This window comes from Phoxinus phoxinus, assembly GCF_949152265.1.
Source record: "Phoxinus phoxinus genome assembly, chromosome: 3".
Lineage (NCBI taxonomy): Eukaryota > Metazoa > Chordata > Actinopteri > Cypriniformes > Leuciscidae > Phoxinus > Phoxinus phoxinus.
The window spans coordinates 1-123145 of NC_136878.1; the positions used below are offsets into that span (position 1 = coordinate 1).

Below are 123145 nucleotides of genomic sequence, written 5' to 3' on the forward strand. Positions count from 1 at the left end.
TCTGGGGGGGGAAACTGCACCTAGGCCTAGACGGTTTTATTTATTGCCAAAAGTTCACAAGCCTAGGGAGAAATGGCCCTAATCCTTTCATGCCCCCGGGGCGTCCGATAGTGTCGGATTGTGGCAGTGAAAGTCATAGGATTGCAGAATTTATTGATTTTCATTTGAATCCCTTGTCGACTAAACATTCGAGTTATATTAGGGACACTTATGACTTTTTGGAGAAAGTAAAGGGTCTGAGAGTGCCGCCAGGGGCATTTCTGTTTTCGTTGATGTGGAGAGTCTTTATACCAACATTGAGACGCCTTTGGGATTGAAGGCAGTACGGGATTGTTTTGCCCGATACCCGGATATCTCGAGGCCTGAAGAGGAGATCTTGGAGCTTCTAGAATTAAGCTTGACTTGTAACGATTTTGAGTTCGAAGGGGAATTTTATCTCCAGATTAAGGGACAGCATGGGGAAAAGGTTTGCACCAGCGTATGCAAATATATACATGGCCCAATGGGAAGAGACAGTTTTTCCCAAGTGTAGAAAGGTTCCCTTATCGTATTTTCGGTTTTTGGATGACGTCTGGGGTGTGTGTGAGTTATAGTCGACAGGACTTTGAAGTCTTTTTTGGAATATTAAATACACATCACGCCTCAATTAGGTACAGGCGGGTGGTTAAGGACCAGGCTATTGAATTTCTGGATACAATGGTATTTAAAGGACCGGGGATTTTGGTACTACGGGTCGGTTGGATTTCAAGATGTTCTTCAAAGAGACAGACACCCATGCCCTGTTACACCATCGGAGTTATCCATCCGAGACATACATTCAGGGGAATAGTGCTATCACAGCTCCTCAGATTCAGGAGAATTTGTTCAAGGGAGGAGGATTTTCAGAAGCTAAATGCACGCTATTTCGGGCGCTTCGGGCCAGGGGTTACTCTAGATCACGGCTTAGAGGCATTTATAAGGAACATCGTAGGTTGCAGGCGAACCCAGAGCCTAGACCCTCGGGGAGAAGGAAAGGTTCTAGTTCCGGCGATTTTTCCATACGCTCCGGAAGCGGTCAGACTAAATAGGGAGATTAGGAATAACTCGAGGAGACATTGGGGAGATATACCAGAAGGACAGGATATTACGCTCCTGGCAGCCTACAAAAAGGAATACGAACCTGCGAGATTTGTTGGTCCATAGCCGCCTTCCTAGGCAAAAGGGAGGGAAACCGCCAGCAGTGCATAGACCTCGGGTCATTAAGGCATGCGGTCAATCTAGAGCGTTCTTTCTCCCGAGGATTTCTTTAAAAACAAAGAACTGTATTTATGTGATTCAATGTAACCGGTGTGGTAAGAAATATGTGGGTCAGACAAAGAATGCTATCAGGACCCGTTTATATCAGCATAGATATGTGATCCGAAAGGGAATGGTGAATGCCAGTAGGCGGGCACTGATTGAGCACTTCAGGTGGCATGGATTGAATAAGCTGAGAGTAAGAGGTTGGAGCATAACCAAGATGGACCTTAAGGACAGAGGTTGTGTAAAGAATTTATTTGGATTGAAAAATTAAATACCTGGACTCCAAAGGGTCTCAATGAGAGAAGGGAGATTAGGAATACAAGATAAACTGGACAGCCGGATGGAGGATTCGGAGCTATCGGATGGGTGGAGGAAAGCACAAAACACCTCTCCGGCCCCCCTCCGACTCATTGGGGTCGGGGTAAGGGGCCGGACGAGGAGGATGAATACGGGCCTAAGCCGCCCTTAGGGAGGGTGGTTGTTCCTAAGACAGGGTCCAGCATCTTCTGGTTCATCTTCGACTTTGAAAATATTCTTCATTCGTCAATTTTTATCTTCAGCATCTTCATCCTTATCATTATCAGACATCATCATCATCATCATCATCATCATCATCATCATCATCTTCTCTATGGTAGTCACAAAGCACCCTCTCCGGCTCCCTCCGACTCATTGGGTCGGGGTAAGGGGCCGGACGAGGAGGATGAATACGGCCTAAGCCGGCCCTTAGGGAGGTGTTGTTCCTAAACAGGTTCAGCATCTTCTGGTTCATCTTCAATCTTTCAATCTTCAAATCTTCAACCTTTAGTCTTCATTCTTCAATTTTCATCTTCATCATCATCATCATCAGTATCATCATCATCATCATCATCTTCTGATAAGCACGAAGCACCCTCTCCGGCCCCCCTCTGACTCACTGGGTCAGGGAAGGGGCCGGGCGAGGAGGATGAATACGGGCCTAAGCCGGCCCTTAGGGAGGTGTTGTTCCTAAACAGGTTCAGCATCTTCTGGTTCATCTTCAACGGTAAAGTATTCTTCTTCTTCTTCTTTCTTCAAGCTTTATCTGTAGTCTGGGAGTTTTTCAGGTTAAGGTACTTGAATAAAGGGGCAGTATATGATGATAGAGAAAGATTCTGTGAAAACATGACTCCAGAAATCACTTCTCAATCTGAGCCCCTTTGAAAACTACGCCTACATCGACTCTTGCCCTAAACCTACCATCAGTAGCCCTATGAATAATACACCTGCTGATGTAACACTTTTCTAAATGAATTGCATTGGGCACTTTGATTGGGCACTTCGAATCTACGCCTACACCAACTCCTGCCCTAAACCTACCATCAGTAGCCCTATGAATAATACACCTGTTGATGTAACACTTTTCTAAATGAATTGCATTGGGCACTTTGATTGGGCACTTCGAATCTACGCCTACACCAACTCCTGCCCTAAACCTACCATCAGTAGCCCTATGGATAATTCACCTGCTGATGTAACACTTTTCTAAATGAATTGCATTGGGCACTTTGATTGGGCACTTCGAATCTACGCCTACACCAACTCCTGCCCTAAACCTACCATCAGTAGCCCTATGAATAATACACCTGGTGATGTAGTACTTTTCTAAATGAATTACATTGGGCACTTTGATTGGGCACTTCGAATCTATGCCTACAACAACTCCTGCCCTAAACCTACCATCAGTAGCCCTATGAATAATACACCTGCTGATGTAACACTTTTCTAAATGAATTGCATTGGGCACTTTGATTGGGCACTTCGAATCTACGCCTACACCAACTCCTGCCCTAAACCTACCATCAGTAGCCCTATGAATAATACACCTGCTGATGTAACACTTTTCTAAATGAATTGCATTGGGCACTTTGATTGGGCACTTCGAATCTACGCCTACACCAACTCCTGCCCTAAACCTACCATCAGTAGCCCTATGAATAATACACCTGCTGATGTAACACTTTTCTAAATGAATTGCATTGGGCACCTTGATTGGGCACTTCGAATCTACGCCTACACCAACTCCTGCCCTAAACCTACCATCAGTAGCCCTATGGATAATTCACCTGCTGATGTAACACTTTTCTAAATGAATTGCATTGGGCACTTTGATTGGGCACTTCGAATCTACGCCTACACCAACTCCTGCCCTAAACCTACCATCAGTAGCCCTATGAATAATACACCTGCTGATGTAACACTTTTCTAAATGAATTGCATGGGGCACTTTGATTGGGCACTTCGAATCTACGCCTACACCAACTCCTGCCCTAAACCTACCATTAGTAGCCCTGTGAATAATACACCGGTTGGTGTGGAATTTTAATTTTAATACATTGGATGGGGCACTTTGAATCTACGCCTACACCAATTCTGGCCCTAAACCTACCATCAGTAGCCCTATGAATAATACACCTGGTGATGTAGTACTTTTCTAAATGAATTACATTGGGCACTTTGAGTGGGCACTTCGAAACTATGCCTACACCAACTCCTGCCCTAAACCTACCATTAGTAGCCCTATGAATAATACACCTGGTGATGTAGTACTTTTCTAAATGAATTACATTGGGCACTTTGATGGGGCACTTCGAAGCTATGCCTACACCAACTCCTGCCCTAAACCTACCATTAGTAGCCCTATGAATAATACACCTGTTGGTGTGGCGTTTTAATTTGGATTGGGCACTTTGAAACTCCGCCCACACCGACTCCTGCTTTAAAACCTACCCATATTAAGCCTAGGAAGTGTTCTAATGCTTTATGAATAAAAGCTGTATGGATAATTATTTTCGGATAAAACACCGGTGGATTGGGCATTCTAGTTCTTATGCGAAAAAAACAAAAAGAAAAAAATTAAAAAAATTTTGGTTACCACGATGGAGGTAGTTACACTGAAAATATAGGTATTGGGAATACGCCATCTGGTGGCATCCGCGGCTGATGATTGATCTTTTGGTAAGGATTAATCTATTCAGTCCTTTCTGCTCTCGAGGGTAGAAGCTGGTAGAAGCTTGGTGCACAGAAATGTGCATCCGCCAGTCTCGACTTTCGATTATAGAGTGGATACAAGGGGTCTTGACTATGGAATTAGAAGGACCTGGCAACACTGTTGCTATTTGGGGACTTCCTGGGCAAGACTCTTTGGGTTAAGTCAGCAGGGCTGACAAAGGGCCCAGAGGAAGAGACCGTTTCCCGCAGGCTTTTCTCGAGTAACCTGGATACCTTGCGGTGTTAACGAAGGGTTGCTTGGGAAGGCGGTAAGTATCCAGCCCCCCTGGGTCCACTTGGACAGCACGCAGGGAAGGTGGTCTGGGGCTAACAGACCTTAATTGGAGCCCAGTCTTCTATGGGTGACCAGCACCTCTCATGCAACAGTACATCCTGCAACAACATGCTGGCACACTGACAAAATTTTCGTCTTCGAGCATAGTAAGGGGATAGTTTCTCTCACCTTAGAGCTCCAATTTAGAGGTCAATGCATCCAACGGTTGTCCTGTAATGGGATGATGTCTGTTTGGTATGCGTTGGCCTCGAGGGGGAAGAACTGGTAGAAGCTTGATGCTCCGCATCCGCCAGTTCAGACGCCCGTCCCATTGGAAGTCTCTGTGGGAGTCTAAGGGACAGTCAGAAGATGTGTATTTGTTAAAGCTGTTCTGTGGATTCAGTTGTTGGCCGAATATCGGTTAATCAAGGACTAAAATAGTTACCAGATTCGGTTGGTTTTCGTTAGTCCGGGAGGTGGTCCCGTGGTGAATTTCTGGATAGGAACAAAGATGTTTCATTAGTCATACCGGTATAACAGTCACCAATTTCGTAAAAAAACGAATTTTGCGTCCGCTAGTCTCGATACACATGGGATTGTGGGTTTCCGTTAAAAAGGAATAAATTCCGTGAATAGATTACCAATATCGGTAAAGTCGTCTTAATCAGAACTCAGCCCAATTGTGGCCTTGAGGATCTGACCCAACTCGATTAGTAATTGGCCATGAAAGACACTCAGTCCTGGACTGATCATCCAGGGCAGGCCGCCTCGGAGGAGGGTGTCTAGTGTTTAAAGAGTCGAAACACCCAATGAGCCTGGGGTACACTACTGATGAGAGTGTCTGGAATATCTCCTTCTCACGCAAGTTTGAAGGAATAGGAGATTGGAATTGGTAAAATACAAGGGAGGCTCTAAAAAATTAACCATAGGGGGTTTGTACGAACAGGATTCGTTTTTTCACCTCATCGAGTAATACTGAAGGAAGTTAAGATCACACCTACTCTTACTCTAAAGGCCTAACCAGAGTAACCCTGTGGTAGATACACACAGTCAGCGAAAGGAATTCGTGAAATATTTTCGATTTGCTAGATCGAAGTTTACACCTTTTCTAGGGGAAAGCTCTAGCTAGAGTAATCAGGTGATGGGTACACAGTCAGGTATTTTTCATTTTGTAGGAAAACCGTCAGCATCGTGGTTTGCTCTAACTTACCCATAGTAACCCAGGTTTTAAGCCGAGATTTTGGTTTTAAGCTGAGACAGATCTATGGGATCGAGTGGGGCCCTTGTCCAAGTGTAATGGGGTCCATACTCGATCCATTGGTGGAATCACAGAAACCTGGTGATTTGATACCCACAAGGGGAGACAATTTTCTCCCCCCATGGTCCTGAAGTTTAACCCGTCAAGGTAGTCAGACAAGCGTCGGCCAGTGCCTTTCCTCAGTCCCGGAACCCTTTTGAAAAACCAGAAGGGGGATGGGCTGTTGTAATATACTCAAAAAACCTAACCTACTCTAACCCTCTAACCCTAACCCTAACCCTAACCCTAACCCTAACCCTAACCTACTCTAACCCTAACCCTAACTCTAACCCTAACCCTAACCCTAACCCTAACCCTAACTCTAACCCTAACCCTAACCTAACCCTAACTCTAACCTACACTCTAACCCTAACCTAACCCTAACCCCTGGGACTCTCTAACCCCTGGGACTCTCTAACCCCTGGGACTCTCTAACCCCTGGGACTCTCTAACCCCTGGGACTCTCTAACCCCTGGGACTCTCTAACCCCTGGGACTCTCTAACCCCTGGGACTCTCTAACCCCTGGGACTCTCTAACCCCTGGGACTCTCTAACCCCTGGGACTCTCTAACCCCTGGGACTCTCTAACCCCTGGGACTCTCTAACCCCTGGGACTCTCTAACCCCTGGGACTCTCTAACCCCTGGGACTCTCTAACCCCTGGGACTCTCTAACCCCTGGGACTCTCTAACCCCTGGGACTCTCTAACCCCTGGGACTCTCTAACCCCTGGGACTCTCTAACCCCTGGGACTCTCTAACCCCTGGGACTCTCTAACCCCTGGGACTCTCTAACCCCTGGGACTCTCTAACCCCTGGGACTCTCTAACCCCTGGGACTCTCTAACCCCTGGGACTCTCTAACCCCTGGGACTCTCTAACCCCTGGGACTCTCTAACCCCTGGGACTCTCTAACCCCTGGGACTCTCTAACCCCTGGGACTCTCTAACCCCTGGGACTCTCTAACCCCTGGGACTCTCTAACCCCTGGGACTCTCTAACCCCTGGGACTCTCTAACCCCTGGGACTCTCTAACCCCTGGGACTCTCTAACCCCTGGGACTCTCTAACCCCTGGGACTCTCTAACCCCTGGGACTCTCTAACCCCTGGGACTCTCTAACCCCTGGGACTCTCTAACCCCTGGGACTCTCTAACCCCTGGGACTCTCTAACCCCTGGGACTCTCTAACCCCTGGGACTCTCTAACCCCTGGGACTCTCTAACCCCTGGGACTCTCTAACCCCTGGGACTCTCTAACCCCTGGGACTCTCTAACCCCTGGGACTCTCTAACCCCTGGGACTCTCTAACCCCTGGGACTCTCTAACCCCTGGGACTCTCTAACCCCTGGGACTCTCTAACCCCTGGGACTCTCTAACCCCTGGGACTCTCTAACCCCTGGGACTCTCTAACCCCTGGGACTCTCTAACCCCTGGGACTCTCTAACCCCTGGGACTCTCTAACCCCTGGGACTCTCTAACCCCTGGGACTCTCTAACCCCTGGGACTCTCTAACCCCTGGGACTCTCTAACCCCTGGGACTCTCTAACCCCTGGGACTCTCTAACCCCTGGGACTCTCTAACCCCTGGGACTCTCTAACCCCTGGGACTCTCTAACCCCTGGGACTCTCTAACCCCTGGGACTCTCTAACCCCTGGGACTCTCTAACCCCTGGGACTCTCTAACCCCTGGGACTCTCTAACCCCTGGGACTCTCTAACCCCTGGGACTCTCTAACCCCTGGGACTCTCTAACCCCTGGGACTCTCTAACCCCTGGGACTCTCTAACCCCTGGGACTCTCTAACCCCTGGGACTCTCTAACCCCTGGGACTCTCTAACCCCTGGGACTCTCTAACCCCTGGGACTCTCTAACCCCTGGGACTCTCTAACCCCTGGGACTCTCTAACCCCTGGGACTCTCTAACCCCTGGGACTCTCTAACCCCTGGGACTCTCTAACCCCTGGGACTCTCTAACCCCTGGGACTCTCTAACCCCTGGGACTCTCTAACCCCTGGGACTCTCTAACCCCTGGGACTCTCTAACCCCTGGGACTCTCTAACCCCTGGGACTCTCTAACCCCTGGGACTCTCTAACCCCTGGGACTCTCTAACCCCTGGGACTCTCTAACCCCTGGGACTCTCTAACCCCTGGGACTCTCTAACCCCTGGGACTCTCTAACCCCTGGGACTCTCTAACCCCTGGGACTCTCTAACCCCTGGGACTCTCTAACCCCTGGGACTCTCTAACCCCTGGGACTCTCTAACCCCTGGGACTCTCTAACCCCTGGGACTCTCTAACCCCTGGGACTCTCTAACCCCTGGGACTCTCTAACCCCTGGGACTCTCTAACCCCTGGGACTCTCTAACCCCTGGGACTCTCTAACCCCTGGGACTCTCTAACCCCTGGGACTCTCTAACCCCTGGGACTCTCTAACCCCTGGGACTCTCTAACCCCTGGGACTCTCTAACCCCTGGGACTCTCTAACCCCTGGGACTCTCTAACCCCTGGGACTCTCTAACCCCTGGGACTCTCTAACCCCTGGGACTCTCTAACCCCTGGGACTCTCTAACCCCTGGGACTCTCTAACCCCTGGGACTCTCTAACCCCTGGGACTCTCTAACCCCTGGGACTCTCTAACCCCTGGGACTCTCTAACCCCTGGGACTCTCTAACCCCTGGGACTCTCTAACCCCTGGGACTCTCTAACCCCTGGGACTCTCTAACCCCTGGGACTCTCTAACCCCTGGGACTCTCTAACCCCTGGGACTCTCTAACCCCTGGGACTCTCTAACCCCTGGGACTCTCTAACCCCTGGGACTCTCTAACCCCTGGGACTCTCTAACCCCTGGGACTCTCTAACCCCTGGGACTCTCTAACCCCTGGGACTCTCTAACCCCTGGGACTCTCTAACCCCTGGGACTCTCTAACCCCTGGGACTCTCTAACCCCTGGGACTCTCTAACCCCTGGGACTCTCTAACCCCTGGGACTCTCTAACCCCTGGGACTCTCTAACCCCTGGGACTCTCTAACCCCTGGGACTCTCTAACCCCTGGGACTCTCTAACCCCTGGGACTCTCTAACCCCTGGGACTCTCTAACCCCTGGGACTCTCTAACCCCTGGGACTCTCTAACCCCTGGGACTCTCTAACCCCTGGGACTCTCTAACCCCTGGGACTCTCTAACCCCTGGGACTCTCTAACCCCTGGGACTCTCTAACCCCTGGGACTCTCTAACCCCTGGGACTCTCTAACCCCTGGGACTCTCTAACCCCTGGGACTCTCTAACCCCTGGGACTCTCTAACCCCTGGGACTCTCTAACCCCTGGGACTCTCTAACCCCTGGGACTCTCTAACCCCTGGGACTCTCTAACCCCTGGGACTCTCTAACCCCTGGGACTCTCTAACCCCTGGGACTCTCTAACCCCTGGGACTCTCTAACCCCTGGGACTCTCTAACCCCTGGGACTCTCTAACCCCTGGGACTCTCTAACCCCTGGGACTCTCTAACCCCTGGGACTCTCTAACCCCTGGGACTCTCTAACCCCTGGGACTCTCTAACCCCTGGGACTCTCTAACCCCTGGGACTCTCTAACCCCTGGGACTCTCTAACCCCTGGGACTCTCTAACCCCTGGGACTCTCTAACCCCTGGGACTCTCTAACCCCTGGGACTCTCTAACCCCTGGGACTCTCTAACCCCTGGGACTCTCTAACCCCTGGGACTCTCTAACCCCTGGGACTCTCTAACCCCTGGGACTCTCTAACCCCTGGGACTCTCTAACCCCTGGGACTCTCTAACCCCTGGGACTCTCTAACCCCTGGGACTCTCTAACCCCTGGGACTCTCTAACCCCTGGGACTCTCTAACCCCTGGGACTCTCTAACCCCTGGGACTCTCTAACCCCTGGGACTCTCTAACCCCTGGGACTCTCTAACCCCTGGGACTCTCTAACCCCTGGGACTCTCTAACCCCTGGGACTCTCTAACCCCTGGGACTCTCTAACCCCTGGGACTCTCTAACCCCTGGGACTCTCTAACCCCTGGGACTCTCTAACCCCTGGGACTCTCTAACCCCTGGGACTCTCTAACCCCTGGGACTCTCTAACCCCTGGGACTCTCTAACCCCTGGGACTCTCTAACCCCTGGGACTCTCTAACCCCTGGGACTCTCTAACCCCTGGGACTCTCTAACCCCTGGGACTCTCTAACCCCTGGGACTCTCTAACCCCTGGGACTCTCTAACCCCTGGGACTCTCTAACCCCTGGGACTCTCTAACCCCTGGGACTCTCTAACCCCTGGGACTCTCTAACCCCTGGGACTCTCTAACCCCTGGGACTCTCTAACCCCTGGGACTCTCTAACCCCTGGGACTCTCTAACCCCTGGGACTCTCTAACCCCTGGGACTCTCTAACCCCTGGGACTCTCTAACCCCTGGGACTCTCTAACCCCTGGGACTCTCTAACCCCTGGGACTCTCTAACCCCTGGGACTCTCTAACCCCTGGGACTCTCTAACCCCTGGGACTCTCTAACCCCTGGGACTCTCTAACCCCTGGGACTCTCTAACCCCTGGGACTCTCTAACCCCTGGGACTCTCTAACCCCTGGGACTCTCTAACCCCTGGGACTCTCTAACCCCTGGGACTCTCTAACCCCTGGGACTCTCTAACCCCTGGGACTCTCTAACCCCTGGGACTCTCTAACCCCTGGGACTCTCTAACCCCTGGGACTCTCTAACCCCTGGGACTCTCTAACCCCTGGGACTCTCTAACCCCTGGGACTCTCTAACCCCTGGGACTCTCTAACCCCTGGGACTCTCTAACCCCTGGGACTCTCTAACCCCTGGGACTCTCTAACCCCTGGGACTCTCTAACCCCTGGGACTCTCTAACCCCTGGGACTCTCTAACCCCTGGGACTCTCTAACCCCTGGGACTCTCTAACCCCTGGGACTCTCTAACCCCTGGGACTCTCTAACCCCTGGGACTCTCTAACCCCTGGGACTCTCTAACCCCTGGGACTCTCTAACCCCTGGGACTCTCTAACCCCTGGGACTCTCTAACCCCTGGGACTCTCTAACCCCTGGGACTCTCTAACCCCTGGGACTCTCTAACCCCTGGGACTCTCTAACCCCTGGGACTCTCTAACCCCTGGGACTCTCTAACCCCTGGGACTCTCTAACCCCTGGGACTCTCTAACCCCTGGGACTCTCTAACCCCTGGGACTCTCTAACCCCTGGGACTCTCTAACCCCTGGGACTCTCTAACCCCTGGGACTCTCTAACCCCTGGGACTCTCTAACCCCTGGGACTCTCTAACCCCTGGGACTCTCTAACCCCTGGGACTCTCTAACCCCTGGGACTCTCTAACCCCTGGGACTCTCTAACCCCTGGGACTCTCTAACCCCTGGGACTCTCTAACCCCTGGGACTCTCTAACCCCTGGGACTCTCTAACCCCTGGGACTCTCTAACCCCTGGGACTCTCTAACCCCTGGGACTCTCTAACCCCTGGGACTCTCTAACCCCTGGGACTCTCTAACCCCTGGGACTCTCTAACCCCTGGGACTCTCTAACCCCTGGGACTCTCTAACCCCTGGGACTCTCTAACCCCTGGGACTCTCTAACCCCTGGGACTCTCTAACCCCTGGGACTCTCTAACCCCTGGGACTCTCTAACCCCTGGGACTCTCTAACCCCTGGGACTCTCTAACCCCTGGGACTCTCTAACCCCTGGGACTCTCTAACCCCTGGGACTCTCTAACCCCTGGGACTCTCTAACCCCTGGGACTCTCTAACCCCTGGGACTCTCTAACCCCTGGGACTCTCTAACCCCTGGGACTCTCTAACCCCTGGGACTCTCTAACCCCTGGGACTCTCTAACCCCTGGGACTCTCTAACCCCTGGGACTCTCTAACCCCTGGGACTCTCTAACCCCTGGGACTCTCTAACCCCTGGGACTCTCTAACCCCTGGGACTCTCTAACCCCTGGGACTCTCTAACCCCTGGGACTCTCTAACCCCTGGGACTCTCTAACCCCTGGGACTCTCTAACCCCTGGGACTCTCTAACCCCTGGGACTCTCTAACCCCTGGGACTCTCTAACCCCTGGGACTCTCTAACCCCTGGGACTCTCTAACCCCTGGGACTCTCTAACCCCTGGGACTCTCTAACCCCTGGGACTCTCTAACCCCTGGGACTCTCTAACCCCTGGGACTCTCTAACCCCTGGGACTCTCTAACCCCTGGGACTCTCTAACCCCTGGGACTCTCTAACCCCTGGGACTCTCTAACCCCTGGGACTCTCTAACCCCTGGGACTCTCTAACCCCTGGGACTCTCTAACCCCTGGGACTCTCTAACCCCTGGGACTCTCTAACCCCTGGGACTCTCTAACCCCTGGGACTCTCTAACCCCTGGGACTCTCTAACCCCTGGGACTCTCTAACCCCTGGGACTCTCTAACCCCTGGGACTCTCTAACCCCTGGGACTCTCTAACCCCTGGGACTCTCTAACCCCTGGGACTCTCTAACCCCTGGGACTCTCTAACCCCTGGGACTCTCTAACCCCTGGGACTCTCTAACCCCTGGGACTCTCTAACCCCTGGGACTCTCTAACCCCTGGGACTCTCTAACCCCTGGGACTCTCTAACCCCTGGGACTCTCTAACCCCTGGGACTCTCTAACCCCTGGGACTCTCTAACCCCTGGGACTCTCTAACCCCTGGGACTCTCTAACCCCTGGGACTCTCTAACCCCTGGGACTCTCTAACCCCTGGGACTCTCTAACCCCTGGGACTCTCTAACCCCTGGGACTCTCTAACCCCTGGGACTCTCTAACCCCTGGGACTCTCTAACCCCTGGGACTCTCTAACCCCTGGGACTCTCTAACCCCTGGGACTCTCTAACCCCTGGGACTCTCTAACCCCTGGGACTCTCTAACCCCTGGGACTCTCTAACCCCTGGGACTCTCTAACCCCTGGGACTCTCTAACCCCTGGGACTCTCTAACCCCTGGGACTCTCTAACCCCTGGGACTCTCTAACCCCTGGGACTCTCTAACCCCTGGGACTCTCTAACCCCTGGGACTCTCTAACCCCTGGGACTCTCTAACCCCTGGGACTCTCTAACCCCTGGGACTCTCTAACCCCTGGGACTCTCTAACCCCTGGGACTCTCTAACCCCTGGGACTCTCTAACCCCTGGGACTCTCTAACCCCTGGGACTCTCTAACCCCTGGGACTCTCTAACCCCTGGGACTCTCTAACCCCTGGGACTCTCTAACCCCTGGGACTCTCTAACCCCTGGGACTCTCTAACCCCTGGGACTCTCTAACCCCTGGGACTCTCTAACCCCTGGGACTCTCTAACCCCTGGGACTCTCTAACCCCTGGGACTCTCTAACCCCTGGGACTCTCTAACCCCTGGGACTCTCTAACCCCTGGGACTCTCTAACCCCTGGGACTCTCTAACCCCTGGGACTCTCTAACCCCTGGGACTCTCTAACCCCTGGGACTCTCTAACCCCTGGGACTCTCTAACCCCTGGGACTCTCTAACCCCTGGGACTCTCTAACCCCTGGGACTCTCTAACCCCTGGGACTCTCTAACCCCTGGGACTCTAACCCCTGGGACTCTAACCCCTGGGACTCTAACCCCTGGGACTCTAACCCCTGGGACTCTAACCCCTGGGACTCTAACCCCTGGGACTCTAACCCCTGGGACTCTAACCCCTGGGACTCTAACCCCTGGGACTCTAACCCCTGGGACTCTAACCCCTGGGACTCTTACCCCTGGGACTCTTACCCCTGGGACTCTTACCCCTGGGACTCTTACCCCTGGGACTCTTACCCCTGGGACTCTTACCCCTGGGACTCTTACCCCTGGGACTCTTACCCCTGGGACTCTTACCCCTGGGACTCTTACCCCTGGGACTCTACCCCTGGGACTCTACCCCTGGGACTCTACCCCTGGGACTCTACCCCTGGGACTCTACCCCTGGGACTCTACCCCTGGGACTCTACCCCTGGGACTCTACCCCTGGGACTCTACCCCTGGGACTCCCTTCATGGGTAGATCTATACAAAAGGGACAAATAAATGAGCATGAGTTAAAAGTACACTTCAACAGGAATACAAAATTGTACAAAAAAGATTAAAGTGATATGAATAAAGAGGCAAAAAAGGATGAGTGACGGCTCAAAGATGAAAAGTTGGAGAAAGGTGTGCCCAAGGTGGGTGCTGACAGAGGGAACAAAGATAGATATTTTGAAGAATGTCAGTAACCAAACAGTAGTCTGTACCCATTGACTTCCATAGTAGGAAAAAAAATACTATGGAAGTCAATGGGTACAGACTACTGTTTGGTTACTGACATTCTTCAAAATATCTTTCTTTGTGTTCAGCAGAAGAAATAAATTAATACAGGTTTGAAACAACTTGAGGGTGAGTAAATGATGACAGAATTTTAATTTTAAAGTGAACTACCCCTTTAAATAACTTTGATATGCAAATAATGTTTATTATGTAGTTGATGGACTGTTGGGGTGCAGGGTTGAAAGTTAACAGAAACAAATGGGCACAAGGACATAGAGAAAAAAAAATATCATAAAGCAAAAAAGGGCGTAATGAGATTAGGCCACTAAATGAAAACAAGTGCATGAATATAAAAAAATTAACAAACAGTAAAGACAAAATAATTTATACAGTACATTTCAATACAAAACAACCGTTTTAGTGGAACTGGCATAAAATAGTCAATAGGAAAGCGCCACTAAACAGCATAATGGCTAATAAGGCAAGGAACCTAGATGAAAGATGTATGGAAGACATTAAATCATAAACACACAAAAATAATAATAATAATAATAGGCTTAGAATAAAAAATGCAAAGACAAGAGCAGAAATACAAATTTGGAGGGAGCACAAATAAAAAAGGGCCATTGAGACAATAGACAGGCAAACAAGTCTTAAATTGGACACATGAGGTGAAGGCATAAATACAAAAGCAACAATTTCCAGAGTATTAAAAAGAAGTTAAATTTATGACTTAATTATGTGTAGGGTTAACCCTAACCCTAACCCTAACCCTTAATTATGAATAAATTATGTGCTCGTAAATGCCTACAGGGCAAACTATTAAAGGTTTCAATATTAAGAACAAAAAAAGTTCTTAATTCAAATGTTCAAATAATGTGTATTTGTAAAAAATTAAGTAAATTACACAAATCCAAAATAACTCAAACGTTTACGCTTAAAATAAGTCCCTTTGGACATGTTAGATATAGAAAGACAGTCCTTATTAGAAATGCTTCAGATTCAAATCACTAATTCTGATCTCCATGGGCGTGTCACATTAGCAGAGTAATGAGCAGCCAGAACGATAATGAGAACGGCTGATCTCTCTCTTTTTATATAGATTACATAAACAGAGAATATTTGTTTTAGTTTTGAATTAGATCATTTAAAACTACACACTTAAATGATTATAGGGATATATAGCTCGTAGGGGTGTGACGAGACCCTTATCTCACGAGACAAGACGAGACACGAGATTGGGTTCACAAGAACGAGACGAGACGAGATTTTTGCACAATATTTGATAGAAATCCTCAATGACAAAATTCATGACTGGAAAAAGTCTGCAGGTGGATTTTGAAATGTTTTAACTAAGTAATGAATGTCATTTCAGTTCTACTTTATGAGTATGAATTATCAAATACATTGAAATACAACAATATAGAAGCAATGTAAAGGTTTTACCACAAACTCAACTGACTGGCTTCTCTCAAGTATGATTTCACACGAGTCTCTTCAGACCTTACTGTAAATTATGAGCTTCCAGAACTTCTGATTGAGGCGGTGTGTGACTTCCAAATGAAGCTACTTCACAAATTGAAAATAGAAATAAAAAAGTATAAAACAACAGTTTTTCTTATTAGTGCAAACGATAATTAAGTGCAAGTGCAACCATAATCAAAGTAGGCCAACTCTCTCTGTATTCAAAGTGCAAACAGAGACCAAAACAGAGACCAGAGCCACAACTAGAACGTCCAGAGATAGGTTTGATATTAGGAGACGGGCTATTGTATGCAGTCTAATTTGCGCGCATCGTGTTTTACTTTCATTTTCACTCCGTAGTGGCGGTGCTGAGCGCGCGTTCTAAGATAAGGGGCCATTCACAAAGAATGCGTTTTTGCTTTGTAAAATGCGATACGCTGGCAGTAGAATGGGGGAACTGATTTTAACTTGAGCGCCGCGCTTTTAGAATGCTGTGTCATGCGCGAGACGCTGCAAAAGATGCAAGACGCGAGCGCAAGGTTACACATCCGTCTAGCGCGTTTACATAGAAAAACAATGGAAAAGTACCGCACTGGAATGGAAAAACACGTTCTGTGTGAACCACCCTAAGACATCTCAGATCGACTCTCTGTTGCGCAACAAATCCTCCGCCATCGTAACGCGATCAGTGATCTGATTCCTGCTGCACTGTCACACTCTGTGTGCGACTGCAACTCGCGCTGGATGAGCAGAGTAGACGTTTACAATAGCAAAATGACAGTTGAGGCGGCCGGTGCCGCGGTGTACAACATAATGTAATGTGAATGTAGCGGTGGCATATTCTATACTAATCATGGCGATATCGCGAGACAGCTTTTCACTCGACGAGAAATATCGTCACATTTTAGTCTCGCGAGATCTCGTGGCACGAGATCTCGTCACACCCCTAATAGCTCGTGTCTGAGTGAATAGTATTCGCTGAGTTTTGTTTGAGTTTACAGACGTGGTCCTGAAAAAAAGTTCACAGAGACGGAGCGGCAGAAAGCACACCCTGTTTACTTTATTTTACAAAAGCACAATGTTTTATTTCGATTTTAAGTGAACCCATAAAAAAGAAGACATTTAACAGTTTCTTTTTTCATAGTTCTTAAGCCTGTATGACAAAAAACGACGGGAGTATTTTAAGTCTACTTTGCTGCTATGAGAAAAAAACCGAGGCAAACGCACCGGCCCGTTTTTGGTCCACAGAGGGTTAATTAAGCCAGCTTTTTTGTTTCAAACACATTTGACAATAATTTTCTTCTATACATGCATAAGAGAATACAACAGCCAATGTACTAAATAAATAAGTAAATTCATATATTAGGGCTGTGAAACGATAAACCGTGTTTAATCGCATCCAAAATAAACGTTTGTTTACATAATATTAGAGTTAGGGTTGTACGGTGTATAATTATTTTGTATATATAAATACACACCCATGCATGTATACATTTAAGGAAAATGTGTTTTTTTATATATATATATATATATATATATATATATATATATATATATATATATATATATTATATACAGGCATATATTTCTTAAATGTATACATGCATGCATTTATATAAAAATTCTATATAATCCAGGTCTCAGTAAATTCAGTTTAACAGCGCAGCTGCGGCTGGAAGTCAGCTTTGGGACTCTGAAACAACCAGACAGTTGAAAAACAGGGTGAGGTGTAAAAGGACAGGTTTAATAGAACATTAAGTGCAGAGAAGAGTGCATAAAAAAAAGTCTCTAGTCTCCACACAAGGAGGGCTTCAGAAGCCATGCAGAGGATCCCGCATCACTGCTAATACTCCATTTGAGTGCATTGTGGGAGCTTGGTCCTGAGAAACACTTATAACAGACAAGTATTTAAACAGCAAATTGCAAAGGATAACTTGATAATGTTGGCAAAATAGGCAAGTTAACAAACTGACATGAACAAGCTGTCATCAGTGAACATATCATCCTTTGAGTTCTTTAGGGTGCACATTAGTAAATGGATCTCACCTGAACTTCACCGGTCACAACATTTGGGGTGACCCTATGAATCCGAAATCTGACTTGCTTGATTGCAGATGACTTTCATATCCCTAAACAACTCCTGCAAAAACACAAATCATAAGACAGATCAAACACATGCAGTACCCATTCCAATCAAGGTTGTGTGAGGATCTCACTGGAACAAAATTATCAAATTGAGTAAATTCATTAAAGCAACATAGGGCATATTTGGAACAGGGGTGTTTAAATTTCACAGGACATATCGTTGGACATATCCGATCTCAGTGATAGAGTTCACATCAGACCCATTTAGATCTCAGATCTACAGAGAAAACAGAACAGTTAACATGATACACCAAAATAAAGAAATTATAACAATAATAATAATTTCAAAACCTGTGTGAAAGCAGATAAAGCAGAATTTACAAAAACTCTTAAAGACCGGTAAAACACTGGCATAGATTCTAAGCTGCTAAGAGACTGTACAATACCCATTACACACTAAATCTCAATCTGCATAATCTATTTGGAATGTTTATAAGAGCAGTACACAAAAGGATTTTAACATAAATAGGATAAAAGAAAGAATCACAATACAAGCATCACATTACATAACCACATTACTGTAATCAAAGGAGGCATAACAACAAACACAGATTTCTCTTCTAGACTTTTTTCCTTTTATAAGATTCCAAGGACTTAAACTGGGTGACACTTTAACTTGCTGTACATAGCATAACTCGCATCAAAACATTTACTAACTTTGTTTTTACCGTTTTCAGTTCGCACAACATTAGCCAAGACAACATTAGCCAGGACAACATTAGCCAGGACAACATTAGCCAGGACAACATTAGCCAGGACAACATTAGCCAGGACAACGAACAGAGGGCAAAATGGCTCTTTAGTTCGATTAACCGCGCACACACAGCACTACCCTTAAACACTGCATTCAGTCTATATTACAATTTAACCCATTCTGATTCAACACTGTACAAAACTAACTTTATGTATTTGAATTAAAACATTTAAAATATTAAACAGAAAATACATTTATGACAGCCAATAAAAGATGTGCTCGTAAATGCCAGTTACAAAATGGTGACTGTATAAAAGCGCACAACGATGGAGATAACTTCAGGAGACTTTTAGAACAATCTGATTGTAATAGAACAATCAACAGAAGAATCACGAGGAGAAACACTAGACAGCAACAATAACTTAAATTAAATGCAAGCCAACGACCAGGGAGAAAGAGAGGGCCTAAATACAGATAACTGATCAGGGAACCGAGACACAGCTGGGGCAAATTAACTCAACAGTAACCATAGTAACAAACAGGGAGAGAACGGAGAACTGACTAGTTCATTTGGTTCAGCGGTGTTGTGTTAATGAAGACGGTGAAACTGGGAACAAGGAGTGGTGGGAAACTGAAAACAATGGACATGAAAAGTCCAAAAACAAACAGAACAATGCCTAATGGGTAAACTATTAAATGGTCCAATATTAAGAACAAATAAGTGGTTAATTTCAATGTTCAAATACTTAAATGAATTGCACAAATCCAAAGGACTTAAATGTGTATGCTTAAAATAAAACAAATCCCTTAACAGCTTTTAGGTACACAAAGACAAAGTCCTTATTAGAAATGGTTCAGATCCAAACCCTTATTCTGAAGAGCTGTGGGATAAACACCATACGAGCTTTATGTGGGATGTAGCTGAATGTTACTCACCCTTTTTCAGTGACAATGAAAAAGCAATTAACCAATTCCTCAGATTCACACATCGTTAGTGTATAAAGCAAGCCACAATTAGACTAACAGGAAAAAGGAACAAATAAACCAGTGAAGACTATAGTAACACAAGAACTCCTCACTTCCGTCACAATCAAACTTCCGTGCCTCCAACAGTCCTCATTAAAGAAACAACTCTTGATTGGGTCATTACATTTAAGTAGTGAGGGGACGGTTGATACCGGGACTCTGACGCTCCGAAGCGGTTTTCAAAACACTATTGTATCACACACTGTACCGATGCTTGTCCATCAACTGTTTGGTTACTGACATTCTACAATATATCATATTTTGTGTTCAGCAGAAAGAAATTCATACAGTTTTGAAACAACTTGAGGGTGAGTCATTTTTTTAAGTGAACTATTCCTTTAAGTCTTGTCTGTGAAACCAGAAAATAGACAGAATTTTAACTCACTAATTCAAAAGTGCAGCAGCTTCCTCACTCTCCAATGTCCATCACATCACTGTGCAAGATCAGCTTGTGGGCATTTATAGTCCTGAGCACAACCATTGACAGACATGCAAACAATCAGGAAATAAATTCACCAAACAACCAATAATTATAATAAGCTTTTTGTACATGCCCTAATCCACAAATTATTTAACAGACATTTTCTCATTGAAAATTGTTTAATTTTAAAACAACAAACAACCCCTTCATCTTCTACACTTGGTGTCTCCTACCTCCCATGATGCACCACAGCAAAGATATAAAAGTTAAATTCAGAAACTGTTCTGGTTTTTCAGCTGGTGGTCACATCGGATGGCTTTCTGGTTTGTTTGGCCTGGTTTATAATGAATTGTGCAAATTTTTCAATTTTTCACCTGCTGCTCGTCTGCCATATGCTTTCTCTGCAGGATTTATATGAAAGATAGGTTGGAACTTTCTTAATACTTACTTTCTTGATAAAGGGACTTTTGACCATGTATTAGGCTGTCCACAATTATTGTTATTGAAATATAACACGGGGAGCATTAAATAAATCTTTGTGAGCAGCTAATAGTAAGATTTGTCCCTATCTGTTGTAGTTTGCTAGCTATATTGATACTGAAACTCTTACACAGCTATTACACTTACACTCCTGACCATAACAAACTATTTATTTAACTGCTTCCAGTATCATTCCAGAAGTCCTTCTGGTTTCCCTCCCGTCATTTCTGGTCACTGATCCAACAGTCTTCTGTTCCTCTCTAATGGAACGAGCTGCCAACCTCACACTGATCTACTGAGACCATCACAGCTTTGAGGAGCCAGCTAAAGACGTGCCATTTCTGCAAACACTTAAAGGAACACTTCACCTCTGGAAAGATGAATGTGTATTTAAAATGGGTCATTTATGTAGAAGAAATGTGAAATTATTTTTGAATTTGGAGCCTTCTAGACTGAGAAAAGCCAGAAAATGTATTTTTGGCTTATGGGGATGAAAGACAACAACTCCCAGAATGCACTTGCTTCGCTGCCCTAGTAGGCCACGCCTACCGGTAAGAGATCGCAGTAAACAACAAGGCTATGCTACTAGTGAGTCTCCGTGAGTCTGCCCAGTATTTTGATGTCGCCCAAAATGTCCAGGATTCGGCTTTTGCGTTCTTCAGTCGCCATTCCTCATGTTTACTGTGACGAGCAGGAACGAGACTGACGGCCGCGGAGAACGATGCGAGCCCGGTGGCGTGATTACTGATGAGTGGCGCCGGCGCCTGTGAGACGCACCGGTCTCGTATCTCTCACGGAGGAGAGGGAATTTTCCTAGCAATGTTAAAACGCACATCAAACGATCACTTGTTTAGCGTTCATGTAAACACTACATTCAGATTCACCAATCGGAATGAATTCAGTTAGATTGAAACAAAAGGTGTGCATGTAAACTATGAATGCGACTGCAGAAAGCAAAAGCCGAATCCTGGACATTTTGGACGATCTCGACGGCCGGACATGTCCGGGAAAAAGAGGATGGTCACCGCTACTACTCAGCTTTCTCCACAGAATAAGAAACTGTTAGCTTTAGCTTCCAAATAAAGAATGGCTGACACTATATGTACATTCTGTGAGTGAGATCCCCTCTATGGGCAGGTTGAAAACATGCGGAACAGCGCCTTCTACTGGATAAATGATGAGCTAGTGTTTGTAGTCTTACCCTTATTCAAAGAAATTTGACTTCCTGCTTTTTATGACGCAAATTGACGATTTTTGCGTCATAAAAAGCAGGAAGTGGAACACTTAAATCCTTATTTCTCCCATCTCAGGGGAAAATAAGGGAATAAACCATGACCATTCGAAAATGTGACTGGGTTTCTAAAGATACAAAGTCTAATGCAAATGGGTGAAGTGTTCCTTTAACTAATTCACAACCATAAACAAAGGCACTTACTATGACTCCTATGTATTTATTTTAAAAAAGCTTGTGTAATTCTCCATTTGAAACTTGGCATTGTGTACTACGGCTATTGTTGGATTTTAGGACTCATTCATTGCTTGTGAAGTTCCACATTTGTTAGTCACTTTGGATAAAAGCATATGATCAATCCATAAATGTAATTAGTTCTCATAAACTGAACATGTTTTTGTATGGATTTCCACTGGATACAGTTTAGTTTAAAACAAAAACAATCATCTCATTGTTCCGAACCTTCATGAATTCCTTCAGTAGAATACAAAACATGATGTTGGACATATTTCATTATATGATTATACACTATATATCAATGATAGCAAAGCTAGTCATAAATTATTATTATTATTTTAATAAATAAATATAATATTGTTACCAGTAATGAACATTTCTATTAAGTCTATGTAATTTGTTTGATTTGAGTCATTTTAACAAAAAATGTTTAATGTATTTTATTAGAATATTCAAAACTATGGTTAAAAAGACACTACATAATTTAATTTAAATTCAAAACAAAGTTCAACAGCCTCAAGAAGAATTTAGAATAAACCAATGAATTGATCTAACATTCCTCATGATCTCACATCAAATCTGTCATAATGATTCTATTTCTAAAAATAATATAACCACTGACAAACAAATCAGAAAAAAACTGAAACTAAAACAATATGTACAGTAGTGTGTTGTTCAAAAAACTCCTGGATCAGTCCATCTCCAGTGGTTTTAGGTCCCCAAATCACTCATTTGCTAGTTCGTTTAACAGGTTCAGGCACATTTACTCTTTCCACGTTAGTGTGGTCGGCCACCACCAGCGTTTTTCATCATTTTCACAAAACTTTCATGTCAAGTCATCTACATTTATAAAGAGCTTTTAACAATGTTTCAAAGCGGCTTTACAGTAATAAACGGATAATCTAAGGTAACAGAGATTGTTTTGTCTTTATAGCGGTTCTTGAATAATGTTATTTTCCAGCTAAAGTTCGTTTTGATTGATTCACTTCCGTCGCAACAATCATTAGTTATTAAATTAGAGACCGCTAAGACGACAGCATTCTCTCTACACAGACTTTACACTGAACCTGTGAGAAACACTGATGGCGCTCACGTGCGCATTAATTAATTCTATAGTTATGCGCATTTGAATATATGTGCGCAGGTTTGTAATTTCCTACAAACCAAGCCTTAACAAACTACTTGCCTGGCATTAAAATTTTGAAACAGAATTTTATCACTTCGGGGGAGATACGCGAAACCGAAACTATCCCGACAACGCTTTATCTGTAGAGTGGTAAAGGGATCCTTCACAGGGGAGAGACTAGTAGGCACTTCATGGCCCCCTTAATAATTTGTTTGATTTTTATCTGACAGCTAATTTAAAATGCTTTCATTATTTGTGTAACTTACCAAAATAAGTTCTGTTAACAAGCCATTTGTCTAGTCTAGGGTATAAAGATTTAGAACTACTTTATTATGCAGGGGTTAGGCTGAGGCTTGAGCCACTGCTGTGCAGTTTTGGGAAAGGGAGAATGATATTAAGCATTGTATGTAACTTTGCTCTGGTAATCTGCAAGGCTCTTTGAAATAATTCAGTAAAGGGATATAGATCTGCAATGCTGTCAAGTGTAGTTGTTAAAAAAAAATCAACACCTCAGAAAAAGTCAACCAGCAAGTGTCTTTAAGGTCCACCCATGTTGTCTTCTGTGGAGACACAAGCAGTGGACAGTTAATAATCTACTAATACAAATTAAGTTTACTTGATGTTGTGAGTTCCAATTTCAAGCTCCTGTCCATCTTGTTTGAAACTTGTTCATCCTACCCTGTGAATTCCACAATTAAAGTAATAAAGAATATTTTGATTGTATTGAAATGTGTCGCTCCCCATATTTAGCAGAAATGTTTGACTGCAAATTGTGTTTTTGATTGACGTTGAAGTTGGTTCTTCTGCCTGTCTTTGCATTGAAGTATCTCTGGTTGACCTCAAAAACACTAACTTAGGATATATAAGCTCTTTATCAGTCGCACTTACCTTAATTACATGAAAGCTGTAAGTCAGCGTAATTGAAACGAGTGTTCCTTAAACGCTGTGCATCTTAATTCCCAACAGGATTAGAGCGCAGATCTCTTTCTGCTTTCTTTAATCTAAGATAAGCTAAAGTGTATATAACAGCCAGCCATCACCTCTGCTTTCAGAGCTCATGACAAACACACAACGCTCTTCTGTGGTCTTCATGTTCTCGCCATGACGCAGACTCGCGTAAATTTCACTGCTCAGCCATTTTCAGTTCTCAGTGGCATTGTTTTCTCCATCCAGCCGGTTTCCCTCTCAGGTGTGTGTCCCGCAGTGTGAGCGACCGCTACTCATCATGAGTGAGAAACACACGTCCTCCGGGCCGCCGCTGTGTGTGCAGCTCTTCTCCGCGCTGGCGCTGGTGTGTTTCGGCATCTACTGCATCGGCAAAGGAGTTTCCTTCGGCCTCTTCAACTGGTGGTACATCTTGGGCGCCGCGTGTCTGCTGGCCACAGCCTTCGCTGCCTTCCGCGTGTACGAGGTGTGTGTGATCCTGGCGCTGAGAGAAACGGAGGGAGACGCGTGTGTGACACTGCCCTGAGGCCTGAAGCTGATGACTGAACACATCTGTGAGGAGAAGCTGACTCTGATGAAGCTCATGGCATGTAAAACAACATCCTTTGTCAATTTTACAATAAAGCAAGTGACAATTCTGTGTCATATTGAACAGCGCTCATAATCGTTATTAAATCACAACACATCTAGGAAATGTCAGGGACCAAGAAGTGTAAGAAAAAATTTATTGTACAAAACTATGACATGAAAAAATCAATTAAGTTGTTTGTTCACCTATTTTAGGTGTTGAAATAAAAAAAATAAAAAATGTTCCCTTTCAGACGATTTACCAAAACTAGTGCAAAAAACCTTAGTGTTGTTTTTAGCATTGATTCGGGAAAAAGCAAACCTTACATGTGAATGCTGTTTGTTCTAGCTGGCAGATTTATTGGATGGCAGTTGTCAGATTGAAACGCTTCACTGGGATTAAAGAGACTGGAGGAAGTTTAATTATTTAATGTAAGATTCTCTGTTCATTAGGCCAAATGCCATTGTATCATTAAGTCAAGTCAAGTCACCTACATTTATATAGCGCTTTTAACAATATAGATGGTTTCAAAGCAGCTTTAAGGCCCTTTTACACGGGACGCGTTTCTACGCAAGAATAATTTGCGCAAAGGTTTTATTTTTTGATCAGCTGTTTGTGTAATGAGTGCTTCACACCGAATGCGAATCTGCTGCGGTGAAAAAACAACTTTTATTTTTTCCGCTTCAATATTGATTTTTTTTTTTACACTATTGCGGCGACAGAAAAGGCTTCAGCCAATCACATACAGTGGATTGTTTATTTGATTGCATGTAAACGTAGCCCTGATGATTTTAAGAGGACAGCTCACCTCAGCAGACTGCCAGACGCTGCTCCGGACCGAGCGGTTCCCTGAAGTTTGTGGTTTGTCCCGTCAGATGTGGTGCCACTGTCTGAAGGAGCTCCTCAAATTGTCCCACAGTCACCCGAAAGTAAGTGTGGGACCGGCCATGATAAAGTTTTAGCTCTTGTACCAGATTAGCATACTCCCCTTCAGACTCTCTGTTCTTTAAGATTCAGTGCACCCAAAACCTTCTTTTCTGTCTTTTAAAGAAAATGATAAGCTCGTCTTCACTTGATGATAATGATGAAGTATCCATGTTTTCTCAGCTGTCGGCGCGAAAGTTTTGGAATGTTGAAGTTCTGACCGTCGCAAATTCCGTTACGGCTGATGTGAATGGTTTTACGCAAACTATTCGCTTTTTCGTTTCGCTTTTTTGTTACGCGTCCGGTGTGAAAGGGCCTTTACAGTGATAATAGGAATTTACAGTAACAGAAAGTGTTTTGGCTTTACAGCAGCTCTAGAATAAAGTTATTTTCCAGCTAAAGTTAGTTTTGATTGATTCACTTCCGTTGCAAAGATCATTAGTTATTAACTTAGGGGCCACTAACACGACACCGTTCTAACAGAAAACCCTTAATGCGATCCGGCCGCTTACTCGCACAACAGCAGTGCCTGGTGTCTCGAGAACGCAAACTTTGAAATAGGTTCCATGAAATTTGTAAAAAAAAAAAAAAAAAAAAAAGGTTATCTGTTCAAACTTCAAAAACGCAAACCTGTGAGAATGCTGACGGCATGCACATGCGTATTACGTGTTTAGTCTATAGGTATGTACGTTTTAATGTATATGTGCACAGGCGTGTAGTCTTTCTTTACAAATTGACCTCAACAAATGACTTGTCTTGCCTTGTAAAAATGTATAATACAGAATTATTTAAGGAATTATTTAATTTAAAAAATAAAGAAAAAAAATTATCGCTTCCGCCTAGCCATGTGAACTGGAATTATCCTGACAATGTTTTATCTGTGCAGAGGTAAAGGGAAGGGAGGGAAGCCTTAACCGGGGAGAGACTAGTGACACTTCAGGACTGTGTTGTCGTCGTGTCCTGGCGCTGGTCCTTCATCAGATCTGGATCCGGTGGACTGCGGTAAATCTCGGGATAAACAGAGAGACTAATATTAGCGTAGACGCCATTCTTCTTATGATGTAACGAGTACATCAGGATTTACGGGAAGTGTTCCCGGTCCCGGCTGTTCTAAACTATGCAGCCTAACATTGAGTTATAGAAGTCTATAATGTGTTATATGTACGCTAGGTCAAAGAGATGTGTTTTCAGTCTAGATTTAAACTGACAGTGTGTCTGCTTCCCAGTAGCGGTTCTACATTGAATTACACCCTGGGCGAGACCCCCTTCGAGCGCCCCCCCCAACACAAAAAAAACCACAATAAAATTACAAATCCTTCATTTGAAAAACACAGTTAAGAGAATCCAGTTATTTAACTATTGTCATATTAATCAAACTTTCAGGGAGGAACCATTAGCTCATTGGTTACTGCCTCGAATTATGGCACACTTTTAGTTATGACTTGTTAAACTATACTTTGTTTCAAAATAGAGTTTTTAAAAGTGAAAGTGGCCGAGGGCTACTCCTGTAACACAATACTTAAATCTCTTAAATAATATCTCATATCAACAACTATCCAAACTGTTTTAGACCTAAAATAGTTTTTGTAGGCCTATGTCACCCTTAAATGTCAGAGAAAAGAACAGGATCAGAGTTTTTTTTATAGAAAAATGTACTTTGCATATTATAGGCTACTGTAAAAACATAATTATAGGTGATTTTAGTTGATCATTACTAGAGATGAAATGGCATGAAAATTTCATTTCGTGATTATAGTGACCAAAATGATCACGGTTATCACAGAATCTTGTTCAAAAAGTACTAATACTACACAATGAAATCAATTCACCAAGTTTTATGTTGAAAACCAGCAAATAACATAAAATTAGCATCAATATGCACTTTTTGTTTACATAAACATTAAAATAATAACATTAAAGATGATGGCCAGATTTTAAAGGAGTGTCTTTTACGTTATCTACTAACATGTACACGTTCAAATAACATTTTGACAAAAAAGGTTCTATAAAAAGATAAACTTCACATATTTCAGCCTTTAAATAATTTTTATAAAAGAGAATGAGCCAAAGATAAATTACTGACATTTACAATGCACATTAGCTTATCTTTTATTATTAATAGTAAAATTCGGTCCGATTTTCCCATGCCGTCTGTCGTTGCTATGCAACCATGAACTGCGCTCTCCACAACGACAAAGAAGTTTTAGTAGATAATGGATTTCCACCACCGAAAAACGCTTGCTGTAGCTCTGCTACAAGATTTATTTACGGAGAAGAGAAAAACACCCACGGTGTTTGGGTGCACCCCCATACTGAAAGGATAAAAAAAATTCATCTCGCTGCCCCTGGAAAAAATTAGCGCTTCGCTTCAATTATGAGCGCGCTTCCCGTGCGTCTACATTTCAAATAACAAACTCGAGCGCGCAAAAGACGCGATATGTGAACGGCCCCAATTGGCAAGCTACCTCCAATCAGGCCACGAGCTACTGGTAGCTCGCGAGCGACGTGTTGGAGACCCCCTTGACATAAAACGGTTTGCCCGTGCCATAAAACCGCTAATCTACCGTCAGCAGTCGATTTTGATATTCTAGGTATTATTAACTGGCCGGAATTTTGAGATCGCAATAGACGTGAAGAACTATTATGTGTTAAGAGCTCGCTCAAGTACTGCGGAGATAAACCATTTAGTGCTTTGCAAGTAATCAGCAATATTATTATTTTTTTACAATGTTTAATAGGAGGCAAATGCAGTGTTGACAGCTGTAGTTTGTTTATTAAGCGTGCAGGGCAACCACCCATAAGAGCATTACAATAATCTAGCCTGGAGCGTCATTGTCATTGAGAGAATAGGACCTAATTTATTAAGTGATTTATTATCATTAAGGCATGTCTTTTCTCCAGAGCTGCTTCGAAACGATCTGTATTGTGAAACGCACTTTACAAATAAACGTGAGCTGACACTGATTTGCACTCAGATGGCATGTCTTCAGTCAGAAAATACACACAAACTGGCTTTGGTAAAATAAAAAAATAAAAATAATATATATAATTATTGTGATGTGGGATGTAAATAAAACCAAAGAGGTAAATTAAAGATATTTGTGACCTATCAGTAGAAATTTTACCATGACAACTTTAGCCAGACAAAAGTTACTCCGTCATAGAGACTAATGATGATGGACGTTTAAAACAGTGGCGTGGCCAATTCATTTCCTCATTTATTCACACAGCTAATGTTTGTCTGCTCTTTAAAATGATATCCAACCACTTTCTGCAGCTGTACACATAATTACACACTGAAATCATGTTTGATTGTTCTAAATCTGTAATCCTGGATTGTCTTTTGTGTGCTAAAAAGTGGTTATATACATTACTTATTTTGGTCACAAAATTAGAAGCTTTTCCAGAGGTTTATTGGGCTTAAAGCTGCCGGATTGAAGTCTTCAGTATGTACATTCAGAAACAGAAGGGCTCGCAGTATCAAACAACAGGGATATAAAACAATGAAATATACAAATGTTACATATCTGTCAGCATCTGCACTCAACATCTCACACACCAATAAACACTTCACCACGAACAGAAATATGATACACACAGTGGCCCTCATTTATCAATCTTGCGTGGAAACGGGCGTATATGTTGGCGTGAGATTATGCTTACACTCCTCTCACCGCCTGATTTATGAAACTGTCCGTACCTTTGAAATTCAGGTGTACGCAACACCTGCCCTTGATAAATGCCGCGGCTGAAAACGATCGTCATTAGATTAACACGCCCCTATATATTCACGTCTCCGCCTCCCCCACGCCCTCATTTTACGCCATGGACACGCGGAAGACGGCAAAGAGGAGAAACTTCTCCGGTGGAAATCCAGTTTAAATCGCTGGTTGGTTGAGCAGATTACCTATCACAACAATGCATTATTTTACAGCACGTGTTTGAAACTATTAGTGTTGAATTTCGCATGACGTCACATGTAATGGGGTGTACAATAGTGATGATGATGTGAATAATTGCATGACAATTTGTAATATTCTTCTTATTAGTATTATGATTTTGATTATTAATGACGCTTATTGTTATTTAGAAGAAGAATGTCGTTGTTATTATTATTTGTATTATTATTATTTAAAAGAAGAAGAATGTCATTTTAATTATTTTGTCAGTCTGAATTATTTTTTGGTCATTGAAAGCCTTTCATTCCTGAACCCAGTCCGTGCGCACCTGCCGGGCTTAACTCACTAAAATAAACACTGAAGTTTATCATTTCTATGTTGTTGTTTTTTTACAGTGGGTCATAATATATCATATCTTTAGTTTGTCAGTGCGTTTTGTGGTGTTAGGAATTGTTTTTCTGCGCATTTCAGCACTAACTCAAAACGTGCGTACATGTACACCACCGCCTGAGCTGGCGTAGGATTTGAGCGTGCCGTACGCCAACGTCCATATTGATAAATCGCAAAGTCACCGTGGTTTTGGGTGTACGCTGGAAATTTGGTGTACGCACTTTTCATAAATGAGGGCCAGTGTGTGTAAACCTCTAGTCTGTGAATCAAAGGATGATATTAAGCGTATGAAGCTCTGAGGTCAGCCAGCCTCCTCCGCAGAACAGTCAATGCCGGCGTAGGTGAACTTCTCATAGAGCGTCGTGTTGACGTACGTCTGGACAGAATGAGAGGAGAAGGTCATCAGTAACACAACATGTAATGATGCTCTTCATCAGAACTGGAAGAGTAATAATCCCCATGATACCTTCCTCTCCTCCAGCATACGATTGAGTGACATCAGGATCTGAGCGAATGACGGTCTCTCATACGGCTTCTCCTTCCAGCACTGTTTCATCAGCTCATACCTGTAGAGCGAGACAGAAAGTGTTCATTCCTGTTGCTCTCGCACATGTGTGGCTGACCGGCGCTTCACACTTACACCTCGTCATCGCAGTTGAGTGGCTTCTCCAGCCGGAAGCCCAGGGGGAGTTTCTCGTAGAGCTCAGCGCACGTCAGACCACAGTATGGTGTTCCTCCTGCCAATCAAGAGCCAATCACATGTCAGCAGGAACACCGAATTCCAATACGGTAGGTGTGTCCCAAATGATGCGCTACCCATCTAGTGTGTGAGTTTTATAGGGTTATTTAGTCATTCAGTATCCGTCTGATAGCATGTCTTCATACGCTAGGTTTAATTAAACCTGCGATCAATGAGTGCATGAAGTGTCCAATTAACTTGATTCATCATCCAGGTTTTTGAAGTGCTTTTTAGAATTTCCTCATTACTCACACTATTTATGTAAACCAGTGCATAAGCACATGAATTGGGGCGCATCTACAGTAATATTGAGAATATTGAGTAACATGCAGTGAAAACAAACCTAAGCTGACCACCTCCCAGAGCAGCACGCCGTACGACCACCTGCGCAGACACAACACGTTACACTCAGCGCAGACACACACAGCGCAGACACACACAGCGCAGACACACACAGCGCAGACACAACACGTTACACTCAGCGCAGACACACACAGCGCAGACACACACAGCGCAGACACACACAGCGCAGACACAACACGTTACACTCAGCGCAGACACACACAGCGCAGACACAAAACGTTACACTCAGCGCAGACACAACACAGTGCAGACACAACACGTTACACTCAGCGCAGACACACACAGCGCAGACACAACACACGTTACTCTCAAGCAGACACAACACACGTTACTCTCACGCAGACACAACACACGTTACTCTCACGCAGACACAACACACGTTACTCTCACACAGACACAACACACGTTACTCTCACACAGACACAACACACGTTACTCTCACACAGACACAACACACGTTACTCTCACGCAGACACAACACACGTTACTCTCACACAGACACAACACACGTTACTCTCACACAGACACAACACACGTTACTCTCACACAGACACAACACACGTTACTCTCAGCGCAGACACACACAGCGCAGACACACACAGCGCAGACACAACACACGTTACTCTCACACAGACACAACACACGTTACTCTCACACAGACACAACACACGTTACTCTCACGCAGACACAACACACGTTACTCTCACGCAGACACAACACACGTTACTCTCACACAGACACAACACACGTTACTCTCACACAGACACAACACACGTTACTCTCACACAGACACAACACACGTTACTCTCAGCGCAGACACACACAGCGCAGACACACACAGCGCAGACACACACAGCGCAGACACAACACACGTTACTCTCACACAGACACAACACACGTTACTCTCACGCAGACACAACACACGTTACTCTCAAGCAACACGTTACCCTCACACAGACACAACACACGTTACTCTCACGCAGACACAACACACGTTACTCTCAGCGCAGACACAACACACGTTACCCTCACGCAGACACAACACACGTTACTCTCAAGCAATACGTTTCCCTCACACAGACACAACACACGTTACTCTCACGCAGACACAACACACGTTACTCTCAGCGCAGACACAACACACGTTACTCTCACACAGACACAACAAACGTTACTCTCAAGCAATACGTTACCCTCACACAGACACAACACACGTTACTCTCACACAGACACAACACACGTTACTCTCACACAGACACAACACACGTTACCCTCACGCAGACACAACACACGTTACTCTCAAGCAATACGTTTCCCTCACACAGACACAACACACGTTACTCTCACGCAGACACAACACACGTTACTCTCAGCGCAGACACAACACACGTTACTCTCACACAGACACAACAAACGTTACTCTCAAGCAATACGTTACCCTCACACAGACACAACACACGTTACTCTCACACAGACACAACACACGTTACTCTCACGCAGACACAACACACGTTACTCTCAGCGCAGACACAACACACGTTACCCTCACACAGACACAACACACGTTACTCTCACACAGACACAACACACGTTACTCTCAGCGCAGACACAACACACGTTACTCTCAGCGCAGACACAACACACGTTACTCTCACGCAGACACAACACACGTTACTCTCAAGCAATACGTTACCCTCACACAGACACAACACACGTTACTCTCACGCAGACACAACACACGTTACTCTCACACAGACACAACACACGTTACCCTCACACAGACACAACACACGTTACTCTCACGCAGACACAACACACGTTACTCTCACGCAGACACAACACACGTTACTCTCACGCAGACACAACACACGTTACTCTCAAGCAATACGTTACCCTCACACAGACACAACACACGTTACCCTCACACAGACACAACACACGTTACTCTCACGCAGACACAACACACGTTACCCTCACACAGACACAACACACGTTACTCTCACGCAGACACAACACACGTTACTCTCACGCAGACACAACACACGTTACTCTCACGCAGACACAACACACGTTACTCTCAAGCAATACGTTACCCTCACACAGACACAACACACGTTACTCTCACGCAGACACAACACACGTTACCCTCACACAGACACAACACACGTTACTCTCACGCAGACACAACACACGTTACTCTCAAGCAATACGTTACCCTCACACAGACACAACACACGTTACTCTCACGCAGACACAACACACGTTACCCTCACACAGACACAACACACGTTACTCTCACGCAGACACAACACACGTTACTCTCAAGCAATACGTTACCCTCACACAGACACAACACACGTTACTCTCACGCAGACACAACACACGTTACCCTCACACAGACACAACACACGTTACTCTCACACAGACACAACACACGTTACCCTCACGCAGACACAACACACGTTACTCTCACGCAGACACAACACACGTTACTCTCAGCGCAGACACAACACACGTTTCCCTCACACAGACACAACACACGTTACTCTCACGCAGACACAACACACGTTACTCTCAGCGCAGACACAACACACGTTACTCTCACACAGACACAACAAACGTTACTCTCAAGCAATACGTTACCCTCACACAGACACAACACACGTTACTCTCACACAGACACAACACACGTTACTCTCACACAGACACAACACACGTTACTTTCACGCAGACACAACACACGTTACTCTCACGCAGACACAACACACGTTACTCTCAGCGCAGACACAACACACGTTACCCTCACACAGACACAACACACGTTACTCTCACACAGACACAACACACGTTACTCTCAGCGCAGACACAACACACGTTACTCTCAGCGCAGACACAACACACGTTACTCTCACGCAGACACAACACACGTTACTCTCAAGCAATACGTTACCCTCACACAGACACAACACACGTTACTCTCACGCAGACACAACACACGTTACTCTCACACAGACACAACACACGTTACCCTCACACAGACACAACACACGTTACTCTCACGCAGACACAACACACGTTACTCTCACGCAGACACAACACACGTTACTCTCACGCAGACACAACACACGTTACTCTCAAGCAATACGTTACCCTCACACAGACACAACACACGTTACTCTCACGCAGACACAACACACGTTACCCTCACACAGACACAACACACGTTACTCTCACGCAGACACAACACACGTTACTCTCACGCAGACACAACACACGTTACTCTCACGCAGACACAACACACGTTACTCTCAAGCAATACGTTACCCTCACACAGACACAACACACGTTACTCTCACGCAGACACAACACACGTTACCCTCACACAGACACAACACACGTTACTCTCACGCAGACACAACACACGTTACTCTCAAGCAATACGTTACCCTCACACAGACACAACACACGTTACTCTCACGCAGACACAACACACGTTACCCTCACACAGACACAACACACGTTACTCTCACACAGACACAACACACGTTACCCTCACACAGACACAACACACGTTACTCTCACACAGACACAACACACGTTACTCTCACACAGACACAACACACGTTACTCTCACACAGACACAACACACGTTACCCTCACACAGACACAACACACGTTACTCTCACACAGACACAACACACGTTACTCTCAGCGCAGACACAACACACGTTACAACACACGTTACTCTCACACAGACACAACACACGTTACTCTCAGCGCAGACACAACACACGTTACTCTCAGCGCAGACACAACACACGTTACAACACACGTTACTCTCACACAGACACAACACACGTTACTCTCAGCGCAGACACAACACACGTTACAACACACGTTACTCTCAGCGCAGACACAACACACGTTACTCTCACGCAGACACAACACACGTTACTCTCACGCAGACACAACACACGTTACTCTCAAGCAACACGTTACCCTCACACAGACACAACACACGTTACTCTCAGCGCAGACACAACACACGTTACTCTCAGCGCAGACACAACACACGTTACTCTCAGCGCAGACATAACACACGTTACTCTCAGCGCAGACACAACACACGTTACTCTCAGCGCAGACACAACACACGTTAATCACAGCGCAGACACAACACACGTTACTCTCAGCGCAGACACGACACACTTTACTCTCACGCAGACACAACACACGTTACTCTCACGTAGACACAACACACGTTACTCTCACGCAGACACAACACACGTTACTCTCACGCAGACACAACACACGTTACTCTCAGCGCAGACACAACACACGTTACTCTCACGCAGACACAACACACGTTACTCTCACGCAGACACAACACACGTTACTCTCACGCAGACACAACACACGTTACTCTCACGCAGACACAACACACGTTACTCTCAGCGCAGACACAACACACTTTACTCTCACGCAGACACAACACACGTTACTCTCACGTAGACACAACACACGTTACTCTCACGCAGACACAACACACGTTACTCTCACGCAGACACGACACACTTTACTCTCACGCAGACACAACACACGTTACTCTCACGTAGACACAACACACGTTACTCTCACGCAGACACAACACACGTTACTCTCACGCAGACACAACACACGTTACTCTCACGCAGACACAACACACGTTACTCTCAAGCAATACGTTACCCTCACACAGACACAACACACGTTACTCTCAGCGCAGACACAACACACGTTACTCTCACGCAGACACAACACACGTTACTCTCACACAGACACAACACACGTTACCCTCACACAGACACAACACACGTTACTCTCAGCGCAGACACAACACACGTTACCCTCACACAGACACAACACACGTTACCCTCAAACAGACACAACACACGTTACTCTCACACAGACACAACACACGTTACCCTCACACAGACACAACACACGTTACTCTCAGCGCAGACACAACACACGTTACTCTCACGCAGACACAACACACGTTACTCTCAGCGCAGACACAACACACGTTACTCTCAGCGCAGACACAACACACGTTACCCTCACACAGACACAACACACGTTACTCTCACACAGACACAACACACGTTACCCTCACACAGACACAACACACGTTACAACACACGTTACTCTCAGCGCAGACACAACACACGTTACCCTCACACAGACACAACACACGTTACTCTCAGCGCAGACACAACACACGTTACTCTCACGCAGACACAACACACGTTACTCTCAGCGCAGACACAACACACGTTACCCTCACACAGACACAACACACGTTACTCTCACACAGACACAACACACGTTACCCTCACACAGACACAACACACGTTACTCTCACACAGACACAACACACGTTACCCTCACACAGACACAACACACGTTACTCTCACACAGACACAACACACGTTACCCTCACACAGACACAACACACGTTACTCTCAGCGCAGACACAACACACGTTACTCTCACACAGACACAACACACGTTACTCTCACACAGACACAACACACGTTACCCTCACACAGACACAACACACGTTACTCTCACACAGACACAACACACGTTACCCTCACACAGACACAACACACGTTACTCTCACACAGACACAATACACGTTACCCTCACACAGACACAACACACGTTACTCTCACACAGACACAACACACGTTACTCTCAGCGCAGACACAACACACGTTACTCTCAGCGCAGACACAACACACGTTACCCTCACACAGACACAACACACGTTACTCTCAGCGCAGACACAACACACGTTACTCTCAGCGCAGACACAACACACGTTACTCTCAGCGCAGACACAACACACGTTACTCTCAGCGCAGACACAATACACGTTACCCTCACGCAGACACAACACACGTTACTCTCAGCGCAGACACAACACACGTTACTCTCAGCGCAGACACAACACACGTTACTCTCAGTGCAGACACAACACATGTTACTCTCACGCAGACACAACACACGTTACTCTCACGCAGACACAACACACGTTACTCTCACGCAGACACAACACACGTTACTCTCAAGCAACACGTTACCCTCACACAGACACAACACACGTTACTCTCAGCGCAGACACAACACACGTTACTCTCACGCAGACACAACACACGTTACTCTCAGCGCAGACACAACACACGTTACTCTCAGCGCAGACACAAGACACGTTACTCTCAGCGCAGACATAACACACGTTACTCTCACGCAGACACAACACACGTTACCCTCACGCAGACACAACACACGTTACTCTCACGCAGACACAACACACGTTACTCTCAGCGCAGACACAACACACGTTACTCTCACGCAGACACAACACACGTTACTCTCAGCGCAGACACAACACACGTTACTCTCACGCAGACACAACACACGTTACTCTCACGCAGACACAACACACGTTACTCTCACACAGACACAACACACGTTACTCTCACGCAGACACAACACACGTTACTCTCAGCGCAGACACAACACACGTTACTCTCACGCAGACACAACACACGTTACTCTCAGCGCAGACACAACACACGTTACTCTCACGCAGACACAACACACGTTACTCTCAGCGCAGACACAACACACGGTAATCACAGCGCAGACACAACACACGTTACTCTCACGCAGACACAACACACGTTACTCTCACGCAGACACAACAAACGTTACTCTCAGCGCAGACACAACACACGTTACTCTCACGCAGACACAACACACGTTACCCTCACACAGACACAACACACGTTACTCTCACGCAGACACAACACACGTTACTCTCACACAGACACAACACACGTTACTCTCACGCAGACACAACACACGTTACTCTCAGCGCAGACACAACACACGTTACTCTCACACAGACACAACACACGTTACTCTCAGCGCAGACACAACACACGTTAATCACAGCGCAGACACAACACACGTTACTCTCACGCAGACACAACACACGTTACTCTCACACAGACACAACACACGTTACTCTCACGCAGACACAACACACGTTACTCTCAGCGCAGACACAACACATGTTAATCACAGCGCAGACGCACACATTAGACTGGAAGACTCTTACACGTCACTGTTGGTGGTGTAAACACTGTAGTTGAGAGATTCGATGGCCATCCACCTCACTGGCAGACGGCCCTGCGGAGAAACACACACGTTAAAACACACATTCATGCATGCATTACAAGAGCAGCGGCCTTCAGATCTTTACCATGGTCTTCTTCACGTAAACCTCCTGACCTCTGGACAGGCCGAAATCAGCGATCTTTGCCATAAGGTTCTCTCCAACCAGGATGTTTCTGGCTGCTAGATCTCTGTGAATAAACTGCAAAAGAAAAAATTTCAGAAATGTTAATTAAATGTGCAGCGGTGCCAACTTGGAACCAGCAAGGTAATGTGACTAACCAAATGAATGCACATAGTCAAGTCACCTACATTAATACAGCGCTTTTTACAGTACAGATTGTTTCAAAGCACCCTTACAGTGGTAATAGGAAATGAATACAATGATTGTTTTAGTTGTACAGCAGATCTACAAGAAAGTCATTGTCCAGTCCAAAAAACTCCAACTAATTTTCTCCTCCAACTTCAAAATCCGAAGTCGTTGTTTTACCTTTTGTTTTATTTTTATTTTTCATATAAGGGCGTTTGACTTAGTCTTTGCATGTTTGCTTTGTAAACACTAGGTCTGTACTTCCGCCTATGTCACGCGTGACCTTTCAACATGATTACATAATGCGTGAAGTCGTGGTGGTGCAAGATGAGCATTTGTGGTTAAAAAGTATATAAATGTTTATTTTGTTATAAAATGGCTGATGGTTTGTCTAGATAAGTCTCTTATTCCTGAGCTGAGATTGTGTAGAGCCTTTGAAGCTGCACTGAAACTGCAATTTGGACCTTCAACCCGTTGGACCCCATTAAAGTCCACTATATGGAGAAAAATCCTGGAATGTTTCTAGGGAACTAATCCTGGAACTAATCCTATTGCAGAGAGACTATTAGGACAGCGTGTTTCCTGTGCTCACCTGTTTCTGGCTCAGGTAGTCCATGCCTCGCGCCACGTCCGCAGCGAAGTGCAGGAGCTGCTGCGAGGAGAGCGTGGACGCGGTGCTGTTAGCGATGGCGAAGGCCGGGTCCGTCTCTAACACACGGCTCTTACGCAGGAAGTCCAGCAGGTTTCCGTGAGGAGCGTATTCAATGGCCAGATACAGGTAACCTGCAGCACAAGCAAACAGTGAAAAGGAGCTCTGTTATGCAGTAGTGCCCTATCGAGAATATCATCTGCTTGAGCGCACACCTCTGTGTTCACACGCTCCCAGGAGGTTAATGATGTTCGGATGGTGACCCAGCTTACACAAGACCTCCAGTTCACCCGCAAAGTCTCTGTGGTCGTCCTTGGATGCATATTCTATTGAGCAGACAGAGAATAAGACGTCATGAGAAAAACTGTGCAAATGCTATCACATATAATGACTCTGATGACGCATTATTCTCGCCTTTCATTCTCTTGATGGCCGCATCCATCCTCAGCCCGTCTTTCTTAATGCGAGCTTTCAACACCTGTCCAAAGTTTCCCTCTCCGATCACGTCCTGGAACTTTATGTCGCTCCAATCCAGGGCCGGATAGGCCACACACTGGCTGGAGTTGGGAACTTTCTTCGGCATGTTTAGAGGCAAGGAGCTAAACTGGACCACAGGGTCCTCTCTCTGTGCGCACGGGAAAGACAGATGTTTACAGACTCTGAAGCAGCTTATGAAGGTCTTCAGGATCACTGGAAACCCGGCTGTAAGGAGCAGGATTGAACAGCCCTGCTATACAGAGTAAGCTATGACTGAATTCAGTTAAATTCAGTTGTTTTCTATTGTGATCTCACCACTATGTTGTGAAAGGCCTGCACCATGCGTCTCTGGAAGGTGGCTCTCTTCAGCTGTAATACAATGCAGAAGGCCAGCAGGATGGTGATGCACGTCATGCCAGCGGAGCCCAGTATGGCGTAGAAGAGCATGTTTCCATGAGCCGTGAGTCCGTGCAGCTCTGAAACACAACAGACAGGATTACTGTCTAGAATACGGCTGTAAATCACATTCTATATTGCAGAATGTTACCTGTCAAGTGTTAAGTTATGTATCATGTTAACCCTCTGGGGTCGGCAATCACGCCGGCCTGATCTGCTCACTTTACAGTTTCTCAAACGCGTTTAGCCAGTGTAAAGACCTGAGGACTGGTGTGATGTAATTCCTGCAATATTCTTCAGATGATAGTATGCTGATTTAGTTATTGCTTTGACATGACTACTGAAGCTAAGGTCTGACTCTAGAGACACACCAAGATTCCTGACTTGATTTTTAGTTGTTTGACCTCTAGAGTGAAGGTATGCGTTCACCTTGAGAACTTCATCTTTGTTTCTAAACGCAATGACTTCAGTTTTGTCTTTGTTTAACTGAAGAAAGTTTTGGCACATCCAACTGTTGACTTCATCAATGCATTGGAACAGGGAGTCAATGGGGCTGTAATCGTTTGGCGATAGGGCTAAGTAGATCTGTGTGTCGTCTGCATAGCTGTGGTAAGAGATTTGGTTCTTTCTCATTATTTGGCTCATTGGGAGCATGTACAGGTTGAATAGGAGTGGCGCAAAAATTGAGCCTTGAGGGACTCCGCATGTCATGGATGTCCACTCAGACTTATGGTCTCCTATACTCACATAATAATCTCTCGCTTCTAAGTATGACCTGAACCATTTTAGGACTATCCCAGAAAGCCCCACCCAGTTTTCCAGCCTGTCAAGAAGTATGTTGTGATCGACAGTGTCAAAAGCAGCACTGAGGTCGAGTAGAACCAGCACTGATAATTTGCCTGTATCAGTATTTAAGCGAATATCGTTTTTTATCTTTATGAGCGCTGTGTAGACTGGAAGCTACAATACCAAGGTAAATTCCTTGTGTGTGCAACCATGACAATCTGGCGCTCAGGTCAGGAAGCAGACAGACTGGCTTAACCGACCGTCTGCTAGCGGCCTCACGTCACCAAGGTCAGATAAATCCCATCACATAGAGCCTCTTTCACCTAGATATCATCACATAGAGCCTCTTTCACCTAGATATCATCACAGAGAGCCTCTTTCACCTAGATATCATCATATAGAGCCTCTTTCACCTAGATATCATCACATAGAGACTCTTTCACCTAGATATCATCACATAGAGCCTCTTTCACCTAGATATCATCACAGAGAGCCTCTTTCACCTAGATATCATCACATAGAGCCTCTTTCACCTAGATATCATCATATAGAGACTCTTTCACCTAGATATCATCATATAGAGACTCTTTCACCGAGATATCATCATATAGAGACTCTTTCACCTAGATATCATCATATAGAGACTCTTTCACCTAGATATCATCATATAGAGACTCTTTCACCTAGATATCATCATATAGAGACTCTTTCACCTAGATATCATCATATAGAGACTCTTTCACCTAGATATCATCATATAGAGCCTCTTTCACCTAGATATCATCATATAGAGACTCTTTCACCTAGATATCATCATATAGAGACTCTTTCACCTAGATATCATCATATAGAGACTCTTTCACCTAGATATCATCACATAGAGCCTCTTTCACCTAGATATCATCATATAGAGACTCTTTCACCTAGATATCATCATATAGAGACTCTTTCCCCTAGATATCATCATATAGAGACTCTTTCACCTAGATATCATCATATAGAGCCTCTTTCACCTAGATATCATCACATAGAGCCTCTTTCACCTAGATATCATCACATAGAGCCTCTTTCACCTAGATATCATCATATAGAGACTCTTTCACCTAGATATCATCATATAGAGACTCTTTCACCTAGATATCATCATATAGAGCCTCTTTCACCTAGATATCATCATATAGAGACTCTTTCACCTAGATATCATCATATAGAGACTCTTTCACCTAGATATCATCATATAGAGCCTCTTTCATCTAGATATCATCATATAGAGCCTCTTTCACCTAGATATCATCATATAGAGACTCTTTCACCTAGATATCATCATATAGAGACTCTTTCACCTAGATATCATCATATAGAGCCTCTTTCATCTAGATTCATCATATAGAGCCTCTTTCACCTAGATATCATCATATAGAGACTCTTTCACCTAGATATCATCATATAGAGACTCTTTCATCTAGATATCATCATATAGAGCCTCTTTCACCTAGATATCATCATATAGAGACTCTTTCACCTAGATATCATCATATAGAGACTCTTTCATCTAGATATCATCATATAGAGCCTCTTTCACCTAGATATCATCATATAGAGTATGGCAAGCCGTTTTAACATTTAATCATTTAAGCCTACTAGTATCTATTTTCAAGCTACTAGTACTTATTTTTTAGATACTGGTATCTATTCCATTAAGTACTAGTACTTATTCATTAGATACTAGTACTTATTCATTAGATACTAGTGCTTATTCTTTAGATACTAGTGCTTATTATTTAGGTACTAGTACCTTTTTAAAGATACTAGTACTTATTCATTAGATACTAGTACTTATTCATTAGATACTAGTACTTATTCAATAGATACTAGTACTTATTCATTAGATACTAGTACTTATTCATTAGATACTAGTACTTATTCATTAGATACTAGTACTTATTCATTAGATACTAGTACTTATTTAATAGATACTAGTACTTATTCATTAGATACTAGTACTTATTTAAATAGTGACTAGTAACTATTTTTTTGTTACTAGTAAAAAAAAACTTTTTTTGCCATTGACTTCTATGGGATCTGTCATTTAGATATCAACTATTCACTTCTGACTAGTATCTATTCCAATTGTGACTAGTACATATATATTAGATACTAGTACTTATTCATTAGGTACTAGTACTTATTTTTTAGATACTAGTACATTTTAATAGATACTAGTACCTATTAAATAGATACTAGTACCTATTAAATAGATACTAGTACTTATTCATTAGATACTAGTACTTATTCTTTAGATACTAGTGCTTATTATTTAGATACTAGTGCTTATTATTTAGATACTAGTGCTTATTATTTAGATACTAGTACTTATTCATTAGATACTAGTACTTATTCATTAGATACTAGTACTTATTTAATAGATACTAGTGCCTATTTATTAGATACTAGTATTTATTCCAAATGTTACTAGTAAGATTTTAAATTTTACTAGTAAGATTTTTAATTGAACTCTACCGTGGCCGTTCTGACTAGTCATAACATAAGACTAGTAAAAAAGCAGTTGTGACTAGTAAAATAAGAATAGTTACTAGTATCTATTGAATAAGTACTAGTATCTAATGAATAAGTACTAGTATCTAATGAATAAGTACTAGTATCTAATTAATAGATACTAGTATCTAAATAATAAGCACTAGTATCTAAAGAATAAGTACTAGTATCTAATGAATAAGTACTAGTATCTATTTAATAGCTACTAGTATCTATTTAATAGGTACTAGTATCTATTAAAATGTACTAGTATCTAAAAAATAAGTACTAGTACCTAATGAATAAGTACTAGTATCTAATATATATGTACTAGTCACAATTGGAATAGATACTAGTCAGAAGTGAATAGTTGATATCTAAATGACAGATCCCATAGAAGTCAATGGCAAAAAAAATTTTTTTTTACTAGTAACAAAAAAATAGTGACTAGTCACTATTTAAATAAGTACTAGTATCTAATGAATAAGTACTAGTATCTATTAAATAAGTACTAGTATCTAATGAATAAGTACTAGTATCTAATGAATAAGTACTAGTATCTAATGAATAAGTACTAGTATCTTTAAAAAGGTACTAGTACCTAAAGAATAAGCACTAGTATCTAATGAATAGGCACTAGTACCTAAAGAATAAGCACTAGTATCTAATGAATAGGCACTAGTACCTAAAGAATAAGCACTAGTATCTAATGAATAAGTACTAGTACTTAATGGAATAGATACTAGTATCTAAAAAATAAGTACTAGTAGCATGAAAATAGATACTAGTAGGCTTAAATGATTAAATGTTAAAACGGCTTGCCATATATAGAGCCTCTTTCACCTAGATATCATCATATAGAGACTCTTTCACCTAGATATCATCATATAGAGCCTCTTTCACCTAGATATCATCATATAGAGCCTCTTTCACCTAGATATCATCATATAGAGACTCTTTCACCTAGATATCATCATATAGAGACTCTTTCACCTAGATATCATCATATAGAGCCTCTTTCACCTAGATATCATCATATAGAGACTCTTTCACCTAGATATCATCATATAGAGCCTCTTTCACCTAGATATCATCATATAGAGACTCTTTCATCTAGATATCATCATATAGAGCCTCTTTCACCTAGATATCATCATATAGAGCCTCTTTCACCTAGATATCATCATATAGAGCCTCTTTCACCTAGATATCATCACATAGAGCCTCTTTCACCTAGATATCATCATATAGAGACTCTTTCACCTAGATATCATCATATAGAGACTCTTTCACCTAGATATCATCACATAGAGACTCTTTCACCTAGATATCATCATATAGAGCCTCTTTCACCTAGATATCATCATATAGAGACTCTTTCACCTAGATATCATCATATAGAGACTCTTTCACCTAGATATCATCATATAGAGACTCTTTCACCTAGATATCATCATATAGAGCCTCTTTCACCTAGATATCATCACATAGAGACTCTTTCACCTAGATATCATCATATAGAGCCTCTTTCACCTAGATATCATCATATAGAGACTCTTTCACCTAGATATCATCATATAGAGCCTCTTTCACCTAGATATCATCACATAGAGACTCTTTCACCTAGATATCATCATATAGAGCCTCTTTCACCTAGATATCATCATATAGAGACTCTTTCACCTAGATATCATCATATAGAGACTCTTTCACCTAGATATCATCATATAGAGACTCTTTCACCTAGATATCATCATATAGAGCCTCTTTCACCTAGATATCATCACATAGAGACTCTTTCACCTAGATATCATCATATAGAGCCTCTTTCACCTAGATATCATCATATAGAGCCTCTTTCACCTAGATATCATCATATAGAGACTCTTTCACCTAGATATCATCATATAGAGACTCTTTCCCCTAGATATCATCATATAGAGACTCTTTCACCTAGATATCATCACATAGAGACTCTTTCACCTAGATATCATCATATAGAGACTCTTTCACCTAGATATCATCACATAGAGACTCTTTCACCTAGATATCATCATATAGAGACTCTTTCACCTAGATATCATCATATAGAGACTCTTTCACCTAGATATCATCATATAGAGCCTCTTTCCCCTAGATATCATCATATAGAGACTCTTTCACCTAGATATCATCATATAGAGACTCTTTCACCTAGATATCATCATATAGAGACTCTTTCACCTAGATATCATCATATAGAGACTCTTTCACCTAGATATCATCACATAGAGACTCTTTCACCTAGATATCATCATATAGAGCCTCTTTCACCTAGATATCATCATATAGAGACTCTTTCACCTAGATATCATCATATAGAGACTCTTTCACCTAGATATCATCATATAGAGACTCTTTCACCTAGATATCATCATATAGAGCCTCTTTCCCCTAGATATCATCATATAGAGACTCTTTCACCTAGATATCATCATATAGAGACTCTTTCACCTAGATATCATCATATAGAGCCTCTTTCACCTAGATATCATCACATAGAGACTCTTTCACCTAGATATCATCATATAGAGCCTCTTTCACCTAGATATCATCATATAGAGACTCTTTCACCTAGATATCATCATATAGAGCCTCTTTCACCTAGATATCATCACATAGAGACTCTTTCACCTAGATATCATCATATAGAGCCTCTTTCACCTAGATATCATCATATAGAGACTCTTTCACCTAGATATCATCATATAGAGCCTCTTTCACCTAGATATCATCATATAGAGCCTCTTTCACCTAGATATCATCACATAGACACTCTTTCACCTAGATATCATCACATAGAGCCTCTTTCACCTAGATATCATCATATAGAGACTCTTTCACCTAGATATCATCATATAGAGACTCTTTCACCTAGATATCATCATATAGAGACTCTTTCACCTAGATATCATCATATAGAGCCTCTTTCACCTAGATATCATCATATAGAGCCTCTTTCACCTAGATATCATCATATAGAGACTCTTTCACCTAGATATCATCATATAGAGCCTCTTTCACCTAGATATCATCATATAGAGACTCTTTCACCTAGATATCATCATATAGAGACTCTTTCACCTAGATATCTATGGCAAGCCGTTTTAACATTTAATCATTTAAGCCTACTAGTATCTATTTTCATGCTACTAGTACTTATTTTTTAGATACTAGTATCTATTATGGCAAGCCGTTTTAACATTTAATCATTTAAGCCTACTAGTATCTATTTTCATGCTACTAGTACTTATTTTTTAGATACTAGTATCTATTCCATTAAGTACTAGTGCTTATTCTTTAGGTACTAGTACTTATTCATTAGATACTAGTACTTATTTAATAGATACTAGTACTTATTCATTAGATACTAGTACTTATTCAATAGATACTAGTACTTATTCAATAGATACTAGTACTTATTCAATAGATACTAGTACTTATTCATTAGATACTAGTACTTATTCATTAGATACTAGTACTTATTCATTAGATACTAGTACTTATTCATTAGATACTAGTACTTATTCATTAGATACTAGTACTTATTCATTAGATACTAGTACTTATTCAATAGATACTAGTACTTATTCATTAGATACTAGTACTTATTTAAATAGTGACTAGTAACTATTTTTTTGTTACTAGTAAAAAAAAATTTTTTTTTGCCATTGACTTCTATGGGATCTGTCATTTAGATATCAACTATTCAGTTCTGACTAGTATCTATTCCAATTGTGACTAGTACATATATATTAGATACTAGTACTTATTCATTAGGTACTAGTACTTATTTTTTAGATACTAGTACCTTTTAATAGATACTAGTACCTATTAAATAGATACTAGTACCTATTAAATAGATACTAGTACTTATTCATTAGATACTAGTACTTATTCTTTAGATACTAGTGCTTATTATTTAGATACTAGTATCTATTAATTAGATACTAGTACTTATTCATTAGATACTAGTACTTATTCAATAGATACTAGTACCTATTTATTAGACACTAGTATCTTTTGTAATTGTTACTAGTAACTATTCTTATTTTACTAGTCACAACTGCTTTTTTACTAGTCTTATGTTATGACTAGTCAGAACGGCCACGGTAGAGTTCAATTAAAAATCTTACTAGTAAAATTTAAAATGTTACTAGTAACATTTGGAATAAATACTAGTATCTAATAAATAGGCACTAGTATCTATTAAATAAGTACTAGTATCTAATGAATAAGTACTAGTATCTAATGAATAAGTACTAGTATCTAATGAATAAGTACTAGTATCTAATGAATAAGTACTAGTATCTAAATAATAAGCACTAGTATCTAAATAATAAGCACTAGTATCTAAAGAATAAGTACTAGTATCTAATGAATAAGTACTAGTATCTATTTAATAGGTACTAGTATCTATTTAATAGGTACTAGTATCTATTAAAATGTACTAGTATCTAAAAAATAAGTACTAGTACCTAATGAATAAGTACTAGTATCTAATATATATGTACTAGTCACAATTGGAATAGATACTAGTCAGAAGTGAATAGTTGATATCTAAATGACAGATCCCATAGAAGTCAATGGCAAAAAAAGTTTTTTTTTACTAGTAACAAAAAAATAGTTACTAGTCACTATTTAAATAAGTACTAGTATCTAATGAATAAGTACTAGTATCTATTAAATAAGTACTAGTATCTAATGAATAAGTACTAGTATCTAATGAATAAGTACTAGTATCTAATGAATAAGTACTAGTATCTAATGAATAAGTACTAGTATCTAATGAATAAGTACTAGTATCTATTGAATAAGTACTAGTACCTAAAGAATAAGCACTAGTATCTAAAGAATAAGCACTAGTATCTAATGAATAAGTACTAGTATCTAATGAATAAGTACTAGTACTTAATGGAATAGATACTAGTATCTAAAAAATAAGTACTAGTAGCATGAAAATAGATACTAGTATGCTTAAATGATTAAATGTTAAAACGGCTTGCCATAGTCAATGGCAAAAAAAGTTTTTTTTTACTAGTAACAAAAAAATAGTTACTAGTCACTATTTAAATAAGTACTAGTATCTAATGAATAAGTACTAGTATCTATTAAATAAGTACTAGTATGTAATGAATAAGTACTAGTATCTAATGAATAAGTACTAGTATCTAATGAATAAGTACTAGTATCTAATGAATAAGTACTAGTATCTATTGAATAAGTACTAGTATCTAATGAATAAGTACTAGTATCTATTGAATAAGTACTAGTATCTATTTATTAGGTACTAGTATCTAATGAATAAGTACTAGTATCTTTAAAAAGGTACTAGTATCTAAAGAATAAGCACTAGTATCTAAAGAATAAGCACTAGTATCTAATGAATAAGTACTAGTATCTAATGAATAAGTACTAGTACTTAATGGAATAGATACTAGTATCTAAAAAATAAGTACTAGTAGCATGAAAATAGATACTAGTAGGCTTAAATGATTAAATGTTAAAACGGCTTGCCATAAGATATCATCATATAGAGACTCTTTCACCTAGATATCATCATATAGAGCCTCTTTCACCTAGATATCATCATATAGAGCCTCTTTCACCTAGATATCATCACATAGAGCCTCTTTCACCTAGATATCATCACATAGAGCCTCTTTCACCTAGATATCATCATATAGAGACTCTTTCACCTAGATATCATCATATAGAGCCTCTTTCACCTAGATATCATCATATAGAGACTCTTTCACCTAGATATCATCATATAGAGACTCTTTCACCTAGATATCATCACATAGAGCCTCTTTCACCTAGATATCATCACATAGAGACTCTTTCACCTAGATATCATCATATAGAGACTCTTTCACCTAGATATCATCATATAGAGACTGTGTCTGTTCCCCGAATTAGGAAATACAAAAAAAATCCAAACCTATCTAAGGATGAAAATTTAATTGATGTTCAACAAATAAAAAACAGATATAATACGGATGAGCAAATGATAAAGCTTGGGTTGCTGAGTATTCGATCTCTTACTTCAAAAGCGCTAATAGTTAATGATATGATTACAGATTATAACCTAGATGTGCTGTGTTTAACAGAAACCTGGCTAAAACCAAACGATTACATTGCTTTAAATGAGTCAACCCCACAAGATTACGGTTATAAACATGAACCTCGTCTGAAACGCAAAGGAGGAGGTGTTGCTCTAATTTATGGTTATATTTTCAGAATTACTAAGAAATCTAGCTTAAATATAATTCTGTTGAAGTGTTGGTGCTTAATATAACAATATCTAGTGTAAATGATAAATCACGTTTGAGATTTGTGCTGGCTACTGTATACAGGCCACCTGGGTACCATACAGAATTTATCAAAGAATTTGATGACTTTTTATAAGAATTAGTACTGGCTGCTGATAAAGTACTAATTGTTGGTGATTTTAATATACATTATTAAATTGGCATTTAAAGACATTGTAAACTCAATTGGAGTTAGACAACACGTGTCAGGACCGACTCATTGCCGTAATCATACTCTAGATCTAATACTATCACATGGAATAGATGTTGATGCCGTTGAAATACTGCAGCAGAGCGATGACATCTCAGATCATTATCTAGTCTCGTGTAAATTACATTTAGCCAAGGCTGCAAAGCCGACTCCGTGTTATAAATATGTTAGACCGATCACTTCTGCTACTAAAGATTGCTTTATCAATAATCTTCCTAATCAGTTTCATCATCTCAGCATCCCGGATAGCTTAGAAGAACTTGATATTGCAACAGAAACTTTTAACTCTCTCTTTTCCAGCACTTTAGACACAGTTGCTCCGCTGCGCTTAAAGAAGATTAAAGAACATAGTCCAGCGCCGTGGCACAACGAGCACACTCACACACACACACTCACACACACACACACTCAGGCCCTTAAGAGAGCAGCCAGAAACATGGAGCGCAACTGGAAGAAAACAAAACTAGAGGTGTTTCGGACTTCATGGAAGGAGAGCTCGATTGCTTACAGAGAGGCTTTAAAAGCTGCTAGATCTGCTTATTTTTCAACCCTATTAGAAGAAAATAAACATAATCCTAGGTATTTACAAGATTGATAATATCAGGAAAAAAATTATAACTATGCAACCGTCTAATACAGTATCGCATCAGGAAGTGCATTGTAGTCTCCCTGAGGGAAAATTTGATTCATTCATTGCTATAGGAGAGGAAGAATTTTCTAAACTCGTTAAATCATCTAAATCGACAACATGTATGTTAGACCCTATACCGACTAAGCTGCTGAAAACGTACCAAAAACCTTTAAGCTAGCTATGATTAAACCGCTTGTTAAAAAAACGCAACTTGATCCTACAGAATTAGTCAATTACAGGCCGATCTCTAATCTACCATTTCTGTCAAAGATATTAGAAAAAGCAGTATCTTCACAACTATGTTCCTATTTAGAAAGAAATGATATCTGCGAGGATTTTCAGTCCGGATTTAGACCGTACCATAGTACCGAGACAGCTCTCGTTAGAGTCACAAATGATTTGCTCTTATCATCCGATCGTGGTTGTGTCTCTCTATTAGTGTTACTGGATCTTAGTGCTGCATTTGACACCATTGACCACAACATCCTTTTAAATAGACTCGAACATTATGTTGGCATTAGTGGAATTGCACTAGCATGGTTTAAATCATACTTATCTGACCGTTATCAGTTTGTAGCATTAAATGAAGAGATGTCTTATCAATCACAAGTTTAGGGTTAGGGTTAAAGATTTCCACACGTAATAATCTAGAGTACTGTCTAACACTTGATGGCTGCTCTGTTAAGTCTTCGTCGTCGGTTAGGAACCTCTGTGTGTGTGTGTGTGTGTGTGTGTGTGTGTGTGTGTGTGTGTGTGTGTGTGTGTGTGTGTGTGTGTGTGTGTGTGTGCTCTTTGATACCAATCTTTCATTTGAAAGTCACGTGTCTAGTATCTGTAAAACCGCATTTTTTTCATCTTAAAAATATATCTAAATTACGCCATATGCTCTCATTGACAAATGCGGAACAATTAGTTGATGCGTTGATGAGCTCAAGGCTAGATTATTGTAATGCTCTACTGGGTGGTTGCCCTGCACGCTTAACAAACAAACTACAGCTAGTTCAAAACGCAGCCGCTCGAGTTCTTACCAGAACCAGGAAGTATGACCATATTAGCCCCGTTCTGTCAACACTGCATTGGCTGCCTATTAAACATCGTATACATTTTAAAATATTGCTGATTACTTACAAAGCACTAAATGGTTTATCTCCGCAGTACTTGAGCGAGCTCTTAACGCATTATAGTCCTTCACGTCTACTGCGATCTCAAAACTCCGGCCAGTTAAAAATACCTAGAATATCAGAATCGACTGCTGGCGGTAGATCCTTTTCCTATTTAGCACCAAAACTCTGGAACAGTCTTCCTACCATTGTCCGGGAAGCAGACACACTCTGTCAGTTCAAATCTACACTCTAAAAAATGTTGGTTTGTTTTAACCCAAATTTGGGTCAAATATGGACAAACCCAACTGTTGGGTTAACATTTTTAATTAAAAAATGTAACCCAACGACTGGGTTTGTCCATATTTCACCCAAATTTGGGTTAAAACAAACCAACATTTTTTAGAGTGTAGATTAAAGACACATCTCTTCGGCCTAGCATTCACATAACACATTATAGACTTCTATAACTCAATGTTAGGCTGCATTGTTTAGATCAGCCGGGACCGGGAACACTTCCCATAAATATTAGGGTAATATATATATATATATAAAAAATATATAATATTATATATAGCCCTAATATCTACGCTAATATTAGTCTCTCCGTTTATCCCGAGGTTTATCCCGCTGTCCGCCGGATCCAGTATCCGTATGTGTGGCGTCTGTGTTTTTCGCAGGTTTGCGTTTTTGAGGTTTGCGCAGAGAAAACGGATAATCGTTTGCACCTTCAAACCTATTTCAGGGAGTGCGTTTTCGAGACACCAGGCACTTTTTGTGCGGGTGGGCGGCCGGAGCGCGTTAAGGGTTTTCTGTTAAAACGGTGTCTAAGTTAATGACTAATGAACGGTGTCTAAGTTAATGACTAATGATCTTCGCAACTTCACTGTTACACTAATTTTTATTATTATCTATCACTGTAAAGCTGCTTTGAAACAATCCATACTGTTAAAAGCGCTATATAAATGAAGGTAACTTGGCTTGCAATAAAACTCTTTCTGATTCTGATTTATAAACAGTAAGTGATCCGTGCCTGTAGAGGGCAGTGTTACTCTCGCAGTGTGTACGGCCAGTCTCATCTGCCATTCTGTGGTTCAGAAGGCTGCTCACTTTAGTCAACCTACAGACTTAATGGAACACCCAGAAATTATAATTCTGCCATTTACTTCCCCTCATGACTTGAATGAAGAAAGTATTTCTCAAAATAGAAAAATTTTCACCGCCCGTGTACAGCGTAACATCAGAGAGGGTTGGGAATTTCTAGAATATTTACACGCATAATTGCACTGATTCACTTGAAAACCAGACTCTGACTCCAGTAGTGGAAGCTTTGAGTTGCACTGGATGAAGACACATAGGAAGGTTGGATCTCAGACTCACGTTTGCTCTCCTGTGGGGTCAGCGTCTGGAGGATGACCTGTGGCCGATCCACACTCTCTCCCATGTTGTTGAGGGTCCAGAGCTCCAGCAGGTAGGTGCTGTCGGCCCTCAGGCCCCGGAGCTGGAAGCTCATGCTGGTCTGGTCCGGCTGCACGCCGAGCTCCACCTGCTGGCTGCAGTCCTTCTGCTCCGCCCGCTGGTAGCGGATGACAGCTCTGGAGATGGAGTGACCCTCGGACACACACCAGGTGATGAAGGCTGAGCTGTCACTGATGTTGCAGGCGGAGATGTTGGCAGGAGGAGGAGGAAGCTCTGATGGATCAACGCATAACCAATGAATTACTCCCACCAACTCGCCACTAGTACAAATGCTACTTGTACACATACATACAGTGCTATATATGCTTCATTGTTTGATCGCCTGTAAGTGTAAACTATCCTTTCGCACAACTCTAAACTGTTCATTGTGCACAATGAGGCATCAACTTCATGAGTTTCTGTGAAGTCTCTATCAATCAGTGTGCAATGTCAACAGAACTTTAGAAATTAATTGGCGAGACCCGGGTGGATGAGAGACATCAAGAGAGCTTTCAGATGAGATATAGATATACAAGTTTAGGAAATGTCCAGGTAATCTTCTGTAACAGTAACAACAGGAATCCATATAGATGAGGAGATATCACATCATGCTTACGGTCGCTGAGCGTCCAGGCGCTGGCGGTGGGACAGGGCAGATCTGTGGCGCTGCTGGTCGTCGTCACCCTACACTGGTACTTGTGTCCGGGTTTCAGCTCGCTCAGATGGAGACTGGAGGAGTTGGACGCAAGCTGGAATCTCCTCACGGTTCCTAAAGCTACGACCTGCTGACACGTGATCTCGTAAACCCAGGTGGCGTCGGCAGGAGCCGCGTCCCACGACAGGACCAGCGAGGTCTGATTGACAGCCGTCAGTTTCACACCCTCTGAGGACAGAACACACACACTTTAAGATCTCCTCATTGGGTGAATATTAGATGTTGTTGAGCGTCAGTAGGGTTAGGGTTAGTGTTAAGGAAGAGTTCTTACCGAGCATCTGTGTGGAGAAAGTGGCTTCTGGCCCGTGCTGGCCAGCTCCTCCTGGGCCGCGGCGACTGAGCTGCACCAGTGTAGTGTAGTGCATCATGGGAGAAAGATTATCCAGCTTTACCAGAGACCCACTCGCTGTTTAACACACAGCCAAATGTGTCTCTTTTTAATTCATATCTGGTATCTACTCAAACATCACACTCTCTCACACTCTCTCTCTCTCTCTCTCTCTCTCTCTCTCTCTATCTCTCCCTCCCTCCCTCTCCCTCCCTCTCTCTCTTTCTCTCTCTCTCTCTCTCTCTCTCTCTCTCTCTCTCTCTCACTCTCTCACACACACACACACACGCACACACTCTCTCTCCCTCCCTCCCTCTCCCTCCCTCTCTCTCTCTCTCTCTCTCTCTCTCTCTTCCTCTCTTTCTTTCTCTCCCTCTCTCTCTCTCTCTCATGCTGGGAGTTTGTGGAAGCAGCGTGAGTGTGTGTTGGAGTGAGCTCTACGTTGTGAGTGAGTTTTCTATCTTTTTATCTATCCTTTGTTGTGTTGTTGTTAGGTAAATAGAGGTAAGTTTAGGTGTCTGTGAGGAGTGTCGTCGGTCAGTGTGCACTGATCGCAATGGCGGCATCTCAGCACGCGAGTTTGGAAAGTTTAACGCGGCGGCACAGCGCCAAGGTCGTACCCGCGGAGCGTTGTTCAGTGGAAGACTGCGTCCTCGCGGTTGCTGCTGTTGGTGGTCATGATTGCATTCTTTCTGCATCAAGAATGAACAGCGCAATAGTGATGTTCTTGAACAATGTTGACAAAGTGAATGAAGTCGTAGAAGCCGGGATTGATGTGAATGATTCTCTTACTCCAGTCATGCCGTTAGTACAACCAGCGAAAAGAGTAATACTGTCAAATGTCCTGCCGTTTATTAAAAATGAAGTGATTGAAAGGGAACTGTCCAGACACGGAAAGTTTGTGTCAAAAGTTAAGAAAGTCTCACTCAGTTGCAAATCGCCACAGTTGAAACATGTTGTATCTTTTAGGAGACAGCTGCACATGATCCTGAATAACCAAAATGAAGAGCTTAATTTAGCCATGAAGTTTAAGATTGAGGGTTTTCTTTATGTTATCTTTGCTACCTCAGATTCGATGAAGTGTTTTGGTTGTGGACAAGAGGGTCACGTGATACGCGTGTGCCCTGAGAAGAGTGCAGCTCAGAATCACAATACAGGCGAAACGCTTAGTAATACAGATCATGCACAAACCAGTGATACAGTATCTTTTGTTGGAAAAAATGGAATTGACGATCATGAAAGTAATAAAAATGAGAGTGTGGCCACAAACGAAAATGTGCATGAAGGTGGTGTTTCTGAGGTCAGTGTGTCATGATTCTGCCATCTAGTCCTTGTCTTTCTTTAAGTCTTGAGGCAGGATCATGACAGACCCATGTTTTATGTGCGAACACATGGCCTTGTTGGGCCATGTGCTTGTGTTGTCTCGTCATCTAGCCCCTTGTTATCCTCGTCTCGTCATTATTGCTTTACCTGTGTCACCTGTTATGTTATCATTAGTCTCCCTATTTAATCCCCTTGTGTTTGCTGTCCTGTGTCGGTTCATTGTTAATCCTTTGTCAGTCTGTGAGTATCTTGTCAAGAGCTGTTGTGCTATTACCTGTATTAGTTGTTTGTTTTCTTGTAGTTATGTCACAGTTAAGTGTAGTCACCCTTGTCCAGTCTATGTTTTGCCCCCTCGTGGGTTTTGTTTTTCCCCGTTTTTTGTCATCAATAAACCTTGTGTTCTGCAAGCTGTCTGCAATTGGGTTCGTCCTGAAAATCGTAACACATACCCCTTTTCCACCAGCAAGAACCAGGTGCTGGTTCAGAGCTAGAGCTAGAGCCGGTTCGGAGTTGGTTCTACTGACGGGGTCTTCTAAGAACCGGTTTGCCTTTCCACAGTCTAGAGCGCCACAACAGAGCCAGATCTTACGTCACTGTGTATACATCTCATGTTGCCCAGCAACGTTAGCGCGGCAGCGCCAAACAAAAACACACCAGGCTTGTTCGAGATGGTTCGGCTTCTCGCAGACCGATCGCCGCATGACATCACAGCACTGCGAAAGCGATCCAAAAGCACAAGGAGTCGTGTGCTCTCCACACACTCCCGGAGCTCTGATCGGTCCGCGCCGCTCCGATGCATCTCGAACAAGCCTTACATCAACAATGGCGTTAGTTGCGTTACTATTGATGCTCATGGCTTTGCGAACCTACATCGGCATCCAAACACAGCGAATCAAACGCGTTCGTGCAGCTCGCCGTAACTTGCATAGACGGAGATTACAATCGAGCAGCTATTAGCTCGATTAGCAACTATTTCAAAAATGGCGGTCACAAGTTTCTTTTCGTTTTGTTGGTCACGGTAACCCCGCCCCCAGCCCCTGACGCAAGCGGTTCTTACTTCTAGCCCAGCAATGTTTTGGTGCTACTTAAGAACCACTTTTACTGGTTCGGAGCTGGTGCTTTGGTGGTCGAAAAACAAAGAACCGATTTGAAACTAGGCTCTGGCTCCGAACCAGCACCAGCTCTGCCTTGGTGGAAAAGGGGTAACAGTGAGCAGGTCATAGTAGAAGATGTGGACATGACAGAAGATCAGAGTATTTTTAAAACACTGACATTAAAAAGGAAAACTAAGACCAAAGGAAAAGGAAAAGAAAAAAGGGCTAGTAAAAAAAGCTAATGGAACAGCTGTTGGTGATCCAAGGGAGGTGGACTCAGAGTCAAGTAATGTTGAGGAGTCTGCTGTGGATAGTGATGGTGAATCGTCAGATTCTGTGAGCTCAGCTTCACAGAGGCGATCTGTTCGCAGTGCCTAACCCTAACCCTACACATCAGACAAAATGAAAACGTTTCTTCAGGCAACAAAAGGCATGACAGGTGTAAATGTAGAGGATTACTTTCCAGATCGTGAGTTGTTTATAGATTCAATCAGGGCTTTTATGAAGGAGGCTGGAGTTTTCACTGAACAAGAAGTCTTTATTCTGAAGAAAATTGTCCAGAAGTTAAAACAAAATTTATTGAACGATGAATTTGAACCAGTCAAGCTTCTTTTCTCTTTTTTTGAAGTATTTGTTACTTGTGTGCTTTTTTTACCTTTTTATGAGTAGGATAAGATTGGGCACATTCAATTTAAATGGTGCACGAGACAGCGAGAAAAGAGCAATGCTTTATGAACTGACTAATCAAAAGAAAATTGATGTAATGCTGGTTCAGGAAACTCATAGTAATGTTTCTAATGAGAATGACTGGCTAATGGAATGGGATGGGTTCATTATTTTAAGCCACAAAAATCACTGTAGTGGTGGCTTAGCTGTACTTTTTAAGAAAAACGTTAAACCAATTTCATATGAGATAAAACATGTTGTTGATGGAAATCTAATGAAAATAACAGCAAAATTTGAAAAAATGGTTTTAGTTTTTATAAATGTGTATGCTCCTGTTGTTGGTCCTGAAAGGCTGGTTCTTTTTGATAAATTAAGTCATATTTTGTCAAACAGTAAAGAGGAAGAGTTCATATTTGTTGGAGGGGATTTTAATTGTACAGCAAATCTTCTTCTTCTTCTTTCGCAAATGTCCAGCTCAGTAGAACTCAGCCACGTTCTCATCTCAGGTCCCACGTCGAAGAGGCCGGCCTCCGAAGGTGGTTTATACAGTGGACAGGTGGTGATTATGTGCTCAGCGGTCTGCTCTGGCTCCCCACACTCACACACTGCTCTGTCCTCCAGGCCCCACTTCCTCATCGATGCTTTGTAACGTCCAACCCCAGTTCGCAGGCGGTTTAGCAGAGAAAATTATATTTCTATGGCTAGATTGGATAGGTTCTATTGTTTTAAATATAATTTTTATGTTATTAAGAAATGCGAGATTTTGCCAAGTGGGTTTTCTGATCAGTCTAGTAATCTGTAGTGTTTTCATTACTAATTTAAAGTCTAAGAGTGCCTATTGGCACTTTAATACTTCTTTGCTACAAGACAATTTTTTTAAAGAGGTTGTTATTTATTTTTGGAAACAGTTCAGTTCTAGGAAAAAATATTTTTCTTCCCTACAACAATGGTGGGATCATGGGAAAAAAGAGATACAGCAACTGTGCCGTCAGTACACTCTCAACGTATCCAAGGACATTTCCCAATCAATGAAAACCTTAGAGATTGGAATAGTGGGACTGCAGAATTTGGTAGAGTCCACAGGAAATCGAGGACATATTGAGCTCCTCAAAGTTAAAAAAGGAACTCTGGATGACCTGAGCTTTGATCCGCTCACGTTTTCAGAGTGCAGTACAGATGGATGGCCCAACTAAATTCTTCTTCGGTTTGGAAAAGAAGAATGGTCAAAGCAGACTTATACATTCTTTATACTCATTGGAGTGTATGGAAATGGTGGAGCCTAAGGAAATTAGAAAAAGAGCTGTATTGTTTTATTCTGAGCTTTACAAAAGTGAACATACAGAGGAAGATGAGCTGGCCAAATCCTTTTATATGGGTTTGCCCAAGGTTCCAGATGAGACCAATTCTTGGCTTGAGAGGCCGCTTTCAGCATCTGAACTGCATGTTGCTCTGCGGAGCATGGATTGCGGTAAGGCCCCGGGAATTGATGGTCTACCAATTGAGTTTTATAAAACGTTTTAGTCAGTGCTGGGGGGTGATTTGCTGTCTGTGCTCAATGATAGTCTGGCCGGAGGGTTGCTACCTTTGAGCTGCAGGAGGGCCGTCATTACCCTGTTACCCAAAAAAAGGTTAATTTAAAAGAAATAAAGAACTGGCGCCCGGTTTCACTTTTGTGCTCTGATTTAAAGCTCTTTTCTAAAGCTTTGGCCAGTAGGTTGAGGGAGGCAGTTGGGCAGGTTATTCATCGTGATCAAACTTACTGTGTGCCTAACAGGTCTATATTTGATAATGTTTATCTAATTCGGGATATTTTGGACGTCTCTAGACTATTGGATATATACACTGGTCTCATTTCTGTAGATCAGGAAAAGTTTGACCGGGTTGAACACAGCTATCTCTGGCGCACGCTAGAGGAGTTCGGGTTCAGCTCTGGTTTTATTGCCATGATTAGGGTTTTGTACCAGGATGTTGAGAGTGTACTGAAAATTAATGGTGGTCTTAGTGCTCCTTTGAAAATGAACAGGGGTATTAGACAAGGTTGTGCACTTTCAGGAATGTTGTATGCTCTTGCCATTGAACCTTTATTGGTTAACATTAGAGAAAGGTAGAAAGTCCCAAATGGACTTTTGAATAAAATTCATGCAAGTATGGTGGACTTTTTTTGGAGCACTTTTCATTGGATACCACAGAGCATACTTTTTCTACCCAGAGATGAAGGAGGACAAGGACTTATCCATTTGCCCAGCAGGGGGGCAGCCTTTCGACTTCTTTTTATTCAAAGGTATCTCACAGGACCTAAGGATCTAGTCTGGAGAAAAGTGGCTGATGTTATTTTTAATCAAGCTGGCAGACTGGGATTGAACTCTGCTTTGTTTTTGATGGACTTAAGTAAGCTGCAGTGCAACGGACTGACTCCTTTTTATAAGGGACTTTTTAAAGTTTGGGACTTATTTGAAAAACGGAGGCTGGAGGAGACTTCCTCGTTGTACTGGCTTTTGGAGGAACCTCTTGTGCATGGAGCTCAGTTTGATGTCACTTGTGAAGTTACACCTGGACTGCTTTATTGCTTAGTTACCACTAAGACACTAAAACTGCATAATGTGTTGGATATTGCTGGTGCTGGTTTAAATAATGCTCAGTCCGTGGCCACACATCTAGGTGTGCGGTTGGTACGGCATGTTGAAAAAATTCAGGACCTTTTTAAACAGAAACTCACTTTGGAAGAAAATAATCTGATAACTGAATTTTATAATGGGAAACTGGTACCTAATAATACAGATCCCTTTCCATCTCTATTAGTCCTAATCTCAAAGTACTGTCTGGACCTTTTCTGAACCTGAGGGGTCTACAAGGGTTAAGTTTGCAGGATGTTCAGAGTAAAGTTTTGTATAAATGTCTTGTAAAAGTTTTAAGTAAAGCAAACTTAAAAGAACGCAGTGATACAGTGTGGAGAGAGAAATTGGGTCTAGATGATGATTTTAAACCTGTTTAAACCTGTTGAGAGTTTTATACAAACCACCAATTGAAAAACGCACAGGTGATATTCAATGGAGATTTTTGCACGGCGCAGTTGCTGTAAATGCATTTGTGAGCGTAATTAATCCCAATGTATCAAGTGATTGTCCTTTTTGTAAAACGAGGGAGACAATTTTTCATTGTTTTTTCGAATGTTCAAGACTGTATGATATGTTTTGTTTTCTTGATGCTCTTTACTTGAATTTTGGGGAGATTTTTTCTTCTAAGATTTGGATTCAAAGAATAGAATAAAAGAATAAAGAATAAAAAGCCAATTGTTGAATTTTTTTATTGGGCAAGCCAAACTTGCTGTTTACTTAACCAGGAAAAAAAAAATGGAAGGTAGAGAAGGGAACCTGTGGCTATTGTCTTTAAAAATATGGTGAAAGCAAGGGTTATGTTTGATTTCAAGTTCTATAAACTGATGAATGATTTAGAAAGTTTTTTGCATAAATGGTGTTGTAATGGAGCTATTTGTGCAGTTGAAGAAAAAATCTTTACCTTGTTACAATAAGTCTTGATTTTTGCACATTTTTCTTGTTTTTTTTAGATAATGTGTGATTTGATGTTTTGCTGACGTTGTAATGTTATAAATAAAATGTGTTGAAAACTCAAAAACTCTCTCTCTCTCCCTCTCTCTCTCTCTCTCACACACACACACTTTGTATACTGTATTTATATTATCATCACATATCTGCAAAGCTTATTTTCTAGTTCCTTCTATTTGCATTCTTTTCACTTTTGGAAATGACAAACTTATTAAACACTAGTTGCACTGTCCTTCTGTTTGTGCCAGCACCAATAAACACATTTAGCTAAGACGGGAAAATCCCCCTACATGTAGTGAACAACAAGCATCAGTGATTCTGGCCTTTTCCTCCAGTCTGAAATGAAAGGGTCTTTCCAGAGCAATGACTTCATCCTCATTCTTCTGATTGTATATGACAACCATCAGAAATATGTTCAGCTCATCAGATTTCCATCATCTTTTTGTAATCTATTGCACAATGGAAATATTTATAACACTACAGAATTTGCCAAGAGCAACAGTCCCCTATAACCTCGGATCAGAAATGTTACAGCTGTTTTACGCAGAAACAGACCACACACACACACACACACACACACACACACACACACACACACACACACACACACACACACACACACACACACACACACACACACACACACACACACACACACACGCACGCACGAGCACACACACACACACACACACCGTTACCCTCTACGCTTCTCCATGTGGATGCGCTGGCCCGCCGGTAGACGACCTTGACCGAGGTCACCGGTCCATCTCCGGTGAAGGGATCTTTATCGACCAGCAGGATCAGGTGATGTGGACCGCTGCCGTTCAGGACGGGCCGATTCTGAGCCTGCGGGGGAACTGACAAGACAAGACTTATGATTTACATATGAAACGGCCTGTTAGTTGGCTTGTTCTGGGAATTAATGCATGAACTATTGCAAAAGTAAAATACAAATATTTTCCTCTCTCTTGATATAGCTTGTTTTATGCCAGTGACCTCCTGCTTTAGACCGCACACACGTTCTACATTAGAGGACACTATCTCCTGCTTTAGACCGCACACACGTTCTACATTAGAGGACACTATCTCCTGCTTTAGACTGCACACACGTTCTACATTAGAGGACACTATCTCCTGCTTTAGACCGCACACACGTTCTACATTAGAGGACACTATCTCCTGCTTTAGACTGCACACACGTTCTACATTAGAGGACACTATCTCCTGCTTTAGACTGCACACACGTTCTACATTAGAGGACACTATCTCCTGCTTTAGACCGCACACACGTTCTACATTAGAGGACACCATCTCCTGCTTTAGACTGCACACACGTTCTACATTAGAGGACACTATCTCCTGCTTTAGACCGCACACACGTTCTACATTAGAGGACACTATCTCCTGCTTTAGACCGCACACACGTTCTACATTAGAGGACACTATCTCCGGCTTTAGACCGCACACACGTTCTACATTAGAGGACACTATCTCCTGCTTTAGACTGCACACACGTTCTACATTAGAGGACACTATCTCCTGCTTTAGACCGCACACACGTTCTACATTAGAGGACACTATCTCCTGCTTTAGACCGCACACACGTTCTACATTAGAGGACACTATCTCCTGCTTTAGACCGCACACACGTTCTACATTAGAGGACACTATCTCCTGCTTTAGACCGCACACACGTTCTACATTAGAGGACACTATCTCCGGCTTTAGACCGCACACACGTTCTACATTAGAGGACACTATCTCCTGCTTTAGACTGCACACACGTTCTACATTAGAGGACACTATCTCCTGCTTTAGACTGCACACACGTTCTACATTAGAGGACACTATCTCCTGCTTTAGACCGCACACACGTTCTACATTAGAGGACACTATCTCCTGCTTTAGACTGCACACACGTTCTACATTAGAGGACACTATCTCCTGCTTTAGACTGCACACACGTTCTACATTAGAGGACACCATCTCCTGCTTTAGACTGCACACACGTTCTACATTAGAGGACACTATCTCCTGCTTTAGACCGCACACACGTTCTACATTAGAGGACACTATCTCCTGCTTTAGACTGCACACACGTTCTACATTAGAGGACACTATCTCCTGCTTTAGACTGCACACACGTTCTACATTAGAGGACACTATCTCCTGCTTTAGACTGCACACACGTTCTACATTAGAGGACACTATCTCCTGCTTTAGACTGCACACACGTTCTACATTAGAGGACACTATCTCCTGCTTTAGACTGCACACACGTTCTACATTAGAGGACACTATCTCCTGCTTTAGACTGCACACACGTTCTACATTAGAGGACACCATCTCCTGCTTTAGACTGCACACACGTTCTACATTAGAGGACACTATCTCCTGCTTTAGACTGCACACACGTTCTACATTAGAGGACACTATCTCCTGCTTTAGACTGCACACACGTTCTACATTAGAGGACACTATCTCCTGCTTTAGACCGCACACACGTTCTACATTAGAGGACACCATCTCCTGCTTTAGACCGCACACACGTTCTACATAAGAGGACACTATCTCCTGCTTTAGACCGCACACACGTTCTACATTAGAGGACACTATCTCCTGCTTTAGACCGCACACACGTTCTACATTAGAGGACACTATCTCCGGCTTTAGACCGCACACACGTTCTACATTAGAGGACACTATCTCCTGCTTTAGACCGCACACACGTTCTACATTAGAGGACACTATCTCCTGCTTTAGACCGCACACACGTTCTACATTAGAGGACACTATCTCCTGCTTTAGACCGCACACACGTTCTACATTAGAGGACACTATCTCCTGCTTTAGACTGCACACACGTTCTACATTAGAGGACACTATCTCCTGCTTTAGACCGCACACACGTTCTACATTAGAGGACACTATCTCCTGCTTTAGACTGCACACACGTTCTACATTAGAGGACACTATCTCCTGCTTTAGACCGCACACACGTTCTACATTAGAGGACACTATCTCCTGCTTTAGACCGCACACACGTTCTACATTAGAGGACAGTATCTCCTGCTTTAGACCGCACACACGTTCTACATTAGAGGACACTATCTCCTGCTTTAGACTGCACACACGTTCTACATTAGAGGACACCATCTCCTGCTTTAGACCGCACACACGTTCTACATTAGAGGACACCATCTCCTGCTTTAGACCGCACACACGTTCTACATTAGAGGACACCATCTCCTGCTTTAGACTGCACACACGTTCTACATTAGAGGACACTATCTCCTGCTTTAGACCGCACACGTTCTACATTAGAGGACACCATCTCCTGCTTTAGACCGCACACACGTTCTACATTAGAGGACACCATCTCCTGCTTTAGACCGCACACACGTTCTACATTAGAGGACAGTATCTCCTGCTTTAGACTGCACACACGTTCTACATTAGAGGACACCATCTCCTGCTTTAGACCGCACACACGTTCTACATTAGAGGACACCATCTCCTGCTTTAGACTGCACACACGTTCTACATTAGAGGACACCATCTCCTGCTTTAGACCGCACACACGTTCTACATTAGAGGACACCATCTCCTGCTTTAGACCGCACACACGTTCTACATTAGAGGACACCATCTCCTGCTTTAGACCGCACACACGTTCTACATTAGAGGACACCATCTCCTGCTTTAGACCGCACACACGTTCTACATTAGAGGACACTATCTCCTGCTTTAGACCGCACACACGTTCTACATTAGAGGACACCATCTCCTGCTTTAGACTGCACACACGTTCTACATTAGAGGACACCATCTCCTGCTTTAGACCGCACACACGTTCTACATTAGAGGACACCATCTCCTGCTTTAGACCGCACACACGTTCTACATTAGAGGACACCATCTCCTGCTTTAGACCGCACACACGTTCTACATTAGAGGACACTATCTCCTGCTTTAGACTGCACACACGTTCTACATTAGAGGACACTATCTCCTGCTTTAGACTGCACACACGTTCTACATTAGAGGACACTATCTCCTGCTTTAGACCGCACACACGTTCTACATTAGAGGACACCATCTCCTGCTTTAGACCGCACACACGTTCTACATTAGAGGACACTATCTCCTGCTTTAGACCGCACACACGTTCTACATTAGAGGACACTATCTCCTGCTTTAGACCGCACACACGTTCTACATTAGAGGACACTATCTCCTGCTTTAGACTGCACACACGTTCTACATTAGAGGACACTATCTCCTGCTTTAGACCGCACACACGTTCTACATTAGAGGACACTATCTCCTGCTTTAGACTGCACACACGTTCTACATTAGAGGACACCATCTCCTGCTTTAGACTGCACACACATTCTACATTAGAGGACACTATCTCCTGCTTTAGACTGCACACACATTCTACATTAGAGGACACTATCTCCTGCTTTAGACTGCACACACATTCTACATTAGAGGACACTATCTCCTGCTTTAGACTGCACACACGTTCTACATTAGAGGACACTATCTCCTGCTTTAGACCGCACACACGTTCTACATTAGAGGACACTATCTCCTGCTTTAGACTGCACACACGTTCTACATTAGAGGACACCATCTCCTGCTTTAGACCGCACACACGTTCTACATTAGAGGACACTATCTCCTGCTTTAGACTGCACACACATTCTACATTAGAGGACACTATCTCCTGCTTTAGACCGCACACACATTCTACATTAGAGGACACTATCTCCTGCTTTAGACTGCACACACGTTCTACATTAGAGGACACTATCTCCTGCTTTAGACTGCACACACGTTCTACATTAGAGGACACTATCTCCTGCTTTAGACTGCACACACGTTCTACATTAGAGGACACTATCTCCTGCTTTAGACCGCACACACGTTCTACATTAGAGGACACTATCTCCTGCTTTAGACTGCACACACGTTCTACATTAGAGGACACTATCTCCTGCTTTAGACCGCACACACGTTCTACATTAGAGGACACTATCTCCTGCTTTAGACTGCACACACGTTCTACATTAGAGGACAGTATCTCCTGCTTTAGACCGCACACACGTTCTACATTAGAGGACACTATCTCCTGCTTTAGACTGCACACACGTTCTACATTAGAGGACACTATCTCCTGCTTTAGACCGCACACACGTTCTACATTAGAGGACACTATCTCCTGCTTTAGACCGCACACACGTTCTACATTAGAGGACACTATCTCCTGCTTTAGACCGCACACACGTTCTACATTAGAGGACACTATCTCCTGCTTTAGACCGCACACACGTTCTACATTAGAGGACACTATCTCCTGCTTTAGACCGCACACACGTTCTACATTAGAGGACACTATCTCCTGCTTTAGACTGCACACACGTTCTACATTAGAGGACACTATCTCCTGCTTTAGACTGCACACACGTTCTACATTAGAGGACACTATCTCCTGCTTTAGACTGCACACACGTTCTACATTAGAGGACACTATCTCCTGCTTTAGACTGCACACACGTTCTACATTAGAGGACACTATCTCCTGCTTTAGACCGCACACACGTTCTACATTAGAGGACACTATCTCCTGCTTTAGACCGCACACACGTTCTACATTAGAGGACACCATCTCCTGCTTTAGACCGCACACACGTTCTACATTAGAGGACACTATCTCCTGCTTTAGACTGCACACACGTTCTACATTAGAGGACACTATCTCCTGCTTTAGACTGCACACACGTTCTACATTAGAGGACACTATCTCCTGCTTTAGACTGCACACACGTTCTACATTAGAGGACACTATCTCCTGCTTTAGACCGCACACACGTTCTACATTAGAGGACACTATCTCCTGCTTTAGACTGCACACACGTTCTACATTAGAGGACACCATCTCCTGCTTTAGACTGCACACACGTTCTACATTAGAGGACACTATCTCCTGCTTTAGACCGCACACACATTCTACATTAGAGGACACTATCTCCTGCTTTAGACTGCACACACGTTCTACATTAGAGGACACTATCTCCTGCTTTAGACTGCACACACGTTCTACATTAGAGGACACTATCTCCTGCTTTAGACTGCACACACGTTCTACATTAGAGGACACTATCTCCTGCTTTAGACTGCACACACGTTCTACATTAGAGGACACTATCTCCTGCTTTAGACCGCACACACGTTCTACATTAGAGGACAGTATCTCCTGCTTTAGACCGCACACACGTTCTACATTAGAGGACACTATCTCCTGCTTTAGACCGCACACACGTTCTACATTAGAGGACACTATCTCCTGCTTTAGACTGCACACACGTTCTACATTAGAGGACACTATCTCCTGCTTTAGACCGCACACACGTTCTACATTAGAGGACACTATCTCCTGCTTTAGACCGCACACACGTTCTACATTAGAGGACACTATCTCCTGCTTTAGACTGCACACACGTTCTACATTAGAGGACAGTATCTCCTGCTTTAGACCGCACACACGTTCTACATTAGAGGACACTATCTCCTGCTTTAGACTGCACACACGTTCTACATTAGAGGACACTATCTCCTGCTGTAGACTGCACACACGTTCTACATTAGAGGACACTATCTCCTGCTTTAGACCGCACACACGTTCTACATTAGAGGACACTATCTCCTGCTTTAGACTGCACACACGTTCTACATTAGAGGACACTATCTCCTGCTTTAGACCGCACACACGTTCTACATTAGAGGACACCATCTCCTGCTTTAGACTGCACACACGCTCTACATTAGAGGACACTATCTCCTGCTTTAGACCGCACACACGTTCTACATTAGAGGACACTATCTCCTGCTTTAGACCGCACACGTTCTACATTAGAGGACACCATCTCCTGCTTTAGACTGCACACACGCTCTACATTAGAGGACACTATCTCCTGCTTTAGACCGCACACGTTCTACATTAGAGGACACCATCTCCTGCTTTAGACTGCACACACGTTCTACATTAGAGGACACTATCTCCTGCTTTAGACTGCACACACGTTCTACATTAGAGGACACCATCTCCTGCTTTAGACTGCACACACGTTCTACATTAGAGGACACTATCTCCTGCTTTAGACTGCACACACGTTCTACATTAGAGGACACTATCTCCTGCTTTAGACCGCACACACGTTCTACATTAGAGGACACTATCTCCTGCTTTAGACTGCACACACGTTCTACATTAGAGGACACTATCTCCTGCTTTAGACCGCACACACGTTCTACATTAGAGGACACTATCTCCTGCTTTAGACCGCACACACGTTCTACATTAGAGGACACTATCTCCTGCTTTAGACTGCACACACGTTCTACATTAGAGGACAGTATCTCCTGCTTTAGACTGCACACACGTTCTACATTAGAGGACACTATCTCCTGCTTTAGACCGCACACACGTTCTACATTAGAGGACACTATCTCCTGCTTTAGACTGCACACACGTTCTACATTAGAGGACACTATCTCCTGCTTTAGACCGCACACACGTTCTACATTAGAGGACACTATCTCCTGCTTTAGACCGCACACACGTTCTACATTAGAGGACACTATCTCCTGCTTTAGACCGCACACACGTTCTACATTAGAGGACAGTATCTCCTGCTTTAGACCGCACACACGTTCTACATTAGAGGACAGTATCTCCTGCTTTAGACTGCACACACGTTCTACATTAGAGGACACTATCTCCTGCTTTAGACTGCACACACGTTCTACATTAGAGGACACTATCTCCTGCTTTAGACTGCACACACGTTCTACATTAGAGGACACTATCTCCTGCTTTAGACTGCACACACGTTCTACATTAGAGGACACTATCTCCTGCTTTAGACCGCACACACGTTCTACATTAGAGGACACTATCTCCTGCTTTAGACTGCACACACGTTCTACATTAGAGGACACTATCTCCTGCTTTAGACTGCACACACGTTCTACATTAGAGGACACTATCTCCTGCTTTAGACTGCACACACGTTCTACATTAGAGGACACTATCTCCTGCTTTAGACTGCACACACGTTCTACATTAGAGGACACTATCTCCTGCTTTAGACCGCACACACGTTCTACATTAGAGGACACTATCTCCTGCTTTAGACTGCACACACGTTCTACATTAGAGGACACTATCTCCTGCTTTAGACCGCACACACGTTCTACATTAGAGGACACCATCTCCTGCTTTAGACCGCACACACGTTCTACATTAGAGGACACTATCTCCTGCTTTAGACTGCACACACGTTCTACATTAGAGGACACTATCTCCTGCTTTAGACTGCACACACGTTCTACATTAGAGGACACTATCTCCTGCTTTAGACTGCACACACGTTCTACATTAGAGGACACTATCTCCTGCTTTAGACTGCACACACGTTCTACATTAGAGGACACTATCTCCTGCTTTAGACCGCACACACGTTCTACATTAGAGGACACTATCTCCTGCTTTAGACCGCACACACGTTCTACATTAGAGGACACTATCTCCTGCTTTAGACTGCACACACGTTCTACATTAGAGGACACTATCTCCTGCTTTAGACCGCACACACGTTCTACATTAGAGGACACTATCTCCTGCTTTAGACCGCACACACGTTCTACATTAGAGGACACTATCTCCTGCTTTAGACTGCACACACGTTCTACATTAGAGGACACTATCTCCTGCTTTAGACCGCACACACGTTCTACATTAGAGGACAGTATCTCCTGCTTTAGACCGCACACACGTTCTACATTAGAGGACAGTATCTCCTGCTTTAGACTGCACACACGTTCTACATTAGAGGACACTATCTCCTGCTTTAGACTGCACACACGTTCTACATTAGAGGACACTATCTCCTGCTTTAGACTGCACACACGTTCTACATTAGAGGACACTATCTCCTGCTTTAGACTGCACACACGTTCTACATTAGAGGACACTATCTCCTGCTTTAGACCGCACACACGTTCTACATTAGAGGACACTATCTCCTGCTTTAGACTGCACACACGTTCTACATTAGAGGACACTATCTCCTGCTTTAGACTGCACACACGTTCTACATTAGAGGACACTATCTCCTGCTTTAGACCGCACACACGTTCTACATTAGAGGACACTATCTCCTGCTTTAGACTGCACACACGTTCTACATTAGAGGACACTATCTCCTGCTTTAGACTGCACACACGTTCTACATTAGAGGACACTATCTCCTGCTTTAGACCGCACACACGTTCTACATTAGAGGACACTATCTCCTGCTTTAGACCGCACACACGTTCTACATTAGAGGACACTATCTCCTGCTTTAGACCGCACACACGTTCTACATTAGAGGACACTATCTCCTGCTTTAGACCGCACACACGTTCTACATTAGAGGACACTATCTCCTGCTTTAGACTGCACACACGTTCTACATTAGAGGACACTATCTCCTGCTTTAGACTGCACACACGTTCTACATTAGAGGACACTATCTCCTGCTTTAGACCGCACACACGTTCTACATTAGAGGACACTATCTCCTGCTTTAGACTGCACACACATTCTACATTAGAGGACACCATCTCCTGCTTTAGACCGCACACACGTTCTACATTAGAGGACAGTATCTCCTGCTTTAGACCGCACACACGCTCTACATTAGAGGACACTATCTCCTGCTTTAGACCGCACACACGTTCTACATTAGAGGACACTATCTCCTGCTTTAGACTGCACACACGTTCTACATTAGAGGACACTATCTCTGCTTTAGACTGCACACACGTTCTACATTAGAGGACACTATCTCCTGCTTTAGACCGCACACACGTTCTACATTAGAGGACACTATCTCCTGCTTTAGACTGCACACACGTTCTACATTAGAGGACACTATCTCCTGCTTTAGACCGCACACACGTTCTACATTAGAGGACAGTATCTCCTGCTTTAGACCGCACACACGCTCTACATTAGAGGACACTATCTCCTGCTTTAGACCGCACACGTTCTACATTAGAGGACACTATCTCCTGCTTTAGACTGCACACACGTTCTACATTAGAGGACACTATCTCCTGCTTTAGACCGCACACACGCTCTACATTAGAGGACACTATCTCCTGCTTTAGACTGCACACACGTTCTACATTAGAGGACACTATCTCCTGCTTTAGACCGCACACACGTTCTACATTAGAGGACACTATCTCCTGCTTTAGACCGCACACACGTTCTACATTAGAGGACACTATCTCCTGCTTTAGACCGCACACACGTTCTACATTAGAGGACACTATCTCCTGCTTTAGACTGCACACACGTTCTACATTAGAGGACACTATCTCCTGCTTTAGACTGCACACACGTTCTACATTAGAGGACACTATCTCCTGCTTTAGACTGCACACACGTTCTACATTAGAGGACACTATCTCCTGCTTTAGACCGCACACACGTTCTACATTAGAGGACACTATCTCCTGCTTTAGACTGCACACACGTTCTACATTAGAGGACACTATCTCCTGCTTTAGACCGCACACACGTTCTACATTAGAGGACACTATCTCCTGCTTTAGACTGCACACACGTTCTACATTAGAGGACACTATCTCCTGCTTTAGACCGCACACACGTTCTACATTAGAGGACAGTATCTCCTGCTTTAGACCGCACACACGCTCTACATTAGAGGACACTATCTCCTGCTTCTAGACCGCACACGTTCTACATTAGAGGACACTATCTCCTGCTTTAGACTGCACACACGTTCTACATTAGAGGACACTATCTCCTGCTTTAGACTGCACACACGTTCTACATTAGAGGTCACTATCTCCTGCTTTAGACCGGCACACACGTTCTACATTAGAGGACACTATCTCCGCTTTAGACCGCACACACGTTCTACATTAGAGGACAGTATCTCCTGCTTTAGACCGCACACACGCTCTACATTAGAGGACACTATCTCCTGCTTTAGACCGCACACGTTCTACATTAGAGGACACTATCTCCTGCTTTAGACTGCACACACGTTCTACATTAGAGGACACTATCTCCTGCTTTAGACTGCACACACGTTCTACATTAGAGGACACTATCTCCTGCTTTAGACCGCACACACGTTCTACATTAGAGGACACTATCTCCTGCTTTAGACTGCACACACGTTCTACATTAGAGGACACTATCTCCTGCTTTAGACCGCACACACGTTCTACATTAGAGGACACTATCTCCTGCTTTAGACTGCACACACGTTCTACATTAGAGGACACTATCTCCTGCTTTAGACCGCACACACGTTTTACATTAGAGGACACTATCTCCTGCTTTAGACCGCACACACGTTCTACATTAGAGGACACCATCTCCTGCTTTAGACCGCACACACGTTCTACATTAGAGGACACTATCTCCTGCTTTAGACTGCACACACGTTCTACATTAGAGGACACTATCTCCTGCTTTAGACTGCACACACGTTCTACATTAGAGGACACTATCTCCTGCTTTAGACTGCACACACGTTCTACATTAGAGGACACTATCTCCTGCTTTAGACCGCACACACGTTCTACATTAGAGGACACTATCTCCTGCTTTAGACTGCACACACGTTCTACATTAGAGGACACTATCTCCTGCTTTAGACCGCACACACGTTTTACATTAGAGGACACTATCTCCTGCTTTAGACCGCACACACGTTCTACATTAGAGGACACTATCTCCTGCTTTAGACTGCACACACGTTCTACATTAGAGGACACTATCTCCTGCTTTAGACCGCACACACGTTCTACATTAGAGGACACTATCTCCTGCTTTAGACCGCACACACGTTCTACATTAGAGGACACCATCTCCTGCTTTAGACAGCACACACGTTCTACATTAGAGGACACTATCTCCTGCTTTAGACCGCACACACGTTCTACATTAGAGGACACCATCTCCTGCTTTAGACAGCACACACGTTCTACATTAGAGGACACTATCTCCTGCTTTAGACCGCACACACGTTCTACATTAGAGGACACTATCTCCTGCTTTAGACCGCACACACGTTCTACATTAGAGGACACTATCTCCTGCTTTAGACTGCACACACGTTCTACATTAGAGGACACTATCTCCTGCTTTAGACCGCACACACGTTCTACATTAGAGGAAACCATCTCCTGCTTTAGACCGCACACACGTTCTACATTAGAGGACACTATCTCCTGCTTTAGACCGCACACACGTTCTACATTAGAGGACACTATCTCCTGCTTTAGACCGCACACACGTTCTACATTAGAGGACACCATCTCCTGCTTTAGACCGCACACACGTTCTACATTAGAGGACACTATCTCCTGCTTTAGACCGCACACACGTTCTACATTAGAGGACACTATCTCCTGCTTTAGACCGCACACACGTTCTACATTAGAGGACACCATCTCCTGCTTTAGACCGCACACACGTTCTACATTAGAGGACACTATCTCCTGCTTTAGACCGCACACACGTTCTACATTAGAGGACACTATCTCCTGCTTTAGACCGCACACACGTTCTACATTAGAGGACACTATCTCCTGCTTTAGACCGCACACACGTTCTACATTAGAGGACACCATCTCCTGCTTTAGACCGCACACACGTTCTACATTAGAGGACACTATCTCCTGCTTTAGACTGCACACACGTTCTACATTAGAGGACACTATCTCCTGCTTTAGACTGCACACACGTTCTACATTAGAGGACACTATCTCCTGCTTTAGACTGCACACACGTTCTACATTAGAGGACACCATCTCCTGCTTTAGACCGCACACACGTTCTACATTAGAGGACACTATCTCCTGCTTTAGACTGCACACACGTTCTACATTAGAGGACACCATCTCCTGCTTTAGACCGCACACACGTTCTACATTAGAGGACACTATCTCCTGCTTTAGACCGCACACACGTTCTACATTAGAGGACACTATCTCCTGCTTTAGACCGCACACACGTTCTACATTAGAGGACACTATCTCCTGCTTTAGACTGCACACACGTTCTACATTAGAGGACACCATCTCCTGCTTTAGACTGCACACACGTTCTACATTAGAGGACACTATCTCCTGCTTTAGACCGCACACACATTCTACATTAGAGGACACTATCTCCTGCTTTAGACTGCACACACGTTCTACATTAGAGGACACTATCTCCTGCTTTAGACTGCACACACGTTCTACATTAGAGGACACTATCTCCTGCTTTAGACTGCACACACGTTCTACATTAGAGGACACTATCTCCTGCTTTAGACCGCACACACGTTCTACATTAGAGGACACTATCTCCTGCTTTAGACCGCACACACGTTCTACATTAGAGGACACTATCTCCTGCTTTAGACTGCACACACGTTCTACATTAGAGGACACCATCTCCTGCTTTAGACTGCACACACGTTCTACATTAGAGGACACTATCTCCTGCTTTAGACCGCACACACATTCTACATTAGAGGACACTATCTCCTGCTTTAGACCGCACACACGTTCTACATTAGAGGACAGTATCTCCTGCTTTAGACCGCACACACGTTCTACATTAGAGGACACTATCTCCTGCTTTAGACTGCACACACATTCTACATTAGAGGACACTATCTCCTGCTTTAGACCGCACACACGTTCTACATTAGAGGACAGTATCTCCTGCTTTAGACCGCACACACGTTCTACATTAGAGGACACTATCTCCTGCTTTAGACCGCACACACATTCTACATTAGAGGACACTATCTCCTGCTTTAGACCGCACACACGTTCTACATTAGAGGACACTATCTCCTGCTTTAGACCGCACACACGTTCTACATTAGAGGACACTATCTCCTGCTTTAGACTGCACACACGTTCTACATTAGAGGACAGTATCTCCTGCTTTAGACCGCACACACATTCTACATTAGAGGACACTATCTCCTGCTTTAGACCGCACACACGTTCTACATTAGAGGACAGTATCTCCTGCTTTAGACCGCACACACGTTCTACATTAGAGGACACTATCTCCTGCTTTAGACCGCACACACATTCTACATTAGAGGACACTATCTCCTGCTTTAGACCGCACACACGTTCTACATTAGAGGACACTATCTCCTGCTTTAGACCGCACACACGTTCTACATTAGAGGACACTATCTCCTGCTTTAGACTGCACACACGTTCTACATTAGAGGACAGTATCTCCTGCTTTAGACCGCACACACGTTCTACATTAGAGGACACTATCTCCTGCTTTAGACTGCACACACGTTCTACATTAGAGGACACTATCTCCTGCTGTAGACTGCACACACGTTCTACATTAGAGGACACTATCTCCTGCTTTAGACTGCACACACGTTCTACATTAGAGGACACTATCTCCTGCTTTAGACCGCACACACGTTCTACATTAGAGGACACTATCTCCTGCTTTAGACTGCACACACGTTCTACATTAGAGGACACTATCTCCTGCTTTAGACCGCACACACGTTCTACATTAGAGGACACTATCTCCTGCTTTAGACCGCACACACGTTCTACATTAGAGGACACCATCTCCTGCTTTAGACCGCACACACGTTCTACATTAGAGGACACTATCTCCTGCTTTAGACTGCACACACGTTCTACATTAGAGGACACTATCTCCTGCTTTAGACCGCACACACGTTCTACATTAGAGGACACTATCTCCTGCTTTAGACCGCACACACGTTCTACATTAGAGGACACTATCTCCTGCTTTAGACTGCACACACGTTCTACATTAGAGGACACTATCTCCTGCTTTAGACCGCACACACGTTCTACATTAGAGGACACTATCTCCTGCTTTAGACCGCACACACGTTCTACATTAGAGGACACCATCTCCTGCTTTAGACCGCACACACGTTCTACATTAGAGGACACTATCTCCTGCTTTAGACCGCACACACGCTCTACATTAGAGGACACTATCTCCTGCTTTAGACCGCACACGTTCTACATTAGAGGACACCATCTCCTGCTTTAGACTGCACACACGCTCTACATTAGAGGACACTATCTCCTGCTTTAGACCGCACACGTTCTACATTAGAGGACACTATCTCCTGCTTTAGACCGCACACACGTTCTACATTAGAGGACACCATCTCCTGCTTTAGACTGCACACACGTTCTACATTAGAGGACACTATCTCCTGCTTTAGACCGCACACGTTCTACATTAGAGGACAGTATCTCCTGCTTTAGACTGCACACACGTTCTACATTAGAGGACACTATCTCCTGCTTTAGACTGCACACACGTTCTACATTAGAGGACACTATCTCCTGCTTTAGACTGCACACACGTTCTACATTAGAGGACAGTATCTCCTGCTTTAGACTGCACACACGTTCTACATTAGAGGACACTATCTCCTGCTTTAGACTGCACACACGTTCTACATTAGAGGACAGTATCTCCTGCTTTAGACTGCACACACGTTCTACATTAGAGGACACTATCTCCTGCTTTAGACCGCACACACGTTCTACATTAGAGGACACTATCTCCTGCTTTAGACTGCACACACGTTCTACATTAGAGGACACTATCTCCTGCTTTAGACTGCACACACGTTCTACATTAGAGGACACTATCTCCTGCTTTAGACTGCACACACGTTCTACATTAGAGGACACTATCTCCTGCTTTAGACTGCACACACGTTCTACATTAGAGGACACTATCTCCTGCTTTAGACTGCACACACGTTCTACATTAGAGGACACTATCTCCTGCTTTAGACCGCACACACGTTCTACATTAGAGGACACTATCTCCTGCTTTAGACCGCACACACGTTCTACATTAGAGGACACTATCTCCTGCTTTAGACTGCACACACGTTCTACATTAGAGGACACTATCTCCTGCTTTAGACCGCACACACGTTCTACATTAGAGGACACTATCTCCTGCTTTAGACTGCACACACGTTCTACATTAGAGGACACTATCTCCTGCTTTAGACTGCACACACGTTCTACATTAGAGGACACTATCTCCTGCTTTAGACCGCACACACGTTCTACATTAGAGGACACTATCTCCTGCTTTAGACTGCACACACGTTCTACATTAGAGGACACTATCTCCTGCTTTAGACTGCACACACGTTCTACATTAGAGGACACTATCTCCTGCTTTAGACCGCACACACGTTCTACATTAGAGGACACTATCTCCTGCTTTAGACTGCACACACGTTCTACATTAGAGGACACTATCTCCTGCTTTAGACCGCACACACGTTCTACATTAGAGGACACTATCTCCTGCTTTAGACTGCACACACGTTCTACATTAGAGGACACTATCTCCTGCTTTAGACCGCACACACGTTCTACATTAGAGGACACTATCTCCTGCTTTAGACTGCACACACGTTCTACATTAGAGGACACTATCTCCTGCTTTAGACCGCACACACGTTCTACATTAGAGGACACTATCTCCTGCTTTAGACTGCACACACGTTCTACATTAGAGGACACTATCTCCTGCTTTAGACCGCACACACGTTCTACATTAGAGGACACTATCTCCTGCTTTAGACCGCACACACGTTCTACATTAGAGGACACTATCTCCTGCTTTAGACCGCACACGTTCTACATTAGAGGACACTATCTCCTGCTTTAGACCGCACACACGTTCTACATTAGAGGACACTATCTCCTGCTTTAGACCGCACACACATTCTACATTAGAGGACACTATCTCCTGCTTTAGACTGCACACACGTTCTACATTAGAGGACACTATCTCCTGCTTTAGACTGCACACACGTTCTACATTAGAGGACACTATCTCCTGCTTTAGACCGCACACACGTTCTACATTAGAGGACACTATCTCCTGCTTTAGACTGCACACACGTTCTACATTAGAGGACACTATCTCCTGCTTTAGACCGCACACACGTTCTACATTAGAGGACACTATCTCCTGCTTTAGACCGCACACACGTTCTACATTAGAGGACACTATCTCCTGCTTTAGACCGCACACACGTTCTACATTAGAGGACACTATCTCCTGCTTTAGACCGCACACACGTTCTACATTAGAGGACACTATCTCCTGCTTAAGACTGCACACACGTTCTACATTAGAGGACACTATCTCCTGCTTTAGACTGCACACACGTTCTACATTAGAGGACACTATCTCCTGCTTTAGACTGCACACACGTTCTACATTAGAGGACACTATCTCCTGCTTTAGACTGCACACACGTTCTACATTAGAGGACACTATCTCCTGCTTTAGACTGCACACACGTTCTACATTAGAGGACACTATCTCCTGCTTTAGACCGCACACACGTTCTACATTAGAGGACACTATCTCCTGCTTTAGACTGCACACACGTTCTACATTAGAGGACACTATCTCCTGCTTTAGACCGCACACACGTTCTACATTAGAGGACAGTATCTCCTGCTTTAGACCGCACACACGCTCTACATTAGAGGACACTATCTCCTGCTTTAGACCGCACACGTTCTACATTAGAGGACACTATCTCCTGCTTTAGACTGCACACACGTTCTACATTAGAGGACACTATCTCCTGCTTTAGACCGCACACACGTTCTACATTAGAGGACAGTATCTCCTGCTTTAGACCGCACACACGCTCTACATTAGAGGACACTATCTCCTGCTTTAGACTGCACACACGTTCTACATTAGAGGACACTATCTCCTGCTTTAGACTGCACACACGTTCTACATTAGAGGACACTATCTCCTGCTTTAGACTGCACACACGCTCTACATTAGAGGACACTATCTCCTGCTTTAGACTGCACACACGTTCTACATTAGAGGACACTATCTCCTGCTTTAGACTGCACACACGCTCTACATTAGAGGACACTATCTCCTGCTTTAGACTGCACACACGTTCTACATTAGAGGACACTATCTCCTGCTTTAGACTGCACACACGTTCTACATTAGAGGACACTATCTCCTGCTTTAGACTGCACACACGCTCTACATTAGAGGACACTATCTCCTGCTTTAGACTGCACACACGTTCTACATTAGAGGACACTATCTCCTGCTTTAGACCGCACACACGTTCTACATTAGAGGACACTATCTCCTGCTTTAGACTGCACACACGTTCTACATTAGAGGACACTATCTCCTGCTTTAGACCGCACACACGTTCTACATTAGAGGACACTATCTCCTGCTTTAGACTGCACACACGTTCTACATTAGAGGACACTATCTCCTGCTTTAGACCGCACACACGTTCTACATTAGAGGACACTATCTCCTGCTTTAGACTGCACACACGTTCTACATTAGAGGACACTATCTCCTGCTTTAGACCGCACACACGTTCTACATTAGAGGACACTATCTCCTGCTTTAGACTGCACACACGTTCTACATTAGAGGACACTATCTCCTGCTTTAGACCGCACACACGTTCTACATTAGAGGACACTATCTCCTGCTTTAGACTGCACACACGTTCTACATTAGAGGACACTATCTCCTGCTTTAGACCGCACACACGTTCTACATTAGAGGACAGTATCTCCTGCTTTAGACCGCACACACGCTCTACATTAGAGGACACTATCTCCTGCTTTAGACCGCACACGTTCTACATTAGAGGACACTATCTCCTGCTTTAGACTGCACACACGTTCTACATTAGAGGACACTATCTCCTGCTTTAGACCGCACACACGTTCTACATTAGAGGACACTATCTCCTGCTTTAGACTGCACACACGTTCTACATTAGAGGACACTATCTCCTGCTTTAGACCGCACACACGTTCTACATTAGAGGACACTATCTCCTGCTTTAGACCGCACACACGTTCTACATTAGAGGACACTATCTCCTGCTTTAGACTGCACACACGTTCTACATTAGAGGACACTATCTCCTGCTTTAGACCGCACACACGTTCTACATTAGAGGACACTATCTCCTGCTTTAGACCGCACACACGTTCTACATTAGAGGACACTATCTCCTGCTTTAGACTGCACACACGTTCTACATTAGAGGACACTATCTCCTGCTTTAGACCGCACACACGTTCTACATTAGAGGACACTATCTCCTGCTTTAGACCGCACACACGTTCTACATTAGAGGACACCATCTCCTGCTTTAGACAGCACACACGTTCTACATTAGAGGACACTATCTCCTGCTTTAGACTGCACACACGTTCTACATTAGAGGTCACTAATCCTCAGACCGCAGATCCAGTGCCAAGATCCGGGCTGCAATTCATTGATTTATAAATTCACAGAATTACAAACATAGGGCGCCGATAGTTAAGTCATCTTAACATAATGAAGGACAGAGAAGTCACATTTACCATGACAAAGTGTGTTTACAAAGACTTTTTATTGTGGGACAGAGACGGCAAACATTATTTTAATCACGATCAGTGTAAATGCCATGAAAATATTGTATTTGCACATTATGCAGTTAGTGCTCTGTGAGATGTTTGTGAATGTTAACAGCATCTCAAACACAGTGAACCGGCGCAGGAACAGATTTAGTGTTGTACAGAATGGGCATGAAGAGAAGCCTTCGGAAAACAATGATTGGCAATCTTGGGGAGACAGTGTTGACTTATTGTTATTTACTTGTATACGGTATCATGGCTGCCTTCCACATTAAATAGTTACTTTTAATATTCCCACAATGGACATTGCTAATTTCAAAGCCATGCAACATTTTGGCTTTTGAGACACTCCGTTATGATTGTTTGGATCTTTGCTGGGAAAGAAATGGAGTAGGTTAAAGAATCTCACCTTTGACATTCACCATAAAGTCCTTCTCCTCCTGAAAGCTTTTGGTTTTCACCTGACACAACCAGCGGCCAGCGGCAGATAGAGTGGTCTTCTCCAGCCTGAACGTGGACGTTGTCTGACCGTTCTCTGTCTGTGTGTCCACTGCCTGAGAAAAACAAGAGACGATCAGATTTCTCCGAGATTAGATGAACTCGTGTACTGACGATGTCACTGCGACCGACTCACGGCGAGCGAGGATCTGTCGGGTTTGAGCAGGGTTATTTCCCCGTGTAGAGGAGCGGGCTGGCCGGACGCAGAGCAGTTGGTCGTGAGTGTGGCGCCGGAGTTGAGCTCGATGTCTCTCAGACTGCTCGCGATCACCGGTCTCGTGTCTTTCGAAGAAACCACATGCAGACATGAGCCCGGAAATCTCCCAGAAACACACTCGCTTTGAATTGAAATGATGTTCACCTGGTCTCTCACAGCGAGCTCCGTGCCTGCCTGCACACACACACCCTCTGAAGCGATTGCATTCGCCCCGTTCACACACACATGTCTGTTTACAGTCGGCGCCGTAATAACCAGACGGACAGGCTGAAATCAGAAGACGTGTGCTCAATATATCTGACATATATTTTAAGTAATACAGAAATAGCACTTCTTAACAGATTAGGGTTGCAATAAATACAATTCACATTTTATTTCATTAAAATGGAAAAAGAACAAAAATATTTGAACTGTGTTTATTTTCATTGCACATAGCATTTCACATCAGAACATCTTCAACAAAACTAGTTCACACTAAACTCTGCAGCTAGAATTCTGACACGTACTAATAGGAGGTCGCATATATCCCCTATCCTAAAAGAACTTCATTGGCTGCAGTCCCAGCTAGAATTTTTTTGTTCTAAAACTGTTCTGAGAACATTATCTTGAAATGTTATAATAATGTTTTTAGCGGGTAGTTTTATTTAAGTTCCCAGAATGTTCTTGTAAAAGGTAGGAAAACATTCTCTAAAAACATTCTAAAAATGTTTAATGATAACATTGTTGGAACATTATTCCCTAATGTTCTTATAACATTTTTAGCGGGTAGTTTTATTTAAGTTCCCAGAATGTTCTCCTAAAAGGTAGGAAAACATTCTTTAAAAACATTCTAAAAATGTTTAATGATAACATTGTTGGAACATTATTCCCTAATGTTCTTATAACATTTTTAGCGGGTAGTTTTATTTAAGTTCCCAGAATGTTCTCCTAAAAGGTAGGAAAACATTCTTTAAAAACATTCTAAAAATGTTTAATGATAACATTGTTGGAACATTATTCCCTAATGTTCTTATAACATTTTTAGCGGGTAGTTTTATTTAAGTTCCCAGAATGTTCTCCTAAAAGGTAGGAAAACATTCTTTAAAAACATTCTAAAAATGTTTAATGATAACATTGTCGGAACATTATTCCCTAATGTTCTTATAACATTTTCATTGAGTAGTTTTATTAAAGTTCCCAGAATGTTCTCCTAAAAGGTAGGATAACATTCTCTAAGAACACTCTAAAAATGTTTTGTGATGACCTTCTATAAAGGTTTAATCATAACATTTTTAGAACATTATCCCTTTACATTCTCATAAAGTTTTTAGCAGGAAGTTTTATTTTTATTCTTAGAATGTTCTTCTAAAAGTTAGGATAACATTCTCTAAAAATACTCCTAAAAATACTACTTAACATTCTTGTAAAGTTTTTAGTGGGAAGTTTTATTTTTGTTCCCAAAATGTTCTCTTAAACATAAAAATTGCTTAGCAATAACATTGTTAAAACATACAATTTTATTAATCTAAAAAATAAAACACAAAAATCTAACAGGTTTATGAATGGCATCCACATAAATGATTAGAAGTTCTGCGTACAGTAGATGCCCAACATTACATGAAGAACTCCGTAAAGTCCAATGTGCAATCACACGTCTTGACTGCTGTTTGCTCAGAGCGCTCATCATCAGTCTTTGCTGGTTCTTGCAGAAAAATAATAGAGTCATCTGCATTAATAGGTGTTCTACTGTTCTTCTCTTCTTGTTTTTCAGCTGCTCTCCCAGTTAGCAGAATTGAGCTCCTTTCTCTGTGTGCATGGTAGAGTTTTTCCTCATAGCCTATAAAAGAAGATCATGCAACAGTGTAAACAGAAAGAATACAAATACATATTACATATTAAGAACACAAGCAATATTGACTTTAAAGGGATACTCTACCGTTTTTTCATATTAAACTATGTTATTCCCTTAACTAAGACGAGTTGATACATACCTCTCTCGTCTCAGTGCGTGCACTTAATCGCTCTGGCGCGCCGCGACACTTCGATACCACAGTTCATTCAATATGGGCCAAGCAGAGAAGCTACCAAACACCTCCACGTTTTCCCTATTTAAATACAGTTACTCGAGTAGTGTAATTCAACCTAGGACGGTGACGCAAAACAAAACGTTGCGCTTTTCTAAGCGTGTAAAGTGGATAACTATATTGTATGGCGGAATACCATAGCAAGTGCTTGGGAGCACTTCGACTTGGCGGAGTAATATCTTCTGGGAGAGGGAGCGGAGGCCGGTGAGAGGATTTTTCACGAGTGAAGATATTACTGCGCCAAGTCGAAGTGCTCCCAAGCACTTGCTATGGTATTCCGCCATACAATATAGTTATCCACTTTACACGCTTAGAAAAGCGCAACGTTTTGTTTTGCGTCACCGTCCTAGGTTGAATTACACTACTCGAGTAACTGTATTTAAATAGGGAAAACATGGAGGTGTTTGGTAGCTTCTCTGCTTGGCCCATATTGAATGAACTGTGGTATCGCACAATCTGCACGTTAAATGTGAGCTACTGTCTGTGCATATGAAAGCTTGTTTCCGGCATGGAATACAATTTTTTTTAAAGGTAATTGCGACTCACAATTCAAACTTTTTTTTCTCAGAAGTGCGAGATAAACTTACAATTGGCTGTTTGAAAGTCAGAATCACAGGATAAATTAGTAAAACCTGAGAAAAAAAAGCAATTCTGGCTTCTTTTTTTTTTTGCTGTCTTTTCTCAGAATTGTGAGATATAAAGGTACAATTGCAAGTTATCAAGTCCAATAGGCCCTTATCTCATTTCCTGGTTTTGGAACATTCAAAATCGCCAAGCAGTGCACTCACTTCCGGTGGTTACTTAGTTACACCTTTAGATGAAAAGTAGGTCAGTAAACTTAAATAAAATCGCGATATAGACCAGTGTCTGTCAATATTAAACCGCATAAAGACCATTTAAATAGGAATCGTGCATGTTCTGTGTCTCTGTGAATGAATGGCACAGACGCGCTGTTTCATTTACCACACACACACTGAGGCATGACGTTTGCGATGTTTTTAGCCTATATGAGGACATTAATGCACTTCATCAATACAGCCGCTCTGAGAGTCACTTCAGCAGCATTTTAGCTTCATTTGAGAAAAACGATCATCATATCATAAAACACAGAGAGACTCAAAGGTCTACACGGCAATCCGTCAAAATAAAAGTTTGGTTTAACCTTTGAAGAAAGTTTTGCTTAAATCATTACATTTTAAATAATTGGTTATAGCAATTTAATTAAACCATTAAAATGGAATCAAGAAAACAAAACAAAAAATAACTTTTGGGAGATGCAAGAGCGAAGTAGTCCAGTGATAATTAAAAGACAGCCATGGTTAATGCAATTTGCAAAACTTGCAATTTGTCCTTTAGTTACTGTTGCTATGTCCAACAAGCCATGGCGCTCTCACGCCACACATCATGTTGTCATGCAATAAAAAATACATTGCGGATCAAAGAAAAAACGCTGAAACGTCTAAACGCCGAGACAAGACAGAGCAGGTTACTTTTTATATGTCTCAACGTTTAATTTGTGTAATTTTTGTAAAAAAAGATTTTTTTGTAAAAATAGAATGTAAAAAATAAATACCTGTCAATCAAACTCCCTCGAAGGGTAAATTCTGAGGGGAGTAAAAAAGCCAGCTCACAATTCTAATATTTTCTTGCAATTGTGTGTTCCTGCCTCACAATTCTGAGAAAAAAGAGAGAAAAAACCCCTGTAATTTTACTGATGGAAACAGACAGTAAAAAAGTGGACTTTAAAGATTTCTTATTCTGTAGCTCCCTGTGGGATTTTTTTGATAAGTCCATAAAAATGCATCCATCCATGATAAAAGCACTCCACACATCGCTGGTAGGTTAATCAAGGCGAAAGGTGAAGCGAAGTGATGCGTTCGTGTCAGCCGCGGCGCTACCATTGGGCCCGGGTGGGCCTGGGCCCACCCATTTTAGGTCCGGGCCCACCCATTTTGACCCAGTTCATCCAATAAGCAGCCAGAGGAAAGCTTTGAGTGAAAGCGCCAATCAGCGGCTTCTACCCCACGTGTGGACTCTTAAGCCTGCCCACAGGCTGCATCGTCACCATCAAGCGATCCAATGAAATGAATGACTTTAGCGCGAAAGCTTTTCAAGCAAGCTCAATGAGACAGACACATACAGTAGCTAATATGAAACGCAAAACAAAACAAAGCAGCTTATTTTCATTTCAATTCAGCAAAAAATGCTCAGAGGAGCTGGACCAGGAGGAGGAAACTCCGTCCTGCTCGGCCGCCCTTTCCCCAACAAGTCCTCCAGTAGCCACCCCTCACACCAGCAAGGCAAGTAAGGTTAGGCCGCCCGCAAAGGCTGTCTGTATCAGGGATTAAAGTTCTCCGCCGCTACGACGGATTTCTGTTAATTGCAGGGTTCCCGCCTGTCCTAATTTTTTTTATTCACTTTTCATAATTTTAAGGCCGTAAATATGCTTACGTTTCTCAAATAGTGTAATAAATGTCTTAATTTCAGTTTGAATAGGTCTTAAATTAAGGAAAGATGAAGTGTAGCCTATTTACATTACTGAGGGGGATGTGATCAAAGCCTGGAGTGGAGCGAAAACACTTTCCTCTCTCCACTCTAAGCGTTCTGTAATCACTCAGCTCTGACTCCACTCCGGGTTTTCCATCCCCGTACACGGGAAAAACTGCTCCATGTTCAACTTCACCTCATTTTAAAAGTTATTCAAATATGTTTGTTTTTTATCTCATGAATTTCTGAATTTATAATAATATAATATTTATAATATTGTATGTAACGGTTTGGAAAAGTATTCTACACGTTTAATAAATAGAATAATATACACAGGTTTCTTGTATACAAACAATACCGGATGCGCGCGCATCCACGAGGCAAGACCGCTATATGTTATGCCGAGTTCTGTAAAAGAACATTGTAATTAACGTAGATTTCGCATTGTTTGTAAATTCTTGTTGACTCAATAATAAACTGCAATTTCAGAGTTGGATCTGTTTGCTTGTGTTTCATTTGCATATTAATATAACATTATGTAAAACGTTAGTTACTTGACTAGAATGAAATTGTCCAACTAAGTTTGCGAATCATAAAAACATGACATACCCTATGCATTTAGGTTAGTTTACAGCACAACAGCTCCGCGTCATCTCTGCTTCTGCTGGATATAGCCGTAAAGACTGTTGCTTTCTGCCTCTTAGATGCGCGCGCATCTGTGTGATGACGTTGCACAGAAACCCGTGTATAGCAGTGAATGCGCCTAGGCCTAGAGAAATGCACATTTGGATTAAGAGAGTCTGTTTCTATTCGTATTGAATAGTTGTGCATTGATTTGTATCGAATTTGAATTTCAAGCTTTATAGCTAGTCTATTTAGGATATAGAATGCCTGTGAAGTAAAAAAAAAAAAACATTTTATGAGACACGCTCCAGTTAATGTGCAATCCAATGTCGCGCCGGCACCTCGTCTTGATTACATTTTTGGCGTATAAATGACACGAGAAATACAATTCGTGGTATAGATACGATCATACGCACTTTCATTAGAACGTGTTGCGTAGGTAGGCTACGTGGTCGCTGTCCTCAGAAAAGCGCTGAAACGGAGATGAAGGGGACTATTTGGCTTATTTTAACTGGCCCATCCAGTTTTCTGGAGGCCCACCTACAATCAAAATCCTGGCGCCGCTACTGGTTCGTGTAAGAAACATATCCATATTTTAGGGCTGAAAACATAGTCCTACAAAGCTATTATTACAAGAGCATGTAATCAGAGCAGGTAATTTTACCATTGTTGCCAGCATGACTATACCAGCTCAGTAGGGCTATTTCACAGAAGACTACTACTGAGAAATTTCACGTTATTTGACTTTGCTTTTCCAGTGTGTGATCGGTACATGATTGGAGTGTTTGGGCCGTTAACAACAGAGCAGAACGCGCAGCGCAAACACGGAGCAGAACATTGAGCAAAGAGCTCAATGTTGTGTGACACAACATTGTGTGTGTGTCAGTGCGACACACACACACAGAATGGAGAGCGCGGCGCGGAAAAGACCCGCTCATGAAAGCTGAGCGAGAATGAAACCTGATCTCCGAACACGGAGGGGCGGGATGGCATATTTTCAGCCTTTTCCGCAACAGGAAGTCATTAAAACGAGGCAAAAAAAGTGCTGCGTTAATTGCGTTATTTTTTTTAACGCGTTAAGCATCTAAAATTAACGCATTCATTTCCCCAGCCCTACCATATAACTTTATCAACTTAAATAACTAGCTTCCGGCAGACAGCCATATGCAAGTCAAATTACGCCCAAAGAGTAACTCTTGTCAATGTACGACGTAGGAGTAGCGTAAGCTTTGACGGCTCTCGCGGTTCAAACTAACAGGGCTAGGCAATAAATTCAAGCTCCTCCCACATTTCTCTTTATATGATTCTCTTTAATGATAATTTTTCTAAAAATCTCCGTGGAAAGAAAGTCAGATATACATCTGGGATGGCACGAGGGAGAAAAAAAGAGATCATTTATATTTTGGAGTGCATTGTGCCTTTAAAATTGACTACGGTTTTATAAACTGCAGTGGATACTTACTAGTGATGGACTTGTTTCTTGTTGGTGCCTGTTCTGCTCCGTAAACATTGTTCCAATGCTTGATCTTAAGAAAATGTAAAAAGTGTGTTAATGTGTGTTAACAGACTATTGATCTGGGTCACAGGACCATTTTTTATGTGTTCCCAAAGTGTTATATCTGGAGAACCCTTACTAACATTAACCATGGTTTTGCTACACTAACTAAATGGTAATAAATTATTGTAATCAATCCACCATAAAAACATGGTTTCTACACTTTTACTATAATAAAAACCATGGTTAATTTAGCAAAGGACCCTAGGCTAAAAAGAACAGCTCATCCAAAAAATAGAGTTCTCTCGTTATTTAGGCTAAGGCTACTCCATGATGTTCCAAAACTGTATGAATTTATTTTGTATAACCTTAATTAAGATATCTTGAGAAATGCATTCACTTTTTTTATTTATTTTTTTATAAAATGTGTTCCAATGTTTTGGGTTCCAGTGTTGTTTTATTCCCAACATTCTTGTGTTTCACAGAAGTAAGTCATACAGGTTTTAAAATAATTTCATTTTGAAAGGACATTTATGTTTGGGTCAGCTAGGCCCGTAAACTCATATCAAGAAGACAGGTAAAATACTGTCTGGAGGGTTTGGACCAGTGTGCCTTTGAGCATAGTTATGTTCTGCCTCTATTTCACGTGTATTTTACTATGACAATACTCACCAACTGAAGATCGTGTGGCTGGATAATATTTATTCTCAAAATTCCTGGATATGAGGGAAACACAGACATACAGCAATATTATTAGCTATTTGTATTTACTTACTGAAAGAGTCATTTGCAAAAGCGTGCAAAATTTTACTCACCAGCTCAAAACATATTATGATGACACATCATTTTGACGGATCGGTAACGTTAGGCCGATCCCGCGATAAACAATATTCAAAAGCCTAACGTCTGCATGTGGTTCGAGTTCCTCTCTGTATAAAGACACAATGTTCTCAGTTCACTCATTGCAAAGCTCCTATGCTGAGTTTTATTTTATTTATTTTTATCAAAAACTTAAGTTAGCTGACAACACACAGCCTGAAACATTGACATAATATCGATATTGCTCTAATCGCATTTAACATTAGATTCTCAATTTAACACACTATATTTTGATAGCAGAATGTATTTTTATATAAAATAAAGTTATTTACCTTCCGCAGATTGCATTGCAATATGTCCGTTACACACGTTGTTAAAATTCGTTGTCCAAACATCCCGCAACTCGCTCAAAATACAAATGTAACCGCACGATGCAAAATAATCCATGTTTTAAACAATGTAAAAGCCACAGAACCGAAGGAGGCCTACTGAAGATCCTGAGCAGCACACACACACACACACACTCACTCGCTCGCTCACTCACTCCAACAGACGAATATTCAAACTTGACCTGTAAAAGGCGCGCATAGCTGTCATTGGCCAGATTCCTGGATGACAGTCTGAATAACCAATCATGCTCAAAACAACTCGAAGAGACAGCCAATAATGTGGTAACATTGCAATTACAGGAAAAGATGACATGTTTTAAAAGAAAGAATATGAAAAAAATGTACACGTGCTATTTATTTAGTTGTATTTGTAAGCTGGCTTTTATATTTAATCAATTGGTTAAATGGTGTCTTCATTGCAGTGCATGATAAAAAAAATTACAATAACATACAAATAACATATAAATAATAATAAATAACATAAATAATATATACCATATATAACAACATATATTTACCACTGCTCTGCCAAACAGCAATTTAAAAGAGCAAACATATTATATATTAAACAGAGCAAACATTGCATATGTAGGCTATTCATATACAATTCTGTACCTACCTACATGAAAAACTAATGGATTGGTATCATGGTGACATTAGAGTGACCCATAATGATCCTTTTGCACTTTAACAAAATATTGACCTTTCCTTAGAAACACTCTTATGCCTAATAATGTCAACTTGCTTTTCACCCTGTGTGGCACTGTTACACAACCTGTTGGTTTAGGGTTAATCCTCTGTCCAACGCAACACTTTGCTAACATTGGCATAATTCTATACAAGTTGCAACATACACCCTGGGTTTCACAGGCAAGGTTTAAGCCTAGTCCAGACTAAAATGCACGTTTGAGCTGTTTTACCTGAAAGCAACTTGCACTGACATAATATTAAAATGTGTCAGTGCCATTGTTTTGTCTCAAGATGCACACCAGTAATGTTTATTTTTTTCTTTCTAAGGCACATTTTTAAAAGCTAATTAAATGCACTAAGGCCTAATCCTGGCTTAATCTAAACTCTGTGAAACCGGGTCTGGGTTAGAAATTAAGGGTTAAGGTTAACCCTAACTCTAACCCTAACCCTTGTCTACAGACTTTTATTTAACAGCATAGATAGACTCCAAGGTGTTGACTGCAGTGGTTAGGCCTTTAGCGTTGATACATGATGAATAACTTCTCTCTGTGACAGTCTGTAATGTATTTTAGCAAAGAGTGTTTGTATGGATTGTCCCTAATTAAGCTAGAGCTATTGGTGCATTCAAGTCATGTCATAAAGATCGTATTTACAAGTTGAACGCCAACACAATGATGAGAATATGAGTAGGAAGCTCAGGATTTTCTTTAACCCCGATCTTGAAGAGTTAGGGGTGTGTCAGAGAGAAACATTGTGGGATACCACTATACTTAGATATTCAGCAGTGACAATGAAGTAAGCTAATGCTTGCACAAAATATGATAGCATTATAATATAACAATATAATATGTGATGATAAAGTTTACAGTGGCTTCATTAATTTAAAACATTAAAAAAAATTGTAAAACCTCATGAATACAAACTTCCCAGGAGGACTTAAAAGCACTATATGTTCCATCGTGAACCCCGTTGGCCTGCTGTCTGACCAGCAAGCTCAATTTAACAATAATTGTGTAGTTTAATTACTAAATGTTACATTTCAAATGTTCTAGTTTTGTTAACAAGTCGCATTACAAGAACGTTTTATAAAAAAACACTCATCATCTCAGGTCTCAGTGATATCCTCAAAACATTTTACAAACGTTGATTTGATAATGTTCCTCCTATGTTATCATGAAACATTGGGACAATGTTATATTGAGACCATTGTACAAACTTTAACTTTAACAACATCCTCAAAACATCCTCAAAATGTTACATTTGAAATGTTCTAATTGTGTTAACTCGTCACATTAGAAGAACGTTTTATAAAGAACATTCAACATCTCATCTCTCAATGATATCCTCAAAACATTTTCCTAATGTGACAGAGAGAACGTTCTTCTTTTGTTATAATGAAACATTGGGACAATGTTATATTGAGATCATTGTACAAACTTTAACTTTAACAACATTCCCAAAACATCCTTTGAATGTTGCAAGTAAAATGTTCTTCTTTTGTTATCATGAAACATTGGGACAATGTTATATTGAGATCATTGTACAAACTTTAACTTTAATAACATTCCCAAAATATGCTCAAAATGTTCCAAGTAGAATGTTCTAATTGTGTTAACTCGTCACATTAGAAGAACGTTTTATAAAGAACATTCAACATCTCATCTCTCAATGATATCCTCAAAACATTTTCCTAATGTGACAGAGAGAACGTTCTTCTTTTGTTATCATGAAACATTGGGACAATGTTATATTGAGATCATTGTACAAACTTTAACTTTAATAACATTCCCAAAATATGCTCAAAATGTTCCAAGTAGAATGTTCTAATTGTGTTAACTCGTCACATTAGAAGAACGTTTTATAAAGAACATTCAACATCTCATCTCTCAATGATATCCTCAAAACATTTTCCTAATGTGACAGAGAGAACGTTCTTCTTTTGTTATCATGAAACATTGGGACAATGTTATATTGAGACCATTGTACAACTTGTTACCTCAGAAACATTCCCAAAACATCCTTTGAATGTTGCAAGTAAAATGTTCTTCTTTTGTTATCATGAAACATTGGGACAATATTATATTGAGACCATTGTACAAACTTTAACTTTAACAACATTCCCAAAATATGCTCAAAATGTTGCAAGTAGAATGTTCTAATTGTGTTAACTCGTCACATTAGAAGAACGTGTTATAAAGAACATTGAACATCTCATCTCTCAATGATATCCTCAAAACATTTTCCTAATGTGACAGAGAGAATGTTCTTCTTTTGTTATCATGAAACATTGGGGCAATGTTTTATTGAGATCATTGTACAACTTGTTACCTCAGAAACATTCCCAAAACATCCTTTGAATGTTGCAGTTAAAATGTTATATCTTAGTTTACATTTAACGTTATAGGAACATTTTTTAAAATGAGAAAACATCCTTAAAATATTCGTTAAACATTATATTCAAATGTTTTCTTCAGAACGTTAACCAAACTTGTAGGGAATGTTAGCCAAAGTTCTAAGAACGTTCCCTGCTAGCTGGGGTGTCTCATAGGATAAATTTTAAAATTTTGGTTTTAGTTTTTAGAGCTTTGCATGGTCAGGCTCCCTCTTATATTAGTGATTTGATTCAGCGCTATACCCCTGTGCGTGCTCTAAGGTCTGTGGATCAGAATCTGCTGACGGTTCCGCGCACTCGCTATCGTACTAGAGGTGACCGATCCTTTCAGGCTGTTGCTTCTAGGTTGTGGAATGACCTCCCTTCATCTATGCGCTCTATTGACTCTGTTGATGCCTTCAAATGCAGACTAAAGACTCATCTATTTGTACAGGCTTTTAATTAGCTGCTTGTGGGTTGATATGATCATGTTCTGTTTATGGTTTTATTTTGTATATTTTTATGATATAAATGTGTTTATTGTGAAGCACTTTGTGGCCTTATACCTGTGAAAGGTGCTATATAAATGAAGCTTACTTACTTACTTACTTACACAGTACTACCATTATTAACACCATTTAGCCAGTAAAATGAGGGACATTACACCTAACCTAATGATTATAGAAGTCAAGTCAAATCAAGTCATCTTTATTTATATAGCGCTTTTAACAGTGTAGAACACACCTGGTGTGTGTAAAGCTCACCCTCGCTGCAGTTCAGGCCCTTCCATCCCGACGCACAGGAGCAGCCGTACGGGTCCCTGAGACAGAAGACCAGCGATCGGCAGAGACCGTCTGCACAGCGCTCCTTACAGCTGGGGCCAAAGCGGCCCTCGCCACACACTGACATGAGGGAACACACACACACACACACACACACACACACACAGAGAGAGATGAGAGAACACACAGCGCTCCTTACAGCTGGGGCCAAAGCGGCCCTCGCCACACACTGACATGAGGGAACACACACACACACACACACACACAGAGAGAGATGAGAGAATACACAACGCTCCTTACAGCTGTGGCCAAAGCGGCCCTCGCCACACACTGACATGAGGGAACACACACACACACACACACACACACACACACACACACACACACACAGAGAGATGAGAGAATACACAACGCTCCTTACAGCTGTGGCCAAAGCGGCCCTCGCCACACACTGACATGAGGGAACACACACACACACACACACACACACACACACACAGAGAGAGATGAGAGAACACACAACGCTCCTTACAGCTGGGGCCAAAGCGGCCCTCGCCACACACTGACATGAGGGAACACACACACACACACACACACACAGAGAGAGATGAGAGAACACACAACGCTCCTTACAGCTGGGGCCAAAGCGGCCCTCACCACACACACACACGAGAGAACACACACACACACACACACACACACCCACAAACGAGAGAACACACACACACACACACACACCCACACACGAGAGAACACACACACACACTCTTGAGAGAACACACACTCCACACTCCACACGAGAGAACACACACACACTCTTGAGAGAACACACACTCCACACGAGAGAACACACACACACACACACACTCTTGAGAGAACACACACTCCACACTCCACACTAGAGAACACACACACACTCTTGAGAGAACACACACTCCACACGAGAGAACAAACAACCACACGCTTCATCCTCATGAGAGAACACACACACGCTTCATCCTCATGAGGGAACACACACACACACACACACACACACAGAGAGAGATGAGAGAACACACAACGCTCCTTACAGCTGGGGCCAAAGCGGCCCTCGCCACACACTGACACGAGAGAACACACACACACACACACACTCTTGAGAGAACACACACTCCACACTCCACACGAGAGAACAAACAACCACACGCTTCATCCTCATGAGAGAACACACACACACACGCTTCATCCTCATGAGAGAACACACACACACACGCTTCATCCTCATGAGAGAACACACACACACACACACACGCTTCATCCTCATGAGAGAACACACACACACGCTTCATCCTCATGAGAGAACACACACACACACGCTTCATCCTCATGAGAGAACACACACTCCACACGCTTCATCCTCATGAGAGAACACACACACACACGCTTCATCCTCATGAGAGAACACACACACACACACACACGCTTCATCCTCATGAGAGAACACACACACACACACGCTTCATCCTCATGAGAGAACACACACACACACGCTTCATCCTCATGCTCTCGACACACACTCCACACAAGAGAACACACACTCCACACGCTTCATCCTCATGAGAGAACGTACACACACGCTTCATCCTCATGAGAGAACGTACACACACGCTTCATCCTCATGAGAGAACGTACACACACACGCTTCATCCTCATGCTCTCGACACACACTCCACACGCTTCATCCTCATGCTCTCGACACACACTCCACACGCTTCATCCTCATGAGAGAACACACACTCCACACGCTTCATCCTCATGAGAGAACACACACACACACGCTTCATCCTCATGCTCTCGACACACACTCCACACAAGAGAACACACACTCCACACGCTTCATCCTCATGAGAGAACACACACACACGCTTCATCCTCATGAGAGAACACACACACGCTTCATCCTCATGAGAGAACACACACTCCACACGCTTCATCCTCATGAGAGAACACACACACACGCTTCATCCTCATGCTCTCGACACACACTCCACACAAGAGAACACACACTCCACACGCTTCATCCTCATGAGAGAACACACACTCCACACGCTTCATCCTCATGAGAGAACACACACTCCACACGCTTCATCCTCATGAGAGAACACACACACGCTTCATCCTCATGAGAGAACACACACTCCACACGCTTCATCCTCATGAGAGAACACACACACACGCTTCATCCTCATGAGAGAACGTACACACACGCTTCATCCTCATGAGAGAACGTACACACACGCTTCATCCTCATGAGAGAACGTACACACACGCTTCATCCTCATGAGAGAACGTACACACACACTTCATCCTCATGAGAGAACGTACACACACGCTTCATCCTCATGCTCTCGACACACACTCCACACGAGAGAACACACACTCCACACGAGAGAACACACAACCACACGCTTCATCCTCATGAGAGAACGTACACACACGCTTCATCCTCATGCTCTCGACACACACTCCACACAAGAGAACACACACTCCACACGAGAGAACACACAACCACACGCTTCATCCTCATGAGAGAACGTACACACACGCTTCATCCTCATGAGAGAACACACACACGCTTCATCCTCATGAGAGAACGTACACACACACTTCATCCTCATGAGAGAACGTACACACACGCTTCATCCTCATGAGAGAACACACACACGCTTCATCCTCATGAGAGAACGTACACACACACTTCATCCTCATGAGAGAACGTACACACACGCTTCATCCTCATGCTCTCGACACACACTCCACACGAGAGAACACACAACCACACGCTTCATCCTCATGAGAGAACACACACACACACGCTTCATCCTCATGCTCTCGACACACACTCCACAGAAGAAAACACAACACTCCACACGCTTCATCCTCATGAGAGAACACACACACACACGCTTCATCCTCATGAGAGAACACACACTCCACAGAAGAAAACACAACACTCCACACGCTTCATCCTCATGAGAGAACACACACACACACGCTTCATCCTCATGAGAGAACACACACTCCACAGAAGAAAACACAACACTCCACACGCTTCATCCTCATGAGAGAACACACACTCCACACGCTTCATCCTCATGAGAGAACACACACTCCACACGCTTCATCCTCATGAGAGAACACACACACACACGCTTCATCCTCATGCTCTCGACACACACTCCACACAAGAGAACACACACTCCACACGCTTCATCCTCATGAGAGAACACACACACACGCTTCATCCTCATGAGAGAACACACACACGCTTCATCCTCATGAGAGAACACACACTCCACACGCTTCATCCTCATGAGAGAACACACACACACGCTTCATCCTCATGAGAGAACGTACACACACGCTTCATCCTCATGAGAGAACGTACACACACGCTTCATCCTCATGAGAGAACGTACACACACGCTTCATCCTCATGAGAGAACGTACACACACGCTTCATCCTCATGAGAGAACGTACACACACGCTTCATCCTCATGAGAGAACGTACACACACGCTTCATCCTCATGCTCTCGACACACACTCCACACGAGAGAACACACACACACGCTTCATCCTCATGAGAGAACACACACACGCTTCATCCTCATGAGAGAACACACACTCCACACGCTTCATCCTCATGAGAGAACACACACACACGCTTCATCCTCATGAGAGAACGTACACACACGCTTCATCCTCATGAGAGAACGTACACACACGCTTCATCCTCATGAGAGAACGTACACACACGCTTCATCCTCATGAGAGAACACACACACGCTTCATCCTCATGAGAGAACGTACACACACACTTCATCCTCATGAGAGAACGTACACACACGCTTCATCCTCATGAGAGAACACACACACGCTTCATCCTCATGAGAGAACGTACACACACACTTCATCCTCATGAGAGAACGTACACACACGCTTCATCCTCATGCTCTCGACACACACTCCACACGAGAGAACACACACTCCACACGAGAGAACACACAACCACACGCTTCATCCTCATGAGAGAACACACACACACACGCTTCATCCTCATGCTCTCGACACACACTCCACAGAAGAAAACACAACACTCCACACGCTTCATCCTCATGAGAGAACACACACTCCACACGCTTCATCCTCATGAGAGAACACACACACACGCTTCATCCTCATGCTCTCGACACACACTCCACACAAGAAAACACAACACTAACACTGACTAAAACTTCAAGCTTTTTAAACTGTTTCAAACTCTCTGGTCAGGCTTCCTCAAGCCAATATCAAAGCTTCAGATAAATATTATCTCTAAACACCTTGGGACATTTGAGAACCTAGCCATGAAAACCTGTCAAAATAGGGACCTTAGACCAATCATGTAAACATGAGAGCTAAATATGTCCCTTTTAATAAACGGGCCCTCTCTGAGTATAGAGGAAGAATATGAGTTACCGGTCTGACAGGTGGGTCCCATAAAGCCTGGAGGGCAGATGCATTCTCCCGTCCCGTCGTGACACACGCCTCCATTAGCGCAGGGCAGACACGCTTTCGTACAATCCACGCCCCATGAACCAGCCTTACAACCTGTTAGCATAAACACCGACCGTTACACAGCATACGCTTACATTCTGCTGGGATGTAACAGGAACTTCAATTGACAGCGGAAGATAATATGAGCATGACACTTTTCTGCACATTCTGCAAACGGTTTAAACTTTAAAGCAACCTGATTGTGCTGGAGTATCCAGACAAATGTATTAGGGCTCCTCCCACAAACTCCTAAAGAAATACTTAAGAAATTGGATGGCCAATAAAGACATTTTATAGTGCAACTTACAATATGGAGCAGTATTATGAATCTTTATGATCATGACACATTCAATCTCAAATATTTCACAGTCATCGCTTGTAATTTAAATGACTTACTCCTGACAATCAGTCGGGTTATTGCTGAGCTGAACGGAGCTTTAGAAATGTAGCGGATGGAATATAATCCAGCATGGGTTTGAGCTTTTGCATTGGTTATTGGGTAATTAATTATGTCCGTAATTTCGTCTTTGGGTGATGTGTCTTCAAAACATCCTGAAAAACAAACAAAAAAACAACAGCTAGAACCACAAAAACATGCTTTTCAAAACCTTCTCTCATCTTAATCCTCCTCCTCCACCAACCCTAACAGCTGACGACGGCTGCCACATTCTTCATAAATAAAACAACCATCATCTGCAAATGTTTCAGAACACAAATTGACACAGATATCTTAACAGCAAAGACACACAGTTTCCCTTCCTTCCTTCCTTCTCTTCACTCTCAGATGCAGAAGTCTCCAAACTCCTTTCCAATCGCCTGCGTGTGTGTGTGTGTGTGTGTGTGTGTGTGTGTGTGTGTGTGTGTGTGTGTGTGTGTGTGTGTGTGTGCCCTGCCCTGCCCTGCTCTCGGTTACTGAAGCTCTGAGACTCAAGAGCAGCTTCCAAATCCTCAGTCCTCATCCTGCTGGATCTGCTGCGTTGGACACAGTTATACACCAGATCCTCCTGTCAACCCTGATGATGAAGGGCATCTCAGGAATAGCACTCCAGTGGTTCAGGTCTTCCCTCAGTAGGTCCTTCAGGGTGTTGTCAAGGTCACAACATCTAGCTACTGGAGTGCCTCAGGGCTCTGTGCTGGGACCACTTCTATTCTACATCTACATGTCATCAGTAGGATCTGTCATTTAGAAGAATGATTTTTCCAATCACTGCTATGCTGATGACACACAACTCTACAGTACCTCTCATTCCAGCCGAATAATCCGACGGAAGCTGCTCGCATCTTAGCCTCTGTTCTCAGCCTACCCATCACTTCACCTACTTTAATTTCCTGTTATCACTGTAAAGTTGCTTTGAAACAATCTCCATTGTTAAAAGTGCTATATAAATTAAGGTGACTTAACTTGACCACAACTTCTCCATTCAGCTGGAGATTCATCATAGCTCCATCCAGGACAGCCGAGCCTTGGAGTTGTGATTGATGATCAGTTGAACTTCACAGAACACATTGCTAGAACTGCTGGTCCTGCAGATTTGGCTTATACAACATTATGAGGATCGGGTCCTTCCTATCAGAGCTACACAACTCCTGGTCCAAGCTCTTGTTCTATCCAGACTGGACTATTGTAATGCTCTCTCCTTCCAACATCAGTCAAACCTCTGCAACTGATCCAGATGCTGCAGCAAGAGTGTGTTTATCAAGCCGATGATACACACGTCACACTCCTCATAAACCTGCACTGATGTTTTCCCACAGAACAACCACTGTCTCTGCTCCTCTACACCTAAACTCACTTCCTCAGATCTATGTCTCCAGAAGCTTGTGTTCTGTTAGTGAACGGTGTCTTGTGGTGCATCATCTCAAAGAGACACACAATCACGTTCACGGACCCTCACCTGGACTGTTCCCTGCTGGAGGAATGACCAACTCAACCAGAGCTCCTGTGTCTTTAGCATTTTCAAGAAAGACGCATCTTTTTGTCCACATTTAACCTATTAAGACTAACACTTACTATTCAATATATCAATATATATATGTTTTAAAACTTTCTACATGCCCTGTGCTGTCCTGTTTCCTGTTATCTCTGTAAAGCTGCTTTGAAACAATCTGTATTTAAAAAGCGCTATAGAAATAAAGGTTATTGCACTAACTGGAACTCGTCACAACACTTGCATATTGTTGCCCTATTGTTGGTTTGATTGCTTTTATTGCTCTCCTCATTTGTAAGTAACTTTGGATAAAAACGTCTGCTAAATGATTACATGTTAATGTAATTTCTCAAGGCACATCCCAATAAAACAATGCACAGACGTTTGTTCATGAGTTTTTTGAGTGTTCAGAGTTCCTACCGTTTTTATAGATGACTATGTCCTCTTGTAAATATTTCTTTGTCGTGAAAGAGAGTTTAACGTCTTCACCTTTGTTAACAGTGACTGTCAGAGATTCAGGATAGAAGTCAGCTGAAGAAACAGTTAAAAACAACATATGATCAGTTTACAAGTGCAGTGTATGTCTTTATTCTGGCCTGTGCCATTACAAACAAGTATTTCCTTTCAAAGAAGATTTACTACCTTCATGGAGCATCTTGTAGGTGTAGATTTTACTCCCGTTAGAGTTTTTGACTTGGCAGTAAAAAGCTCCAAAGGTGTGATTGCGGGAAATCCACGTGAATTTTGCGGCAGAGTGGCGGCTTCGGTCTGGTTCAGTGCTCAAAACATGAGCGTCCACATCAGGATACTCGTGGCCCAATCTCAGCGAACTGGTGCCAGAACTGGTCCAGTCACTGCTCACACACAGGAGTGACGGCAGGTTCGCCGAAGACACAACCGGGTCTGGATTTATCAGAGTCACGTCTGAGATGTCAAGAGCGCTGCCTGCAGAAACAGGACAGGAATGATTATTATTTAATCTGCACTGGACTGGATTACGGCCGTATGGAGAACGGATGGTTCTGCATGTCACTCATTCTATGAATTTCTTTCCCGCGCCACGGTACCACAGTCCTATGCCTATTGAGCCAAGTGAAACTATGCAAGTAAACTCTAATCATATCACAGATGAGGAGAGAGAACGTCGCCGATCCCAAAGGCTATGCTCATACTGCGGAGGGGCTGGTCACTTTCGTCAGAATTACTCTCTTCGGGCCAATTAACAAAGATAATGCTGCGGTGAGTCTGTCACCTGTCACTCGACCTGTCACTCGACCTGCCACCGCTATATGCGCCTGTCACTCGACCTGCCACCGCTATATGCGCCTGTCACTCGACCTGCCACCGCTATATGCGCCTGTCACTCGACCTGCCACCGCTATATGCGCCTGTCACTCGACCTGTCACCACTATATGCGCCTGTCACTCGACCTGCCACCGCTATATGCGCCTGTCACTCGACCTGTCACTCGACCTGTCACTCGACCTGTCACTCGACCTGCCACCGCTATATGCGCCTGTCACTCGACCTGCCACCGCTATATGCGCCTGTCACTCGACCTGCCACCACTATATGCGCCTGTCACTCGACCTGTCACCACTATATGCGCCTGTCACTCGACCTGTCACTCGACCTGCCACGATATATGCGCCTGTCACTCGACCTGTCACTCGACCTGCCACCGCTATATGCGCCTGTCACTCGACCTGCCACCACTATATGCGCCTGTCACTCGACCTGCCACCACTATATGCGCCTGTCACTCGACCTGCCACCGCTATATGCGCCTGTCACTCGACCTGTCACCACTATATGCGGTTGTCACTCGACCTGCCACCACTATATGCGCCTGTCACTCGACCTGTCACCACTATATGCGGTTGTCATTTGACCTGCCACCACTATATGCGCCTGTCACTCGACCTGCCACCACTATATGCGCCTGTCACTCGACCTGTCACGGCTATATGCGGCTGTCACTCGACCTGTCACCACTATATGCGCCTGTCACTCGACCTGTCACCACTATATGCGCCTGTCACTCGACCTGTCACCACTATATGCGGTTGTCACTCGACCTGCCACCACTATATGCGCCTGTCACTCGACCTGCCACCACTATATGCGCCTGTCACTCGACCTGTCACCACTATATGCGCCTGTCACTCGACCTGCCACCGCTATATGTGCCTGTCACTCGACCTGTCACTCGACCTGCCACCGCTATATGCGCCTGTCACTCGACCTGTCACCACTATATGCGCCTGTCACTCGACCTGCCACCGCTATATGCGCCTGTCACTCGACCTGTCACCACTATATGCGCCTGTCACTCGACCTGCCACCACTATATGCGCCTGTCACTCGACCTGTCACCACTATATGCGCCTGTCACTCGACCTGTCACCACTATATGCGCCTGTCACTCGACCTGTCACCACTATATGCGCCTGTCACTCGACCTGCCACCACTATATGCGCCTGTCACTCGACCTGTCACCACTATATGCGCCTGTCACTCGACCTGTCACCACTATATGCGCCTGTCACTCGACCTGTCACCACTATATGCGCCTGTCACTCGACCTGCCACCGCTATATGCGCCTGTCACTCGACCTGTCACCACTATATGCGCCTGTCACTCGACCTGTCACTCGACCTGCCACCGCTATATGCGCCTGTCACTCGACCTGTCACCACTATATGCGCCTGTCACTCGACCTGTCACCACTATATGCGCCTGTCACTCGACCTGTCACCACTATATGCGCCTGTCACTCGACCTGTCACCACTATATGCGCCTGTCACTCGACCTGTCACTCGACCTGCCACCGCTATATGCGCCTGTCACTCGACCTGTCACCACTATATGCGCCTGTCACTCGACCTGTCACCACTATATGCGCCTGTCACTCGACCTGTCACCACTATATGCGCCTGTCACTCGACCTGTCACCACTATATGCGCCTGTCACTCGACCTGTCACCACTATATGCGCCTGTCACTCGACCTGTCACCACTATATGCGCCTGTCACTCGACCTGTCACCACTATATGCGCCTGTCACTCGACCTGTCACGGCTATATGCGGCTGTCCCGTGACCCGTCACGGCTATATACTTATTGTTATCATCATCATTATCAATTTTATTATTGGTATTATTATAAGGCTAAGCCTACTACTATATTGTGTAGGCTAGGCTACATGTTTTCTAAAAAAACCCCCGAAAAAACGGAAAAAGGAGCTGTTTTTTCGTTTTTATGTGAAAGCAAAAACAAATGAACAAACAATACCCGGACCAGTTGAGATATTGTATCTGGATTGATGAGCTATAAATAAGACAATCTAATTAGGGCGGGAAAAGAATCTGTGTGTATGTGTGAGTGTAAAGGGTGTTGGGCTTTTAAACCAACTCTTTAAACAGGCAGCCAAACAAGGCTGTCAAGATGAATAATGACTTATTTCTTTTCTCTGATTGTAGTAGTACAACACTATCTTGATATTATTGTTCTGCTTTACTGATTAGTGAGGGAACATGAACATACGCGTCTCTCTTCACGTCTGATATCACTTTATCCTCGACGCAGACCCCATGGCCAGCTTCGACTCCCCCACCACATGCTGGCGCACTGTATCCCAATCTTCACACAGAAAGAACTGGATAACATATTCTGAATGACATCAATCTACAATTTGACTAGTGATACAGCAGGAATTAAATCACATCACTGTTGGTTCTGCAGGCCAGAGGAGAACTGAGCGACTGAGTCTGCTTTCTCACGAGGGTTTTCCTCTATTCTCTCACTGATGTGTGTGTCGCCTCTGGCTTCATTAGTTGTGGACATTAATATCCAACAGTATTATTGGTCTGACTGCACTGAGCTGATGATGACATCACTGTGTTCTCCAGAACTGCTTTACAGATGAAATGAACTAATTTAATAACTGATGATCTTTACAACAGAACTGAATCAACACTGAACTGACTTCAGCTGAACATCACATGAAATCCAACATTTCCCTGTGTATCACTGTAAAGCAGCTTTGAAACAATCTGTATTGTATAAAGAGATAAATAAATAAAGGTGACGACTTTATTCTACATATATATATATGCCTTGCACTTCATCACTGTGTAATATTTAAGGATTGAGCAGCGATGGAGTGTAGCTCAAAATCTATTTGATAATTTTCGTATTACTTCTTTCTCTGCCACCATCATCTGAAACAATCTGCATAAATCTGGTAATTTTCAGCTATTTTCATGTTTGTCTGTTTGTGAAAGCATGTTTGTCAGAAATGTCTTGTGTTGGTCAGGCTCACTCTCTTGCACTATCTTCATATGTTCATATTACTGGTGATGGGAATATTTTTGTCCAAAGGGCAGTGAAGATGTGTCAGTGTAATAGTGGGTTATGGAGAAAGGAGGAAAATCTTGTCTCAGAATGAACCGGTCAACGGCTGAGGGGATTACTGAATTAAACTTACATTATTCTTATTTATGTATTTAAGCTGGAGCCAGCAGAGTATTAAATCATTGTACTGTCCCCTTTCCACTTCCGTAGTATCATGATACAGAAACTTATACAGAAACTCAACACAAAAGATTGTTTATACTAATTAGACATGGGTCATGTGTAGTGCAAGAAACAGGCAAAGAGTTATTGTAGGTGTTTACACACACACACACACACACACACACACACACACACACACACACAAATTCAACAATGAAAAATTCATAGACTCAATTTTTCAGTCAACTAGTTTGGAAAAACCTGCAGATAAAAATGTCAATATTAAAACTCTCACTAACCAAACCAATACATTAATAATCTAAATTTAAACATAATATTACCTCTCTAACTTTCTGTTATTTACATGTTTCATTACGGCAAAGTGTACTGTAATATTCTTGCAAAATTATTTTTCATATTTTGAAAACATGATATTAGAAGTTTGGCTATTGTTACATGGGATCTTTGTTTCATCTTAATGATCAGAGCCACCAATACAACAAATACAGACACACCACAAACCCCTGGAGTCCCATAAAAACCAGAGAGTGAATGAAGCCCAGCGTTACCTGTGAGCAAGCAGCCAATCAGACACAGCGTGACGGAGGACATGTGACTCATGGTGCCCGCGAGACACAGCCGACATCCACGGAGAAGAGCGTTCAGTCCCAGAGACCGAGTGTCTGTCAGAAACTCCCGTCTGCACACAGCCCTGGATCCAGACTCAAATGAACTCTCCCTTTCTGTTCCTCCAGCGTCTCCACCCCTCTCTCTGTTCAGGCACAGGGAGTTGGAGTTCCTTTTCCTGTTTCCTCTCTGTGTGCGGAGGATGGGAAAGGCCACAGCTTAACAATCGCATGTCATTAATTGCGGCTCCTGAAGGGAGGCTCCCACTTTGAGACAAGAGAGATATTCCGCCAGCAGCCCTTCCTGAGAGAATACATCAAGCCTCCTAATCTGGCATACACTTTTTCAATGTGCTGATTCTGGTCACGACCAAATAAAAGCCCAAGTCTTGCTGTTGAGCACATGTGTGTTTTACTTTGTGATTTATTTGAATGTCTGATGAAATTTACTTCCATTGAAAGAGCTTTTCCACTCCACTCATATGCTGTAGAAGAAAACAAGAAAAAGGAATGGACAGACCGTCAACCAAATCTCAGTTAAAATATAAATTTATCTGGTGAGAAGAAGTTGTCACGAGTGCACCGGTCCTCGCTCACTGCTCGCACTCCCTCACTCACATTAAGCAAAGACAATTATGTGCATTTGATGTGATATAACTGGAGAATAAGAAGATGATGATATAACTGGAGTATAAGAAGATGATGATATAACTGGAGTATAAGGCTGATAAAGGCTCATTATCACCCTTTCGGGGGTTATTAACAACCCGCTGGATGTACACTATTCCTTACATATTTTCTTGACCTAGTAAGAGCTCTAGCGGCTGCATTTTGGACTAATTGTAGCTTGTTTATTGAGGACAACAGATAGTAATGGTCCATAAGTAATACCTCAGTCTTAGCTGAATTTAATAGAAGAAAATTACAGGTCATCCAATATTTTATATCCTAAACACACTCTGTAAACTTAGATAGTTTAGAATTTTCATCTGGTCCTGATGAAATATATAATTAAGTATAAAATAATAAGAGTATCATCGGCATAACAGTGGAAACTAATTCCATGGTTTCTTATAATATTACCAAGTGGCAGCATATAAATTGAGAATAGCAGAAGGGCCGAACACAGATCCCTGCGGCACTCCATAATTTACTGACATTATCTTCGATTTTCCCCCATTTAGACATGGGTACGATCTAAACCACCTTAATGCCTGTTCCTGAACACCAGTGTAATTTTGACTTCGATCTAAGAGTATTTTATGATCTATAGTGTCAAAGTAAAACTACTATTGAGATGCAGCCTTGGTCAGAAGCTAGAAGTCATTTGTAATTTTGACAAGCACAGTTTCTGTGCTATGATGAGGCCTGAATCCAGACATTTTTCAGAAATATCATTATTTTGCAAAAAAAAAGTGCACAATTGAGCGGACGACTTTTTCTAGTATTTTAGACATAAATGGAAGATTTGAAATGGGTCTGTAATTTTATAAATTTGTATCCAATTGTGATTTCTTAATGAGAGGCTTAATAACTGCCAGCTTGACCGATCTTGGAACATAACCTAGAGATAAAGACGACTTAATAATATTGAGAAGAGGCTCTTCTTCTACAGGTAACACTTCTTTCAATAGTTTCGTGGCTTTTGGATCTAATAAACATGTTTTTGGTTTAGATGCAAAGATAAGTTATTTAGTTCTTTCTCTCCTATAGTTGTAAAGCACTGGAATTGTTCTCGAGGGGCGATAATTGAGAATGAATCATAAAACGCTGTCAAAGGTAGTACATTTACAATTGTATTTCTGATGCATTCGATTTTCTCAGTGAAGAAATTCATGAAGTCTTTACTACTCAGTCCCTCCAGAAAAGCACGATTATGAGATCGCATAATTCAATGCATAATCAGTAGGGTTGGGCATCGAGAACCGGTTCCAACTTGGAACCGTTTAAAAAATAACGATGACATTGGAATCGTTTAGAGAGAAAAAATTTGATTCCGATCATCGGTTCCGCGCAAGTTTTGGTTTCCATAGTGGCCACCGGATTTCCGAAAGTGCCCGCGCTTGTTCTGTTGCAGCCATGGAGCACGGTAAGCGGCGCTCAAAAGTGTGACTTTATTTCACTTTTAAGTCGGCACTCGCACAGACTTGACAAACTGCATGGTGTACAAATTAACAAGGAGTGTCCAGTGGCGTAACTTTGTTTTAAAAAGTGTAAAACAAGACAGGTGGGGTGGGGGTTGGTAATGCAATGCTAAATCACATATATAATGTACAATAACATTAAGTCCAACAATCGATTTAAATAGTACATTGGGTTTAATTTGTCGTTTAATGAGATGTAATATGTTGTCAGTGCCGAGAATTTTCGTATGAATAAATACATAAATCCGCTGCACTTATTTAACGTGTACCTTAATGGTCCAGTTGTAGAACTTTCGTCAAGCGTCTCAGATGTTCTGGGTTCTAAACCGCACTTGTATAGTTTTTTTTTTTTCTCTCATCAAAACCGATTATGCTCATCAGTGGTTGTATATCAAGCAGGGACATGTTTGTGTGCATTATATTTTGTGATTTCACCGGAACGAATAGAGTCTCCTCAACGGATTGAAGCACGTGTCCGAGTGAAGACAGTGCGGTGTGCGCGAGCCAGAAGACAAAACACTGTATCCACGCCAATGATCGCACATTTCAGTGCTAGATTGTGTCTTATTTATCAAACGAACGAAATGAATGCTCTGCTAGTTAACTGGAGATGTTTTATTTATATGTATTGGAACATTCGGATCAAAATAAAATGACTCCGCCCCTCAAAGAATCGGAATCGAGAATCGAAAAGAACCGAAATCGAAAGGAAGAATCGGAATCGGAATCAGAATCGTTCAAATCAAAACGATGCCCAACCCTAATAATCAGCCAAAGTACACATATTTATGCGGGGCCTGCATTTTTTCAAAAACGCTGCACTTTTGTAGCATAAATTGCCGATTTCCGTGGGCAAAATATGCGGGGCTGGCATGATTTCATAATTATTATGAAATCATGATATCATAATGATTTCATAATTCATAATCCAAAAAAAGGAAGTAATAAGAAATGACTCTTTATATTAAGGCAGTAGCCTAGTGAGAACAGGGTGTTGGGGGAATCACTTTTATTTCTCTTTTATCAAACCGCAATTTTGCATGTTCCTGCAATTTCATCACATAAAATTGCATAAATATCCCGCATATTCCATCGCATTTTTTAAGAAAACGTGTCGCATAATCAAGGATTAAAAAACTTTTTCTGGAAGGACTGACTACTAAATTGTAATGGAATCATTTGTTCAGGTGATGTCTGTTTATTTGTTAATCTAGCCCAGAGGTTCCCAACTTCTCTGTGCCAGGGACCAGCATATTCATTCAAAACAATTCCAGGGACCAGCTGTCAAATTTAAGATGCATCGTTTTGAAACATAGCACTGTGTAAAACAGTAACAGCCCACCATTTATTTGCATATAATGAACTAGGTGGCAACAAAGGCTAATTGTATGAATATACCAATCTTTTTAAACTTTAAGACCAGTTCACAAAATGTTTACCTTTTCTCCCATACAATTAGGCCTACAAAAGCTCACACAGCACTCACTCACTAGAAGGTGGCAGTAATGGAAAATTGTATGAAAATACCAGTCAATTTCACCAGTCAAGTCTCTACAGAACCACTAAAGACAATCACTTCAACAGCAACTCAGTGTTTTCACTCACCAACAGAAGACAACAAAGGCTATGAAAATAAGAGCCAGTTTCAACAGTCTGACAGTTTCATAATACAATAGCAACACACAGTGATTTCAGCCAATCCTTTCTAAAAGTATAAAATTAGAGATCAAGCTTTAACCTTTAACAAAAAATACCAGACCAGACCGACGAGAACAAAACTATCTTAATGTGAGCATGAACTGCTTTTTAGCTGTGCACAAGACAAGCTTTTCTTCCTGGGCTTCCATAAAAAAACATATGCATCCAAACCAATGCACACAAATTCCAGGATATGATAAAACGGAATTTAAAAAGGACTGTTTTGATGGCTTCATTGCAGAGTATTTCACCACAAACAACACAATGGATTTAGCGCCACGGAATCGCCTGTTGACGTAAATACATACCTAATATATGAGGCATCTTTTTTACAGTTGAAGCTTGACTTGCTTTTTTCTTTTTGCTTTTCTTTAAATAACATGACGTGTCATAGCACTTAAAAAATCATTTAAAACTGACAATTACTATAGGAAATAATAATAATAATTCTGAGAATATTTCAAGGCCCGGTACAAACGGGTCCACGGACCAGCACCGGTCCGGGGACCGGGGGTTGGGAATCACTGATCTAGCCAAGTGAGTTTGTTTCCATTTACGCTCTTCCATTTGTAGGTCCAGTGGCACCACAAACCTGCTCAACCACTTCCATCTCAGATAGGGGTGATTATTAATTATCAGGGCTGTCTGATTGGAAGAGATTTTGAAGGGGAACGGGAGAGCTTCACTCCGACGAGGCGAGTGAAGATTATCTATACTACGGAGAGTATAAAGGTTCGCTGTTTGTTTAAAACAGCAAAAGTAAAACGTGCTCTGTGGGGGTCCCACTGGGCAATACTGGTGTAAGACACCACCCCAGCAGAGGACGTCCCTGGTGTCACGGAACACACGACAACGCCTCCTCCTGGTTTCACTAGATCCCTCTCTCCTGCATTCTAGGACTTCATTTCCCATTATCCTTCATGCTCGTTATTCCCTAATCACCTAATTATGCTTTCATCAGTCTCACCTGTGCACCCTAACCCTTTATCTGGACTGTTCTATTCTGTGTCATTTGTGAAGTATTGTTTTACCCAACCTCTGTCTCAGTGTGTAACCCTTGTTTTCTCTGTGCTTGGATTTGATCTTGTGTGTTTGAACTTGGACTCTGAACTCGTTTTGTGAACCTTTGCTGCCTGCCTCTGAACTTTGCCTGTTTGACTTCGATTCTGGATTACCCTTGACATCTTTTGAGTTCCTGTCTGATTACTCTCTGTTTGTCATCACCTTTAATAAATATCTGCAAATGGATTCGACCATCTCCGCCTCTACGTCACACCTGGATTGTAGGTCCAGTGGCACCGCAAACCTGCTCAATCACTTCCATCTCAGATAGGGTTTTAATTATTCTTATTTCTTTTGATTATTTTAATTTCTTCTATGTAAAGCACTTTGAATTACCACTGTTTAGCTTTGCATTTACTGAATGAGCACTGTGCCACTGTTCGTCCGACTGTTTGCACTGTATTTTATTTTCTAAACTGTTTTAATTATTCTTATTTCTTTTATTATTTATATAATTATTTTAATTTCTTCTATGTAAAGCACTTTGAATTACCACTGTGTATGAAATGTGCTATATAAATAAACTTGCCTTGTCTTGCTCTAAATTAGGAGTTTCTCTCTTGATAGCATAAGACTGTTGTACCACGGTGCAGTACTTTTCTCTCTAACCCTTTAATAATCTAATCGGTGCAACAGTTTCTTATGTACTAATGGTTGAGCAGATTCCCCCCTTCCATATGTGAAGCCCTTTGAGGTCCCAGAAAAAGCGCTATATAAATGTAACAAATTATTACTATTATTATTATAGAGAAAATGCCTGAAAGAAGGAGTCTGAAGTTGGCAGAGATCTGGCAGAAAGAAAGAGTCAACTGAAGTTGGCAGAGATCTGACAGAAAGAAGTGGTCGGACTGAAGTTGGCAGAGATCTGGCTGAAAGAAGTGGTCGGACTGAAGTTGGCAGAGATCTGCCAGAAAGAAGTGGTCGGACTGAAGTTGGCAGATATCTGCCAGAAAGAAGAGGTCGGACTGAAGTTGGCAGAGATCTGACAGAAAGAAGTGGTCGGACTGAAGTTGGCAGAGATCTGACAGAAAGAAGTGGTCGGACTGAAGTTGGCAGAGATCTGCCAGAAAGAAGTGGTCGGACTGAAGTTGGCAGAGATCTGCCAGAAAGAAGTGGTCGGACTGAAGTTGGCAGAGATCTGCCAGAAAGAAGTGGTCGGACTGAAGTTGGCAGAGATCTGACAGAAAGAAGTGGTCGGACTGAAGTTGGCAGAGATCTGCCAGAAAGAAGGGGTCGGACTGAAGTTGGCAGAGATCTGCCAGAAAGAAGGGGTCGGACTGTAGTTGGCAGAGATCTGACAGAAAGTAGGGGTCGGACTGTAGTTGGCAGAGATCTGCCAGAAAGAAGGGGTCGGACTGTAGTTGGCAGAGATCTGCCAGAAAGAAGTGGTCGGACTGAAGTTGGCAGAGATCTACCAGAAAGAAGAGGTCGGACTGTAGTTGGCAGAGATCTGCCAGAAAGAAGAGGTCGGACTGTAGTTGGCAGAGATCTGCCAGAAAGAAGAGGTCGGACTGTAGTTGGCAGAGATCTGCCAGAAAGAAGAGGTCGGACTGTAGTTGGCAGAGATCTGCCAGAAAGAAGTGGTCGGACTGAAGTTGGCAGAGATCTGCCAGAAAGAAGTGGTCGGACTGAAGTTGGCAGATATCTGCCAGAAAGAAGAGGTCGGACTGAAGTTGGCAGAGATCTGACAGAAAGAAGTGGTCGGACTGAAGTTGGCAGAGATCTGCCAGAAAGAAGTGGTCGGACTGAAGTTGGCAGAGATCTGCCAGAAAGAAGTGGTCGGACTGAAGTTGGCAGAGATCTGCCAGAAAGAAGTGGTCGGACTGAAGTTGGCAGAGATCTGCCAGAAAGAAGTGGTCGGACTGAAGTTGGCAGAGATCTGACAGAAAGAAGTGGTCGGACTGAAGTTGGCAGAGATCTGCCAGAAAGAAGGGGTCGGACTGAAGTTGGCAGAGATCTGCCAGAAAGAAGGGGTCGGACTGTAGTTGGCAGAGATCTGACAGAAAGTAGGGGTCGGACTGTAGTTGGCAGAGATCTGCCAGAAAGAAGGGGTCGGACTGTAGTTGGCAGAGATCTGCCAGAAAGAAGTGGTCGGACTGAAGTTGGCAGAGATCTGCCAGAAAGAAGTGGTCGGACTGAAGTTGGCAGAGATCTACCAGAAAGAAGAGGTCGGACTGTAGTTGGCAGAGATCTGCCAGAAAGAAGAGGTCGGACTGTAGTTGGCAGAGATCTGCCAGAAAGAAGAGGTCGGACTGTAGTTGGCAGAGATCTGCCAGAAAGAAGAGGTCGGACTGTAGTTGGCAGAGATCTGCCAGAAAGAAGGGGTCGGACTGAAGTTGGCAGAGATCTGCCAGAAAGAAGAGGTCGGACAGTAGTTGGCAGAGATCTGACAGAAAGAAGTGGTCGGACTGAAGTTGGCAGAGATCTGCCAGAAAGAAGTGGTCGGACTGAAGTTGGCAGAGATCTGCCAGAAAGAAGAGGTCGGACTGAAGTTGGCAGAGATCTGCCAGAAAGAAGGGGTCGGACTGTAGTTGGCAGAGATCTGCCAGAAAGAAGGGGTCGGACTGTAGTTGGCAGAGATCTGCCAGAAAGAAGGGGTCGGACTGTAGTTGGCAGAGATCTGACAGAAAGTAGGGGTCGGACTGTAGTTGGCAGAGATCTGCCAGAAAGAAGAGGTCGGACTGAAGTTGGCAGAGATCTGCCAGAAAGAAGGGGTCGGACTGAAGTTGGCAGAGATCTGCCAGAAAGAAGGGGTCGGACTGTAGTTGGCAGAGATCTGCCAGAAAGAAGGGGTCGGACTGTAGTTGGCAGAGATCTGACAGAAAGTAGGGGTCGGACTGAAGTTGGCAGAGATCTGCCAGAAAGAAGGGGTCGGACTGAAGTTGGCAGAGATCTGACAGAAAGAAGGGGTCGGACTGAAGTTGGCCGAGATCTGCCAGAAAGAAGGGGTCGGACTGAAGTTGGCAGAGATCTGACAGAAAGAAGGGGTCGGACTGAAGTTGGCCGAGATCTGCCAGAAAGAAGAGGTCGGACTGAAGTTGGCAGAGATCTGACAGAAAGAAGAGGTCGGACTGTAGTTGGCAGAGATATGCCAGAAAGAAGAGGTCGTTGGCAGAGATCTGCCAGAAAGAAGAAGTCGGACTGAAGTTGGCAGAGATCTGCCAGAAAGAAGGGGTCGGACTGAAGTTGGCAGAGATCTGCCAGAAAGAAGAGGTCGGACAGTAGTTGGCAGAGATCTGACAGAAAGAAGTGGTCGGACTGAAGTTGGCAGAGATCTGCCAGAAAGAAGTGGTCGGACTGAAGTTGGCAGAGATCTGCCAGAAAGAAGAGGTCGGACTGAAGTTGGCAGAGATCTGCCAGAAAGAAGGGGTCGGACTGTAGTTGGCAGAGATCTGCCAGAAAGAAGGGGTCGGACTGTAGTTGGCAGAGATCTGCCAGAAAGAAGGGGTCGGACTGTAGTTGGCAGAGATCTGACAGAAAGTAGGGGTCGGACTGTAGTTGGCAGAGATCTGCCAGAAAGAAGAGGTCGGACTGAAGTTGGCAGAGATCTGCCAGAAAGAAGGGGTCGGACTGAAGTTGGCATAGATCTGCCAGAAAGAAGGGGTCGGACTGTAGTTGGCAGAGATCTGCCAGAAAGAAGGGGTCGGACTGTAGTTGGCAGAGATCTGACAGAAAGTAGGGGTCGGACTGAAGTTGGCAGAGATCTGCCAGAAAGAAGGGGTCGGACTGAAGTTGGCAGAGATCTGACAGAAAGAAGGGGTCGGACTGAAGTTGGCCGAGATCTGCCAGAAAGAAGGGGTCGGACTGAAGTTGGCAGAGATCTGACAGAAAGAAGGGGTCGGACTGAAGTTGGCCGAGATCTGCCAGAAAGAAGAGGTCGGACTGAAGTTGGCAGAGATCTGACAGAAAGAAGAGGTCGGACTGTAGTTGGCAGAGATATGCCAGAAAGAAGAGGTCGTTGGCAGAGATCTGCCAGAAAGAAGAAGTCGGACTGAAGTTGGCAGAGATCTGCCAGAAAGAAGAGGTCGGACTGAAGTTGGCAGAGATCTGCTAGAAAGAAGAGGTCGGACTGAAGTTGGCAGAGATCTGCCAGAAAGAAGAGGTCGGACTGTAGTTGGCAGAGATCTGCCAGAAAGAAGTGGTCGGACTGAAGTTGGCAGAGATCTGACAGAAAGAAGTGGTCGGACTGAAGTTGGCAGAGATCTGCCAGAAAGAGGAGGTCGGACTGTAGTTGGCAGAGATCTGCCAGAAAGAAGAGGTCGGACTGTAGTTGGCAGAGATCTGCCAGAAAGAAGAGGTCGGACTGAAGTTGGCAGAGATCTGCCAGAAAGAAGAGGTCGGACTGAAGTTGGCAGAGATCTGCCAGAAAGAAGGGGTCGGACTGAAGTTCTGAGTTATGGCTGCATCTCTGCTCACTGACAGCCGCGGAGGGTTAGGGTCATGGAAGCTAGTCTTTTTAAATTGCTCTTTAAGACTTTCTATTTCATTTCTGAACTTGGCAAAAAATATATCGCATTTGGGAGCTCTTTGCACATCTCCTCAGAGACAGGGAAGTGTGTCAAATTTGCCAGATCAGATGAAAATCCTTTGTGAAAATTGTAATGTTTATGCTGGAAAGCATTTATGTGCATTGTAGAGGTCTGCAACAGTCTGAGTCCAACCTTGTAACTGTGTGTTCAGATTATTCAGATGCGAGGTCATATCTTTGAGGAAGGCCATGTAGCAAAGAAATTCTGGATCCCGTAGTTTGCTGCAGTAAGTGCTCGACTCCGACTTGATATTGTCCTCCAGAAACACAGTGATTTCGGTGCACAGCGGAAATAATCTTTCCAGACACTTCCCACGGCTCATCCCAGTCAGTGTGCATCATTAAATCCCATAAACAGCCCTGATTTCACCCAAAAAGGCAGTAAACTTCCTGTGTTTAAGCGCCAGTGTTGGGTAAGTTACTTTAAAAAAGTAATTAGTTATAGTTACTAGTTACTTCTCACAAAACGTAACTGATTTAGTAACTGAGTTAAGTCATTACAAAAATAACTAATTACCAGAGAAAGTAACTATTGCGTTACTTAGAGAACTTTTTTTTTTTAAATATGTGAAATAGGTTGGATACCCCCAATATTAAATATGTTAAATGAATGAAATGGTCACTAAATAGAACAAATTATTATTATAAAACATTGTACACTAATATACGCTAGTTTTAATGTTGCTGTGGGACAATGTGAGAAACATTAAATATTAAAATATTATAATTTCTATAGTGAAACAACAAAACACAATAGATGGTTTAGAACTTTTAATATTTCACGACTGGCCAAAAAAAATGCTTCTTAAGAAATGTACCAAAAATAAATAAATAGTAGTAAAAAATATATACATACACATCAGTGATGCGCGGGTTGATCCAAAATGTGCGGGTGCCTGCGGTCACCCGCGGTTACGAGTCATCCAAAAATATTTTTAATGATATTCGGGTCGCGGTCGGTCGGGTCATTTGAAATAAAGATGCCAATTAAACCTTTGTAATTTATATAGTACTAGACACAATTTTATATGAAATACATAGGCCTACACTTTATTGGCTGAATAACTGGCGCGAAGATGACTCACGTCGCACGAGCTCAGTCTGCAGGTAGAAATGGATGCGGCAAGAGAAAAGGTGAAGACTGGGGAGTGGAAGCTCCGCAAATACACAAATAGAAAGAGCAAAGTATGGGAGACATTTGCCGAAATAATGAAAGATGATGACCAGAGTGCTGGCTTTGTCATGTGTACTTCTTGCGATGCGATTTACACATTTGATAGCCACAAAACTGGCACGACCAACATGGCGCGTCACAAGTGCGGCCGCGGGAAGCCATCACAGCCGAATAGAGCAGCGTCAGGCCAACCCAGGCCACAAACTATAGATGCCTTTATGCGCCCTGACCACACGAAAATTCCTCTTCAAGTGAAGAGTAAATTTGTGGATTATTGCGTGGACTTTTGTTGCACAGACCTGCGCCCCTTTGATATTGTTTCGGGGGAAGGTTTTACGAAAGTGGCCCAGGGTCTCATCAACATTGGAGCACGTTATGGCTCAGTCGACGCAAATGGAGTGCTTCCTCATAGGCAGACAGTCTGTGATCGAGCTAAAAAACAGGCCATGGTCGAGAAAGAAGCCTTATCCGAGGTTCTGAAGTCAGCGGTGCATGACAATGGAGGCGTTGCAATAACGACTGATATGTGGACTGATGATTTTAACAGAAGGTCCTACACTGTCTTGACGTGCCATTATACCACAGAGGATTGGAAGCTGGCAAGCCGTGTTATGTGCACAGTGGAATTCGATTGCACATTGCCCACAACAGCAATCAACATCCACGAACAGATTAGTGAGCAGCTGTGTTCTTACGGGATCTCATTTGATCAAGTGGTGATTGTGAGTGACCAGGGCTCTAACATTAAAGCTGCCCTAAAAAAATATCACTGGATACCATGTGCAGCCCATGTTCTGAACACAATTCTGAAACATACGTTCAGTGGATCTGACATTGAGGAGGTAACGGAGATGATTGACGCGTGCAAGGGCATTGTCAAATATCTTAAAAAATCCAGTGCAAGCACCGCTCTCCCACATGGCTTAGTCCAAGAGTGTGAGACTCGCTGGAATAGCAAAATTGACATGCTCAAATCTGTGAGCAAGCAATACAGGGAAATTAACGAGCTACTCGAAAGCAGGGGGCAGTCAGAGCGCATGGAAGGCATATATCAAAACACGCTCACAACCGTGATAGATTTCTTGGAGCCTTTCAAGAAAGCATCTGAGGAGTTGCAGGGAGAGGACTACCCGACACTGCATTTAGTGATGCTGTGGTTTTACAATCTGAGCGCACACTGCCAACCAGTCTTTGGAGACCCTGAGTACATCGCTTTGCTCCGTACGCGCGCACTTGCTCTACTCCATCAAAAGTTAATCCTCACAGACACGCACAAAATCGCCCTCTTCCTCTGCCCCCGCTACAAAAGTCTCAAAATGATGACCGAGACTGAAAGGAAAAATCTCCACAAAATCGTTGATAACCTCATATACCGTGTGTCTTTTGAAGCCGTGGACTCTCCTGAGACTTCAAGCACTACAGCACCACGGACATCTACAGGCGAGGGTAAGTGGCTGCGTAATTAATGATGAATGGGATATTTCAATTTAATGCTGGTAAATGACATTATTCATTATGTTTTACCTTCTTTTTACCTTCCATAGACGTCACTAACGAAAGTCAGAGAGAGAAAAGACCTAGAGTGGACTTCGCTGAATGGGCCGATGATGCCGCTGATGTGGGTCTAACGAATGAATTGGAGCGGTACCGTGCTGCACACTTTACGCTGGATGACTGTGACGAGGACCGGTTGCTTGAATTTTGGGAGAGACAGGCACCCACCTTCCCGAGGCTTCGTGCATTGGCAAGGAGGATCCTCTGCGTTCCAGCATCAAGTGCAGCCAGTGAGCGCACATTCAGCACCGCAGGTCGTGTCATAGAGGCGAGAAGAAACCGTCTCAACCCAGGGACGGTTGATTCAATATTATTTCTACACAGCGCGAGGAAAGCTAAAAAATAAGTTGGCTAATCTTCTGTTTTAGGCCACCAACGGCACCTTATAGCCCCTTTAAGCCCAAGTTAGGCTTACTGTATCTGATTTAGGTTCCTGTATTCGTTTTATGGATATATTTGTGTAGGCTAAACAATGCAGCACATTTTATTTTCTTATACAAATGCATATTTTGCGTTTATCTTGTATTAGGCTACTTTTTTTTTTCTTTTTCTTTTTTACTAACAAGTGGCACCCTTTAGCCTTCTTTTTAAGCCCAGCTTAAGTTTAATGTGTGTTTCAGTTTTACTTTCATGGGTATTTGTGAACATTTATTTATGGATATATTGTAGCCTCAGTCTTTGGCTTAGCCTACCTGTTTTTGTTCGTTTAAAATGCGTTAATAAAGACTTTATTTACATATTCTATGCCTGCATTTTCTGCTTCTTAGAGCTTCAATATTGGGCATAGCCTGCATGTGGCAAAATAGCCTAAGCCTAATAATACTAGTGAGAAATCCTTTTTTAACTTTTGAATGTTGAGCGCGTTATTAACTTTTTGAATGTTGAGCGCGTTATTAACTTTTGAATAAATGGTGATGCGGGACAAATTTCCCGATTTCCCAACACGTTGAACTGAGCAATGCCATTGTACCGTTTTAATAGGGTACTTTTATACGCATATAGTTCAGTAATGTCAGTTTTATGAATTTTTAGGGGGCGGGATTTTTGTTAGGAAAGTCGGGGAGACGCACACTTCAATTAGACTAGATAAACACATGCAGCATCTTAATTGTTAACAAAATGAAACGAAATAAAGACAAAAGCCACACACCCCCGCACCCCTATGGCCCAATGACGCTACGATGAGCATTTACTACTTTTAAAAAATGCGGGTCAGGAAGCGGGTCGGGTACAATATTGTTTTTATTTTGTTTTGCGGTCCGAGTTGCGGGCGGGTTATTGAAAACGTCGGTCGGGTGCGGGTTGTTTATACATTGACCCGCGCATCACTGATACACATACACTCTTTGTAGTGCAAATTAACATGATAAAACCTTTACAACTGCTAGACGGCTACTGTACAGCCTTATTTATTTTCTTCCTCACAAAAGTAAACAGTTTAACTAAAAGTGTTCTCAATATAACACTGAACAATGTAAAAACATAAATAATAATAATAATAGAATATAATATTTTGGGGTTTGATTTTTATAACCTACAGAGAACGTCATCATCAGAGGTTATTTAAGCCAAATTCTAGTCGTGTTTGCCACACGTCTTCACAACTGGTCAATCAAATATGTTTTCTGGGAACGTTCCCTGCAGGTTATTTTATATTATAACAATGTAAACTAATTAAAACGTTGCAGATGAAAACTATATGCTCGGACACTCGAACTGTCGACTCGAGCGCGCTCTCGGCCACACAGGTCTCTCCTCTGATACTGTCTACTCTATGGGTCTCTCTCGCGAACTGTCGACTCGAGCGCGCTCTCGGACACACAGGTCTCTCCTCTTATACTGTCTACTCTATGGGTCTCTCTCGCGAACTGTCGACTCGAGCGCGCTCTCGGCCACACAGGTCTCTCCTCTTATACTGTCTACTCTATGGGTCTCTCTCGCGAACTGTCGACTCGAGCGCGCTCTCGGCCACACAGGTCTCTCCTCTTATACTGTCTACTCTATGGGTCTCTCTCGCGAACTGTCGACTCGAGCGCGCTCTCGGCCACATTCGGTCTCTCTCGCGCGCTGACGACGTTCGCTTCGCTTTTGTTTAGTCCGGCGCCTCAACACGTACACACACACACACACACACTCACACACACTCACACACACCAGAGAAAAAGTTTGCAGTTCCTATAGCGGAGAGAGAGAGCCCGATCGGATGAAAACCGCTTCAGTGAACTCAATTATAGTAACGGCGCATTTTTTTTGTCAGTAACGGTAACTGCGTTGTAAAGGATGAAACAGTAATTAGTTAGATTACTCGTTACTGAAAAATATAACGCCGTTAGTAACGCCGTTTATTTATAGCGCCGTTATTCCCAACACTGTTAAGCGCCCTATTTTATTATCATTGTTTATTCAAAAATATCACATGAATATAGCAAGATTTGCTAAATAAATAAATAATTACAAAGTGATGTTTTTTTATTTTTATTCACAAGCTAAAACAATGATAAAACTATTTAAGCTCTTGCCACATACCCACATGTGGAAGAAAACATTTCATCACAGCCCTTTTTACTTTGACTGTAAGCAGTAACAGTTTAAGGAACGAATGTATAGATAAGTGGTTAGATTTATTTCCTTTGTGTGTGTGTGTGTGTGTGTGTGTGTGTGTGTGTGTGTGTGTGTGTGTGTGTGTGTGTGTGTGTGTGTCAATATGCAGTAACAGCTGCTTACTTTTGAGAGGGTTTTAATTGTACAGATCACACACTCCCCTGTGCATTTGTAACTGGGCTGTTGTCTGCGTTGTGTTGTGGTTGCGTATGAGAAGAACAGGACAGCATTCGGCAGATTCACTGATCTTTAATTCCTGATATAAAACAAATGTCCTCTTAGTGTGAGAGTCGCCCTTGTTTACTCTATAAAACAAATGTGATGTACACTCGTCACATGTGCTCTCATTTCCACATTTAGGCCCAGATGCAAAAATATAACTTAAACGGGACGAAATTACAAAAATAACCACACAGATAGGTAAAATAATATTATATACATAGATTAGAGTGAAAATATAGACATAAAAGCAACAATTAAAATTAAGATTAAAAAAGATTATCAGGAGCCCAAAATAACCTCACTCACCTCCCCACTGCATCACCCCTAGAGAGAGGAAGAGGAGGGGACAGAACAGGAAACTATATTGACTCATGATGTCATCACCACAACTAAAGGGGAAAGGCACTCACACTTCAGTTAGGCAGTCATATCCGGTGTATGTAAACGAACAATTTTGTGTGAATTCTTACAAACATATGTATTTAACAGGAAACTTTCTGTGCCTGTTACACATTCATTCCTCTTATCAGTGTGTAACAGTGAGGAGCGTGTGATCAGTGATAGGAAACTAGAAACTGACATGCAAGCACTGAGGAAATAAATGAGGATAAAGGAGATTCTTCAGGCTGTGTGAGGTCAGAAACTGGAGCAGGGAGGACTTCCTCTCTGAGGCCTCACATCCAGACCGGCTCAGACCAGACTGGCCCAGAACAAGCTTTGAGCCAGACCAGACAGACCGGCTCAGACCAGACTGGCTCAGACCAGACTGGCCCAGAACAAGCTTTGAGCCGGACCAGACCAGACCGGCTCAGACCAGACCGGCTCAGACCAGACCAGCCCAGAACAAGCTTTAAGCCAGACCAGACCAGACCGGCTCAGACCAGACCAGCCCAGAACAAGCTTTGAGCCGGACCAGACAGAACGGGCTCAGACCAGACTGGCCCAGAACAAGCTTTGAGCCGGACCAGACCAGACCGGCTCAGACCAGACCGGCTCAGACCAGACTGGCCCAGAACAAGCTTTGAGCCGGACCAGACCAGACCAGACTGGCCCAGAACAAGCTTTGAGCCGGACCAGACCAGACCGGCTCAGACCAGACTGGCCCAGAACAAGCTTTAAGCCAGACCAGACAGAACGGGCTCAGACCAGACTGGCCCAGAACAAGCTTTGAGCCAGACCAGACAGACCGGCTCAGACCAGACTGGCCCAGAACAAGCTTTAAGCCAGACCAGACAGACCGGCTCAGACCAGACCAGCCCAGAACAAGCTTTGAGCCGGACCAGACAGAACGGGCTCAGACCAGACTGGCCCAGAACAAGCTTTGAGCCGGATCAGACCAGACCGGCTCAGACCAGACTGGCCCAGAACAAGCTTTGAGCCAGACCAGACCAGACCGGCTCAGACCAGACTGGCCCAGAACAAGCTTTAAGCCAGACCAGACAGAACGGGCTCAGACCAGACTGGCCCAGAACAAGCTTTAAGCCAGACCAGACAGAACGGGCTCAGACCAGACTGGCCCAGAACAAGCTTTGAGCCAGACCAGACCAGACCGGCTCAGACCAGACTGGCCCAGAACAAGCTTTGAGCCGGACCAGACCAGACCAGCTCAGACCAGACTGGCCCAGAACAAGCTTTAAGCCAGACCAGACAGAACGGGCTCAGACCAGACTGGCCCAGAACAAGCTTTGAGCCGGATCAGACCAGACCGGCTCAGACCAGACTGGCCCAGAACAAGCTTTGAGCCGGACCAGACCAGACCGGCTCAGACCAGACTGGCCCAGAACAAGCTTTAAGCCAGACCAGACCAGCCCAGAACAAGCTTTGAGCCGGACCAGACAGAACGGGCTCAGACCAGACCAGCCCAGAACAAGCTTTGAGCCGGACCAGACAGAACGGGCTCAGACCAGACTGGCCCAGAACAAGCTTTGAGCCGGACCAGACCAGACCGGCTCAGACCAGACCAGCCCAGAACAAGCTTTGAGCCAGACCAGACCAGACCGGCTCAGACCAGACTGGCCCAGAACAAGCTTTGAGCCAGACCAGACCAGACCGGCTCAGACCAGACTGGCCCAGAACAAGCTTTAAGCCAGACCAGACAGAACGGGCTCAGACCAGACTGGCCCAGAACAAGCTTTGAGCCAGACCAGACAGACCGGCTCAGACCAGACTGGCCCAGAACAAGCTTTAAGCCAGACCAGACAGACCGGCTCAGACCAGACCAGCCCAGAACAAGCTTTGAGCCGGACCAGACAGAACGGGCTCAGACCAGACTGGCCCAGAACAAGCTTTGAGCCAGACCAGACCAGACCGGCTCAGACCAGACTGGCCCAGAACAAGCTTTAAGCCAGACCAGACAGAACGGGCTCAGACCAGACTGGCCCAGAACAAGCTTTGAGCCAGACCAGACCAGACCGGCTCAGACCAGACTGGCCCAGAACAAGCTTTGAGCCGGACCAGACCAGACCAGCTCAGACCAGACTGGCCCAGAACAAGCTTTAAGCCAGACCAGACAGAACGGGCTCAGACCAGACTGGCCCAGAACAAGCTTTGAGCCGGACCAGACCAGACCGGCTCAGACCAGACTGGCCCAGAACAAGCTTTAAGCCAGACCAGACAGAACGGGCTCAGACCAGACCAGCCCAGAACAAGCTTTGAGCCGGACCAGACAGAACGGGCTCAGACCAGACCAGCCCAGAACAAGCTTTAAGCCAGACCAGACAGAACGGGCTCAGACCAGACTGGCCCAGAACAAGCTTTGAGCCGGACCAGACCAGACCGGCTCAGACCAGACCAGCCCAGAACAAGCTTTGAGCCAGACCAGACCAGACCGGCTCAGACCAGACCAGAACGGGCTCAGACTATGGCAGCACACAGGCCGCTGTAGATCATCATAAATGGTTCATATTTGATGATGGCTGTAAACTGGGTAAACTGCAGTCTGAATCAACTAGAGTCACTAGTTCTTCAACCAGTGCTTCTCAAACCTGTCCTGGAGGAACATTCTGGATATATTATATATATGTATTTTTTTTTACTGTACTTGTATAAGAACACACAACAGGAATTTCAATAATACAACCCCCCCAGTTCTTCAATGTTTTTTTCACACTGTTCCAACATCTCAGCTATTAACTCTTTCCACGCCATTAAAAAAAGTTGCCAGCTACTGCCAGCATTTTTGATCAATTTCTCTAAAATCGTATTTTTGTCAAAGACGTTGTGTCTTGATAGGATTCAGAAAGATAGATGCAGTAGTCCATCATCACCCCTAAAGCTTCACAGATTTTCCTCTTCATGAGTTTGACATTTTATTCAGTATCGTTAGACGAATTTCATTTATGTGCCGTTGAATGTTTGATGATCGCGTTATTTCACATGTGCGTCAGCAGCAATGCTTCTATGGCTCGTTTCTGCTTCTTCTTTACCTGTGTTTTGATCCTGAGATGCTGTACCCCTTCAGAAGATGCGTAACAGCGCCACCTACAGTATAATAGTGAAAACCTGGATTGCAGGAAAATTCCATCAATGCTGGGGAAGCGTTGTCAGAAATGATGGCAAATTCTATCAATGGCGAGGAAAAAGTAACCAATGATCATATTAACACCTAACAAACATAGTTAGAGCTTCTCTTTCTTAATTTCTCCGTGCTCAACATACAGGTTTGTTTTTGTACCTTAGTGGGGATTTTCCATAGACTTCTACTGTTTTTATACCGAGTTAATATGTTCTTTCCCCCCATTTTATCCCTTACAGAAAGCTTTTTGCATTGTTAAAAACGATTAAAAACATTATTTACCATGTTTATTACTCTGTTTTCTTCATAGGGGCCACTGCCTGATCCAGCAGTGCTGTGATGCTCCCAATGAACAACA

At 43.3% G+C, this 123145-nt stretch overlaps 1 protein-coding gene and 1 long non-coding RNA gene across 4 annotated transcripts; both read right to left on the bottom strand.

The window, feature by feature from the left end:
- Positions 1-27228: 27228 nt before the first annotated feature.
- tek (TEK tyrosine kinase, endothelial) lies at positions 27229-104404 on the bottom strand. 3 transcript variants are annotated; one of them, XM_079608579.1, is made up of 23 exons: positions 104234-104404; positions 99785-100087; positions 99563-99673; positions 97611-97766; positions 97137-97268; positions 92620-92757; positions 81062-81184; positions 80837-80982; positions 80612-80756; positions 61314-61472; positions 53913-54047; positions 53543-53809; positions 52849-53160; positions 39772-39932; positions 39394-39604; positions 39195-39305; positions 38923-39113; positions 38109-38222; positions 37965-38035; positions 30774-30814; positions 30332-30428; positions 30158-30257; positions 27229-30067 (listed from the first exon to the last, which is right to left on the bottom strand). In XM_079608579.1, the coding sequence occupies exons 1-23, from the start codon at positions 104283-104285 to the stop codon at positions 29993-29995; spliced, it is 3351 nt and encodes a 1116-aa protein (XP_079464705.1). In that variant the 5' UTR covers positions 104286-104404; the 3' UTR covers positions 27229-29992. The 3 variants fall into 3 exon arrangements, 2 of the variants coding, with proteins under 2 accessions (XP_079464705.1, XP_079464704.1); XM_079608578.1 differs by having other exon boundaries at positions 61308-61472; positions 104234-104394; XR_013797035.1 differs by lacking the exon at positions 30774-30814 and having other exon boundaries at positions 61308-61472; positions 104234-104396.
- On the bottom strand, positions 82415-89729 carry LOC306996256. Its single transcript, XR_013797036.1, has 6 exons — positions 88738-89729; positions 88402-88515; positions 88259-88302; positions 87554-87617; positions 84554-84655; positions 82415-82733 (listed from the first exon to the last, which is right to left on the bottom strand). It is a non-coding gene; the product is annotated as an uncharacterized lncRNA (long non-coding RNA).
- Positions 104405-123145: the final 18741 nt, after the last annotated feature.

Excerpts from the sequence above, each read along its gene's own strand:
- tek (XM_079608578.1), bottom strand. The coding sequence starts at position 104,285 with ATGAGTCACATGTCCTCCGTCACGCTGTGTCTGATTGGCTGCTTGCTC. Across the intron at positions 39,605-39,771 it reads AGGCCTTTCACAACATAGTG|AGAGAGGACCCTGTGGTCCA; the intron begins GTGAGATCACAA and ends CCGTGCGCACAG. Across the intron at positions 38,036-38,108 it reads TTTACGTGAAGAAGACCATG|GGCCGTCTGCCAGTGAGGTG; the intron begins GTAAAGATCTGA and ends GTTTCTCCGCAG.